This window comes from Telmatherina bonti, assembly GCF_933228915.1.
Source record: "Telmatherina bonti genome assembly, chromosome: 19".
Taxonomy (NCBI): Eukaryota; Metazoa; Chordata; class Actinopteri; order Atheriniformes; family Telmatherinidae; genus Telmatherina; species Telmatherina bonti.
In genome coordinates this window covers 12,882,748-13,026,926 of record NC_136617.1, presented here as the reverse complement: position 1 = coordinate 13,026,926, position 144,179 = coordinate 12,882,748, and the positions used below count along the sequence as shown (strand labels likewise).

Genomic DNA, 144,179 nt, shown 5'->3' with positions numbered 1-144,179 from the left:
GGTCTTTCTTCAGCAAATAGATGTGACAAAACAGCCATGTTCAAAGCTCACAGACAGTCGGTTCTTATTGGCTTAAAGGAAATCTGATGTGTTTATTTCTTTGCTTTTCATGAGTAGTTAGTGTAATCTCATTTGTTAATTCTGCAGTTAATCCACATGCAGCAATTCCTAAAACAATTATTCTTGCACGCTACATGCAAGGAAAGTGGCTACTCTGTGGCTGACCAAAGAAATACGTGATAATAAATCATTCCTGTATATTTTCCAATATTTCAAACATTAGAATTAAAGATATTTCACTCAGCTGAATTAAACTTAGGTTTTACCTTCAGTGTGTTTTTTTTTTTTTTGTTTATTTGTTTGGTGTTGTCATATTATAAAATCATCATTGTTCAAACACCTAAAAAGTACCCAGTAGATAATAGTTTTAATCCTGATTTTTATTAAATATTTATGGAGTTTTTATAAATGTTTTAGCTTCTAATCTGTTCTTCAAAACTTTTGTAATTAGAGTAACCACTTGAACCAAAAATGGTCATTTTCTTCAGGCTTTTCTCTCCTTTTTTAGCTTTTAACCCAAATGTTGTGACTATTTGCTACAGTTAGCAATCACTGACTTAAAAAAAGAAAACAGTGAGTGTTAAACTAGTCGAACCTGTGGCTCTGCAGATCGTTGAAAATATTTACTTGTTTGTAGCTGGAAGAACATCAGTCAACACCTCTGGCAGACCGTAACCAGATCCTTGTCTCCTCAGGTTACTTAAAGCAACTGCGTTTATGTATATAATGAAACTATCTTCTAAACTCATGAATCTGGTGTTGAAGTTTCAACAAATGTTTCAGGAATGAATCTTTGGTAAGTTTCAAGTTTGTCAAATTGGACTCTAAAAGTAAATCTGTGTTTTTTAAGTTGCAGTTTTTATCCAACAGCAGTAAAATGTATTTGGTAAAACCAGTTCAGCGTCCTTTCAACGGTCATTCAGAAATGTATCCTCTGTTATCCTCTTGATCATAGAATCACATGAAAAGGAAAAAAAAAAAAACCTGCGGGTGGGGAAACCCATTCCCGTCACACCCCTTCACTCATGATTACCAGCTCCGATGCTGTATGGAGCGCCGTCTATCCCACCCACCTTGTTTTATCTGCGCTGTTACCTCAGGTGGGGAAGAACAAGCTTCAGTTCCAACTTATTTTCTTTTTTTTTTACCTAAAGGAGACAATGTTTTAACTTCAATAAGATGAATTCATTTCCATTTTGCGACAGTTCTTTGTGAACTGACCTTATCATTTAGTATCATGTTTAGCAACATGCTGGAGAATCTGGATAAAATGTGGACAGCAGCGGAGATAACGTTTATCCTAGATCCAGAGTCACCCAGAACAAATACAAAAAGATCTTTTCTGTAACTCAAATGTTGTCAGATTACTTGGAGGCGCTTAGGTAGCTGCTGGCCCCAGTCGTGTATCTTTTGGAGGTATGTTTTTTTCCTCTCTGTGTGCGAGGCGAGGCCTGTGTTAAAAGAGAATAGCAGGAATGCCACTGTCATGTCTGCACTTGTTTTCCTCGCCCCCATGTGTGTCACTTCTCAGCAGCTCATCCTTCAGCTTCTCCATCATCTCTTATTTTTCTACATAATCCGGCTGCGATGCCAACTTCTATTTTTCTCCTTACTTAGTCAGTTTTCACCTTCGCCATCATGTTATGTTAGATCTTTGTGAAGAGCTGTGAAGGTAGAAGGAGGATTTATTTAGGTGATGGATCACAAATGAAGAAGAAAAGGGGAACAAATCTTTAGATCCTTTTTACTAAGAAACAAAATCCCAGTGGAACTGCACTTTATTGAGGCGAATTATCAGGGCTGAGTTGTCCTTTTTCACTGTCATGATGCTGCTTTTTAAATAATATGTACACGGATTACGCAAATGGTTGTGACTGAACTCAAGCTTTGACTTATTCTTATAACATTCCAGCTATTAGTCATCACGATACAGGAGCGGGGGGGGTTATTGCTTTCCTTTTGTTTTAATCTCTTGAAAGTGATTTTGAAGATTTTTTTTAACCGATAATGATGCAAAACAATCCATTTGTAGAGGCAGTAGAACCCGACGATTATTCAATTAATTGATTTTTAAAGTGTTTTTTTTTAGTAATCACAGAAACTAAAGATTTCACTTTGGGGCTTGGTATTAGATTCTGGGTCTGCAGTATCTCGCTAATGCAAGATTTTAAATTAAATTTATGAATGGCTGCAGGAGCTAAATTTTGAGCTGTAAAGAGATCAGAATCAACAACAAATGGCGGCATCTTGTTTTTACACTACTCCAAGATCATCTTACCTTAACCTTTCATTTCATACAAAGTTTCAGGCCTCATGGCCAAGTTAACAGTAGTTTGCATCCATGGGTTTCATAGGTTTTCTTATTGTTGCTTGGTACAAAGCTGTTGTTTTGTTTTGTTTGTTCTTTTATCGGAAGCCAAAAGTAAAGAAATAAAAGTCTTTCGGTTTCAGTGATAAGACTTAGTGATTCAACAAAAAGGTATTTTCAACGGCCGTGCGGATGTTTGCTCTGAAAGATCCTTCCCTGACTCCCAGAAAGTTCACTACGGTCACATGGTTGATTTCATCTGAAGTAAATGGAAATGTGGTGGATCTGATGGTCTGCTGCAGGTTTGTTAGGAAAATGAACGGTTGCTGTGTTGTTCAGCTGACTCTTAGAAACACTTAAACTGTTCAAGGATTTGTGCCTGCTGACTAATTTGTACTATCTTAACGTTTCAACAGCAGCATATTTGTACCTAAATGTTTGAGGTAATGACACACACACGCTGAACATATGTGGAATTCTTCTCATGGTCATCATTCTTCCGGTCATCCTGCCATAAAAATAAAAGCCACTGCAGCTGCATGAAGTGGCTTCACAAAAGCGTCCTGTTGCCGTAAGTTTACCTGTCCTTGTCGTTCACCTTTCATGGACAAAAGCAAAGTTGTGCACATGCAAAATGTGAATCTGATCTCCTAACTCTCAGCAGTTTGTTATTTAAGCTAATAAATATGGTAGTTTAAAGCATTTTCTGTCTTTTAGAAAACCTTTTATTGTTGTCACATGATGCGCCAAACACCAATGACAGAAAAATGTCATTTATCGTTGAAATATGTGTTTCTCTTGGTATTTAATCACTGTACTAAAAGAATTTTAACATTTTTATACTCTTAGAAAGAACCGTTTATATCTACCTGAAACGTGATAGCTGCCATGTTTGTGCCACCACTTTTTGATTTGATGTTTTTGGTGTTGTGGTCTCTGGGTTTTTGTTTTATTTGTACTTCTTGCAGGTTTCTATTGTCAGCTTTGTGCAGTTTCCTGTTTTATTTGGCACTTTTTCCTCTTGTGTATTCTGTTTTGCTTTCTGCTTTCTGTTCCTTAGATTAGCACACCTGCTTATTCGCATCACCTGTTCCTTATTAGTCCACCTGCTTACGCCTTGGTTGCCTTTTCATCCTGCCGGTTTATCATGCATTTGCTGTGTTTTCCCAGTTTTTGTCTTTGTAAAAGTCTAGTTCTTGATCTTCCAGCCTTAATTTCTGCACTAATTCCTGCATCGTCATGCTGCATTTGGCTCCTCACGTTCCATGCTCTGCGACATCTAAATGGACAAATAGCGACGGTCTTGTGTTTGTTTGATAAGAAAGAACAAGAAATACACAATTTTGAAGCTGTTAATTGTAGTGCAGTCATCGCTGCACCTGAAGGATCCACTCGCAAATTAAAACACACTCATGTCCGAAAGAATGTCGGCCACAAATGTAAATGATGTGCAATTATTTACAATTTTGCTTGGTATTTTCAAGGAATTTCTATGTCCATCTTCACCACTTGATTTCAGTACTTCTTACACACTGTACCTATAAAACCCATAAAAATCTATAAAGGCCATGTGTGTAGAGATGGGAAATATATTGATTTCAAGGTATGTTTTGCCTCAAATACACAAATTAACTTAAATAATTTCATTTTAATTAAGTTTGGAAAAGGTAATAAAAACAATTGTGCAAATTAAGGGGACTTACATGTTTATAAAAATAGACCAGCTCTTCTGAAAACATGATTCGTCAATGTTTTGTGGGTCTCAAGTTACTGGTTATATGTACACGCAGTGATGGGGCAGTGAGGCAAACAGAGTTCACGTCTGTTGATGACATTTAAAGTTAAGTCTTACTCTAATTTATGTTTTATGTGTGACTGATAAAATGGTCCCTTGTTCATTCCTGGAGAAGTCTGAATTATAACGACACGTGCATTTTTTTCAGTGTATGTTTACATCCTTTTGTCTGTTGCTGAAGTTGCTGCCTGAGTTTTTCGCTTCCTTCTTCTGTGGCTTTAATGCACATTGGAACAAAATGTTAAAATTAAAGGTTGAGTGGGAGTCGTGTAAAAACAAGGTGGAGCTGTCACACGTCGCTGTCCAGTCATCTCACATTCCTGTCAGACTTTATCAGGGTTTCAGTTAAACATGTCATATTTACCGATCTTGTGTGGTGCTCATCATCCCTCCCAAAACATCCACATTGATACATTTGCAAGTTGCAGTTGTCTGAGCTAATCATTGTTTTCTGTTTTCTTGTGCTTTTGCAGGACTGAGTCACCGTACTAGTGAAGTTCCTTCCCCCTTTTGGTAAGTCTCTCTGATAACATGATGTCATGTCTACCGAGGCATTTTTAGCCACTGAAATGTGATATCATGCACACAAGCTGTAAATTTCCACACACTGTTATCCGTGTGACAGTCTGAGCAGACAAAACACATCCCATTTTCATATGCAAATGTGGCTGTTAGCCCTTTAATGCTGAAACAAAGAAAAAACAAACTGAAACCTTTTTTTAGTTTTTTTTTTTTTTTTTTTTCATTTCCTTGAGATTTTAAAAATAAGATTCAATGAACATTATTCAGCAACTGCTTCCTACGGACAAATTTTTTCTGCACATCTTTATTACCGTGGTTTTGTTTTCATTCATTTTTTTTTTTTTTTTTTTAGCATTCTGTTGATTACTTCTCCTTGTGTGTCTCACCGTTGTGCTTGCACACGGCCCGTAAAGCTCAAAACCTTTTATGGGCCTTTGTTGGCGTTTACCTGAGCAAATTAGTACCTTTTTAACTTGCATAGAGATTGGTACTCACCAATAGTAGAGGAAAGATAAGATTTAAGCAGTTGATGAACATGTTCATGAATCTGACTTTTTGTTAAAACAAACAAAAAAACACCATCATGCTCTGCCATGATGGTGTCATAAGCCTGATAAAAAAATCATTTCTGTTGATACATAGCAGGGCTCTCAAAATCAGGTCTTTGTGAGCTGCCATTACACAGGTTTCAGTGTTTCCCTGGTACAGCACAAGTGATTTAAATGAAAAGGTTCTCCAAGAACTTGTTGTCATCTTCTGCACCTGCCTGTTAATGAGCCATTGGTTTGGGTCAGGTGTGTTGTAGTGGGGAGACCCGTAGTTGGAGACCCCTGATCCATAGTGATCTAAACACATGCTTCTTATGCATTCATCTATGTGTGACCATTATATTCCTTACAATAAGATCTTATCTATGTCTGCTTTTTTTTTTTTTTTTTTTTTTAAACACCAAAATTATGGAGATATATGAGTTAATGACAACGCCATTGGCGTATGTTTGTATGTATGTCAATAGTTCAGCTAGTCCTTGTCGAAATTGTAACTATTGAGGTCGTCTCCAGGTTTTCAGGCAAGTTTAGCTTCGTGTGTGTCTGCTTGCAGCAACTGGGTCATAACTTCCTGTGTGTGTGTGTGTGTGTGTTTGTGTATCTATATTTGCTTTTGAGCCTGCCTGGAGCGTCTCTGCGGTTTGCTCAGAAACATTTGTGTTCTCTTTGGGCTGATACACAAAGCAACAGACATGTTGCAGAGAAAAAGAAATGAACTAAACAGAAACTGTAGACGTTGTTAAATACGGGCTCAGGTTATGACGGACGTAAACTCAATAGTATTCTCATGTACTTGTTTAAAAAATGGAAAGCAAAATTACAGCTGTTGATTTTTCTACGAAAAGAAAAATCAGCTTTAAAACAAAATGAAATGAAACTCTTCAACTGCATGAACTCATTCAGTCCGCTCTCTAACACGCACGCACACACACACACACACACACACACACACACACACACACTCTGATGTGAACTCACATTGTCACTTGAGATGTGACTGCCACAACCGTTAAACACTTCACCAAATCCATCCTGTGTGCCTCTGAAGCAGATGATGAAACAGATGTGCGGCTTTTTCTCAGTTCCTCATTATAAAGGATCTAACTGTCAAGGGTTGTGGCTTCAGTCTTATCATAAGTTCTTAAAAAAACCTTACCAAAGCATCAACGAGACACTGACATTTCTTTGGGATTTTGGTAAGCGACCTGCTCTGCTGTCTGCCTGATGTTGACTCGCTTGTTTGTAGCTAAACTGCTGCCTTATTTCAGGGGGAGGAAAGCTAGGTCAGCTTTGTTGCCGTTGCAGAGAAGCTCCGTTTTTACTTCTGCTGCACATTTCTCAGCACCCCTTTGGATTGGTCTTTTCCACAGAAAAGATGAAGCGTCAGCAACAGCATGACCGAAGGCAGCCTGTAGACCAGAATGTGTCACATATTTTTGCTTCCTTCCCAAAAATGGCAGCAAAAATGCTCTAATATATAGACATGCATTTGCAAAACCTGGATGTTCTGCAGAAGTATGTTCAATGTATGACGCAAAGTCAGGAAATAGCTTTTACTCAACACTATTTAAACGCTTCCAAAGATTTCATAGGCATGGTCTCAGAATTTTCCTTTTAATACAACTTAAATTGCTAGTTTTCTCCAATTTTGTAGCACTTCAGCAAACGTAGTGTTAGCAACATTAGCTTCCTTTAATGAGAGGTTACCTTGGAATGCACAAAGCCAAGTTTATTTATTTAAATAAATAGGAATCTTTGATAATGGAATACAATTTTATATCGGTTACTTTGCCATAAATGTAGTACAGTCTGTTAAAACCAACGGCAACTAACTACTTTCATCAGGTGCTGGATTTTTTTTCTTTTAGGTTTTAAGCCATGCTTAATTATGGAAATCACATATGTGAAGCTGTTACTGACTGAATTGTGTATTTGTTCAGTTTAAAAATTAAAACTTGCTTGTTTGAAGACGGTATGACCCCTAAAATGGAAAGGAAAGTTTATGGATTTACGTAAAAGGCCTATCAATGATAAAATATATAGTTCCTTCTAACTGGGCACTTTTCCTTTATTTAACTGAGATAATTCCATGTGGTGACACTGGTTAGGCTAAATAACACCCAGTCTGAGCGTGCAGCTAATGAAACTTTTGCTATTTGAAGCTATATCTCAATCTTTGCATCGCTCAGCTGCATATTTATACATATTTATACCCCAAATCCAAATAAATTTAGTTTCTTTGCAGGGAAACAACTTAGCACTTCTTTGCAGTTAGCAGAAATGATGAAACATTTTCAATAATAACGATAATGATGATGATACCACATGACATAATACATACATATCATGTGTGGTAGAATGAATCATGCCTGTGTGCCTTGGTGAAGTTTCATGCTGGAATAGATGTGCTCTCATTTTTCACATTGTTTCCTCTTTGTATCTCCTCAGGCTCAAACATCTCACTAAAGTTCTTCCTTCTGATCCACTCGTGCAGCCAGGAGGAGCCTTCAGGTGGATTCAGCTGGTTTAGTCTGAAACACTCGACCAAACAGCCATCACATCATCCCTCTCTCTGCTCAAGACAACAGAATTTGATTTTACCCAAACAATGGATTACATGGATTTCATTTGTGTGCTGTTGGTTTTTTTTAAAAGAAAAATTAGACTTTTAGAGTATTTTTTTTCTTCCAGATCTACCACAAACCCGTCCGCCTTTACTGGATCAGCTCCTCTGCTCTTCTTTCTCTTTCACGTTTTAACTAACATCATCTCTCAGCTTCTGCCCCCACCTCCACCCTCCACTTCCATTAGCAAGCTCAGGCCACAGATGAACTCTAATATGGAGACGTTTCCTGGACTTAAGCTGATGGACTGATGATTGTGATGAGTGACTGTCTTTATCCTGCTGGAAACCCGAGGAGAGAACAGACAGACACACACAGAGTAATACCAAACGACTATGATACCACACACGCATGGGTGATCACACACACTTGGAGGCCACACATGAAGACGTTGAGGTTTCGGGGTCAAAATAATCTCTGAGATTTTGTTGTGCTTTGATTTATCTAACTTCCTCTGCCAGGTGGATGAAATTTTCCTGATAGGGGGAGATTCAAGCGCAGTGGAGGGTTTTAAATTTGAGACTTTTAGTTTGATAGTTTGATGAAAGATTACCTCAGTTTGTTTGGTGCTTAACACTTTGTTAGGCATTTTCTGGCACATCTGCTGAGTTGATGTTTCTTTTATTCTATTTCCCCCCACTTTTCTTTTCATTGCTGCTTTTGTAACATTGAACATGTTAGAATTGAATACCCCCCTCCTCCATAAAAAGAAAAAAAGAAAAAAAAAAAACATTTAATGGCATAGCAAATCGTGGAACTTTAAGTTTGGCCCATTCAGGTCATCATTCACCTTCTCCACAGCCTTAGGCGTTCTTTAAAACTCAGGTTATATGACTTAAAGTTGGGTTGCAGCATCAATCCGTCACTTTCTCAGTTTTTATTTGCATTACTGACAAATTCAAATGATTCAATATCATGGGTTGCAGCGGTCACCTCTGACATGTCCAACGTGTGACAGCATCCAATCTGAAGAGATCCAAACTGACTTATGTCCTCACACTCAGCGGACAGCTTTATGGGTCCACTCAGCTGGAGTCAATGTCATCAAATACAATAAAGGAATACATTTTCCAACATGAACTGGATGGATAGTTTGCTTTGTTGCTAAACTAAATTGCATCCTATTAATGATGATGCTGAATGGTGATGCAGTTGTTTTTCTGGCACCAGTGCATAGAGTCTGCTAAGACTGTCAGGGAAAAGCACGTAGCTATGGTACAAACCCTCTTTTTGGTACGTCATAATTTTCATTAGTCACATTTATATAAATTAGCGAATCAGAAGCAGCAAAACACCAACAGAAAAAGTTTAGCAGCACCACAAAGTGACCCCAGCATAGTGATCATACACTCCAGTTTACTCATATGGAAGGAGGACTTCCTGCTTAGATTAGTTGACCTACAAACTGCTAGCTGAGGGCACAGACTGTTACTCTTTTTTAATTTTGCAGAATGCAATGTTAGCTTTAGTAACCTCTGTGCAGTGGCTACCACTAGTGTAAATATTAAGAGGCAAGACATGTAAAGTTTTTGAAAATGTCTGTACATCTTGCAAATTTAGGTTATTTAGAAATTGTTTTGCATCCTTTTTGTCTATTGTAAAATAATCAAAGGGTCAATTTGAGGTTCAGTATTCACCACCCGCCAGTCCACACATGTTAGATACAGATAACCCAACACAATCATGGCTAGCAGGTGCTGGATTCCTTTCAGCCATCTGTGCGTTACCTTTTATCTGCCAGTCTCTGGTTGAGGTTGAAGACCTTCCTCTATATTTCCAACCATCCTCTTCTGAGGGAATTTTGAACACAGGAGAGGAGGAGGAAGGAAAGAAGGCAGGAGCCAACATGCAGAGACAAAATAGCGAGGTTAAGGTAGAGCAGGAGAAGGAGAAAAAAAAAGGAGCGGGAAGGTGTTTGTTGGCAGTGGCATTCTTTGAAGTGTGGCGGGAAAGTTGGATAAGCTTCAAGGTATTGCTACTTTTTCTTACCACAGCTGCACAAAAGTTGTTTTTGATTAAATTGATAGTTTCAGTTTCAATGTTTTGTTTTGTTTTTCTTAAAAATGCAAAGAGAAATGTTTATTGTGTAAATTGTAGTTGAGTTTTTACCTGGATTGCAGAAGTTTACAAGCATTTAGTCATCAGACCTCACAAGACTTATCAAACACTTTGAGCAGGTTGGTGAATTCTTTTTTGTTATTATTTGTGTGGGTTGAGGTTGTGTGTGATCTCCGACTTAAACATGCACTGATCTCCAGAAAGACAAGTATTTTTTTTATTTTTTATTAAAAACTTAGTGACTGGAGCTGAAGATGCTTGTCAGCCGATCACATATATTTTTCTTTTTTGTTTTTTTTTTTTTTTTGAGTTTATGTGTTTCTTCCCTGACTTCAAATGTAATCCTGACAAGGTTTAAAAAGATATTTATGTCTTGAGTTTTGGTTAACACGCAACACAGAATGTATTAAAAACAAATGTAGATATGGCATTTTGCTATCCTAAACAAGACATGTTTATGTTTTCAAGCAGCATGAGAGGGACTTAAAGAGTTGTCTGCACTGCAAATAATAATCTACTACACTGTAAACAGTTTGTGTGCCTTTTTTTAAATGATAAAAGGGATTTTTTTCTGGTTCTGACTTAATGTTTTGCAAAATGCTGTACTTTGTTTATGTTTACAGAAACTATTTTGCTTCTTTAAAATTCCTGTGCAAATTCTAACTGATGAAATAAATGGCAACCAGGTAAAAATCATGACTTCTTCAAAGCCTTATTAAAGCCATAACAGATTTGGGAATATTTTTATATCCAATTTTGGGGTACTGAGCTTCTATTTTGCCCATTGTGGTTGTGATTTTAAATAATTCAAAGCAGGAAGAAAACCAATCAAATTGTGTGTTTTTAAACTGTCCATTTGCAGCTTGTACATGTTGCAACAATCTTCAGCTGAAGGGAGGCTCTGTCTGTCCTCACCTGCCACACCTGAATCACATTTTTTTTATATACACTCACATGCAGAGACGGTCAAGATAGTTTGTTTTTACAAGTCTTTTCTTTTCAGTTTGAGCATTAAGACAAATCTTTTCAGTACAAAGTAACAGTTACTAGTCGTCCTTTTCCGTTAAAGGTTAGCTGTATTGAATCAAACTTGTAGTTGGCAGCTTTGCACCTTGTAGATTGATGCTTTTTAGGACTAAAGACTTGCAATGAAAGATTTTTTTCTACATCAGGATTGGATTGCAGATTTTTATAGTCCTCTACTTTTTGCACACAGCACCAATTTACATCAAGACTTCATCATATTACACTTAGCTAGCCATCACTGTGATTGCATTCTTTTTTCCTGTTTTTTTTTTTTTTTTTTTAAAGAAATAATAAACCTGCATGGTTGTATCGTGTTTAGCACTGAGGCCTAATAGCGAGGAGGTCTCTAGTTTGAGTCTTGGATGGGATTTGGACAGTGTGAAGTGTAGCCAGTTCTTTCCCCACACTCTGGTGTCTTCCCATGGTGCAATGATCAATCCAAACTCTCCAAAAGTGTGTGTGGTTGGCCCTGCGATAGACTAGCGACCTGTGCGGGGTGTACCCTGCCTCTTGCCTGCTAATCACTGGAATAGGCTCCAGTGGTTTAAAAAAATGGATGAATGACTGTTTGAGTTACTTGTTTGGGGTTTGGCACCGCATCTGGTCAAAAAAACTCGTATGCTATGTAAACAGCATTTGTGAACACACATCAGTATAAACAGAGGTGCGTGATGGATGTTTAGCGTGACAGTAAGTTCACACATGCACATTTTTTTAAAATAATATACAATCTTGTATTATTTATGCAATTTAAAATTAAACCAAAGTTATTCTACATTTTTTCTAATTGTAATATGTATCAGTTTTCCTTTCTAACCTCCATCTCCGAAGACTTTATTAATTATTAAGAGATTTTAAAACCCAATCTGCTCATCAAATCTGTGTGAATCTCCATAAATGACACAAAAATTACCTGTGGGAGTGAGCAACTCTTTATAAATACATGGAGCTACCAACTCATTTCCTTATTCCATTAGGTCTTTTATAAGTGTCTGAAAATTGTACACATAATTGACAGATTTAAGTGCATGGATTACACATATTGTTTTCTCCTCTATTAAGGCAGAGCTCTCCAGCTCAGTCTGTGTGCTCAAGGTCACTTGAACTCCCCTGAAATAAAAAGGCAATGGGAAACTCGTACTCCTTACTTGTGAGGAGTAAGCATTGGAAAATACAAAATAAAGGAACATAAATGAAGTTAATAAACCATTTCTTATACAATTTGACACTCCATTTTATACCATTAGACAATCTTGCTCAGAATTAGTTTATTCCTACTAAACTTGCACACCCAGTGGTGGACCATTTGTTAAAGTACATGGCACACAATACACACGAGAATATCCCAAATAGCACTGCAACCAACTGCACACCAACTCTGCACTGATGTCATGCAAATGATCAGGACAGAATAAACTACAACTGGGTGTTAAGGGAGAACAAAATATCTTTTAAGGGGATTCGACCCAAAAAAAAAATAAAAACAAAGAAACAAAAATGTAAATAGTTAGTCCGCTTTTGCATTTGCCACGGCCTGCAGCCTGGGAAAACAACTCGAACCTGGAATGGACTAACTTAAAGTAAACAAAACAACAGACTCTTAAGAAGGACAGCAGGTAGCGGTGCATCACACTGAGCCAAAAAATACAAAGTTACTAATAAAAACAAAACCATTATAATTTGCTTTCTGAAAGCCATAAAAGCACAGCATGCCTGCAGCTTACAACTCCCACGACCAGTTTGATTCATCTGTTCACCAGTCTGCCAGACCTCTGCTCTGGGTCAGGGGTCGTTATGGCCCTGCCCTGCCATTCAAAATATGCTAAAACCAAATCCAAAATCTATAAATTTCATGTTAAAACCCATAATTACCAAACTGCTACTGCGTGGGTCAAACACTCCCCAGATACTCTGTGAGGTCACCGTTGCCCTCGCTACCAAGCAGGAAACTGCACACCCTGGCAGACTGCCACTTCCTCTTATATAGAGGACCTGCCCAGAGGCCAGCGACACCCTGCGGTACCACTTGCTTCACTTGTAAGTAACTTTGGATTAAACCACTTGTAATGTAAAGAGCACACTCACACTTTATTCCGTTTCACCAAAACCACAGACAAAGCCACAATGAGTAATGGAAAACAAAGTAGGACGTACCGAGCTTTACCATGTTGTAAGTGATGGTATGATGTAATGGAAAAGCTATCATTTCCTTGATGCTAGATCAGCTTTTATAAAGAGCCTCAATGCTACGTAGGTTCTCATGTCTGGGGAAGTGGATTTGTACTAAATACTTGGAATTGTACTGAGAATCTGGCTCCAGCACCAGTGGTTAGCAGCTACAGTATGTTTCATGTTCCCTGCAGCACGAGTAGCTATACTCAGACTAAACATCCAGAGAAGAATGATAAAAATCACTTAGGTTTCCTGCTTTCATCCATTAAGCTGGTAAATGTTCCCTCCTTCCGGAACCAAATGCATTCAGTGCAATGCTAAGTGCTTGGTGAAGAAAGCCTTCACTAATGTGTGCCATCACCAAGACTTAAGACTTACCCCAATCGGAGCTATCGTGAACATACAGGTCAGCTTTAATCATCGTTCCATCATAGTGGTCACCAGGGCTGACCAGCTGTATAAATAGAGGATTGGTAGGTTCTCCAGTTTTATAAACAGAGGGCAGTGTAGCATTAAGTAAGACAACTGTACTAACAGATCTGGAGGAAACTGATTCTTTTCCCGCTACCAAGGGAACGGTCCACTTTAAAAAGTTTGTCGAGTTTGCATTTAAAGCATAATTAATGTCAAGTTATCAGCAGAGCGACAGTAAGTGTGTTAATCCTTTTTCCTGAAGCCTGCATTGTTATTCTGTGTTATTTGCATGATTAATTGAAAATTGCTGTTTCTCTTGTTTTTAAGGTTTTGACGCTGCTAAATATTATAATAATAATATAATATTATAATTAATATTACAAATTTTAGCATTCAAACTAAAGCCATTTAAAATTACAGTGAAAACAATGTTTCACATTTTTTATGCTTAAAGTCTGTAACAAAGACTAATAATTGATCAAAGAGATTCAGAGGCAATGATTCGAATTTTAATCCTGATTGACCCACTAATGTCTGTTTTTGCTCGACTGTCAGCACCAGTGACTCAAGATAAAATAGTAAAATATATGCTGAACTTTCCAGGTTACATTAAAGACACAGGGAGAATGTAAGCTTTAAACACAACAATAAAAAAGTAATAAAACAACCTCCCTTTTACTGTGCACACAATTTGTGTTTGTGTCTGCGTGATGAAGCAGGTAGAAATAACAGGACTGGACACGCTTGTAGCATTTAGTCAGGAATGTATCACAATGATCCATACAGAGAGCAAGAAGGAGGGGTTAAGTGGTAAAATGTAACTGAAAGACACTCTGGTCAGTCCCCCCATCTTGACTTTCTAAAGTGTAACTGCTCCACTTGCAACACTTACTATATATAATTTGTGACATATTAGGTATACCTATATATAAACAAACTCAACATATTACTTAAATGATCGTAAAACAGAATAGATTTGATCAGTTTGAATACTGTATTTGTTTAGCTTATTAAGTGTCTTCTGATATGTATTTATTTTATAATACATTTAAGGAAATCTGATAATGGATTTGAGGCAAGAAAGCCTTGGATTGTTTCTCAGAAGCCACATTCAGGGATTCTTTTTAAGCATATCCCAGAATCTTAACCATCCCATCTGCTCTGCACAAAGCAGATTCTTTTCTGTAGAAGCAAAGAGCTTTTATCAACTGGTGGTTCTGCACTGTTGTGTACATCATAAACAGCTTACGTCTGCGTTCTGAACTGATGGAAATACGCGCGCTCTAAGCACGGACTAATGAGTATGATACCTTTACATGATGAGAGGATATGCGCTTGTGAGACGATGAGCAGCCTGTGGGCCTGTACCAGCAGGTAATGCTGTACCTGTGTGATTACAGGGTGCAGTAATGATGGTTTTGTTCAGTGGAAACACACATCTGAAGCACACACAAGCTTCTTGTTTTTTTATTTTGTTTGGGGTTTTTTTTTGTTTTTTTTTACAATTTGGCAGTAGGTGTTTCTTTTAGTGTCCAAATGAAATGGTTTGACTATCAGCATAATTTATTTTCATTAAAAAGAACTATTTTTGTCTACATTTGTAGGTAAACGGACTTTGAAAACTGTGCTAACGCTCCTCAGACCAGTTTACTGTAGACGAGAGACAACACCTTGCCAATTTGACAGTCAAGCAGCAGAATGCTTGCAACTTATCGTTTAATGGATGAAGCATAGAGAGTGATATTGATCTTTCCACATCACTTCCAAGACGAAGTAGACCGGCATCATCTAAGTTGTTTTGATCAAGGGTTTGATGGCTGGATTCACAGGAAGCAATTAAACTTAGTTGTTTTTCTGTAATATTGTGTGCATGACTGTGTATGTTTAGTCTTTATATCTTAGATTGTTTTATATGGAGTATTATAGGAGGGTTTTTTTTCAGCCAGTTAAACTCCACAAACTCCAGCTTTGCTTTTGCTTTATATTTATTGAACAATCTGAATAGGGTGATACTGATTGTCACGCAACTTCCAAGAACAGGAAGAATTATTTCTCCAAGAAATGTTACGATTTCAACAGATTCCTGTTAAAATTGTCAGAGTCTTCCTTTTCATATGAAATAAGTGATGGTAGACGGCGTGATCATTTTTACTTTAGTCACATAGTGTTATGTTGACACATGAACCAGCCCCCCCATAAAAGGGACCATGAGGTTTTAGATATATTATGTATACATGTTTTTAAGTACATTTTAGTTATTGTCATAGTTATTCATGTCACCTTTAGTTATCACCTCTTCCTAAACCTCACCAAGCACTTTGAGTTCCTTAACCTAACCAACTTGTTTTTAAAACCAAACCAGAACGGTGTTTTGCTTTCATTAGGAATTGCATATGAAACTCTGGGAAAGAGAGTAAAATACATATGCAGCAGCATTGTAACTTTGGCAATAACTTTTCCAAGGTATTTTTTAACTGACTTACAAAGTCTGGTGCTAACCTGGTGATAATCGAGGCTAGACTAGCATCTGTAGAACCTTGCTTGGAAATGGGAATCTTTTTTGGAGTCAAAGTGAAAAAGTGAATCTTTTAGATGAAGTTGCAATAATTGAATGGAAAAAGTATTAATAAAAATTTCTGTTAATTGTTAATGTGAGGATAAATACATTTATTAACAATTTGTGGTCATTTTTTGAAATGAGGATTTAATCATGTACGTTTTTTGTTTTTAAGCAAATCTCAATTCATGTGTTTTCTTCATTCAACCTTGAAAAATTTGGAATTCCCAAAATTACAGGTCCCAACAAAGCATGTATAGAAATGAAAGCATAAAAGGGGGGAGGGGATAAAGAAAAAAAAAACGAATGCATTTCATTTCCAGGGTATTAAGAGTAAGAGAGTGCAGATTATTTGGCTTAATGTATCACACACATTTTAACGACACGGAACTGCGCAAAGCAGCACGTTTAGGTTTTATTTACCATCAATTTTTCTCTGAATTAATAAGCCTACTTAGATGTGCTGTTTTAGCCGGGAGTCTGGAAAATGCCGTGATTTCCACATGACAGATCTCTGGTTTATTTAGCCTCCGTGCAGCCATGTTACTGTACAGAAAATAACATGAAGTTAAATATCCTGTACAAGTAAAGCGTCACGGCTTGGCTGTAACATCCTGATGAAGCTCCTTGCTGACCTATGTCACTTTTTCATTTCTCAGGTGCTCAGATGGAAGGATGAAGCTCCAAACTCCTACGGTATCAAGAGATGTGCAGACTCCGACATCATCTTCACTGCTGTCACCTGGGTTCTTTTTCAGCACAGAACCAGATACTGACAACAAAACAAGCAATGAAAGTGCCTCTTAGCTTCCATTAGGAATGTATTTGTGTTTGACTAATAATCATTTTCTTTATGTAAAATGAATTAAAAAGACGACAAACCTGACGACAAAATTTCTGAAGTGAGGATGGAAAATCTTTGGTAACAGCTGTGTTCCTGTTGTTGCCTGCATTGCCAGGTAAGTCTATCAGCCAACATCTACTAGTAGACTGCTGGTGCTGCACATGGCATGACGTGCTGGACTAAAATAGCTGCTGTTTATGAGACATCAAAATATTGTAATACCAATAGATGAAATCAAACTTTATAAAAACTTTCATGCCAAAGGTAACGCAAAGTGCTTTGCATACTTTTAAAAAAAGAATATTAAAACAGGTTGTCACACACCAAAATATTCATTCATTCATTCATTCATTCATTTTCTGAACTGCTTAATCCAATTAAGGGTTGCGGGGAAGCTGGAGCCTATCCCAGCTGGCTTTGGGCAACAGGCAGGGTACACCCTGGACAGCTCGCCAGTCCATTGCAGGGCCACACAGAGACACACAACCACTCATGCTCACACTCACTCCTATGGGCAATTTAGAGTAACCAATTAACGTAACATGCATGTCTTTGGATGGTGGGAGGAAGCTGGAGTACCCGGAGAAAACATGGGGAGAACATGCAAACTCCACACAGAAAGGCCACTGACCAAACCCTCCGCAGCCAAGGATTGAACCAGTGACCTTCTTGCTGTGAGGCCACAGTGCTAACCACTATGCCACCGTGCACCGAAATATACAACACAGAATAATAAAAACACACTAATTTTATTTCACACACTGCTATACGCAAGTTGCCCCCCAACCTCATGTAGATAAAAATACATAAAATAAAAGTAATAAATATTTGGCTTGATGGGAATTTGAGGAAAGATATATTTCAGATCCATACACGGCAGAAGTCAGACCCCAATATCCACAGAGGCTGTTGCTATGGCAGCCACCCAGATAAGAGCAGGTGGGGGTCCACACCTCAGTGGTAACATGCAGGACCCTCTACTACTGGATTTTTTTAAGAGCAACCGCTAAGTAAATAGTGACTACAAACACTACAGCCTCTGGAACACAGACAGTTCACCTGCTTCGGCCTCCAGTGTTACCAGTAAAATTCATCCGCAAATGTTACGTCTTGCACAGCTCCCATTTTACACACATCATGTGAAAATGTCAGAAATAAAAAGTATGCATTCTGGTTCAGTGACAAAACCTGATACAATTGGAAATTAAGAGACAGTAAGATGTCACCTTTTTTTTTTTTTATTTATCTATATACAAATACATCTCCTCCCAGATTAAATGATGCCAGCCTCAGACTTACAGTGCTTACTGTAGGGTAACAGGCATGAAAAATTAAGAAATAGAGAAGTCTTTTACAAACATTCACATAGAAGAGCATAAGCTAGATATAAGAAAATAAAACATGGGGCTCATTTGTACACAGCAGGAGGTTAAACCTTTAGGCTTGTCCCGTTAGCATTAGCATTAGTGTTAGCATTATCTGCATCAGGTTAAGTCAAGTCCCAGTCACAACAAAAAATAACTTTATATCAGTAGCAAAACTTACCGACTGCATTAATGGTAAGCCGTTCAAAGTTGCAAATGCCCCTCTTTCCAGCAGCAGCAGAGTTGAGGCCATCTTCACCAGGTATTTTCCCAAATGTTTGCAAAATGTTTGGCACAAGCAGGCCACAGCCGGCAGAGATGCAGGTGCATTATCAACAAAAAATAATGTAATCCATCTGTCCCTGGTAGTTTGGTCCACTGATGAAAAGAGAAAAAAAATTCCCTTGTTGGTTTTGGCAACAGACAACAAAGCAGTGGACATGGGACTGCTATTTCCACATCTTCTCACATCTTGTTGATAACTGCGACTGAGGCAGGCTCAGCAAGTGTATTTAGGGATAGAAGAGGGTTGTGTTTAGGCCTAGAACAGGGGTGGGTTTATGCAATTAGGGATTTCGACATCCCGGGGGCAAAAAAAAATGTGTTTGCGAGACTTCAGCCTTGTGAGCAGTTTTGCTGCGAACAAAGCGCCCAGATGGAAAAACTCGATCGTCTTCAAAAGAAAGGCATCCAGGGATGTTAACATTTCCGGTCAATGCCAATACACAAGTTTTAACTTGAAAAAGTGCAATTTCCAGGTGATGACCCCTTTAAACGCAAAATTCATAGGTGTTTACTTCACTTGGTAAAGCAGCTGCTTATTACACGCAGGTCTAAGGTTCCCACATCTTCCTGAGTCACTTTCTCATCTACTGCTGGACAATAAAGAACAATAGAGCCCACACCATGATATGCTAAATTTATGGTTTTCATCTGATGAGGAGACAAGAGCAGACTCATTCTGAGCTTTCTCGTTGCAGGGAAATTGATAGTCTGGATCATCAATAACAATGTCTGGTCTCTGAAAGATACTCTGTCTTGGATATGTCTTCCTCTTCATCACTATTCCAGTTAAAAAATAAGGATAAAAAAATTGTAAATTTTTGTGTTTGTCAAAGAGATGTCATGACAAGGACAGGGGCGAGAAAGTTTATCCCCAAGACATACCTGTGTATGGAAATCTATTCAAAAGCAATAAAAACATAAATATGTAAACATTAAAAATTAAGTAAATTAAAGAGACATTTTTTGGCTCTGATTGGGGACTTATCCACACCAAAGTGTCTGGGTCAATATGACCCCCAAAATCATCTTTGTTTACAAACACTGCACAGACATTCAACTCCATGTCAAAGTGTCCAAATTTTGCTCAAAAGTCCATGAGCCCAGAAGAGGAAAAGTCACAAACCTTTGTGAAGAAAAAGAATAACCAGGAGTTTGTTCATCACAAAAACTGAAATGGGTCAAATTGACCCTTAACATAATATGAAGGATATATAAAAACTCCTCCCTCACCCACCCCTCCCATCTCCCCAGGGTAGGCCGGGTGGCTGTTCATCTCTCAGGCTCATGTTCTCTACCAAAGTCCTGGAAGCTTGAGGGTCCTACACAGTATCTTAGCTGCTCCTAGGACTGCGCTTTTCTGGATGGAAAAGTCTGATGTTTCACCAGGTATCTGTTGGAGCCACTTCTCCAGTGTGGGGGACACAGGCCCGAGTGCTCCAATCACTATGGGTACTACTGTTGCTTTCACCCTCCAGGCCTTCTTCAGTTCTTCCTTGAGGCCTTGGTACTTTTCCAGTATCTCATGCTTCTTTTTCCTGATATTTCCATCAGTGGGAATGGATACATCAATCACTACAGCTTTCCTCTGCTGCTTATCCATGATCACTATGTCCGGTTGGTTGGCAACCACCATTTTATCTGTCTGGATCTGGAAGTCCCAGAGGACCTTAGCCTTCTCATTCTCCACCACCTTGGGGGAAGTTTCCCACTGGGACTTAAGGGTCTCCAGTCCATATTCTGCTCAGATGTTCCTGTACACAATGCCAGCTACTTGGTTTTGGCGCTCCATGTATTCTTTGCCTGCCAGTATCTTGCACCCTGCTGTGAGGTGCTGTATTATTTCAGGGGCTCCATTGCATAGTCTGCACCTGGGATTATATTTATTCACTTGTGATTGCACACCCTGCATATTTTTAGCTATATGTCATGCCTCTGTTTCCTGTGTGTATTTTTAAATAAGTTAGAATGTTTACATTTTAGATTGTAGATTCATAAAGATGCAGATAACGTGGTCCTGTTGGCTTCATCTGGTTGTGACCTTCAGCTCTCACTTGAGCGATTCGCGGCCTAGTGTGAAGCGGCTGGGATGAGAATCAGCACCTCCAAATCTGAGACCATGGTCCTCAGCTGGAATAGGGTGGATTGCCCTCTCCGGGTCGGGAGTGAGGTCCTGCCTCAAGTGGAGGAGTTTAAATATCTCTGGGTCTTGTTCACAAGTGAGAGAAGGATGGAGCGCGAGATCGACAGACGGATCAGTGTGGCATCTGCAGAAATGCAGACTCTGTGCCGGTCTGTCGTGGTGAAGAAGGAGCTGAGCCAGAAGGCGAAGCTCTTGATTTACCAGTCAATCTACGTTCCTACCCTCACCTATGGTCATGAGCTGTGGGTCGTGACCGAAAGAACAAGATCTCGTATACAGGCGGCTGAAATGGGTTTCCTCCGCAGGGTGACCGGGCTCTCCCTTAGAGATAGGGTGAGGAGGTCGGTCATCCGGGAGGGGCTCAGAGTAGAGCCGCTGCTCCTCCGCATCGAGAGGAACCAGTTGAGGTGGCTCGGGCATCTGGTCAGGATGCCTCCTGGACGCCTCCCTGGTGAGATGTTCCAGGTACGTCCCTCTGGGAGGAGACCCCGGGGAAGACCCAGGACACGCTGGAGGGATTACATCCCTCGGCTGGCCTGGGAACGCCTCGGGATCCCCCCTGCAGAGTTGGCAAATGTGGCTGGGGAGAGGGAAGTCTGGGCTTCCCTGCTTAGGCTGCTGCCCCTGCGACCCAACCCCAGATAAGCGGCTGAAAATGAAGATGAAGATGACGATGATGATTCATAAAGATATTTGTCTTGTCTAAATGACAGACGTAATACCTGTAGGTCTGGGTAAAAAAGTTTAATCGCAACTATGTACTTGCATACTCAAGAAATGAGTAAAATCTACTTTACTTGTCTTGACTTGAACTGAAGTGTCATTTGGGGGTGGAGTTAGTGATTAATCCAAACCAATGTCTCCAAAACAACTTTTCTCAAACATTATCCTCAGGACCCTGTGCCTGGAATTTTTTAGATGTAACACTATTTTTACACAACGTGACTGGCTTATTAACAGGCTTGCAAAGAACTTGAGGAATTTTAGCAATCTGAACCAAGTGTATTGGAGTAGGTACACATCTAAAACATGCAGCACAATAAGTCATGAGGATCTGGGTTAAGAAGCACTTGAGTTAGGATTTCCTATTTGACATCAAACACTCATCAAACTTAATCATTCAGGAAATAAATGTTTCTTTGGGCATTCAGGTGCCATCATATCTGGCCATGAGTCTAATAAGCTTAGTGAACAGGAAAATGATTAATGATTGATATGATGATAAATGATTGATGATAAATGATTAATTTAATAGATTTCACAAGTTTGCCATTTGATCCTCCAACATTAGCAATAATTTATTTAATTTATAGCGTTGTTTGGTTTTTTTTTTTTTTTTATGTTTGTTTGGTTGAGAAAATTTATTTAAACATGACAAATCTAAACCCCCCCCCCCCCCCCCCCCCCAAAAAAAAAAACTGAAATAGAAATAAAACATGACAAGTTGTTCAAAAGGTGTGGATAGAAGCACAAGCTTGTAAAAAATCCCTCCCCATGCCTGTTTCTTAGCATGAAGTTTCCACATACACAGTGAGACTCAGCAGCAGCTGTTTATCCAGAAAAGAAAACAGCTAACACTTACTGGACTGTTGCAACACATGTTTCGGTTAATAGATGTGCAAGTATATGAAGTCATGCATTCAGGGTTTCTATGATGTTGGACACTCATTTGCCTGTCTGATGATGGTGTTTCACTGTCACTTAAGTGACACTTAAGTGTCACTCATTGAATCTGTGTTTACTGTGTTTCTTTTAGCATTTTGTTCAAATTAAAAACCTGCCGTGTTTGGTGTCACATCCACTCAGTTTTAGAGTCTTTTTTTTAGAATCCAACTTGTTTAATTTCAGTGTTTGTTTTGTATCCACAATGGTAAACTAAAGCCATAAAATTAGTTCATCAGACACTTTGCAGTAACATTTCATGATCAGGTATCACAAAGAAAGGAAAACCACCATCAAATAAGAACAACACACCATCACATCTGCTTAAACACAAACCTGCCCATTCAAAAAAGACACTGTCAAAGTCCCTGGTGTGTGATTTTACCATCCAAGCCTGTGGCTTTATTTACATGAAAAGCATGGGTAACTCAAATCCTAGTTTCTAACAAACTCCTACTGTCAGTTTAAAGCCTGGGTTTCCCTTAATTTAAATTGGGTGAGGTGGTGTTGATATTTTGTGCTTATAACATTATATTTGAATCACTGGAACTTTCGGGACAGTCCTACAGTTCGACTCAGCTTTGCTAAAACATTCCACACATGCATTTTACTTTTATTGCAAAGAATCATACATTTGTAACAATTTTCCTTAAAACAAGCATCTGTGCTCCACCTTTTGATATGAAGTTTTTTCCAGGTGCCTTGCAAACAGTTCAGATTATGTGTCAAAAGGATTTGGGTTAGATGTAGACGTTGAAGAAGGATCCCTGTTTTTTCTTTGCAAACTGGTGCAGGTGACAAAATGTAAGTTTGGAAACAAAGTGAACATAGAATTGTAGTGTGTGCACATACATGGAGCTGCCACAGTTTTCAATATGTGGCATAAAGAGGGGTGGTGGTAAGAGGGGGAGTAAATGAATATGTATTATACAATATATTAGATTCTCAGGTGTCACATATTTTTTTTTTTAACATTATCAAAGGTAAATGAAGACATGAATGTCTCACTTATGTAGTTTTTGATCGGTGTACAGTATAGACTGTAAATGAACAGAGATGAACAGAGCCTTCATGACGTCATCTATGGGTTTCTGAAAAGCTGAATTGAAGCCCGGTGGGTGGGTCCTACCATCACCATCTTGGCAGGGGCATGCGTGTCATCTCGTCTGGAAAATACAAATACAGCAAAAAAGGGAAGGGGGGGGGGGGGGCGTCATGGTGGATGATTGACATTCGGCAAACTCCGAGCTGCCTGTAGCTAAGATCTAACTCTAAAACTTGTTACATATTCCACGAGAAGCGAAAACTTTTTTCTTGTTCTCGAGGCCGCAAGAAAAAAATGACGTCATTTTGTTCTCGCGGACGTGTTTGAAGACAGTTCTCGACACATCTGGCTGGCAGAGCTTTTTTCTTGCGGGGCTCTGACAAGTATCGTGTGATTGGTCGGACATTTGAGGTGGGTGTCGTTAACACGGAGAAAGCATGAAGCCGAGTTGCAGCTTCCGCGTTTTCGCTGTTGTAGGTAAAGCGGAATTTTTTGATAAAACAGCTGATCGAGGTGGTGAGAAAGTACGAACATTTTTACATGTGGCATTAAAACACTTGGATCCAGCCGCGTGCACAACCCGCCCTGCCGCGGACGAAGTTGTTCGTTAAACATGAAACTAGAAAAGCTCTCGGAGAGGAGAAACCTCCGCCAAGCATAATGTTAGAGAATCCTTTTAAAAAATTCCTGGATCCAAACGGTGATCCGGATCACCACCAAAATTTAACCAGGTCTTCATTTTTTTATATTTTCAACAACTCTTGAAATTTTTATAAAAATTCGTCCGTGACCTTTTGAATTATCTGAAGCACAAAGGAGCCGGAAATACATAACCTCCTTGTCGGAGGTAACAACCGGGTTCATTGCACCTAAAAGCAGACATCGCCCCCTGCAGTGATCCCTCCCCGCTGCAGACGTGCTTCTCGTGGAGTATGAATGTTGTGTTGACAAAAAAGAAGTTTTTTTTTTTCTTGTTCTTGCAGCCTCGAGAGCAAGAACTCAGTTCTTGCTTCTTGTGGAGTATGGAACAAACTTAAGATAGGAGGAGCTAACCAGCTAGGTCAAAATTCTGTTTAAGCTGGTGGATTCCTTTTGCTCACCAGGAGCAGGCTACACTGAAAGTAGCTGATATGTGGTCAGATTTTCTATTACTGTCTACTTTACCTCATGTGTTACAGTAAATGACTAACTATTACAACACGCTGATTAAAATAACATGTTAAGGAATCTTAATTCTGCATTTTAATTATGATTTTAGAAAAATTTTAAGTAAAAATATCTTTAAACTGCCTTAAATTGTCTTTTTCTTTAACTTTTAAATCAAGTTAACAAGTATACAAACTTGCAAACTCAGGTTCACATGATGCTCAACTCCAATTTCTAGCAGAATATTTTTTTCAACTGTCTACTTTAATACAGAAAGTTTTTTTTTTTTTTAATTTTTTTTAAAATATCAATGAGGTTAGTATGTATAAAGACATGTAAATAATCCCACGTGTTCTTATGAAGCAGATTCATTGTAATATTATCATTTGACAGAACTATGTTAACAACTTCCCTCCCTGCACTTTGCCCTCAGTCGATGCTTTGCAGCAGCTTTATTACAGTCAGGATAAACACCATATATCTGTTTGTGTGTCAGATTCAGCTTCCGTTTCTCATAAATACACATTTCACTTCATGCATACTGCAGATGATTAAGATAAATGTCATCTGAAGCCTGTTGTTAGTAATCCAAGTATACTTTTTAAATGACTTGGCTTCAGGTGCAAAGTAAATAATATGCTAAAAAACACACCTACAGATTAACACTGATTTATAAAAAAGATCAATTTAACCTTTTGCTTGTGTTAACTGCATTGCCATTTGAGTTTTGATCAGTGATACGTTGTCCTCGACTTTTTAACCGTTTGCATCAGAGAAGATGCCGCCACTCCAAACAACTGTTAAGTATGTGTCATGTTTCCCAAACTAAGATGATACGTGGACAGGATCTGTCAGATTGTACTTTAAATGTGAGCTAAAACAAGTTGTTTTGAAGGAAACAGGCCTGCTCATCAGAAAACAATGCATTTAAATATTACGACTTGATCTATGTTTGTGTGCTTTTTATGATTTATTACACAGAAACTGTTTCTTCTATGGGATTGTTTCATGTTTCTCGGCAACAGCAATGCAAAATTTATTTCCCTTTGCTGGACAACTTTGTACCTCTTGGTCTACACTGCCCTCTGCTGGCAGGACTTTGATACTACAACAGAAATCCTGTTGCATCTGAATAATGCCATAACTCAATTTAATCTTTAAACAGCCCAGACTTTGAGAAAATAAATAATTAGAATGATTTTTGTCTTTAAAGGAAATCCAATTTCTCCATGTTTAATCAACTACTGTAATTAAAAACTCATTGCAGCAATGTCCTATAACTAAACAATTACAAATACACTTTTGTCATGATTTAGTTGCAACATTATTGTCAGTGTCACTGACTTGACTTGTTTAGAGGTTATTTACTTTTACTTACAGCAATATATTCAAACATTTTTTAGGTTTTACTCTGGACTGCAGATGGAGGCAAACACTTCTCACAAATTAAAACTCCTCCAAGGATCTCCACTCCACCATGCCTGAGGTAAATTTAGGCCTCGCGGTTGTGGAGCTGAAGTGAGTGAATTTCTGGACTTTTTCAGGAGGAAATAAAAAATAGCCTGGGGCTTTCCTTTTGGTTGTTGTTGCACCCTCTAGATGTTAGAGCCTTATTTCACAGAGTGATGTATTAAAAGTTTGATGCTTGAAGGGTGTATCTGAATTCATCTGCCGAAAGTGAAAATATTCGGGGAGCTCGCCTTAAAGATATATGGCTTGCAAAAAGATCTATGAGCATAATTTGTGACACCATATTTAGTTTGGACTAGTTCTAATCCAACAGGTCACAGAAATATATAAACTTGATCCTGAATCTAAACAGAAGTGGATATTAGTCTTGCTACATATTTGACTTTGGCCTCATGGTATTTAATAGCTGATTGGCTACGTTTAGGCACAAAACTGATGTTACGGTTCAAGAAAATAGAGGTCAAACTTAAAACTTCACCATAACATTAGACTATATTTTACACTGAGACAGTGGTGATTCCTGTGTGACCAAGATGTGACTGCTTTGCTTATTTCAGAGTAAAAGAGCAAGATTAACATCTACAGCGATATCCTGCATGTTTATCCTAAAGCAGAGTCCTCTGTGTCAAAACACAGACAGGTATGCAGGCAAAAGCATCAGCTTGGAAATAAATGTAAATTTGAAGGAATTTTTCATCTTTTTAATAGATGGGTGATTGGTTGAGTTAAAGCCTGAAAAATAAAAAATAAAAATTGTTGAGGTATATTTAAAAAACATAAACACAGACATTGTTTTCATTGTGTTCCTTTGTCATGACAGAAATGTTTTTGCTTCAGTTTGACTGGCCGGAAGGTTTATTTCTCCAAACGTATCGCACTAAATATATGATTAAGTCAGTTACTATTTAAATCAACATTTAATGAAATGCTTTTACCTTCTCCTCGATGATGGTTCAAGGAGGCCATTTCACTTGCTTTTCAAGAAAACATACATGTAAAAAAAAGCTTTTTAATGTACATTTTAAAGATCTGTAGATAAAATACTATTATAATGCTAATATATTTATTAATCCTGTTAATAATTTAACTTATTTTTTAACTTTAGAATGGGTAAATTTTACATAACAAAGAGAATTAAAAGATGTTATGACCATGGACCTAAAAGGAGCAGTTGCGTATATTACAACAATGCTCGTAGAACTTTAGTGCTCTCTCTGCAAAGGAAGGAGACGGAGCCTCCTGCTCTTCCAGTGACAACATTTCTTCATATAATCTGAAGTAGACATGACCTGAAGCAGAGGTACAGGAATTCCTGTAGGCTGGAGATAAATAATCCTATAATTCTGTCCACATATGACAGGTAGAGGACCCTGATCAAGTGTCAGTGTCTGATGAAACTGAAAAACAAAAACACCAACAGGACCATTTTTGGTACAATGACTTTTTGTTTTTTTCATGTTTTAAATTTTTTTTCTTTCCTTTTTTTTAATTTATTTTTTTTTATCCCAAACGTGTGTCTATATATTGAACATCAGAGAGAGTTGCCCCCCCTACAGTCACCCCACACGTCAATATCAATAATAATAACAATAACAATAGAATCATTTGAATGATATCCTTCTGTCGTCTCTGTTCTGATGAACGGCTGAGCACTGCTGGTACAAATCTGAGGGAGGAGCAGGGAAAGCAAAGTAAAAATGGGATGAAATGTAAAACAGAACACAAACTTGCATATGTATGACTATATTTGTGAGAACACCCACGGACACAACTCAAACCTTACCCTGAGCTGAACTCTGAGCAGCCACAAATGCTTAAAATTCTCTTTGGATCTCACAAAGATAGACATACAAATTCTCACACAAACATAAAATCACCTACTGAAATCATTTTTTTTAAACCATCAACAATCCTCTTAGCTTTTCCTTTTCATGTAAAAAAAAAAAGGAAGTCATTTTCTGTGCAAAAATGTGGGAAAAATTACAAAACAAACAAAAATGTACAGGCACTGCTCTTAGACATGATGCCTCATTTTGCTCCAATCATAACCAGGAAACCATAAAGCATTTACAATTGGAACTGACATTCATTATCAGCACTTTTATGTCACATAGTTGGTAGATGGGTTTTGTCGGCATTTGGAGAGATCTCAGAGAGCAGCAGATCTCTAAGGTGGTTGACAGGTGACCGTTGAACTGCTACAACCAGGTGTGACGACCAAATCGTCATGACATCAGTTTTAAAAAGATTCGAGGTTACAGGGAAAGAGAGGGGAAAAAAAGAAACAGGAAAGAACAGAAGCAATACTCAGCTTAGACACATTGTCATGAAGGAAAATACAATCACAAATTCAGTTTTTTTTTCTTTTTTTGTTGTTTCTCCATTTTGCCTTACAAGTTCACAGAAAATGTGTGCGTGTGTGTGTGTGTGCACATGTGTGTATACAGTACAATATGTATGCGCTCCAATAACCTACAAAAACAGGTTAGAAACAACTCAAATACCGACCTAAAATAAGTAACTGCACTGAGGTAGTTCTTCGCCTTTTTAGAAAACCATCATATTGGTTAGGCCTTTCGTAAACTGGGGTGATGGTTTTATGGTTTCACACGAGAGCTGGAAAAGGAGGTTTTGGGTTTATGTATTAAGCTCACAAGCATTAACTTGAGCAGTGTAAAATGAACTAATATTGCTAATATATGTAAAAGTCTGTTTCCAGTCTTTGAGCAATGACACAATTTATTGGTTAAACAATCAACATGAATGAACGTTATAAATCCAACTAATTTAGTAGAAAGATGTGGAATGTGTATGAACTAATCAGATAAAATAAACTTAATTAGAACTGTGACACTGGTATTTAGAGCAGGGACATTTTTGCCCAGACCGACCCATATACAAATACAAAAGCACTTGGAGAGCGGAAACCTCCGACAAGGGCTACAGTTCTCTCCTTATTGTCCAAACTGTGATCCGGATCAACACCAAGGTAAAACCAGTTCTTCCTTTTCACATTTCCAACAAATCCTGAAAATTGCATGTAAATCCATCCATAACTTTTTAAGTTATGTTGAACACAAATAAACCGACCAACAAACAAACAGATAAATGCCGGTAAAAACATGACCTCCTTAGCGGAGATAATAAACAAAGCCAAATACAGCAATGCTTTACCATGTGCTCTAATAACGCGCATCATAAGCACACTAAAAGTCCGTACATAAACATAACAGATGCCCTCACCAGCTGCCTATTCAATAATCTTGCGGGTACTTGTTGCACAGTCACACCTGTCATGGCCATAGAATATATAAAAAAAAGATGGATGGAGCCTCGGTGATGTCACCCATAGGTTTCTGAAGAGCTGAATTAAAGCTCGGTGGGCGGTTCCTACCATCGCCATCTTGGCAGGGGCACGCATGCCGTCCCACCTGGACAATACAAATATGGGAAAAGAGGTGGAGCTGAGAGGGGGATCTGTGAGCATCATGGTTTTGACCTCTAGTGAACTCCGAGCTGCCTGTAGCTAAGAGCTAACCCGGAGATAACAGGAGCTAACCAGCTAATGGAGGTAAGCGGGCTAAAGCTAAGTCACTTTATAAACCGGCTAAAAACCACGGTTGTTCTACGTTCTTCTGACTTGATGAATGAGGTTGAGTATCTGTCAATCAGAAGGACATGCCCCTAAATATGCTATACTTCAAGATTAAATTACTTTTAAACAGCTGGCCTGGAAAATACAAATATGGGCAAAGAGATGGAGCTGAGAGGGTGGGGCTGTGAGCATCATGGTGGATGATTGACATCGAGCAATCTCCAAGCTTTCTGTAGCTAAAAGCTAACTGAGCTAACCCGGAGATAGCAGGAGACAACAGAAGCTGACCAGCTAATGAAGGTAAGCGGGCTAAAGCTAAGTCACGTTGTTAACCGGTTGTTCTAAGTTCTTCTGACTTGAAGCCAGAGATTGGTACCTGTCAATTAAAAGGACAAGCCCCTAAATATGCTGAACTTCAAGATTAAATTACTTTTAAACGGGCATGTTAGAAAAAAATTCACTCCCCCCACAGTTGTCATGAAGGTAAACCTGACCTATTAGCCCAAAATAGATTTATGAACCAGGCTGTAAACGTGTTTATTCCTGCTGTGAAGTTGGTCTTTTTAACATGGGAGTCTATGGGGATTCGCTCTGTTTTGCAGCCCGCCCCTAGTGGATGAGGGGGGAACTGCAGTTTTATACACTTCCCTATATTTTTTACCACCGAAGGCTTCGTCCATCTTTCATATACAGTCCATGGTCATGGCCCGAAGCTCTCGTGGCCAACGTGAAACCTGTCATTTATATGGATCCATCACAGCCAGCGCTCCGGGCGCAACAAATGGCAACTGTTCCGCCCGGAACTGCCATTCCCAGCAGCTCAGCACCACACCTTTAACAAATTCCCAGATCCAAACAGTAAACCGGATCAACTCCAAAATTTCACATTTCCAACAACTCCTGACAATTTCATGAAAATCAGTTCATAACTTTATTAGTAATCTTAAAGACAAACAGATAAACGACGGGTAAAACATAACCTCCATGGTGAAGGTAATTATGTAGCCTACACCACTAATCTTTGAGTTCCCTTTATTATGAATATTAACTGTACAACTCCTTAAGGCCACTATAACTATGCAGTGAGTTTATAACTTCCATAAAGGGTCATTTGTTAATAAAATAAACATCTACTCTCTGGTAGATTGATAGATGTTAGAGCAGCATTTATTCCACTGTGCAAAAAAGACAGACATGGCAAATGAAGGATCAGTTGAAGTGTAGTAACAGTGTCTCTTTGTTTGCTGCCTGCTATTATTTTCTGTTATCTAAACCAAGTTTAACTACTGATCGAATGGTGTTAATTATTGGACTCTCTGGTAAAGAGGCAAATGGCAAACAGCTGTGTCAGTCCTAAGATATGGACCTAAAGGGGTCTATATCCCTCGAATCATCACTAGCACGCCTCCCATATGTAGGCTGAATAAACAGACTATCTTGAAAAGTTTTCATTTCTTTATAATGCACATTAAAACATACACAAAAGCTGCCTTGAAGATATTTTGATCCAAAAGTATCAGCCTGCAACCAATAATAGATTAGCAGACAAAGAAAATTAGAAAATTGGTCTCTGTGAATGTTGATGAAATTGATGTTTACAATATATTTTAATAACATGATTCTGTTCAGAAAGACGTTGAATTTAAGATCTGCTGTTCCAACCTTTGAACACAACCAGTTAACCAGGCATTAAAATAGATGGGTTTACTGCAGGGCCGGATTAAAAGTGCACAGGCCCCTGGGCCCAGAGTGTTCCAGGGGCCTCCTTCAACACCACAACATTGTGACAAATTGTGAATGATACACTGTGAAACGACATTTCTAACATCTCTCAGCCAGTGGTACCAGTAGCAGTAAACTATACACTGTGGTGTACCTATCTGGCTTTTATGTACATTTTGTTTCATGTCCAAACTGCTGGTGTATGCCCTACATGGGCCCTAAGTAGGTGTGGGCCCCCGGGCCTGAACCCGTAATTTCCATTGGATAATCCAGCCTTGGTTTACTGGAATTAACGGGTGTCTTTACTCAAAACAGAGCCCCAGTGATGTGAAGCAGCTTACCACAGCTTCTATCTTCATCATCATCATCCATAGCAGCTGATGAAGGCCCTGCAGCAGGCCAGCTGTCAGTCCTTTTTGGAGATTCACCGGTGTGTTTTATGCATTTATTTACTTTATTGGCAAAGCTTCTCAGTCTCCTCTAGGTTTCCCTTCCCTCATTTCTGACAAGTAGCTGCACCACTGGCACACAACCAAACAGGGTTTAAAGTATCTGATTACTTACCAATGAACCAATAGGCTGCTTGTTAATGTGTCTCATGGGCTGGTGATATTTGCAGTGTGAATGAATGAATTACTCAGACACCAGAGCCACTGTGGTGTTTAAACATTTATGTGGGCAGGGCCGGTGTTAGTTGGGCTCCTGATCTATTGCTTTTAGGGACCAGTCAAACCAATTAATAAATGGTGTCGGCCCAAAACAACATCACCCCACCGGGAAAATGCCTGGTATGCCAGATGGCCATCCGTGCCTGATATAGAGGCATTACACAAGGTCAAAGGAACTTTTAATGGGAATTTAATAAAACAGCCCATCCTAAGGGTGCAAAACAAAACTCGACTCATCTGGAGAACATTAGGAGTGACTGCATCCTATGCAATTTCACACTGGTAATTATGGCATTAGAAATAGATCTGGAAGTCCCTTGTCTCTTGCCTGATGCGCCATGTTAAGTTATAGAGAAATGTGGAAAGGCAGAATGAAGTGTCAGACTGACAGCTTTTAACCTGTTCAAACCAGTATTTCCCCTACCATGATATTATGGGGCTGCCTACATGTAAAAACTGCCCAAAAAAGCAACTATTTCCAGATTTTGCTGACATTGTTAAGAAAGCAACAATTCTTTTATATTCTGCTCTGACATGCAGAAAAATGCAGTCCCACCAATGGTGAAAGGTGTCCTGATTCTACTATGGCATGCAGTCAAGGACAGAGCTTCAAGATGAAACAAAATTACTATCCAAAAGACTTTACAAGAGAAAATGCACACAGGCAAATGACTTGCTACAATATGCACATCTTGTATAAGTATGTTAATGATAAAAAAAAAAAATTGTGTCAGAGTCCAACTACTTTTTAAGCCCAACTGAAAGTGAACCTCTTTGTGTTTCCCAAAACAGAACTATAGGTTTGGGAAACACTCCTGCAGAACTGTCATTTTGGACTCCTTTAAATGACCAAATGGAATACACTAATCCTGAAAAAACATTTTAAAAGTACATTTTGAAATGTTGATCACACAGCAGCTGGACGCCAGTGCCCTGATCTCAACCACCAGTCAACTGAGACAAATCCTGCGAATCAGTTTTTGCGATTTGGCTCCATGGAATCCTTTTTTCTTTTTTTTACTTAAAAACACTCTTATTTTTCAACAGCTTGCAGCAACAGTGAAATACTTAGATTGTTAAACTAAATAAGAAGATAATTTAAAAAATGTATGTATTTTTGAATTTTGTGCATGTTAGCCTAGCTTAACATGACAAGGAGCAGTTAGCTTAGCTCTCTGATGTTTACACTTCCTGAATGTTACATCGTTTTTAATAGATACAAAAATAGAGTTAAAATGACATCTTGGGGTTTACTTTGACTTAACCTGTTGATATATTTCTTGGTGACATCAATCATTATAAAGAAGATGCACACTGCCTTCATGCTAAGATATGAACCACATTGCAATACCTTAACTATAAGTTATTCCTCAAGGAACAAGAGCTAAAAATCTTTTAAAACTCCATTTTCTGATTAGCTGACTGGTTTCAAAATGATGTTACCAGGAACCTTAATGAAATGTATCGTTGTTCTATGAAAAAGAAAAACTTTTCTTTTTCCACGTTTTCAGCTGGATGTTTCCAGATGCCTTACTGCGCATTACTCTTGACTGGATAAGTTGTTAAATGTAAAAGAAGAACTACCCCAGCACAGCGTTGCATACTTCAGGTGAGCAACAGTGTTTGTTCTCTGTTTTGTGGATCACAGCACCAGTCAGCATGAGTCTGTACAAACAGCAACAGTGTTGGAAAGAGCTACATCCTCCACAAATGTTCATGAGATCGACAGAAGACCGTGATAACTGTACAGCAGCTGTGCTACCACGTATCTGCGTGTAGGTCTCCTTCAGTACAAACGTCATGTTCGGTAATCAAACACTAAAACTCTGAGCGGAGATTAAGTCAGTCTGTTTGTATGTCTGAATCCGCTTTGCTTGGAGTGTGATGATTAGCTGAGGTAAGAGGTGGAGGACTGATCTCTGTCTTCCTGTTTGTCCATCCTCTGCTGCTACTGCAACACAAAAAGCAGGTCCACTTCCGCTGGTGCAATCCAAAATGTTATGTTTGTTTAATCCTCTCTGATTCTATAATAGAGTGCATAAATCTGCCCGCTTCTGTTTAAAGGTTACTAAAGTGACCGACGAAGCCAAAGTGGCTACATTTCAATGAACAACCCTGTAAATGGGTCAAAATGGTTTCTTCTATCCACCCTTGCCCATAGGCCAGTTTGGACTGTTCCAGCTTTGCAGTTGGGGCCAGAAGTAAAGTTCTTAGGGTGTGAAGTCTTGAGATTTGACCCCTCTTTCAATGTTTTAAGTTCAGTCATGTCCCCCGAGTAAGTCCGATGGGTGTGTTGGCGTTTTGGCAGGTGGCAGCGGCCTCGGCGGTGGTGCCGGTTTGTTCTTGGCCCTAAGTGGGCTTGCCGTCCCTCCGTCACTATCAGCTCTGTCTGATGCATTTGGTGGAGGAGGAGGTGGGAGACGGGGTAGTGACATAGTACCGTGGTGGTAGTGGATGTGGTGGTGGGGATTTTGGCGGTGGTGGTGGCCTGATGTCACCATTGAAGGAGGAATACGGGAACAGGAAGATGCAGAGGAAGATGAGGAAGGGGGAGGGGGTGGAGGAGGGGTGAGTGTTGATGGTCGCAGGCTTTGGATTCGCCGGCACTCCTGGCAGATGCGCACGTGGCTGCAGCTCTGCAGGAAGCTGCGTGATGGGGCAGGAGGGGCCAGTATGGCTGATGCTGGTGGAGGTGGAGGAAGGGTGCTGGTGGCAACATTTGCTCCTAATGGGTCCTCCAGGAGCCTCTGTGGCCCTGGGCCTAAATCAGGTCCTCCTCCCATACCACCCCCAAGCCCTGCCAAGCCTCCAGTCAGTGGGCCGGCGCCACTGTAGAGTTTCCCATTGCTGAGACGCATCTCTCTGACAAGGCGGATGGGTCGAGGACCGGCCAAAGTCAGGCGGGATGGATGGCGTAGGACTCCACCCCCACTGCTGCTCAGGGGGCGACGTCGACGAGCGCGGGAATTCTTCTTGCAAGAGACAGCATTTCGAAATTCTGTCAGCATTTCCTGACAAACAGAGACCTGAGAGAAAACAGAGACAAACATGTTCAAGTTGAAAAGAAGCAACAAGGAAGATAAGACATGGCTGACCAAGAAATGCACGATAAAGCTGTCTTCCCTTAGTCAGGATATTTACATATATTAAAGACTTTTCATCTTTTTTAATATCAACTAAAGAAAAAAAAAACATTTTAACATGTCAGTTGAATATTTAAACAAATGACTGTTTAATGTTGAATTGCTGGATATTATGATGGTCACCAGTTCAAACGCAATGATGCACACACTGGCAGATGACCTGCTGAGCTGTGGTTGGAAAATTAAGGTTTACCTCGTCTGTCTCTGCAGTTCGGCGTGTTGACCACACAAACTCCATGATGGCCACAAAGACAGCAATGATGAGGCCACAAATAAGGACCACAAAGATCCCTCCAATGTTCTCCATGCCAAGACCTGAAAGACACGTTTAGGAAAATGCACTTTGTCTCAGTATTATGTGGAATATTTTCAATTAAGTTAAATTGAGAAAAATAAAAATCAACTTTTTCACGTCAGAGACAAACATAATAGAGGTACATCTTAAAGAGAATATTTAAGAAATGAGGAAAAAACTTTTCTCTTTTATTCTTTGACGGGCCCTTCAGACCCTGCCAAGTCTCAGGTCATCACCTCTGTACAGTGGTGACCTGAGACCTGGCAGCTTTAAACACTTATACGGTCAATATACCTTGTCAGTGGATCTTGTTGGGTTGCTCAAAGTTGCTGTGCAGACAGCTTTTTTAGTCATTCTGAGCTGATTATGTCTGACAGTTTAACATTCACACATATATCTCCATGTTTTTTAACAACTCAAAACTCAGATTCAGTCAACTCTCATGATAAATAATTAATAAAAAGATACAAATTTCCATGTCTTACTTGGTTTTGTACTTTATTGTTCTCATCTCATCTATGTTCTCTCATAAATCTTTATTGTTCTCATTGTATAGAGGATATAAACTCATGTAGAATTTGATGCCAGAAACATGCTTAAAAATGTCACAGTTACACATCTTCTTTTTAATTTGAGTATTTATAATTTAGTAAAATGAGCACATTAACTGCTGCAGTTTTGTAAATGAAATATATTTCTCCATTCTTACCCAAAAAAAATTTTTTAGCTGCAATGAGTTTTCAGTAGTAAACAGATCTGGATTTCAGGGAGACCTGCCAAACAAACTTGAACACGCCCCTACATACAAAGTCATGGTTTTTTAGGTTGAAAAGAAAAATCTGAGATTATCCTACTGAAATATGGATCCCCAATGAAAAACCTCCACCTCTCTGGTATGTCTTCAAAATCCAATAAACTCACCTTTATTTCTTGTTTTTCATTCTGTGAAGCCTGAGGGTGTTAAGGTCACACACATCTCAGTGCATGACGGCTGATCTTAGCCTATAAGCACTTAGACCGCACAATATTTTTTTTACTGTGGATATTAACAGGCTAAAGGTCTTTGGTATTTTGCATGAAGTCTCTTTCTGAACTCCCCAATAGCTAATAATAACATTCATAAATTAGCACAAAGTGAGCCATAAAAAAACAAACAAACAAAAAATTGCTTTTGCAAGGATTATGCTTTATTCTTGTCTTTTCTAATATTTACATAATTCTAATAAATCGTTTAACCATGTAACCCTTCCAATTTTATGTTACCATCTGCATGTTATCAACCCACTCTCTGATCATTTGGCAAAATACTTTCCATTTGGAGGAAATCCCTGATGGCAGATTTTTTTTTTATTTTTGTGAGAGGGACAGAAACACACACAGATACATGTTTTGTTTACTGTGTAATGAGCAACAAAGAGACACTTGATTAGTCTTAATGGGACCTTAATTGCTTGATTTTTGTCAGGCTTCACACACACACACACACATATGGTCTTAGTTCCATTGCTTCACAGAATAATTATTCAAATAGTCATATATAATCTGAACTACAACCTTAAACTATTCTTTTCTTATACCTTTAAATCTAATAAGTAACTTAATAGGTTTTTACCCAAATATGAAGTAGTGTGTGAATGGTGAAAAGTGAAAAATGGTGATGCCCCAACAAGACAAGTAACAGCACACATACACAGACAAACATCCTCAGATTCAGATAACTTGCAAGGTGACATCATTTTCCAGCACTGGGAATGAAGAAAGCTACACAAACAGATGACAATGAGCAGGTAGTCGATACACAGGCAGAACTCAAATTCCCATTATGATCGGCTGCTAAAAACATTATCAGAGGGGAAAAAGTCAATGAAGATAAACCGTGTCATCTTGTTACAGTGAGACGCACCAGAAGTAACAGAAACCATGGCTAATGGTCACTCTAATGGAGATGCTGAGGGAAAATTTCATTCTTTACAATCAATAGACAAAAGAGAGCTGAAAAGACTTTAGATGATTAAATGACACAGAGCTCTGCGGTATCAGACTGTTTTCTGTTTTATGTCTCACCATATGAAACATAAAGCAAGTCTGAATCAGGGAGGAAGATGACAAATAATCTGATGGGAAAAAAATCAATGACAACAACAAAAAACATTGATTGTTTTTAGTCAAGCCAGCAGAAGTCTAGCTCTGTAGGTGTCCCTGTTGATCTGTCTGTTGATTAGCTAAGCCACACCCTTCATTAACGCTCAAATTACACAATAAATCTGGTTTTACAAGACTCACATTTTAGATTTTTTATTAAGAGCATTCAGTCAAAACAGGATTTCTTCCTTTTAAACTTTCAACTATTGAGTAAATATTAATACACTAAGACATTAAGGCATGATGGCCATGTACCTGCTTGGCAGCACCAGGTGCGGCTAGAAGGGTTTTCAGGGAGGTGCTGGCCAACTCTGATTGGAAACACCAGGACAGAAATGTTTCTTCAGACATGTTTAGGTTACCATAATATTTTTCAGTATAAGGCCCAACCTGAAAGTCCTGAATACCTGCCCCGGATCAGAGCATCAGAATGTTGTAGGTAGCATGTAGCTCAGCATAGCATTGTAAAGCATGCTATCAGAGTTCAGAGCTTAGGAAATGGTCTCTGTAAAATTATTCTCCATGCAAACATTGAGCGACAGGAACCTTAATGCTGATAATGTCACTTCTCAAACAAATATCACAGAAACACAGTGATTAAGAACCCGTAAGTGTGGTTTGTTATTTGCTAGCATAGAACAAACACTTCTCAGTAGAAAGTCGGTTAGCAGTAAGAGACTTGATTCAAAAGACACTGGTTCGTTACACCACCATAAGCTTTGCCCTATGTCTTTGAGGCTACTTTTACTCTATTTTAAAATCCCTCTTCGTGTTTTGGTTGCTATTAACTTTAAGGCACAGAAGCGACTTGGTAAGGATTAGAAAGGATATCTGGTAAGCAAGTGGATTAAAATGAATGTTGACTCTGGTGTACTAGGCTACGTTCTGACCAGTTAACTGCTAATTGTTCCACATTTTTAATGGCTGCACCATCTGTTGCAGCAGTTTGTCTCAGTTTGGCTTTGAGTGGGAGTATTTCCACAGTCAAGTTGTCTGGTTTGTGTTTATGAGAGGAATCTATGGATTTTTCAATCAATGGCAGTTTAATAATCTAATCATTTGCACTGTATTTGTGTTAATTGAAGTAAAATTAGTCAATCAATACAAAATGAATCAACAAAAGTTAAGATAATTAGTTCAAGTTATTTGTGTGAGACAAATCTCACAACAAAACACAAATGAGCTGCAACTAAACTGAAATCAATCTATCTATCTATCTATCTATCTATCTATCTATCTATCTATCTATCTATCTATCTATCTATCTATCTATCTATTTCTTCCCACTTTTGTACAAGGAGGTTATCATAAACATATTTTAGATTATTTTACAATATATTTGCTTTTGTTGCCAGTTTCTTACATTTCTAGAATTAAGGTCCAGATCAGATAACTGTATTTTTCAAAGTAATCAGCAATACTAGCATTACCAGTATAATAAATTCTAAGTTTATTCTGCATCTGTTGTTTTATGAGTACTAAAATCTCCACAACCATCCATATATTTTTATCTAATCAGGCAGTTTTACTGGATTTTTGTAACTTTGACCCTCTGATCCATAAATTATGAAAAAAATAAAACAATGCCTACATTACATTACAGTACACTACGTTACAGTATTTTACTTCTACAGACATGCACAGAGGCGCTCTTCTTTGCCTTTGTGATAATTTGACTTTTTATTCATTTTATTTATTCTATAGAAATATTTTTAAAACAATGTATTGTCATATTTATATAATAGAAATATTCCATAAAAATGTTTAGTATCATTTTGTTGACATATTTATAACTGAAGTAAACTTGGTAATTATGTGTATATATTAAATTTCATGCTATATTTGTTTTTTCATCAGTGAGTAGCAGTATATTGGATGACTCTCTAATGTCCACTGAAGTAGCAACATTGCAATGAGGGTTTTGCAGTGCTATCTGGTACAAGCAGAAGCTGCGATGCCTACCTTTGGCTCTGTGATCCTCCTCTTTGGGACATTGTCCTCCCTCCCACCAGCGTCTTTTCAGGATCTCCAACCTGTTGCTCTCCTGCAGCTGTAAGATTCCCAATGTGATCTCATCTCTGTATGGAGAGCCTGAGGAAGAGGAAGAGCAAAGTTGTTTACTATCTCACTCTGAAATGAAGTCAACTCCAGTATTATTTGTAGGATCAAATCCAATCTTGACAGCCTGACTCACTTCTGCACCCTGTTAGGAACTGTGTTCACTGAATGAGGACAGCTATTGTCTGTGTAGCCGTCCATCTGTCAAAACAGTCTCAAACATCTGGACTAAATTATAAGTTAGTTATTCAAATTTGTATATGTTTGACTGCCATGTAGTTTTTTAAGCAACCACAATGTGGCAAACATATGTAATTTAACAGTAAAATATTGCAGTGAGACAGCAGTTTCAAGAGGTATAGCTTCACCATTGCTGGGTTGAGATGAAAGGTTTAGATCTTGCATCTTGCTTAAATATTTAGGATTTTACTATATATATATATATATATATATATATATATATATATATATATATATATATATATATATATATATATATATATATATATATATATAAGAAATAAAAGACTGAAGATGATCCTAAATTAAGCAGCCTTTTTGGATGATTTGAGGATGAATGAGAATGAGTTTTATTGTGGTTTCTTTTAGTGTACAGTGTCTTGCAAGGCCAATGAATTACAACATAAATATTAGTAGCTAATGAATATCCTAAGAACATGTCGTAGGGGTTCAAATAAAGTTACTCTTAAATATTTAGATAGTGGCCATCCTTTGTAGATTTAACCAAATGAATTCACATTTTAATGAAGCATTGACATAATGCTTACCGAAAACATGTTCTAATGAAATGACTAATATTAAATCCTGCTGCTAAATATTTTAAACAAATCAGACATGTTTGCTGCATTTCTGTTTGTCATTGCACACCTCTGGTTTGTGTTCATGTGTCGTGGGCAGCCGGCTGCTGAACTAAATATAGAGTTCTGTGAAATGGAACATTGGTTTTGATGGCAGGTTGTTATGCTGAAACGCTCTGCAGCAGCCCCCAATACTGTCCTCTAAACATTATGCACAACAGTAAAATGAAATGTTAACAGTGAAGTAAAATGACTATTACTTAGGTTATACACAATTAGGTCCAGACATATTTGCAGATTCCTTTGCAAATGATATGGATGTTGAATATTATGGACATGAAAAAGCAAAACACAGCACCAAGTATTTCCTCAAACTTCACATAAATGTTTTTTTTTTTAAACGTAGACATTAAATTGAAGGTCAAACATTCCTAGAATAAAAATGAACAAATAAATAAAATTCTTTGCATTTAGGCGAATTTAATGGACCGCAGTTTTGAAAGTTATAACAGAATAAACTGTTCTGGCTGAATATTTCAAACATCATTTATTTATTTTTAATTAATGAGCTTTACTTATTATTTGTGTTTCCCTGTCGAAGTATCCCTGACATCTCCACAGAACTTTTAAAAACTAGGAATTGCTGCAAACACACCTTAAAGATGATCAAATGTTAATGGAGGAGGTTAATAAACCAAGGATAAACTGGCTTCGCTGTATCTAATTCCCTTTTTTATTGTACTCAGAAAGGACCAAAAAAAAGTGGATTTTGATTCTGTACTCATTCAAAAACTACATGAAAAAATGTCAAAAACAAAAATCCCAAGATCTAAACCTTCCTTCCAAAAGTCAACAGAACAAGCTTCTGAGTACCGAGTCTGGCTACATCAAGATGCTCCCCCTGCTGTGATGCCTCTCATGACAATGTTTCTCAGTTTAAGTCAAAAAGTGCTGTCAGAGTCTTTATTTTTTGCCTTTTCAAAAGGAAGCCGCTGCTCAGGAGGTGGTACTTTTGCAAGTATTGATCTGTTATCTTGAACATAACCTGCTCTGCAGCATTTTACGTTACCTGTCTCAGTTGCTATGGGGATACACACCAGTAAGAAGTAAAACAGCTTTGTATCCATTGAGCCTGAAGTTACCTCATTTACACACTAATGCTGAGATCTGACTCATCTGTGTGATTAAGACCAATTATCATTTAAACATCAGGAAAGGGCCAAACAGTACTTATATATTAGCAAAACTACAATACATAAAGCTACATGCACACACACATAATCACTACTAAGCTGCATTTATACACTTTTAAGTATTGATAAATGAAAAATTTCCCCAAGTTGTCCAGTTAACCAAAAAAGAGCTTCTCTCATGACAGAAGGATTAATCAGATTTTTAAAAAGTACTGTAATAACCTTATTTCTGGACTCCTGATGATAATATCTTGACAGTCCCATTGAAAGCCTCTTTTTTGTTTATTTATTTTTGTTAATGTTAGCTTTGATTGAAAGATCTGGCAACCCCTTGAAATGATCTTTCGACCCCTTTGGGATCTGTGACCTCCCAGTTTGACAGCCACTGTGATAAAAGTTTAGCGCTACTGCTGTATCAGTTTTGATGGAATATTATTATTTATCCTGAATTTTTTTTGTTTTTTTAAGGAAAGCCTGAAATGTTTTTAATTTGTGCCATGTGTCATTTCCATTTATTCTGTTTAATTCAACATACACTCATATTTACATGTGCAAATCTTATAAGTGTTCTTTTTACTGTGACTCCAAACATGTTCAAACAGACATGATGGTTGTATAGGATATACCAAATCCTGACCTTTAGTGTGCACGATTTGAACTACTGTTTTCCAGTCTTCTACATAACTAAAGCCTTCCTTAATCCTTTCATGCAGCCCCCTTGAACAGGTGGGATTTTGAAGAAACCAGTGAGGTTGTAAGTTACTGTTGATTCACTTGGATCCAGACTCAAAGGCAGCAATTCAGAGCTTCTGGCAAAGACAAGGGATTAACTGGAGGTGACCTTCTAACCTGAGAAAAGCAATAATTTCAAATCTAAAATCCCCAGAATGGATTCTGCAGGACTTGGCACTCTCGTTCATGCAAATCTCTGCAGTGACTCGACTGCAGCTCTCCAAATGACGTTTCTTCAAAGATCTTTGCTGTCATAGTCATACGGCTAATGGCAAATTGACGGAGGTTAAAATTAGTTCTTTTCTTTATGACACAAATGCTGATGTCAGTCAGAGCTGTTTGCACAACCATCAGGGGCACATGGGTGACGGTGATGCTTTTATTCTCATCATGTAACATGGAAGTTGACTGGCAGGCTTTCTTCTGCTGTTCCCGCTTCCTTCTCCACAGCTGTTCGTCCATTTCCCATTAACTATGCTAATCTATGCACTGACACTTATCATGCTAAACAGATGAGGATATGGAGGCAGATGATGACATCAAGTTAGACGCTGGCACAATAAACCAAAGTCATATTGGAATTAGGATGGATCTAATTTACCAAGAACAGCAGCTGCACAAAGAATCTGACCTGATTAACGGCTTAAGCAGATGTGACACAAAGGTTTAGGTAACAAAGCTTTAATTCATTAAAACAATATGTGACAAGAGGATAAGCTGAAGATTTCCCATCAAACAGCTTTACAAACAAGGGTAACAGTATGTCAGTTATCTTCCGTTGCACCAGCAGTCGCAAATATATACTTGGATTAATTTTGTGATGGTCTGTATTTTTCTTGTTTTCTTTGCTTTGGTCTGGTTCATGTTTGTTGTTTAGTGTTAAGTCTTCCTTTCACGTAGACCTAGCTCTTTTTCTGTGTTATCTGTTCTTGCACAGTATTGTTGATTCCAGTCTGTTTTACATCCTGTCTCAGCTTCACACCCTGCCTCAGTTACTGATTGACATCCGGTAGTTTTATGAACACTGTCTTTGGTTTCCTTTGTTCCTTGCGGTGCTATTGCATGTTATCTGCTGCATTGCTCCATGGGGGAGCTAAACTTTGCAGTTCTACAATAAAGTCTTTCATCTCAATAACTAATCACTTCACCGTAGCCATGTTCATACTGTATGTTCTTTTCAGCAGGTCTTCCAACATGACTATATTCACTTCTGATGTGGTCAGAAAGGAGTACAAGGAAGAGACAGCATAAAATCAAGACTGTTCAGTTGGAAATATTTCATATGTTCCTCATCTCTGATCTGGGACAGATTGGATTTTCTCCATTCTAGATCAGGAGTTTTTTTAGTTGAATAGGGACAAATGCCGCATCCTAATAATCAGGAGAACTGAGACAAGACTGTCTGCTAATCGGCTAAATAAGCAGCTTTTAACAAACCAGGTTGTGCTATGGACGGTGAAAATGTCAGACTTTCTGCTACTTAAAGCTTTAAATATAAGCAATCATCATACATGTAAGATTTAGCTGAATCCAGTGCACTAAAGTTCTCTTTAAGTTACTTGCATAGAGATTTTGTCAAATGACATGACAGTAATAAAAATCAGGATTTTAGCAGAACAAAGTGACAGTATGTGAATGCTTTAAGCTACCGTAAGCTGGTCTTAATCAGCTGCTTGTCAGAGTTCCTGTTCAGCTGTCTCCCAAAAGAAGCAGATAAAATGTGTGAATGGCATAATCTGTTTTTTTTAGGAATTCACCTGTAAATCATTATACACTTGTGCTTTATCGTTTTCACAGAAAAAAACAAAAAAAACCAAAAAAAAAAAAAACAGAACTTCTGAGCATGTGCGGTGCACCTCTGGCTGTTTGAGTCTGATTAGAGGTGATGTGACCCCTAACTGCATTGTTTGACTGTGAAAACATGCAACATCTTTCCCCTCTCATGTACTGCATGGTGGCAGTAAACAGTAGTAGATATGACTATGGTGTTTTAATTCTTTTAGACATATTTGACTTTTTTCCAAGAAAATCCCAGTAAAAATGAATTTTTCAAGATTTTTGTCATGCTTGTTGGGAGTTATGTTTAGTCAAGTGATTTCTCTTTGGACTTTTCATGATGACTTCCATGGCAACAGAAGAGCTGTTTATCAGTGGGATCAACTGTTTAAGTGCTCCAAAACCAAAATAATCAGTAAAAACACCAAATCCAAAAAAGGTTGAGAAGGAAGTGAAGAGGATGCAGAGGAGGAATGAGGCAGAGAGAAAAATGGTGGATATTCAAACTATTTTAGTTAGCTAACTAACAAAATGGAGGAGCTTGAGATGCTAATATGAATGCAGTATTATCTGCTACAGGAAGACACGGCTGCTTGAACACATCCTGGACTGTAATGTTTCTGTATCCTGCTTAATGACTGTACGAGCAGAACGCAACAAGACAGTCAGCGGAAAGCTAACAGGGGGTAGAATTGCAGTGGCTTTTAACTGTTGGTGTCATCTGTACAATGACACTAAACTATTAGCTGTAAGTTTTTGTCTTTATTATTTATCTCAAGAATTTCTGTATGTTATTCTGGTTGCGGTCCATATAATTTCTGGTACTCTTGCACAGCTTGTGACTTCAACTGAGTCGCTTAGTTGAGCTACAAACACAGCATGCTAACACATTAGTTGTAATCTCTGGTGAATTCTCTGGTAAATTCAACAGTATCCCCCTTTCTACAAAAACTGCAACTTTCTACCAATATTCCAAGAATTAGTCAGCTGCTCCACCAGATAATATTAGATTTCGGACTTATTTTATGCAAATGTTACAAATGCATACAGCCCCTCTGCCATGCCTCCTTTAGGAAGATGAGACCGCGATCTGGTTCTCTTCCCTCTACTTACTAGCTCATTGTTCAGTAGCTACCAGTCATCACACAGACTATTAAAACTTGGTGTAATGAAGCTGAAGATGCTCTGAGAGTGTACATTGTGGCCATTGACTGCAATGTTCTCTGTGAACCACACTGAGATGACATCATTGCCTGCCTTGCTCACCTTAGTAATGGGCTTGTGGATTGCAGACGCCATCATCTACCTGCTTCAGAGAGCCCGCTCTCATCTGGACAAATTAGGCAGCGCTTTGTGGATCATGTTCTCAAGTGCTTTAAATAGAATTCAGCTGCTCTGTTATGTGAAGTGCTCCATAAATTCCAGGTGGATACCTTCACAACCACCTGCATTTATGACTACCTAACAAACAGACCTCATATTGTTAGATTGAAATGTTCTGAGTCTTAGATGGTGGTCAGCAGCACTGAAGCAACACAACGGACTGTATTTTCATAATTTCTCCTCCCACTCTACACCTCAGATGTCCAATACAATTCTGAGTGCTGCCATCTAAAGAAATACTCTGCTTTTATGTGGTGTGTCCGTGTTGAACAAGAGGCTCAGTCCTAAGAGGTGGTCAGTCACTTTGTGGGATAGTGTGGCTCACCTCATCTTGATGACAAACAACTGTAGGAAGAACAAAAGTAAGCAAAACAATGTTTACATCCTAGTAGAAGAGATGGAGGTTGTGGAGGAGTGCAAGTACCTTGGAGTTCAGCTAGAAAATAGACTAGACTGGAAATGCAACACAGAAGTCATCTACAAAAAAGGGACAAAGTGGGTTCTACTTTATAAAGTAGCTGAGATCATTCAATTTCTTCACGATGATGTTTGCATATCTTCTATAAGTCTGTTGGGGAAAGTACAATCTGCAATGTGTTGGAGCAGGAATATCAGAGCCAAGATTTTTAGACACTAAACAAACTGATGAAGAAAGCTTGTTTTGAGTTGGGGGTAATTCTGGGGCCGATTATCCAGGAAAGAATGCTGCACATAAGGTGTTGAAAATAATGAATGATTCTTCACATCCTTTATAAAGAGCCCTTAATATGTGTTCCAAAACAATTCCACCCACCTAGAGGCATGCCAATGCCGTATCCCTTGGTGTCGAGAAGACCACCGATCTGCGTGAGGTTGCAGTTGAGGCTGCGGTAGTACTCGTTCATGGTGCTCTCCATCAAAAAGGCATATTTGGAGTTAAGGACTCGGGCAATGCCTTCCTCTGTGCTCTTCACAAACACACTGGGCTGCTTGGAGTACATGTAGTTCCACATCCGCTGGTATGTCTGGTACCGGGAGTTCTGACAGGGAAATAAGGGAAGTGAGTCGGAGTTTTCCACTGGTGCATACAATTGGTAAAAGTGTGCATTGCTTTCTTGTTTACATGGTAATGATTTATGCAGAATATATGAGTTTTCTGACTCAGTGGTCCCCTACAGGGCCCCCTTTCACTTATATCAATAATGTCAAGCCAACCTCTCTGACTTTAACATGCACTTCTACACTTGCAATAATACACACAATAATACTGTTTGACTAAGAAGAAGTCTTTCATTTATCTGCTGCTACTTTAGTAATTATAGTTAAAATCATATCAGTGGCAGAAAGAATTATAAATTCCTCTGCTTTTGTGAGGCTTCTTTAGACTTTATATGAGGTAAGTTGAGCATTTGACAAGACGGATTCTGCTTTAATAAAACAACTCTTTTATTTACGGCAGCTGAATAGCTTATTTCTAACTAATTAACAGGCTTTTCTCTGTGTTGAGGGTGAAATTGCTCAAATGGCATTGTCACTTGTTTGGCTTCATACTGTTAGAAGCTGATATTTTAAGCTAATATTTTTCTCTTCATTACCCACAACAGACCATAATTGTTGCGATTACTTGACTATTACCTGGTGAAGACCAAGACAAGCTAGACCTCAGCATATTTTCTTACCTTTTTTTTGGTTGTTGAAATGTTTGTTATTTATCTATCATCATTTTACCGTTAACATTCACAAATTTGCCCATGTTTTAATGCAAAAACTCTAAGTTTTATTTAGCCTAGCTTCCATCTGACCCAGTGGTATAATCATTAATGTGATGTAATAGCTAACTGATATAAAAATGGGGGATATTATAATACCACCGCAAAAGACAAGAAATATGTAAAAGCTGTTTGTTATTCCTATACTTCAACAATTAGAAATGGCTTTAAATTGACATCTTCCCACTTACTTGACAAATATTTTCAGAAGGATGTACTAAAAGGCTCACCATGAAAAAGGTCATGGTGGATCCTCCATGTATGGTGCCATACTGGATGTTGGTCTGGTCAGCCAGATCATCTGGAGACTCAATGGGCACCTCCATCCTCTGGACAGTGAGAAACGCTGCCAGGTTGGCCGTGTAGGACGAGATGATGATAAGTGTGAATGCCCACCTGAAGAACAGAGGGAAAAGAAATTATTTACCTTTATTTTCCCTGCAGCATTCACACTAAACCCTCACTGCCTTTTTCCCTCCCTCTTTTCATTAACTGTGAGCGGAAAGCAGAAGGGAGACAGATGGAGGCTCTGCAGGAAAGGCCAGGAGTTTTAGGTAAAAATCATCAACCTAAACATGAACTCGAGATGCAGCAGACACGAGCAGTATGCCTTCACTGCAGAGGAAATGAAACCGAAATGATGAGCAAGGGGATTAAGAAGAGAGGCGAGGTGGGGAGGAAGAGAACAAGCAAGGCAGGTAAGACTGAAACCGTTAAGTAAGTACAGCAGGAGTGTGACATTTAAGTGAAAATGAATTTGAAATGAAACATATCAGCTGCAGGTCAAAGGAACAGTCGCATAAAAGTTTTCCAGCCGATACAGTAATACTTTGTTTGACGTTGTTTGTGAGAACATTAAAAAGCAGCAAGAAAGCAAATATTAATCTGTTACCTTTGGAGCTGTTTTCCTGTTTCCTGTTTTTGTGGCAAACATGGTTAACAGTCCGCTAGACATATTTGGCAGACAGACGTGAGGATGGTATAAATGTCCTCATCTCCCTTTCAAGAAGAATGGTGTGGAATGATATGTGATCAAGATATTACCTGAAGACTTGCTGAGACAAGTAGGAAATAATTTAACATGCATGTATGTGTGCACCTTTTTAAAACCTTGATCAAACTCTTCCATCTGTTTGTCCATCCATCCAGCCTATTCCAGCTGCCACTGAACAAAGGACCGGGTACACCTTTTACAGGTTGCCAATCGATCACAGGGCCAATACAGAGACAAGCAGCCATGGCTGGTCACACTCATTTCCAGGTTCAATTTAGAATCACCAATCAACTGGAGAAAAGCCACTCATACAAATGGAGAACATGCAAACTCCACATAGAGAGGCCCTAGCTGAGAATCAAATATTTAGCAACAGGACTGACCACTGCGCGCAATTCCTGTGAGTTGAAAAAAAAAATCAGTCAGCCTGAGGGTTTGTGAAATTGCACTGTGTAATCTCATTCGACATCACTTTCATAAACACATAAACTATTACAGGAATAGGAAACAAATACTGAAAGTTATATTATGGCAACTGAAGTCCATTTCCTATCAGCATTCACCAGTCACTTAACCCGAATGGCTGACAGGTAATCATCTAGTTATAATGTAATGTAATGTAAGATGATGTGTTGCTGGGAAACCTTGGGTCCAGGCATTCACGACAATCACACACCTCAACAACACCCCATGGAACAGGGAAATGAAGTTCCTGATAGCAGCAGCCATCCCCAGCAGGAATAGGCTCCCTACCAATATCACACCAAGTGCAAAAAAAAAAAAGAAAACAGCGAATAAAATTAGGAGCCTGAGCACTGGCGGAGGTTGGAGTTTGACAAGTTAGGGGTCAATGTACGGACCACATTAAAAAATGTTATACCATGTAAAAGTGAAAATGTAAAATAAAAAATATATTAAAAAAAGAAAATAATTGGAAAAGTCAGGCCTTGGAAGTCAGAATGGTGTTAAAACAGTATTTATTATTGCACAACACCATGGCAAAAGAGGACGTGAAATTCTATGATTGTCACTGGATTGAAAAGACCCAGATGACAAATATGCAAATAAAAAAATTATTACAACAATCTAACGGTCAGGAAAGTCCATTGATACGTAAAACATAACCCTTTTCTCATAAATTTAATCAAAATCGCTATGTTTTCAGGACCTGAAACAAACCTGAACAAGATAAAGGATTTGTAAATATATGATTACCTTTAGATTATAATTTTTTATACTTTTTTTTTTCATGAAATAGTACAATTATAGTTGTTAGAATGTTTCACCTGATGAAGTGTTAAAACAAAGGATCACTTTGTTCCTAAATATGATTGGGGAACAAGTTCAGGGTTAGTTCTCTGTGAAAGTGGTAAAACAGTTAAAGACAGATGTATTAAATTGCAGAGATGCTGTCATGTCACCATTAAATTAACTGAATAAAGAAAAACAGCAATTATCACAAAAATAGTAGCCTAAACTTTTATCCAAAGAGACTTACATATGAGAGTGAGAACAACACAAGCACGAAATCAAACAGTAAAGGACATAATAGGAAGGTCCTAGCTGGACTGATGCAAGTTCAATTTTTTGTTTTGTTTTTGTTTCTTTTTTTGTTTGTTTTTTTTCCACTCTACCCCACAATAGCCTTCTATGTTAAAAGTATAAAGAGTAAATTCCGCATTATGAGTTGCAAAAAAATGGGCCAAATTCTTTGACTCCTTTGAGAAATAGAGTTAAACTAAGTGTAGAAGTGTTCCTTGAGGAGCTAAGTCTCCAGCTGGCTTTTAAACGTAGATAAGGACTGTGTAGATGGAGTTTGGCAGGTCATTCCACCATCATGGAACAACAGTCAAGATTTAAAGTAATTGACAACCCATAACTTTAAACAATAATTGGTTCACAGTTGATTGTATATTGAAAAAAAACTTATCCTCCCCAATGTTCTGACATTTTGCTTAATAAAGCATCCTAAATAGAACAGAATTTTTGGATTGAAGCTAAAGCACTCAGGAATGAGCTTTTGCAAAATGGAGCTTGACAGAAGAATTCTGCCAAGAAGAATGTGAAGAAGCTTCAAAAGACGAATTTGAAGACAAACTGCAGTAAACTGAGGGGGAGAAAGAAAACACTAACCAATAGACAACAAAGGGAATTCAAGAACATAAAAGCAACAGCAGCCAGAGCAGCTTGATGTAATTCAATAATCCAATTCCTTAATCAAGTCAGGGTTCTTCTGATTGATGTTTACAAACTGGTCCTTTCCTGAAAAAGCCATAATAGATTTCAGAATGTTTTTGTCGTCAAAACCAAAGTGCAGGTATGACCTGCCAAATGCACTTTTTCCTTTTTCACATCATTTGTAAAACAATTTTTAAGTATACTTGAGATTTATGGGTGCAGATTTGAACATGTCAGCCAACAAGCAAGGCCACACAGACACAGGCATCAGCATGAAGACGCTTGTGCCACAGCTATTACGATCTTTTATGAGACTTAAGTGCCAGATGAGGTCGCGAGCTGTCAGAGAAAAGATGTTGACAGCCCCTTTCGGTCTCTCCAGTATTGTGCTGCCATCTGTCTGGCTGCAGCTACTGGGACTTGGGGATGGAGAGATTCAAAGTTAGTGGTATTCAGTCCAGAAATGATAATTACAGGCAAAAGTCCGAGATTTAAAATCAACATAAGATAAAATACAGAATATTTCAAAGTAAAAGAATGTTTTGTGGAAAAAGAGCCCTTGTGACTTATGTAATAAATCCGAGTCTTAATGGATTTGTAAACTGGAACTATACCTTTAACATATGGGACTGTGAGATCAGACACACTAATCTGTTCACTGCCTGGATTGACTTAAAAAAAATCTTATGACTCAATGCTGCACACATGGATACTGAAACTTGGCACCCAGCACCATCAGACAAGTGCAGTAAGGATCAAGAGCAGTAAAGGTGGATCTGGACTGTTAAGACGATGCCCTTACTGCCTCTCTGCATCAGCCTGAACCCTCTCAAAGAGGACATCACAAAGAGTCAATGCTGATGCCAGTTCTGGTGTGGAGAAAACCACCAGCCACCTCCTCTGACTGGACAACATAAACTACATTGGTTCACTGATCTGCATTACCGGGATATCCAGCAAGGATACTGGGATTTTATTTGGATTAGATAAACAAACCCAAAAAGATATCAGAGAGAAGCATGATGATTGAAAGGGGTACATTTTTAAAAGGCAGCAAAGCTCGTGTTCAGGACAGCTACAAATACATTGGGTTACGACATGCTGCAATTATAAAAAGGGCTCAGGAGTAAGATTAGTCAAGAAAAGCAGGGTAATGGAAAGAAAAAGTTCAGGCCATCAACAAATATGCCCTGCAAGTCATCGGAAACTCAGTATGGCAGAAAAGCCTGGCCCAAGAAGGACATGGAAGCTATTGATATCATGACAAGAAATCTCAACAAAACCCATGGAGAGTTTCACCCCAAGGACCTGCACCCTGAGACCAGCAAAAAGAAAAAGGCTAGGGGCTAGTGAGCATTGGTGCAACTGGAAGAAAACGTCAAGATCCAGAAGGACATGCAGAAGCTCCCAGTGATGACCTAATAAGTGAATGCTTCAGACAGCAGAAACCCAACATGGAAGAAAAGGACGTGGAACCGTAATGGAAGGATAAATCCCTGCATGGGATGCATGGTTGACATTGATTTGGGCTATCAGTGGCTAGGTTAGAAAGACAGGACTGAGCCACTGATTATGGATGCATAAAACAGGTACTGAATACAAGAGAGACAGAGGTCAAGGCTGCATCATACAAGACCCTATAGGTGCAGGGTGTGCAGAGAGTCCAGCAGAGAGTAACAGGGTGTAAGATTCAGGCAGATAGGGTATAGATGAGGCGTTCTGAAGGAGGATACACAAACATCTGTACTGAGTCGGAGCTGGAATTACCAGGGTCAGGGTGGGAACATTCGCCAAAAATGGTGGAAAATGTCAGAGCCAAGCCCCTGTGCTTGCCAGATCCAGACAGATAAACTGGTGACGGGAAACCATCCACACATAGTGCTTGTTGATAACACACAGGAAAAAGCAGGAGTGTTTGACATTGTGATACAGAACAACAGCAAAGGCAAGAAAAAGGATTGCGAAAACCAGTAATACTATAGACTGAAGGAGGAAATTGAAAGAAGTCACCGGTGCACATAAAAACCAGAGCACTCAGAGCTGTGACAACCTGACTTTGAGAGCAGCTTTAACAGATCCAATACTGTAAATACCACCAGAGATCTTCGTTCTATACTTAGATACTCAGCAAAGCCTTTCTGAGGATCTCGTAGAAGACTGGGACTTTAAAGAAGGGCAAATGCAGTGACAATTATAAGATGTTCATACCTCCTTATTTCATTGTGTTGTTCTCTGTGGGCCATGTTTATTTGCTTTAATAGAAAAAGAGCTATAAAATACAGCACAGTACTGTAAAGTGGTCTCTGACCAACAGCAAGTGTCAGATCTATCATACCAGTCAAACCTCAGACAACAGATAAACCTCATGTGTAGGGTTTTAATCCTCCTGATTTTTATTTATCTTAACAACACTTTCAAAATTTAATGCTTAACATCCCCTTTAATCACATTTTATATTTCTGTTTCACTTAATTAAAGAAAAAAATCATAAATATGATATAAAATAAATAAATGTAGAGATGTCTTCCTATCTAGTTCTATCAGAATTTAATTAAATAATGATTAAAAATGTCATTGCATTAGAAATCCCCAAAGTTGTATTGTCAGAACAAAGCAAAGTTTACATTTAAAGTTGATTGACTGCAGTGTAATGATTAGAAAGTGTTCAATGAATTCCAGCAAAAAGTGACAGACAGGCCCCAATTTGAGTCTGAGAAAGAACAGAAGGTCGGAGGAGTGGAAATAAATACTAAAGTGAAACTGACATCTTTTTGACATGAGAGTCACGGCCATCTGTTCACCTTCATCTAGTGTTCCTCATCCTCCTGAGAAGAGAAGAGGAAGTGACTCTTATGCCTGAGAGAGGGCAGATCAGGACTCTCTTTTCATGTCTACACACAAAATGTTCCATATTAGACATATAATCCTAGAATATGAGTATAATTTTGCAGTACTAAGAACAGTCTCTCTGATCTGTTCATCTTGACCTCCTTCTGATGGCAGCTAGTGACTTTAAATTCTCTTTTCCTGGGAGGAGCTGTTGCATATTAACATGCTTTTGGGGGGCGCTGACGTGACCGACAAGCTCACATCAGAATATTAAACGGTCGCAAGTCTTTAATTTATTGTTATCTTTGAAGCTTACTTTATTCCTCTTAAAAAACATTATTTTAGGCTAATTTGATATCATAACAATGTTGTCACTAAATTTGATATGAAGTAGCTCATCCTGTCTCAGTGAGGTCATTCAGTCTGTTGTTTAAACTCCTGCTGACAGAACCAACATGATGAGTACACTTTTTGTCATAACTTCATTTGAAGCATTTTAATCCCTCACAAACTACACAAAATGAAATCAACACAATATTTTTCTTTCTATTTTTTTCTATCTTCACATTTTTATTCGTTGGGACAGACTGAAATAGGTTTTAAGCTTGATATAACATCTCAAAGTCACTTGTATGAATGAGATATGACTTAAACATGAGCCGTGGTCTAAGACACAGAAGAACACCCATGGTACAAACCAGACTCCGCTGACGCAGCGGGTTGACAGCGCTCGTGGCATGATCTCTGAGCCTTGCTGCATGAAACCTCCCACAGGGAACCACAAACTGTTACCCAGTGTGTACTGGTTCTCCAGGATGTCCCGCCGCTCCCGCAAACATGGGTGAGGGTTATACCACTCATAAGGGCTGAGCCTGTGGAGAAAGAAGGAAAATCACAACTTAATTATTCCTGAAAAGCTTTTTATTCAATTCAACTTTATCTGTAGAGCGTCACTTCACAACAACATCATCTCAGAGCACTTTACAGACACATCCGTTTGAGTCAATTCAGAATAAATGAAGGGACATATCAACAAGCTGTCTTGTATTTCATTAAAAGTATGTATTGCTTTGTTGAGGATACTTTTATCGAGCTGCACTACATGAATGATGCCTTATGAATTGCTTCTAGTCAGCTTATAAGTTTACTTTAGAAAATGTCATTGGGTTTGTGGCAAAACAATATTGTTGTGATGGAAAAAGATTGTAAAAAATGTGAAGTTCCTTTTAATACACTGTAAAAAACAAACAAAAAAAACAAAACAAAAAAAAATGTGTTTAGTTGAGTATAAAACTACCAGAGTATTTTAGCATTAGTATGAACAACAAAATTAAAGCCAGAAAGACAAGAAAAAGGGAAAAAAGACTGATTTGATGTTATTTGTAGTCTTGATCATCAAGTTTGACTGTCAGTCTGCAGTCATGACCCTTAATCTAGGTTAAATCCTAAATCCCCCATCTGATACTCCTCCATTTCACAGGATAAATGTCCAGTTTTCTTTCTCAGATCAAATGAAAAATGATCTTCCGGTCCTCAGTTGAGGAACTGGAGGCATTTGGAAAATTTTCCTCAAACAAGGGGAGCCAAAGACCAGTCCTAGAGCTATTCTATCCTGCAACTTTTAGATGCATCCCTTCCCCAACACTCCTGAATCAAATGTATTCCATCACCTGCAGTCATTCAGCTCTGCAAAGACCCAGTAACAAGCCTTTCATTTCTTTCAGATGTGTCGAAAGAGGAATGTATCTAAAAGTTGCAGGATAGTAGATCTCCAGACCAGACTTGGGATCTCCTGTCTGAGCGGACAACATTGCATGTCCAAATAAATGAGCATGTGTGTGTGAACAAATAAATTAAATGAAAACTCAAAAACAAGACACTATGTTCCTGAAAAGTGTAGGACCAGAACCAGTAAGGGAATTAGTACTGGTCCCAAATTTGAGGAAGACTTACAAAGTCTATACCAAAGTGAGAACCAAAGAAAAAAAAAAAACTGCATAAATATGCTCACTGCGATGGTCTTCAATTAAACTTGCAAGGCAGGTATCTCACCTGGCAGCGAGGAAGAGGACACAGCTGACGGCGAGGTAAGCCAACAGCATGAAGAGCCAGACGGCCGGAGAGAATGGGTCCAGAAAGGAGAAATAACCCGGTTTACGACCCTGAAAGAGTCACACAAAGACACACAGTTATTCTTACCCGAAGCTTGCTTTCTGTTTAAAACACAGCAGCTGAGAACATGGTTTTCTCCCTAATTTTCCTTTAGGCAGCTTTGGAATTAACACGCTGTGTTTGTGTGTGTGTGTGTGTGTGTGTGTGTGTGTGTGAGTGTGTGTGTATGTGTGTGTGTGAAGATGAGTTTGTGAGGCAAATCTGCACACTTGCACATGTTTACAACAGCCAACAGCAATGTCATTCTGTACTGGAGTAGATTTGCAGTGAGGTGAGAAGTTTAGATACTGCAGGGAGGACCAAACAAGCTTTTTTGGATTTCCAAGTTTACTTACGATTATTTGGTTTCAGCATGTAATCTTATGAAGCGCTCATGCAGCATTGTGAAGAATGTTAGCTTAGAGTTTACATTTCCATAGCTTTTCTAACAAACTACCATAATACAAAGCTCACAACTTAAATGCAGTCGTAACCATAGCAACATTTTTTGTCCACATTGCGTTGCGTTATCTGCATTGCAAATCATGACTGTTTCTGCATGTCTTTCTTAGACTGGATGGGATTACTCAGTCTACTCGTTTACATTTTAGACAAAGTGAACTTCAGGAGGAAAATCAGTGAGTTTAACAGAGGTGGAAGTTCTAATGCCTCCAATCTGGTGGCACTGAATTGCGATAATGACCATCTGTCTGTCATGGCAGACAGAAAGCTATAAAAGTCCCAAGCTTACACACACCACACATGCACCTTTCTGTCAGACTGACAGCCGTGCATTTTAGAAAATTACACTCTTGGAATAAAAAAGGTCCACAGAATTGAACGAGAAGAACAAAAAAAGCAAGATAAAGCTGGAAATGACGGTTTGGAGTTTTTCGACCGTTTGTTTCCAGTTGAAATGGTTCACACCGACCCAAGTCATTATTTCCTCTCCCTGCTATCTGTAATACCTGCATCCTTCTGCGGCTACTGCAAAAGCCTTTGAGATGTAAAAAAGAATTGGGCGTCATTAATGGCGAACTGTATGCAAAAAATGTTGGTCCCCTTGTTATTTCAGTAAAAACGAATGTCAGTGCCTGCATTGCATAGCCATGTGTTACTGCTAGACCAGCCTTATGACAGTCCTACTGCCTGCTTAACAATACAAACATTATACTTATGTATAGCAAAGGAGGTTTTTAAGTTTTAAGCTGTAGAAACACTTTTATTTTGAGGAATCAAATGACATCCTTAATTACAACTTCTGCTTTCCTAAGTTCTTGTTTTTCCCTGGCAAAAGTACGTTAAAAAAGGGATAACTTGCATAAAAAAATGAAAAACAAAGTCAGCTTGAACACTTGAGGGAATCCAGTCAGTTTCTTTTAGCAGTGTTTACTGTTTAGATTGTTTTCTGTTTATTTACAATGCGTATGTAGAGGATGGCGAAGAGGACCTACACAGGCAGGTAAATGGAGCACATTTCAAGTAAAATTGCTAACAGGACACCATAGAAGGTGCTGCAGGGCAGAATCCCTTCATAAATATAAAACGGAGACAAAAAAAAAAAAACCACAAAAACAAAAAACACTGAGGGAATGATGCTGAAATGAAATGAAAAAGAGCAGGGGGAAATTATACAGCATCTCAATAGTGAGCAGTGGAAAGAAACAAGCAGAGGAAACAACACTGAAACAGGAAATAAGTCTAAATCTAATAAAACCAGATGCAAACATAACAAAATATATCAGAAAGCATAAAACATAGTTTGAAATATAATTTATACACATTGTAAATATACTTTGTATTCATACTGGTGATATATGTTGTGTAGCACTTAATAAAACTCTCATATTAGTTCTGCTGCCTTTCATATTATTGAATTTTCTTTTCAGTTAATTGTGTGGATTATCAATGCATCTCCCATCTCTGTACTACCAATGTTGTTACACACCATCCCATCAGCTGAACTCAAACGGAACATAAGCATGTGATGACCCCGAGTAAGACTGTAAAAGTCGATGACGCCGTTTAGCTAAACTTTCTACAACCACTGACCCATTAATCTGTATTTAGGCTGCCTGATCAGATCCTACTCAGAGGATTTGAACCACCACAGCTGCCGTTTCCCGCTTCTTTTCTTCTCCCTCTCTCACATCTGTCATCTTCTCTGTGATGATGCCACAGTGAATTTGATGCAGTCTCCAGTGAAATGCTGCGCCTCAGAGTCGCTGGGTATCAGGGTGATAATGGATTAAAGACTGAGATGCACTGGGAGCAGCAGCTCACATGAATTTATACTGTTCAGCACAAAGGGGCAAGCAGGAACACTGATGAACACAACACGTTTTCACTAATGCGTATGCATAAGTCAACAGCTTGAGCAATTAAATAGATTACCATCTTTTAAAGTGCTGCTTTGCTATGCAGACACAAGCGGGATGTCTGTGTGTGTTCTGTAAGTGCAATGGTCATTATATGCTCACAGACGTGACTGTCTTGTATATTTAATTGCTTTAAGAGTCACAGAGTTGGACTGAGAGACTGTTTCTCATTTAAAATATTGATGGACAAGGAGTATGCATCCGACAGGATATGTGTGTTTTACCAGTGTACTTGTGTATTACTTATCAGGATGACATTCATCTTGGTTTTTGTAAGCAATAAACTGATGTTTACGTGTCTTTAAAATTATACTTATGCACAGTAATAAAATTAGCTTTATGTAGATTTGATGGGAAAGGGTGGGAAAGGAAGGGGGTAGGGGGGTAGGAGGCATGTATATTACTTTTTTAATGTAATGCATGGTAAGGTGCTCTATAAAGAAAGTTTGATTTGAGCTTGTCATGGTGAATTTAGTCATATAACTCATGGAAACTTCCTTTCTTAAAGTGGAACTATTATGTGCATTTCAGGCTAATTTATTTTTATTTCTGAGACCAGAAGGGCTGGGATTGATCGAGTTATTGTCACAAATCGCTTTATTTACTTCAGACCGACCCTCTCCGTAGGCTGTCAGATCAGCCTGTGGGCAAAACGAGTGGACTGAGACTCTTCCGCATTAAGCCCCGCCTCCCGCCACAGCACTACATCGGGAGCGCGCACCGCAACTGCTTTCGCCGTCATTGTAACATCTCATAAACAGAAGGATTAGGCTAATATGAACTCAATAAAAAAAACAAAATACAATGTCAACACATAGCATACAGCCCTACATGTTGGAACCTGAATCAGACCCTGAAAACGAAGTGGAAAACAGCAACCCACAGCAACGAATGCAGCAGGATGTCTCTCTTTGGTAAACTCACCAGCCATCGTTGGAAATAACTTTATCCCACGTTTTCCACCCGCCTGATGTATTTGTACATGCCGTTGTTAACCAGTAGAAGGTAACCAATCACCGAACTTTATCCCCCGGGGCGTCACAAGGATTTCCAAGTTGAAAAAACTCTCTAAAACGACACGTTTTTCATCGCCATGGAAACCGAACGGAGCGAGTGCTGGAACTCATACTCAAACTCAAACATGCGTTTAGGTGATAAAAAAACAGTGGCGTTCACATGTCTGATGAGGATTCAACACTGTAACACTGTAGAAAGCTCAGAAAACTACCATAATAGCACCTCCTTAAGCAGATATTTGTGCTTAAAGTTACTGTTTGCACAATTTTTACAGGGTCTTAAAGCCTACAGTGGTCCAAATAGTCATTATTTACACATTAGTTAGCAGATGCCACATCACTTTCATTAACAGACATTGAGAAAACAGTTTAAAAATAACACAACAAGCTATTTTTTAAGGAAAATCTTCCAGGATCGTATACAAGCTGCAACGTTACATTGTGTTAAGCGCCACCATTAAGAGGTAAGTAGAACTATCTTATTTGAGCTTTGCAACACATTTGAGGGCATAGCTGAAAAAAGTCAGATAGCACCTCAGAAAAGGAGCAATTTGTGGTTACTGGGCTGAAAAAGGTTACAAAAACCATCTCGGGTAGAAATTTAACACTGTTATCCTTCCCAGAAAAAGGTCAACATATAAAGATTACTCTTAGAACAAGAGTTGTGAGAATATCAGAGGTCACAGAGGAGGCCAGAGAGAATTGTAAGCAAGTGATGGAGCAAAAACCTTTTATTTTACTAGTAAAAACCAAAGGATGCCATAATATCTGTCTTATTTAATGAAGAATAAAATTAATATTTCAGAATGCCCAGTTGAAGATCTTAATCCAAGAGAGGTGATCCAGCAGCTTTCAGAAACAGTTTCTGCACAAAAGTATCATGTCAAATACTGAAATCAAAGACTAACATCCTGACACTCTCAGATATTTTATTCAGGTCATTTTCCTTAATAAAAGCCCACAGAAAAACTGTTAACTTTATAAGCATGCATGTCAACACACACTAGATGGTAAAAGGCTGAACCCCAGCTCTGCACAGAGTTGATGGTGGATGACAAATATTCAGCAAAGAGAAGTCCTTCTCTTTTTCCCACCTCAGTTTGATTTCCAGGTGCAGTTTACTGCATACATGACCTGCTTTAGAAAGCTTTTAGTCGTCCTTATATTGACCAAGACTTCTTTCCAAGATCGAAGAAGGTTTCAGGTTCTGCTGATAGTTATCCAAAGGAAAAAAGTTGCAGTGCTCCTTATTTCTAAAGAATATCAAAATTGTTGCTAATATTAATCAGTTTTCTAATCAATGTTTTAGGTGAGAAAATGATTTGATGCATCACTGTTGTGCACTAAAACTCTGCTGGATTCAATTATTTTTACGCAACAAAGCTTAAAATGAACAAATAACATAGCTGAAAAATAAAGCAACAAAATTCCTCAAATAAAACCACACTTTCCATGTTTGTAGGCGTCCGAAAATGAAAAACAGGGCATTGCGCCACTATTTCCAGGCAAAACTAAATAATTAAAAAATCTGGTTATCAATGTGGATCAATACATGTAGATACTGGGATTTTACATATGTTAAAAGTTATATCATGTTATAAATTACACAGATCTTATGGCTCGGAGTTCATATTTGCCTTGAGGCTCCTCAAAAGATATACCCGGCTAGTCTGTGTGTGTGTGTGAGTGTGTGTGCCATGCACAACGTAGCCTGTTAGCTCATCCATCAGGGCTGCTGCACTCGATAAGAGCAGCCTGGTGTTTAGTAGGCTGAATTTATGGCACCTCAGATCAAATCCTCCAATTCAGCCTCGACCAGGAGGCTGGAGTTGTGCTCCTGATCGAGGCGATGTATCTCTCACAGCTCATCAGCTCAGCGGCATGAGAGCATAAATTGCCACCGCAGGCCGTTACTGTAAGTAAAAATGTGCTTTCAGTCAACTTAATCCTTAAATAAACACTTAAGAAAATGCAGCTGGAATGGTGCTCTGTGAGTACAGCCTGGCTGTACACATATTAAGCAGCTGACTGATCACTGAGTCAACACACTGATGCTGTCACAGTGGACTGGATCAAACATGGACGACAGATGGTGGAGGTGCATGCTAATGAGCTGCAGATGTACATTATTTGCAGCCAGGGAGGAAGCAGCCATCATAATCCTGCCCTCAATGAGACATAGGAGAATTTTCTAATGATTATGATGAATAAATAAATGTTGCTTCAGTAATAATTGCTGCTGGAAAAAAAAAAAGACTTTCAGGCTCTTTAGATCATGTCTTTGTTTTAAGACTTAAACAGTCATGAGATTTTTACGCATTTTGTTTTGTCACGGTAGCTGTGAATTTCTGATTCATCCTTCACTGGGATGATGCCATGCATATTAAAAGCAGGTCTTCAGTGGAAAAGGAGCTCTTAGGTGGTACTGTGAATGTAATCTTAGAACTATGACTGATGCAGATGACAAAGACTTTTTAACTGAGTATAAAGTAGATTTCACATGAGCATCTGTTCTAAAGCATTTGCATTATTGGTTATATTTACATCCTGCATATCATCCCTTTTATTATCATTATAAACAAGTGTATGACGAGTAGTTCATGGGCATGAGGACAATAACATTTAAATATGTTTGTTACTTAAGTGATGTCTAAGCTTTTTAGATGTAAGGTTGGATTTAATGTGTACCTATAATGTAACATGGTTGACAAATGTTTTTAAACATGCTACACATTTATAATGACTACATCTGGCTTAAAAAATAATGTATGGTTTGAAATTTAATGCAAAAAGTGTTTGTTTATTTAAGCAATAACAATGGTAAAATTAGTTATGATGCATTGTTGAGAATCGCTGCTTCATTATATTTATGATTCTGTTTTAGTAAATTTATTATGATTCTGTAGATTCTGATTTAAGAAGTCTCACATGACTCAGTTGTCACTTTGTACAATTTCTTATTAGCAAAACTAACTAACCAGCCAATCACATGACAGTAAATCAATGTATTGAGTCAAAGACAAGATAGCAAGTGGCCAAGATGACACGCTTAAGTTCAAACTGTGCATCAGAATGGGGAAAAAAAGGAGGTTTCAGTGCCTTTGAATAGGGCGTGGTTGTTGGTGCTCAACAGGCAGGTTTTAGTATTTTCAGAAGACAGTTGACTCTTAGATGTATTACAACTTCTCAAGACCAGAGTATTTTCCACCACAATCCTACTGGGACTTTTAAACAATGATCTCTAGGGTTTACAGAGAATCGTCTGAAGCAGAGAAGTTATCCAGTGAGCAGAAGTCGGTGATGCAGAGGTATGAGGAGAATGGACAGACCTGCTCCGCATGACAGAAGAACAACACTTACTGAAAAAAAAACCACTGGTTATATCCAAGATATACAAGAATAGCATCACTTGACAACATATCAAACTTTAAAGCAGATGTGCGACAGCAGCAGGAGACCCCACCAGGTGCAACGTCTGTCAACGTCTGAGAACATAAAACTAAAGCTGCAATTTGGTCAGAGTGCCTGACCAAGAATCCAAGGCTCACTACAACTGGACAACTGAAGACTTCAAAATCAATGTCTAGTCTGTTTGGTCTCAGTTTCAGATGAAGCATTCAGGTGATCAGAAATTGATGCAAAATTACCTGAAAACATGTCTTCTATCATTGGTTTACATTGGTGGTGGTGTGACAGTGTGCGTGATATTTGTTTGAGTCCCTCATTTCAAACTGGCTTTATGGGCATCGCAATGAGCTAATGTCAAAAGTGGACTCAGCAGTTTGTCTTGCCCTCTGGTTTTTGGTTTTGGTGTTTTTTAGTTGTATATATTATGCAGGTGAGTAAGGTTTTAGTTTAGGGGCAAGGCAGCTAATTGCCAATTGACAACAGTTGGTATCTCCCCTTCCTGCCAAGAGATTGGCAGGGAGGTAATCGGCTTACAGGTGTGGCAGGACTATATAAAGGAGATTAACACCAGTGAAGGAGAGAGCAGCAACGACATGGAGCAGTGACCAGCATCTGGGCACAAGCAGCCCAGGCAGGAGGAAAAGGTTGTCTGAGACAACTGCCAGAGAACGAATGGTAGAATGGAGTGGCACTGGAGGAACTGCCAGCTGGACTGGGACAGAGAGGAGAAATGCCATGAACATATGAGTACAAAGGAAAGTCGACAGATCTTGCCTGTTGTATGGGTGGGCTGACGTCCATGCCCTAAGAGTCTTTTAATGCCCCTTATGCTTTCCAACAGCAATGTGGTGGAGACCCAGGCAGACATCAGTACCAGGCACTCCAAGGAGGACATACCCCCCTTCCCAACTGCCGCAGATGTCCACCCAAGCATGGCTGTACTTTTAGCTTTATCTTAAATCACTTTTTACAAAGGATGGTTTTAATGGGGAGGAAGATTTTTAATCCAGTGACTTTTAATAAAAACACAAAAAACAAAAACAAAAAAACCCCTCCATTCCTTTAAATTTGGCATTTTTATTCCTTTAGCAGCAGTTTTGACCTGGAATCAAATGAACCCCGGGTGACACTAACGGTACTCCAACAGCCTCAACAGTCCCCAGATCTCAGTCCTATAGTTTACCTTTGGGATGGGAGGAGACAAGTTACAGATTGTGTACAAAAGGGTTTTAAGCAAAGTTTCTAACAAAAATGAATGTCTCACAAGCTGTATATGTCATGATACATTTGACCTTATAGGATTATGCGCTTATATATATATATATATATATATATATATATATATATATATATATATGTATATATATATATATATATGTATATATATATATATATGTATATATGTATATATATATATGTATATATATATATATATATGTATATATATATATATATGTATATATGTATATATATATATATATATATATATATATATATGTATATATATATATATATATGTATATATATATATATATATGTATATATGTATATATATATGTATATATATATATATATATATATATATATATATATATATATATATATATATATATATGTATATATGTATATATATATATATATATATATATATATATATATATATGTATATATGTATATATATATATATATATATATATATATATATATGTATATATATATGTATATATGTATATATATATGTATATATATATATATATATATATATATATATATATATATATATATATATATATATGTATGTATGTGTGCATACATGCCTGGATTTCCTTACTCACCAAATGTCACCTTTCTGCAGTTGTCTGTCACACTTAAAGTTAGTGGAGGAGCATAAAGTCAGTGTTTTAGTCTTTTACATTCCAGTCAGGGAGCCACAGTCACCAATCTCTCCCCCGAGGCTGAAAAACTCATACTTTTCAAGCATCAGCTCCTGCAGGCTTTCAGTCTGGATTCATCAAATCATCAGCCACAGAGAGAGAGTATGTGAGAGAAAGAGAGGGGGAGTGATTGTGGTGGTGGTGTGTGTGTGGGGGGGGGGGGGGGGGGGGAAATGTCAACAGGTGGGAAAGCTCTGTTGTTCAATTTGTAAAAGTTTATGTTGACTCTGCAGGACGGACTTTGAAATAAATGGACCTTTTAACATCATATAAGAAAGTCTTTTTGGAGGCAAACAAACAGCCTGCCGGGCTTTTCACAGCACACACAAACTGATTTACACCTGCATCCACTGATTTAATATCGCTCTGCTGCACTGCGGGCTGTACATCAGGTACACTCAAGAGCAGGCTTCCCATTTATCTCATTTTACTTGTTTTTCTTCTCCTTTTTTGGAGAGCTTTTAAAACATTTACATTTCCAAAAACAGGATGATAACAAACAACATCGAATATAAATTAATAAACAAAGCAGGTTTTCATTAGGAATTAGCACACATTGTCTTTGGAGGGCCTTTAAAAAAACCCCAAAATCTTTATATTTTAGTTTTACTTGCTGTTCATTTCTGACTTAATAATATAATTAAAGAACAACTTGTTTTTTCTTTTTATTCGTATGGCAGGACTGGTGACATAATGATGACAAATAGAATCTTTGATATCTTGTAATGCTGCAGAGTGCTTGACCAAGAATCTAAGCATATTCGATGTTAACTACACTGAAAAGAAAGAATTGCAACTTAGCTGACTGATTTCTTTGTATGTTTAAATAATACTATTATTAAAGTTTTTTTTTTTTAAATGCTCTATCATTTAAACATAAAGTCCTTCGTCATAAGAATGAAGATGATCTTCCAAGTTTATAATAACTGAAAGATTTGTATCAGCATCTTGAACAAATATACGGGTTAATTATTCTTTCTGCATCAGGTGAAGAAGTCAGTGACACCTCCCTTCTCCAAAACACTTCTTAAATACTACAGATGTTAAAGAAATGTACTTCATTTATCAGTTTCTATGTAGTTAACACTGCAGATCCTGTGCTATAAAAAAGTCATTATTAAACTGAGTGCCTGCTTATCTGAGAGCTGTGGTACTGACAGTCCGCTCTGGAACAGCCTGCACTTTCTATGACAGCCTCTCATGTGGTGCAAGTCTTTTATTATTTGGCTTGCTGCACCGAAGGTGCAGAAGTCAGCAACTGCTATTCCTCATTCTTTCATCCCGCAGAGAAAAAGTAATGACATGCACTCATTTTTCTTCTTACTGAGAAGTCAGGGTCATCTTCAGAGTTCAACGCTGTACAGTGATCTTTTTAATGCGGGCTGTTTGGGTGTGTTGTATCATTTAAGTGCATCATTTGTGGCAAAATTGACATTTCTGTATATCTGAGTGTTAGATTTTATTTCGAAACTTGAATTCTGATCACTTATTTGACATGATTCAGTCATTAGAACAATATTCTAATGTTTTTGGTGGATCAATAGACAAAAGATGTTTTAATACCCAATCTTTGCAAACTAAGAGGCTTCTTACAAATGATGCCAACTATCTTCCAGGAGCATCGTCACTGCAGCCAAAACTTACACTGCAAAAACTCAGCCTTAAAAAACAAAAAAAATATACAAAATTCAGGTAAATGTTGCTTAAAATAAAATAAATTATCTGCCAGCAGAAGAAGAAAATTTAGCTTGTCAAGACTTCCCAAAACAAGTAAAAATACTCTTAAAACAAGAGGAATTCTCTGGCATAAAAACTAAGAATTATCTTACCTTAAAAAATAAGCATATGTGTACTCAATTTAAGATTTTTAATCTTACTTAGATTTCAGTTTTTGCAGTGTAGTTAACGTTTCCTTTACCAGTCACAATCATCCAGACATTGCATGTGAAAGGTTTGGGCTTAGTGTTTCTCAGGTCATCAGGATGCAAATGTAAAGAACATCCAGCTAATTTAAACATATCCTTGTAAATACTAACAACTCTTCATGCCTTAGTCGACAATCCTCCAAGCTTTACTATTCAACAGATTTTTATTCAGCAATTTCAGCTGTGATAAAAAAATAATACATAAAACAGTAAAGACAAAACATTTCTAAAGAGATTGACTTTAAATATAATCATTTTCTGTAGTCAATTCTGTCATCTACGGAGGGCAGCAGGAACAAATGATTTTCTCTCTGACCTGTTCTGCATGGTGACAGAATACATCTTCATCCTGATGGAAGCAACGCAAACTCACCTAAACTCTGATGGAAATAATGGCATTAAAGTAAACAGTGTCACTAACAGCAAGATCTTTTTCTCTATGGTTAATCTAAGTAATCAGCATTGTTACAAACCGCTTACCATCACTGGTAACAAAATATGGCACATTTCTATAGTTAAGCACAATGTTCCTGTCTGCATTTGACTGGGGGGTGTTAGGGGCAAAACAGTGACACAAATGCTGATGACTGGCTAAAATATGTCATGACAAGCCAAACATAGGCAGTGGCTAGTGTGCTCACCCAAACACATCACTTTCACAAATTAAGACACACACACACAGCCGCAGGGAGGCCAATGAACACCAAGGTAGAATTTACAAAAGTGGAAGAAAGACATTACTTTCGCCCCACTGAGGAAAAAAAGACAAGCATTTTATGTGAAATGCATATTATGAGCAGAAAAAAGTGTCCCTCGGTGTCAGTAAGTAATTCTAGGGTGCATTCACATCAGGATAGTCCGCAAGACTCGGTCCGATTGGGGACTGAGCTCAGTTGTAGGGGGGTGTATGCATTCAGACCAAGATTGCGGTCACGCTGCACTTTTATCAGACGCACAAAATTTTTTATTTTAATATGTTCCCATTCCCACCAAAGGTGGCGCTGCATTAATATTTAGCAAGACCCAAGTGAAGAAGAAAACTCTGTTGCGAGTTAAACATAGAGCATGAAACTATCGCCATTTTTTGTTATTTTTATTTTGTCTTATGCAATACACTGCAACAATGACCGCAGTATGTACAACAGACGAGGCAGACGACTGCCAACGCGATTGCTGTGTACTTACCCACAATGCAATGCTACGTCAAACGCAGGAAGTGACCTTTTTTTGTAGTCCACTACCTGTATTTGGTCAGCTTGAAATGCGCCGAGACCTGCATTTGTAGGCGGACTGAGTCTGCTTCTTTGATCGGAATCAGAATTTGTTTGGCGCATTCACAATTCTCCAAACGAAGCGGACTTTCCGAGCAAACGGACTCGGATTCAAATAAAAAAGGCTGATGTGATGTGCCCCTAATCTCATGTAGCACTTTTTTCACTAACAAAGAAGTACACAAAGAAATCCAAGCAGCCTAACCTTTATGGTTTTACTCTGCAAAACTTGTGAAACTTGGTGTTTTTACACACATTCTGCCACAGCAATGGTGAAATTGTGTACATTAATGTTTTCTGTAAGAAACTGATTCTATGAAGTTTCCACTTTGTTAATCACATCTAATATTCTGTTTTAATATAAATACTTGAACATGCACTTCTCCTTGTGTACACATGTATTCTCCTCTGGTACTTGGGCTTCCTCCCACCATCCAAAAACATGCATGTTAGGTTTATTGCTTATACTGAATCAGGGGTCCCCAGCTCAGGCCTTCAAGGTCCACAATCCTGTAGGTTTTCCACGTATCCCAACACACCTGAGTCAAACTAATCACTCATAATGAAGAACTTTATTGGCTGTTGGATCAATGTAATGGAAGTCAGGTGTGTTGGAACAGGTATACATCAAAAACCTGAAGATCACCCTCGAGGACCAACTTTGTACACCCATGCCCCAGTAGTGAGCATGACTGGTTGTTTGTCTCTCTGTATTGCCCTCTGATGGACTGGTTATCTGCCCAAAGTACGACCCTGCCTCTCCCCCAATGATTGCTGGTATAGACTCCAGCTTCCCCGCGACCCTTTATTGGACTAAGCAGTTAAGGAAATGACTGACTGACTTGAACATGCAGTTGACTTTAAAGATCCAATAAAGAGGACATGTTTTTGACTGAGCTTTACTTGGGTAAATCTCAGATGTGCAAAGCAAGTGAATGCAACATGTAATGTAGTTTATGTGTTTTTAAAAAAAAAAAAAAAATATATATATATATATATATATATATAATGCATCAACACTACAGTGTTCTTGAACATAATGCAGCAATTAATCATCTAACAAACGGCTAACATAGGTGACAAAATTTGTGTTCTGTTTATGAAGGAGTGAGTCATAAAACCACTAGATCTGATGACTGTGCAAGGTTAAACAGCCAACGGTGCTGAAGGTTTTGTTCCATCAATATTTGTCTTTCTGCAACATCAGTTAAATCAGTACAATCCAGGATTATCCTAAGGAAACAGCTGTTTGATAGAAAAAATGTCATTGACTGTTCTTTTGACATTAGATGACCGCTGTAGCTTGACAACAGTTGTCCAGCATAAAAAGTATATCGAAGCCAACATGGATGGGAGGTACAAAGCATGTCCATCATGCACTGTAGGTGGTTAGGTCAAAGTTCGTAGTTTCTTTTGGTGGAAGTGAAATTTAAAACCGCTCATGCAGGAAGTAGAACGGTAGGTCTCTGACATCTAAAATGAACTGCAGGCTAACTTGCACCAGCAGTCAACATCCAATTACTCAGACATTGCTAAGTAAAACAAAAGTTCAAAATTTCCATTTACTGTACAAATGACTGAATTCATGAGAACGAATTTGACCTCTGAGTCCTAACTAGCATTAAAGAATCTAATGTTTCTTGGTCTTCGTTTGCACTGAAACTGATTTTTTCTTTTCTTTTCTTTCTTTTTTAGCGATGCAAAGAGCAAACAAAGAAAACCAGTGACAATGTAAAAGTAAGTTTACCAGATGGACGCGGTAGAGGATGCTGATCCCCAGAGTCATGAAGGGTTTGGAGAAATCAATCACCTTCTCTCTCTCAGAGGTGATGGTGAAGCCAGCGACTGCCAGATCTGCTTTCTACAGAAAGACGGAGACAAAGAGAGCAGATAACACTTTACCAACGGTAACTATTTCAAACCTACCAGAGCTAAGATGGCAATCAATGGAGAATGGAAACAAGATACTGTTACTGCGTTTAGACAGACAGATATATCAACAGAGTCGGAGGAGAAAAAGTGAGATGCTTTCAGGTCCACTGGTAGTGCGTGAGAAAACAAGGAGTCTTGGAAATGAAATAAATAAACAATAACAGAGGAGACAAAGGGAAGAGGAGGAGGAAGAGTAAAACCGGGATGCTGAAGAAGGTCAGTGGAGGTCTGAGAGAAAAAAAGATACATAACCAGCAGAGCACAAAGGTAGAAAGAAGGAGTCAAGTAGGGTCGGGTACATTAGAGAAAAAGCTGACATGTGGGTGAAAAATAGACACAGACGCAGTAATTGAACTGTAAGAGAAAAAGAAAACTTGGAAATGAATTTAAAATGAACTGAGTGATTAAACAAGACAAAGATTTTGTACTTTTGAGTCAACAACAAAAAATAAATGTCAATAAAATGCAAGCATTCAGAGATAGCCCTGCCTTTTCTCACTCTGCTCCTACTAATCTGTAATAAGTAGATGCAGCTCCTGTTAATTGCATTTGTGAATTGTAAAATGTTTTGGGAGGAATACAACAATGTCAGGAACACTGCATTTCTGATTTACATGCAAATGTTTTCTCCCGCCTCAGTGGTGTTTCATCATCACATCAAAGAATACGTTTTACAGTGATCTTTATTCATTTTATTTTTCATATTTCAGATAAAAGAGATCATTTGGCCATTAATCTGGGAAATGATATAAGGATTTATATAAATACAGTTATGTTAGTTTACATATTCAAACCATTTTTACTCCTAAAAAGTCGAACTTACATAATTGGGAATATAATAATATATTGCCAACATGCTACCAGTTTACAACGTTTCTCTGCTAGATAGATATAAGCTCATTCATTTTCTTAACCACTTAGTCCAATTTAGGGTCGCGGGGAAACTTGAGTCTATCCCAGCAATCACTGAACTATGACACCCTAGAGAGGGCACCATCCCAACAACCATTCATGCTCAAACTCACTCCTAGGGAAAATGTAGGGCAGCCAATCAACATAACATGAATGTTTTTGGATGGTGGGAGGAAGCCGGAACCTATGCATAGACAAGGAGAATGCGCAATCTCCCCACAGAAAGGTAAAGGTCACTGTTCGAAACTCCCTCCTGCCAAGGATTGAACCCTCGATCTTCTTGCCATGAGGCCACAGCACAAACCACAACCAGATTTTAGGCTGACTTCATATATCTTGACAATCTTTAGGTTTAGGATAAGCTTTGGTTGCAGATAAGGTGTTAATAAAACGTGACAACTTTTCTCAAATAGTGAACTTTTAAATCCAAAGTTGAACCAACTGCAGGTGAAAAAGAAGAAGGAAAACAGAAAATTGCAAGTGTCATCCAGGACAAATGTCAAACAGGGATTTCTTTTGAGTACGTCCATATATTTATGCATTTTCCACCACATTGTGATTCAGATCACCACATAATATTGGCCAACTTAGGCATATTAAACACTGACAACTTCATGTATCAAGGGTTACAGCCATTATGTATTAACATGTGTTTAGGACTTCATAAGGGATTTAGAGACGTCATAAAGGACATTAGGTCATGTTATGCTGAAAAACGAGTTCCATTTTGAGATATTTTGAGATATTTTGCTGAAGTTGTGAGACCTGCTGATACCATCCTAATATTGAAAGATTTGATTCCAGCTGTGAAACCAAAGCATGTGGATCTGTTGTTCATGAACATAATCGATAATAATTCTGTGCTTTTGATTATTATGCCTCCTGAGTTCCTCCCTTTGGAGGGTTTTCAGGCACATTCAACTAGGAGGAGAACCTGAGGCAGATTCAGAACTTGATGGAGAAATTGTATATCAATTCTGGTCTGGAAGAGGGAAGTTCTGGTGTCCCTCTTGGTCCTGTTGCCTCGGTGCCTTCATGTGTGATAATGGATGGATGGATGGATGGATGAATGGATGGATGGATGGATGGATGAATGGATGGATGGATAGATGGATGGATGATAAATACCGTCATCCATTGAGCAATGATTAATTTCCTCAGAAGTTGTTGGAATTTCAAGCTTCAGAAAATTCCTTTGAGTGATTACTTAAACTTGTTTCTGACAATCTGGAGTAATGAGCTGGATCAAGAACATATGATTGGAGTTCAACTCCTGCACTTCTCAGCCAGAGGGGCCACAATTAAAGGCAGCACGTTAGTTCCAAATGTTTAAACCACCTTTGTGGAAAATCTGGAGCTTTTAATGAAATATTGATTTTGATCATTTGTCATTGTTGAGGGTGAGGAGTTGCCACCAAATGCTTTACAAGTTTACAGTAAATTATTATCGTGGAGGTCCCAAGGGACAGTGAGGCACATTAAGTGCCTGATGAGAGCTTTTTGTCCTGGTTGGGTTTTATGGGTTGATCACGGAGCTTAAACTGGCTCTTTTTCAAGATCAAATACTTATATTTATGCTCTGCTCATCTCATACAGACATCAAATATCCCTGCAATCATATTCTGATTTTTTTTTTTAAAAAAAAGGAAAAAAACACTGCTAATCTCTTACGGTAGAGTGGTAATGAGTTGTACTGTACGAGCTGCAGGTTAGGAAGCAACTGCAGAACTGTATATATTATATTTTTCTTTTTTTTCGCTAAGGAAACAAACTGTTTACTCTTTTAAAAGGCTTGTTTGGCAACAGCACACACAGGATGGAGTTTTACATTTGAATGTGGACTTAACCTTGATGGGTAAACACAGTGGAGTGAAATTAAAGCTGAAAGATAATCTCATTAAGGTTCAAGTCCACAGAGTGGATCCATAGTAAAGCGACTATGTGGACCCCAGACACCTCTTTGCTCCTTAATTAACACTAAATTGATTAACAAGTACACACTTCTTAAATGGTTTTCACCCACTTTCATCAGACTTCCAGGCCTCATGGAAAACATATGTCTGTGTGCATTTGAGTTGAAAAATAACAGATCATGGCGGAAAATAACAGAAAAGACTGAGACCGTTTTCGTATTTTCATTTGCATAAAATGTAAATGCACATAAGAATTCTGTGGCGAAAGATAAAACGAGAGGATACCTGCTAGTTTGTTTGCGTGTGTGTGTTTCCTGGTGTGTGTGGGTTCATGCTGAGGAATCCCACAGTGTAATTGAAACAGCTCTGTATAATTAGTAAGGGGGAAAAAAAAAAGGCAGTTGATTAGCCTCTTAATGGCACGCCCATGTTCCCCATTTCCTCTAACAGACACACATTTACACACACACGCATACAGTCATCAGCCACAATCACCATTATCATCACCATTATCTGCCAGCTCTGGGCCTGTGTGTGTACATTTAACTATATTGGTGGGGTCTGAAATGCAGTCAATAATGTTTGAGGGACTTTGTGCTAGACCTCACCAATTAAATGGCTCTTTGAAGGTTAGGGTATGTTGTCATGGTGCTGTCAGAATGACAGGTTAAGGGTCAGGCTTTCAGTTATGATGGTTTAGGAGAGGATTTAGAGAAACATTATGTCATACAGGTTTCCTCATAACAGAGTGTATCGGTGCCCGTTATGAGCTAATAGATACAAAAGTAACTTAAGGTGCATTCACATCAGGATGGTCCACGAGACTTAGCCCAACTGGTGACTTGGTTCAGTTGGGGAGGTGCAACATTATTCAAGATTTCAGATTCATGCTGCACTTGTCAAACTAATCAGACCTTTTAAAAAACATGATTCATTCTCCACCAAAAGCAAGAAAATGTGGAGCTGCTTCAGGTTTTAGTGGTCTGTGTTGATCATATATCTGTTAGGATTTCAACTCTATTCTTGGACCTTATGCTCCCATCCACTCATTCAATTCAATTCAATTCAACTTTATTTGTATAGTGCCACTTCACAACAATGTTGTCACAGGGCATGAATCAACATACACATCATTTCGAGCCAATTCATACATATCCTATAATAGAAACCAACTGATTGCATCGAGTCATGACTTCGATCCAATCCCCCATCCTGAGCATGCACACGGCGACAGTGGAAGGAAAAAATTTCCCTAACAGGAAGAAAACCTTCGGCAGAACCCGGCTCAGGGAGGGCAGAACATCTGCCTCGACTGGTTGGGTGGAGACGACAGGAAAGACAGAACAACATGTACAATTGCACTTATACATATCTTATGGCCCGACGTGTGTGTGTTTTGGTTGTATTTACCAAAGACACCCTGTGCTGACCCCACAACGCACTTTGCTTCCTTCCGTTTGGTCTAAGTAAAGTGGACCAAGGCCTGTTTTTGTAGGTAGACCGAGCCCGCTACTTTGATCTGAATCAGAATTTGTGAGCATGTTTACAGTTTCCTGAATGAAGTGGACTTTCCAGCAAAAAGACAAGGGCTTGAATAAAAAAAGCTGGTGTGAATGTGCCCAAATATGTGAAACAGCTGTCCAGTTTTATGCCAACAGTTCGACAGATTGCATACGTTCATATCTCTATATGCACGTCTTGAGGAGCCCAACTTGTTCTCATTAAACACATAGAAATGTTTATGGAGTTTTCTATCTACAGCTGAAAGAGAAGCTGGCCTTAAGAAAACAAAACAAAAAAAAAAAAAAAAAAGCATAACACTAGTTAGATACAAAAAATCCTCCGCTGACGTCTCGTTTGGATCTGACAGCTGTCGGCCAGCCACAAAATCTAAAGTTTAACTGCACACAAGTGAACCAAACTTTAGCTAAATGGTAGACTGTGAAGCAGTTGTTTAGAAAGAAGGCTCAAGTGCTTCCCCCAAAGTAAAATGTTTTAACTCAGCTCCAAAAATACATTGAAATGAGCTAGTTTTATATCATACAATGTGAAACGTGGACTATCTTGACACAGACTGAGTCCTTTAGAACATTGTTAAAATACACACTGTGTGCAATTCCCACAGTTTATATCTACTGAAGATTAGTTTCAGCACAACATTGCAAACCATTTCAATCTGGTTTCTTGAAAATGTCAAGGAGTTTATATACTCCAATGGCCTCCACGATCACCAGGTCTCAGGCTGGTAGAGCACATTTAGGATGTGCAGCAATGTCTCTGCAAAGCTTTTAGAAATGCTTCCAAAACTTTGCTGAATCTATGTCTGAAAGAATTAAGGCAGGTATCATGGCAAAATGGGGTCAAACCTGGTACTAACAAGGTGTACCAGGTGTTGCTGGTAAGAGTATAACTGTTCTAATCATGACTGCTTTTACACTAAACATTTGCAGATGACAAAGCCGTGAAAAGTAAAGCAACCTCACAACCTGCAGAGCTTAATGTATCTGCAGCTGATAGTCAGTGCAGCAGACCTGCAGAGGTCTAATGGAGTCCGTGTTTTAACAGGTCAGAGTCATGTTGGGGGAAACAGTATGTGTATAATATTGTTACCAGCTGAGGGGTGAACATGATTAAACTCTAAAGTCAAACCAGTTTTGCTCGGCATGTTCTTACCCTGAACATTTTTTTTTTCTTTTAAAGTTGTTGTGCTGGAGTTTGAAACCATTTGAAATCCTAAAATCTAACTAGATCCTCACTAAATTTACAGTACAAGAGAGGGAACAAAAGTTTTAACCCTCGAAAAAGTTTCCTTAATTTATGTAAATAAGCTCATATTACGAGGGTGCCTGTTTTATAAGTGTAATACTAAAAAAATGGTCTTTTAAAAGCACAAATACCAGTTCTCTCTCTCTCACACACACACAAACTACACACACACAGTTGTTTTTCCTAATCAGTTTTACTTCCTTTTGCCGTTTTCATCGCAGGCTATTCTCTGCTTTAGTTAGACTCAACTTGACTTAAAATGAGCCACTTTTGCTGAGAAAACAACTAACGGGGGAAATTGGGCTTCTTAATACGTTCTCAGCATCTCTGTGTCTGCGCTGCTCAGGGCCGAGCATCTTTCTAACGCTCCAATACTTGTATAATTGGCTGACGCTCGTGTTGCAGTTAAGGGCACAGTCGCTGTCAGAGGCTCAAAGCCCACGCCTTGCACCCCTCACCTCCGCCTGTTGCCATAACAACTAATGCAGAAGCAATGTTGGAAAAATCAATGAGGGATCCTGGTGTTGGTGTGTGTGTGTGTGTTATTGTTCAGCCAGATTCGATTTGTTGCTTTTGAATAAGAAATATTGTCTGTAGGGGTCACATATGAACATGATAAAGCCTGTATGGCAATGAACATAATTTCTCCCGTCTTTTGCCTTTTCTGTCGCATGGCTTTTTGGCTTCTTTGTTACATAGACACAATGATAGGTGGCCACATTATCCTGAGGTATTCATCTCTGCTTAAATTGTAGTGGTTTGAAATTAAAGCCCAGTTTATTCCAGCTGATCTTCAGCAAAAGCTGAGGTACTTACAATTTTAGATGTTTTTTTTTTTTTTTTTTTTTTTTAAAGTGAACATCTTCTTTATGGTTGCGGTTTTATTGAGCAAAGCCATGTGTTCCTTACTGATTGACCCTGAAAATATCTTGGGAATGAAATTCCAGGCAGCAATCAGTAAATGAACAACAGGTGTCGAGCCAAGGAGGGATTTTTCCTCTCTCTCTCTTTTTAAAAGCAGGACTGACAAAAGGCTGGGAGAAGGCATCTGCCCGAGAGAATGGAGCAGCAGGCGACATGAGAGAACTGCCAAACAGAATGAAGAGCAGAAGGAAGACCGGTCCAAAGGGAACGAAGAGGTGGTCGAGGATAGATTAATGATGAAGTGAATCCAAAAAGAGCTGAATGGACTGAAGCAGCAAATGACGTAAACAAGCCAACTGGACTAGAACTACTGGTGGATGTGCTGAGGATCTAGTGTGAAAAAATATCCACGATTCATGAATTTAATTCCCAATCTGACCTTGTTTAAGGTTTGTAAAATTTTTCTGATCAGTCATTTTTGTATTGTTAATTTGTTTGTTTCTGCTCATCTTATACTCCGAGTTTTCCATAACTGATTGTTTTGTCACTGCCTTTCACAATACTTGTCTACACCTTTGGTCACAGTAGAGGGCCATTTTGCAAATGCAGATTTTTCTACTTATTTGCACTTTTTGGTCACAGTTTTGAGGCAAAAAAAAAACCACTTGTTGCATGCCCATGCATCCCCTTTTTGCTTGTCCTCATGAAGGGGGTCATCACAGTGACTCACTGGCTGCTAACTACTGAGCAGACAGAGAACCCCCGTTTGCACGTGTTTTTACGCCAGACGCCCCTCCTGACGCAACTGTGTGCATTTATCCAGGCTTGGGATCGGCCCATAGAGGCTGCAGAGAAGTGAAGCAGGACTCGATCCACCAACCTTCGAATCACAGTACACCTGACTCCACCTGAGGTGTGGCACCCGTGCATATATCCCACAATCAGCTTTACAGATATCCTGACAGAATGATTGGTGGTTTGGGCTTACAGTATTACATTTTGTCCTTTTCTTTTGTGTTTAACTTTAATTTATGCTTAATTTCTTAATTTTTCAAATCCTCCGTAAAAAACTCTGAATCACCTTGCTGTTTAATTGTGCTATGCAAAAGAATTTCCTTTTTATTTGTGTTACTTGCATCATGTGCCAGTTCCTTTGCCATAATTGCGGTCATGCTAATCCTGTTAACTGGATTTTTTTTTTTTTTTTTTTTTTTTACATGTTTGCATATAAATAGTAGTTGACTATTCTGAAGAGCTAAGACATCACAATGTATCGTGGAAGACACTGCAACATAAAAGAATAAGTCTTGTAAGCCTTCGGATTTGCCATGACTTCAGAGTCAAGGGCAAGTTTGTCGCCTTTTGGTTCGACATGCTCATGAATGTGTTTAGGCACATCCTGGAAATCCTGTCTTAGCTGAGTAGTGAAAGCTCTCCAAACCTCCTCCTGTGATTGGGTTAATATTTCTACATTTCTACAAGTTTCTCACCAGATAATTTCAACTCTACGTTGAGCCACTCTAACATAGGTTTTGAAAGCATGACATTAATGACTATGGCTACTATGGCAGTTATGTTAAGTGCTGGGGGACTGAAGTAATTGGGGGATTGAAGTGACGGAAGTAATCGAGCCAGTAAATTCTTCCCAAAACAACTTGAAATAAATGATTTTCTTGGAGAACTTTCTTCTGCCCGGTTTTCAGAATTTGGATATGGTTTGCCTAGTTTCATGGCTATCTTGGATTACTGAAAGGTGAAGCGTTTAACACAGCCAAGAGCTACTGACAGAAAACATCTAATTAAAAACCGTTTCTATTTGTATTTAACCACTTCACAAAAAAGTTTTTTTTTTATGTAGAACTGAGTTGTCTACCACCATTTCTACTACAGTGTTTGTCGATGACAAGTTCCATCCATTTACACCAATACTAGAGATTTGTAGTAATTTCAACTTCCATCTTCACTACTTGATGTCAGTAATTCTTAAACATTGCACCATTTTAAGCTTGAATACATTTAAACAGCACAAGCATGAACCTTCAGGTATCCTGGTAAAAACTTTGCTAGATTAAGGAAAAATCTTTTTTTTTCTAAAGAATTTTACTGAATGATCTCAAACCTTCAACTTTACTATTGAATTGAAAGTCTAATAGCAGCCCTTTAAGAGTCAGACAGCTACTGACGAACAGTGTGAAGTTGGAACAGAGATGGCCGTTGATAGAAATCCCTGAAATGACCTTCTCTACTCACCCTGTTGATCAGCTCTCCTACCATTCCCGTCCAGCTGCCATTGGGCTCCGGCGCTCCGTAAAGGCCATCGTCCACCAGCTTGATCTTGAAGGAGAACTTTAGTATGTCTGCCAGCTCTCTTAACATGTCCACACAGAAACCCTCATACTGTTCGTTTCCCTGGAAGTCCTGGTAGTTGGACTTTCGCATCACATACGGGTTTTCCTGTCAGAAGAAGACATGACAGTACAATGGTGCTTTATTTAATGGATTGAAAAAAAAAACAATTATCTGGTTGTCTATCTGACTTTTCGGTTTCTTTTTAATTGTGCATGCATGTTACCAGTATCGTGGTGACGATTAGCGACTTGTTTGCTAGCGTCTCGGATGCATTCAGGTCCAGGGAAGTTGAGTTCATGGCCAAAGTGTTGTTGGAATACCAAGTGCCAATCTGTGGAAAAGAACGAGGAAAATATAAGTTGCTGGAAAGAGAAGAGGCAGTGATTAGCACCATGTGCATTTATTTGTTTTTCAAAGGAGAAGTTTTTGTAGAACTGAAAAAAAAAAAAGTCATCATTCATTTTCTAAACTGCTTAATCCAATTCAGGCTTGCAGGGAAGCTGCAGCCTATCCCAGCTGGCTTTGGGTGAAAGACAGGGTACACCCTGGACAGCTTGCCAGTCCATTGCAGGGCCACACAGAGACAAACAACCACTCATGCTCACTCCTATGGGCAATTTGGAGTAACCAATTAACCTAGCGTGCATGTCTTTGGATGGTGGGAGGAAGCTGGAGTACCTGGGAAGAACCATGGGGAGAACATGCAAACTCCACACAGAAGGGCCACTGACCAAACCTTGCCCCAGCCAAGGATTGAACCAATGACCTTCTTGCTGTGAGGCCACAGTGCTAACCACTATGCCACCATGCAGCACTAAATGAATGTTTTCCCATATTAAAATACATACAGCCATTTTTTTAGGACATACACTAATGTCCTGTCTAGTCTATAATGCATTAAGCACTTGATTAAAATACTTTTTTGCCACCTTTAATCAATAATTTTGTAACTGGTTTTTGTATGGTGCAAGTTTGTGCACAATGTGGACAAACTGCTTATGTCGAAATAAATATTGCATAAAACTGGGGTAAAAAATTATTTAGAAGCATGCTACCACCATTTTAAAAAATATTTACCTCAGGAAAATCAATTACTTTCAGTCTGTGGATGTAATAAATCTGTATATGGTTCATTTCTGGGCTTGGCAAAACTTTATTTTTAAAAAGAGGCAGCAAAAGTTGCTAGTTTAACCCAACCTGAACTCATGGGCCTGCATGCTCCTCAGACACTACTTTTGAAAAGAGACAGATCCCATTTCTTGAACGAGAGAGTGAGATTGCCGTATGATTTGAAATGTTTTTCTTTCTTTTTTTTCACTTTTTGATGTGAAAAATTGTCTCAAACAGTGAAGGTAGAAAGAAAAGACAAGTGGGAGGAGATGAAGAGAAGAGTCAGAGTCAAAGATCACAGACAAAGTAAAAGAGAGGTGAAGGTTTCACAAAAAGAAAAAAAAAACTGCTGAAAAAACAGATGAGTGTGTTATGAGAACAGACTGGAAGCTGAATAATACTCCCAGCAGAATCAATGACTAAGTCAATGACGTATGGATCCGGCTCCTTTTGTCTCATTCAACAGGTTAAATGAGGACAAACATCTGTGCCAAAGCAAATAAGCTCTTATTTGTTGACTCCACATCAGCGTTGATACATTTTCTGAAATTATGAACTTTTTATCACTTTTCAAGCGTAATCACATCACATCCTTCATGACTTTAAGTCTTCGTATTTTTTTTTTTTTTTTTTTAATGAATCTCCCCTCAAGGCCACTGAGACCTTATTTTGAGAGGATTCCTGATTAAATGGATGGAAAAATCCTGCCAGCAGTATGATAAAGGTTTGCAATACATTTTTTTTTTTTTTTTTAATTTTTTGTTTGAATGTTTTTTTATTACATAAATATATCTTCTTTTATTCATCACCCCTGTTCTTACCTGTTCTGCTGTTTCTAGATAAGGTACTGTTATCTCATTGCTGGATGTTTTGCCTGTCCCTCCTGGTCAGTCTTGGGAAGAATTACTGCCCTGATTTATGATTTTGTTTAAAAAATCATTTATTTAAAATGTTTATGGCCAACACTTCTCCTAATATTATAGTATAGTTGTAAAACTAGAATTGGCTTGGGAAGACGAGACAGAATTATCTCTGGATGATGATTGGTGCGAGGTCATACCAGCTCCATCTGAACACATCTTACTTTTAGACAATTAAAGTTTTTGTAGACTGTGTTGACAGTTTCCATGGTCACGGACACAGCGCGATGACGTGGCGGCTGTGACGTGACATCTTCAGTTCAGTGTGTGTTAAGGGCTAATAAAGGCTAACGAGTGTTACACCATCACGGCCTGTTATCTCCTTGTTCCACACACATCTACATGGTGTCAGAAGTGAACCATTTGTAACCCAAGATGGCGCAAGGACTCCGCCGAATTGACCCGCTCGTCTTTAACGAGGATATCGCTCACAACTGGGAGAAATTCAAGCGAGAATGGCACGTCTATAGCAACGCCGGGCTATCAACGGCTAGTAAAAAGGTACAAGCCTATACGTTTCTCAACCTCGCCGGTCCAGAAGCGCTGGATAAATTCGACACGTTTGATTTTGCTGACGGTGAAGATCGTGAGGATCCAGCCGTCCTAATAAGGAAATTTGAAGAATTATGCTTGCCAGTAAAGAATGTGATCATGGATAGACATGCATTCAACACAACTAACCAGAAGCAACACGAGTCAATCCAGTCCTACATTTCCACGCTGAAAGTCATGGCCAAGAAATGTGAGTTTGGGGTGCTGCATGATGAACTGATTAGGGACCGTTTGGTCTGTGGTATTCACAGTGACACCGTCCGTGCACAACTCTTGAAAGAAAAGCAACTGACACTGACCTCTGCCATTGAGATCTGCATGCTGCATGAACAGTCGGAAAAGGGCAACAGAGAACTGAGGAGGGAAGCAGACGTGTGCACAATTCAATTTAATCCATGCACAAACTGCGGCGGACAACATGCACCTGACCGTAATAAGTGTCCAGCCTTCAACAAACGCTGTAACACATGTGGAAAGATGAACCACTTCTCTAGATGCTGCAGATCAGGCAAACCATCTACCACCAACAGATCTGGACAGGCTCCGCCCCACACCACGAGCAGGGGCAGATACTCAAATGTGAATGAACTTACCATGCAGCCAACACCAGAGCCAACAGAGGTGTTTCTCTGTGAGACTATAGAAATGTTCTACTGTGAGAGCATAGACAAGCCAGAGGATGTGAATGCGCTGGATGAAAGATTTGCTGAACTGTCCGCATGCAATACTGGTGAACGACTGACTGTAAAGATTGACACTGGGGCCAAATGCAATGTGATATCTAGAACTCTGCTACAGTGCATCGACCCTACTGCTCACATCAATTTTAGCAAAAAAGCTAATCTTGTAGCTTATGGAGGTCATGTGATCCAAACTCTTGGTGCAGCGGATGTGAACTTTGAACGTGGCATATTGCGGTTCCAAGTTGTGGACAGAGATGTCAAGCCGCTACTGGGTCTCAGAGACAGTGTTAGGCTTGGCTATGTCACTTTTGGATCGGAAGTGCATGCTGTCATCCGGCAAGAGGCACCGGAGCTAACAGAATACAAAGACCTCTTTGATACCAGCACCATTGGCAAGCTGCCTGTGGTGTACCACATGCGTCTGGATGACACTGTCCTGCCCACTGTATGCGCTCCAAGGCGGGTGCCGTTGGCCATGAAGGACAAAATTGTATCAGAGCTGCATAGAATGACTGAGCTGGGAGTCATCACCCCGGTTCAGGAGCCCACTGACTGGGTTTCTGCCATGGTGGCCGCGAGCAAGAAAGATGGTAGCATTAGGATATGCATTGACCCCATCAACCTCAACAAAGCCCTCCTCAGACCTCATCACCCACTTAAAACGGTGGAGGAAGTCATCGCTGACATGCCAGATGCCAAGATGTTCAGCATCCTGGATGCTAAGTGTGGCTTCTGGCAGGTGCCGCTCAGCAAACAGTCCTCTAAACTCACCACCTTCATGACTCCTGTGGGCCGCTATGCCTTCCTACGAATGCCCTATGGCATCACCACGGGGAGTGAGGTTTTCCAGAGCTGCATGGAGCAGCTCTTCAACGGCCTGCCATGCGCAATTGTGATCGATGACATTTTGGTGTGGGGCCGCACAAGAGAGGAACATGACCTGCGTCTCCGTCAAGTCATGGACAGAATACGAGCTGTCAACCTCAAGCTGAACCCTGAAAAGTGCTGCTTCAGGGTTACGGAGGTTTCTTATGTTGGCCACCTGCTCACCGACCAAGGGGTCAAACCTGACCCCGCCAAGACTGCTGCTGTCCGCCTCATTCCCCCACCAGAGGACAAACGTGGCCTGCAGAGATTCTTGGGCATGACCAACTACTTGGCCAAGTTCATACCAGGCTACAGTGAGATCACTGCACCCCTGCGCGAGCTGCTTCGTCAGGACGTGGACTGGTGCTGGCTTGAGATCCACGGAATAGCATTCACTAAACTCAAAGAGCTCATCGCTGGCCCCCAGGTGCTGCGGTATTTTGATGTGCACCAACCAGTTGTGCTGTCAGCTGACGCCTCACAGCATGGATTAGGCGCTGTCTGTCTCCAGAACGGCAGGCCAGTGGCTTTTGCTTCAAGGGCCCTCACAGACACTGAATCACGCTATGCTCAAATTGAAAAGGAGCTCCTGGCCCTTGTCTATGCCTGCACGAAATTCCATCACTATATTTATGGGCGAGTTGTGACCGTTGAAACTGACCATCAGCCGCTCACCACCATACTGAAAAAGCCACTCCACACGGCCTCTGCACGCATCCAAAGGATGATGCTCCGCCTACAGCGCTACAATCTCAATGTCGTCTACAAGAGGGGCAGAGAGCTCTACGTCGCTGATGCTCTCTCCCGTGCACATCTGCCCTCCACCGACCAGGCTGATGACAGGGACGAGTATGAGGTAATGGTAGTGGATGTCCTCTCCTCGTTCAGGGTTGAGGAACTGAAGCGTGAGACATTAGCTGATCCCTTGTGTCGCCGCCTCTCAGAGACTGTTGCTGCTGGCTGGCTCGACACATTTAGGGAGGTGCCACACGACCTAAGACCATTCTACGCCATGAGAGAGGAACTCACGACCGATGGTGGCTTGCTGTTCCGCGGACAGCGATTCATAATCCCACACTCTCTGCAGCGTTATTATGTGCAACAGCTGCATCAGGGCCACCCCGGTCTTGAGGCCACAAAGCGCAGGGCCAGGGAGACCATGTTCTGGCCCACAATCTACGCCGACATTGACAAGGAAGTTTCTCGGTGTGCCCCCTGCAATGCTCTCAAGCCGCACCAGCCTAAGGAGCCCCTCCGACCACATGACATACCTGACCTACCATGGTCTCTCACTGCGGCAGACATCTTTGAGTGGGGGGGACGGGAGCATCTCGTACTGGTTGACTCTTATTCTGGCTGGTTCGAAATAGACCAGCTCCCGGGCACAACGAGTGCTACACTAATAGCGAAGTTTAAGCGTCACTTTGCTACTCATGGCGTGCCACTGCAACTCATGACAGACAATGCTGCTTATTTCACGAGTAGGGAGTTCCAGCAGTTTGCTCGCAAGTGGGACTTCCGCCATGTCACCAGCAGTCCCTTCTACCCCCAGTCCAATGGGCTTGCTGAGAGGGCTGTGCGCTCAGCTAAACATCTGCTGGAGAAGTGTGCACGAGACAAAACAGACATAGATGCAGCTCTACTCAGCCTGCGCAACATGCCCAGGGACGGACTGCCGTCTCCAGCTCAGTGTTTGTTCTCTCGACGCACAAGGGCATTCATCCCCATGACCACAAGCATGTACTCGCCTAAAGTGGAGACGCAGGTTAAGGCTGCCCTGGCTCGGGCAGGTTGTAAACGGAAAGCTTATTATGACAGATCTGCCAGGCCGTTGGTTCCATTGCATGCTGGGCAGACAGTGAGAATGCAGACTCCTAGGGGATATGACAGGCTGGCGACTGTGTTGGGACCTGGGTCACAACCCAACAGTTACCAAGTCAAGGCTGGGGATGCGACATACGTCAGAAACAGGCGTCACCTTCTCCAAACACCTGAGACATATGTCCCTGACGCCACGGCGGATGACCTACCTGTTCTTGCTGCTGTCGCGCCTCCGCCGAGCCCCCAACGTGTCACTGTGGGACCGGCCGTGTCGCAGACACATGGGCCTGTGACTGTTACCCGCTCAGGCAGAGTGTCCAGGCCAAACTCTCTCTATGAGGACTTTGTGACGGACTACCTCTGTGCCTCTCAAGTACATTGACATTGCCCCGTCTCACTTCTGATGTTGCAGTCTGTTCCTGCTGTGTGGCCTGTTGGCCATTGCTTATACATATATCTGTGTCTATGTTTAAAAAAAAAAAAAAAAAAAAAAAAAAAAAGACAAAAAAAAAACGAAAACAGACAGGGTATGCTGGGATACGTGGGGTTTTATGTTTGCATGTGGTATCCAACATGTCTATTTTTACAGTGTTCACAAAGTGTCTTCTTCACTAAGAGAGGCATGTGAATTTAAGAAGGGGGATGTAGACTGTGTTGACAGTTTCCATGGTCACGGACACAGCGCGATGACGTGGCGGCTGTGACATGACATCTTCAGTTCAGTGTGTGTTAAGGGCTAATAAAGGCTAACGAGTGTTACACCATCACGGCCTGTTATCTCCTTGTTCCACACACATCTACAGTTTTTTTTTTTTTTTTAAAGAATTCACTAAACCCAACTCAACTGTTTCAAACTTTCCCAACATTACTGACTGCTGTGATAAAAGTTGTGCCTCTCATTTCCGTTCTGTATTATAGTTGTTTCAAGGTTTGTGGTAGAGATATGGTTATAAAATGTTAAAAATACTTCATATACATTTACAACCCTCTTCCATAATAATACAAACAATTTTCATTTTTAACAGCTGGATTTTCTTTCATTTACTGCACTAGAAAAGCAACATGTATTAGTTATTAAACATCTTTAAACTCTTGCTTTTTATGATTTATTTATATACTTTTTATTTTTCTACATTGTTAATATCAACTTTTTTTACCTGAAAGATTTTCTAACATAAACAAATGAACTAATTCACTTTCTTCACAACTGGGTTGCTGGTTTGATCCTTGGCTGGGGCGAGGTTTGGTCAGTGGGCTTTCTGTGGGGAATTTGCATGTTCTCTCCATTTATGCGTGGCTTCTCTCCGGGTTCTCCTGCTTCCTCCCACCGTCCAAAGACATGCATGTTAGGTTAATTGTTTACTCTAAATTGCCTATAAGAGTGAGCGTGAGTGGTTGTTTGTCTTTGTATGGCCCTGCGATGGAGTGGCGAGCAGTCCAGTGTGTACCCTGCCTTTCGCCCAAACCCAGCTGGGTTAGGTTTCAGCTTCCCCTCGACCCTGAATTGGATTAAATGGTTTAGAAAATAAATGAATGAATGAATGAATGATGGACGTCACAACTGACGTCAGAAAGTTGATACAACTGTAATAGAACAAACTTTTGATTTCATGACTTTTGTGGTAATGTCCTAGATATAACAGTAAAAGGTTAAATTTTTATATTTCTTTGGAGATTCTATATTCAATACTTTGCTATTGTCATAACAAAGCAGTTATAAAGAACAAGATGTCTTTACTGTATCTTCTATTTTTTTTTTCATTAGAATATGAATGTTTTTGAGAGTCTGCTCATGAAACGACAAACAATAGCAGGTAAGAAAGCTGTTCTCAAGATATATTTCAGAGGATAAGAATAAACATCAAACCTTATTTTGGAAGTACAATAACAATGATGAGAGAAGATTAAAATATCTGCTATTTTATACCAAAATGTTAACACTAAAAATCAGAATATTTACTGCAAAATGCTTTTATTCTTATCTTTATAAAAATGTGACTACATCCGAATAGCCTTGACATACTTTCCACTCTCTATTAATGCAATATCATTTATGATTTTTTTTTTTTATGATTTTGCTCTTTGTTGTTGTATTTTATGCTTTTTTACACTATCTGTTTATGTTTTATGTAAACCACTTTGAATCGTCTCGTACATGAAAAGTGCTGTAGAAATAAACTTGCCTTAATCAGCTCAACCCAGCATTTAGTAAATAGCAAAAACTAAATAAACAAATTAAACTGCTGCATTACTATTATCAGTTATAATTATTATCAACTGTCCAAAAAGGAAAGTGTCTCATATTCTGAGGAGCAGAAATGGAAGGTTTGAACTTTGATGCAAATGGCTGCTTTGTGATTGATATTTTTCAATCTAGTTGTGCAAGAAGAAATGTCCAAAAGTTTAAATAAACAGGATAAAAAAAAACTCTAAGGTTACTACTTTATGGTTAGAGGATGGAGTAAATCAACAGGGAATTATTGTTAACTTAAAACTCTGAGCACACGTGACAGACTGTCTGCTTGCATTGATTGTATCGACAACCCAACAAGAGAAATTGTAACTCCAAAGTCTAGCTGTCAAACTCAGCTCCCTGCAGGAGTCACGAAATTCCCAGTTTAAATGCTCTGACATGACCAGCAGTTAGGTCTTCACGTTGACTCGTTCCTGCACTTTACATGCAAACCTCTTGCTGGTTCACACAGATCAAATTAATATCCAATCTGGAACAAATTAAGACTAATTTAATCTCTGGTCTGTCAGACTCCTGCTTGACCCTGATTGTCCTCAGACCTCTTTGTGGCCTGCAGGGTGTTTCTCCAAGATCGTCAGGGTGTAATTGGTCCTCTGTCCTTTGCTGTTGAACTCAATGTGACCCGTCAGACCGTCGTACTCCACCTGATGAGAAATAGAATGAAAACCTGTTAGCAGGTAAACAGGTAAATTAAAACCTTTTGGAGACAAACTAAAAATCCCAAAGGCCTTTTCTGTGCCTCTGCATCAGAGTCAGAGCAATTCTAAATAACTGAAGCCTAAATATATCATAAGATGGTCTGGGTATCTGAGAATAACCAAGATTTATTTGTAAACCCAAAACAAGAAAACTCCAAATCAGAGAAATTTCAGTTTTGTGTCAGATGACAGTAATAATGCTGATTACAGCTCCACATCTGACAGTCTGAAATAAGGCACCAATGAATGTGAATGTACTGGCACTGTATATTACACAAACATTTGATTCTTGGAGTCACCATCCTTATTATTCATTTTCATCCAGTTGCAAAGCAAATGTAAAGCTGACATCTTGGAATATGGAAGAACTTGTAAATATCATATAAACAAACAGGCTTTATTTTTTCAGTGTGGTGCTATCATAACACAACGGTAAAACGTGTCAATGTTCAAACTTTGATTCTTTCAACTACTTTTTTCATATTGAATCATTTTTAACTGAATGTAAAAAACATGAAATAAAATGTGACTGGCATGCAGGAAGTGATAACTAATCCAGACAGAATCTGCTAGCTGTTCAGGCTGTTGCAGCCTCGTATTCTAGCCTAATGAGCTGCACACACACGTCCCCAGCAGCTACTGATGACACAGTTATTGGCACAAATTCAAGTATGAAAGTCAAATTTCTCTGAGAACAGAAACAAAACAGAAAAAAGGTGAAGAGTTATCTTGTTAGTTTTTATGTTGGGAAATTTACCAAAAATATGTGACTGATTTGGTGCAAATCAGAAGCAAAAGTTGTAATTTTCCCTCTTTTAATGCTGCAGTTCGTGAAATCTGTCATAAAGTTGACATAAACCCTTCCCCCGAAAAAGAATAGAAAAAAAAAATAAAAAAAAATAAAAAATATATATATATATATATATATATATATATATATATATATATATATATATATATATATATATATATATGAAAGTGTAGAGCTGTCATCCTCATAAAAAAAAGTTGGGGCCTAATCTCATTGTAACATGATGGTTTATTGTAAAAACTTGATACTATCACGTTATAACGTGATAATTTTATTATAAAAACATATAACCACTTGAACACTGGAGTGATTATATCTCTCGGCTGGCCTGGGAACTTCTTGAAAATGCCAGGCTGTCCCGACCCCGGAGAAGTGGTAGAAGAGGGATGGATGGATGGCACTTGAATGCAGCTAACATAATATCGTTTGTATTCATAGCGATTCATAGCTTGCCATGTCAAGAGGACTAGACTTATTCTTCCTTCTGTACAGACCCTTTTAAAACTGTTCTTAAAGTAAGCATACTTATTACAATGTCATCCAACGTGTTCCAAAGCTGCAAAATTTCACAATGTCTCAACCAAAGTATGAAGAAAAACTCCATCAAGTCTTGTAAATGAGCCATTTGTGATCTCCTATCCACCCCGCACACAATTTCCTCATCTAACATTGAAAATTATATAAGTTTCATATTTCTACACTAAAACTATCAACATAATAAGGCCCAAATATTATTTTTTATTAGGATGACAACTCTACCTATTTACATTAGGTTTACTAAACATATAATATATTGTCTTTAAAAGAATAACATAAGTTTTTGTTAATTGAAATGCATGATAAAAATTAAACATAAAATTATAAATAAATAAAATTTAAAAAACAAAACAAGACAAAATGACCCCTGAATCTGCACAACACATCCCACAAGAATTAGAAAATGGCTCAGATACAGCAGCATTTAAAATATTTATGGTAATATCAGCCATCGTGTCCTTGGCAAGACACGTCACCTTCTTTGCCTCCGGTGTCGGCATCCCTGGTGTATGAATGTTCGGTGTTAGTCAGATTAGCTTCCACGTTTCCGCTAGTCTGCCCCAGGGCAGCCGTGGTTACGCATGTAGCTTATCATTGCTAAGTATGAATGAGGAATGAATGAATAATGAATACAATGCAAAGTGCTTTGAGTGCCTTTAAAATTGCTTATGAACCTAATTAATTATTATTATTTAGTTTATACAATCGCTGCAATGTCAAAATCTTCTTTCTAACAGAGACTAAATCTATACCGGACAGCAGCGACTGATCCCAACAAGGTTGTTTTACTCAAAGCTGCATCTTAACTGATAAAAATCCATTTCGCTATGACGGTGCTGAACTGAAACTCTTTAAGAAGAACAAAGAAGGCTTGTTAGATGCTCTGAACTTTGTTAACCTGTTGACAGACTTGTTAAGCAACCCACACTTTAAGTTGCATCAGAAAGAGTCGCTGCAGCTCCCTGACATTAAAATGTTCCGGTCTGCCGGCACAAAAGCATGCAACACTGACTTATATAGACGCTTCTGGATGTAAAACTAGCAGAGAAATATGAATATTTCAATGACTGCACTAAACAGCACATGTTTACAACAGCTCAATCAGAGGCTTTGAACTGTTTTTAGTTTAACCTGAGACATAAAAGATATTGATTCAGAGATGCGGGGGAAGAAAACAGGGATGAAAAGATGAACACATAAACATAAAAATTCATGATGGAAATAGAAACCGAGAAAACAGACACTTCATCAGATCTGTGACAGAGCTGCTGGAATGTGTGTTTGCAAAATTGTGCAAATAAGTAAGAGACCTGTGTGGTACATGCGCAGCCGAGCGTGCATTTTGTCCCCGCGTTCGTGTGAGTTACGTGTAATCGAGTGCATGTACAGTATGAATGAGTGCGCGTGTGCATGACTCGAGATGAATTACATCCCAAAAACAGTGGAGCGAGAGAGACAGAGAGAGGGAGAGAAGTCCCTGGTCGCTGCCAAGCACAGTGCAGGGATGATGAAGTGATGCACTGCGAGCTACAAAAACAACATGGAGGGAGAGGCATCATCAGCGGATGGGAAAAACAAGAAGTGGCAGACGGATACAAACAGGGGAAAAGAGGGATGAGAATAAATCAAATAAATATGAAAATAAAAGGAGGACAAAAGGGAGAGATGCCACTGAGATAAATCTAAAAAGAAGGTAAAAATCCCCCTCCCTCCTCGCATCTGTTGAATCTTATCATCAATTCTGTGCTGAGCTGCAGACATAACAGCTCATTATGTTGAAACCAACAAGTCCTCCAACACTAAAAAAAAAAAAAAAAAAAAAGTCCAGGACTATGAAGCAGGAACATTACATTTCTTTTTTGACATAAAAGAGAGTTGCAAAGTAAGAAAAGTTGAAAAAAATACAAACACATATATTAGCAAGATACACAAAACTCAAGGAAAATGATCATACATGTATTTTACCATGAATTTCTTAGTATCCAGTCCTAAATATGTCCTCAACCCTTAAACCCTCCTCATTTTTCCCTTCTTATAAAATGTAATTTACTATAACAATATGCTTGTTTAGGACTGGATTTTGCTCAGACTCATCACTGTCTTTAACTAAACATCATAGAGACATCTTTGGAAAAGGCTGAAAACTGTTACATATACATATTATTATTATTGTAAAGTAAAAACATAAAATGTGTGAGTTGAACTTTGTTCTTTTGTTGTAGTCCTGCAGTAAGGCTCATCTCTAACATCAAGGAACATCAAGTATGTGATCACTTAAAGGTGGAGTATGTAAGATTTTCAATATTTTCAAAATAAATTAGCTAATAAAATAACTACAAATATAATTAGAAAGTTTTTAAACATGCAGGTTCCAGTCTGTCCATATTTGATGCGTTATTAAATTACAAGTTTAATTAATGACAAATAACAAAAAGCATTTTTTTTTCTACTGGTAGGCAAACATTTAAGAAGGGTCTTTGTCATTAACTAAACTTGTAATTTAATAGCACATCAAATATGGACAGACTGGAACCTACATGTTTAAAAAAAACTATCTAATTATGATTGTAGTTATTTTATTTAGTTAATTTATTTTGAAAATATTAAAAATCTTACATACTCCACCTTTAAATGTTGTGCATTTATGTAACCTGCACTCAGTGGTCAGTTTATTACATCCACCTTGCCAGGACCAGGTTGGATGGGCTGTCCATCCATAATGATGGACACCGTTCCAGCACATCTCAGAGGCATAACGTTAGATTGAAATCTGTGGAGGCAACTGGAGCTCAGTGAACTAAGTTTCATGTTAAAAACAAAACAGTTTGAGGTAATTTGAACTTTATGACATGGTGCTGGAAGCAGCCATTACAATAAGGGTACGCTGTGCTCATAAAAACGAAGGACTTATTCAGGATCAGGGCTCAGGTATGCTGCGGTGTTGAAATGATGCTGGGTTGGCACAGGGTCCAGTTTGCCAGGAAAATATCTATCACAACATGACAACACCACTACTAGTCTGAACTGTTAATACAAAGTAGGATAAATCCATGATTTTGTGTTGTTTGCACCAAATTCTGACCCTACCATCTGACCGCTGAAGCTGGAATGATGACTGATCAGACCAGGTGATGTTTCCTGGACGTTTTCTCTGTCAACACTAGAGATGGTTGTGTTTGAAACTCCCAATATATATCAAATTTCTTAAATACTCCGACCAGCTAGTGTGACAACAATAACCAGTCAATTAAATCCCATTTCCTCTGCATATGTACGCTCAGTTTGAACTCCATAAAGTCCTCTTTGCCACGTCTACATGACTCAATATGTTGATTAACTGCCATGTTGATTGGCAGCTGAACAGGTGGAGACTAACTTTAAAGAGGCCTGTGCCTGTCTGACAATGAAGTAATGCAAAACACAGGTGTGCTATAACTTTATAGGACATTCGCAGGGAATTTGAGCCAATATATACATAGTAGTGATCAAGTTTGTGAAAGTTTGTGTGGACCAACAAATGTGTTGTACTTTCTGGAGTAAGATTGCTTTGTTAAAACCTTTGTTAAAACCTGGTTATTAAAAATACCTGTCTTAAAGAGTGATCTGAATCCACCTTTTTACAGTGACAAAGAATGTGAAAAAGATATGTGTGTGTGTTTACCATGCGTAGGTAGTTCATGAGGCTGGTTCCGTGCTGCCAGATGAGCGGGGAGGTGCAGCTCAGCGGCTTTACCCCAATCTCCTGGCTACGGTTCAGCTCCCTGACGGCGCTCACGACAACATGAACGGCATCAAACATCAGAGCAGATGACAGCTAGGCGTTAAGAAAGACAAAATAAGACGTAAACTCATCTGTCAAACCGATCTGTAACAACATACAAACAACTCCTGTTGCTTTTTAAAGCAATTTTACATTTAACATGAGAACAACAACAACAGCAAATGTGAGCGATGTGTTTAAGTGGCTGTTCCATTATTTCCTGTGATCTTATCAAAACACGCAGCGACTCTGCAATTCCAGGTGATAACTCCCCTTAAATTCCCCCCCAGCAGCTCGGCTTTCTGACATCTACTTACCTGTTGTGTGTGTGTGTGTTTATGTTTGCTGTCTGGGTAACACCAAAGCCCAGTCCACTGCGCCTTATGAAGCAACACCAAACCTTTTATGAAGTCTGATCAATTTCCAAATCCTCATAAAACGTTTTATTAGCTGCAACATAAGTACACATCTCAAGACGTCACTGACATTTTAAAATAATCATTTCAGTACACTTTAGTGCCGAAGAGCATGCCAAATCACTGTGATATTTTAATTTGGTTTAACTTTCAATCACAAAACTGTGGTTTTAACTTTTGGTACACGCAATAACTTTGCTTTTCTTTGGATTTTGCTCCTCATATCTGATGTTCATCCAGATAATATTTTGAAGCCTCTTCTTTGTTGGGGTCATTGTCCTACCATGACCTTGGACATCATATTTTTGGTTCTTTGCACCATAAAATTAAATTAATATCACTTACATTAGAAACCCTCAATCCTGGTCCTCGAGAACCGGTGTCCTGCAGGTTTTCCAAGTGTCCCTGCTGCAACACACCTGACTAAGATTCATACAAGCTATGCATGTCTGCTAAATATGCATAGATTTGAGTGAGGTGTGTCGCAGCAGGGACACATGGAAAGCCTGCAGGACACCGGGCCTCGAGGACCAGGGTTGAGGATCCTTGACTTACACTTACATAAGTTCCTCTCCACTCCATCTGAAATGCCGACCATGCTGGCCTCAAGAGTTGTTTAGCAGCTTTGTATCAACACAAAGTTCTAGTGAAGCTTCTGTATGGTAGGAAAAACTACTTACCCCTGATGGCACTCTGCTCTAAAGCTCTTCAAATGGCTAATTTTGTGAGTGTACACTTACACTAAAATAGAGGCAGCGTTTATGTGCTTCACTTCTGCTGCATCCGACTTTGTAGAGCTGCAGTTTTTAGAACAGGTTACATCAATGTCAATAGCTCATTCTTGACGATAGAGGTTTCCAGATCCAACGCTGGTCTGGTGACATGAAGTTTGCTGTTGCTTCACAGGTGAGGGCAGCAAGATTATGGCAGCAGGACAAAGGAAAAATAAAGCTCTACTGATATAAGCTGCGTTCAGCTCATGCCTCTAAGCGATCCTATCAGAGTGTGATGTTCTGGTTTGTTTGGTCAGTTGTCAGTCAAACTGACACACTCAGCGAATCAGATAAATTGTGCAGAGGCAGACTCACACAATCTGTCTCTGGCTGATAAAAAAAAAAATACGGATGCGTGAGCGTGATTGGAGCTTCCAACAAGTCAATAGTTCCAGGACTGGATGACGATAACTAATTACAGTTTGAGCAGAGGGAAGACAGATGCAGGAAGTGTGGGAAATAATTGATAGCTTTCACTAGTCTGTCTGTCTAGTCCCACAGCTGTTTCTTTTATCTCCTTCGTGTCACCTTCAGGTGACTATATTCAGAGTAAATCCATCTGCAACTCTGACATCATGTCCCATTTGCTTGCCAACGTAATATGCAATACTCATATATATATATATATATATATATATATATATCCCAGCAAATTATCTGCATAAATGTGTTAAACAACGTGTTACTTGACTCCACCTTTGGAGTATTGTAGTTAATTTGCATGTGGAAGAAATTGGTTCTGTGTGAACCTAGTAAGAAAAAAGGTGGATTAAAGTCATATCAACACAAAAAATAATTTAGAACCAATAAAAACACTGAACCTGCCAAGTCAATGACTTCTTATGAGTTACTAACCCTTAGAAAGTTGTTTAACTAGATTAGTTAATATAAACTAGCTAACTATGATATGAAGATGCAGCTGTTAAGGTTTTCCAGAACTTGTTTCTGTTCTGCACAGCTGAAACGATGTCTGTCTCTAGCCATCCGCCATCACAGCTGTGACTGAAAAGTGTGTGAAACTTTATTTTCCAGACAGTATAACAATAGGTGGGTGGATGGAAAATGCAGCAGTAGTTTGCATTAGATTGATTTTTGGCTCATTTTTGAATGGGAACGTGTTTATTACTAGTGACAATTAATTAAATAATCAATTAATTTCCATCAAAAAATGAACAATATTGATGTTTATTTATTCATGGGTGTATTACTATAATGGGATTTTTTATTTTTTATTTTTTACTTTATCATAACAAAATCAGAAAATTACATAACCTTTTGAAAACCTAAAGCCTACAAGGGTACTAAATGAACAGATGGGGCCAAAGTTTGCAGACCTTGCCTGAACTACCCGCATTCATAACTTTTCTAATTATGTAATTTTGTTGAGCTCCATTATATCAGAGATTAATTTCACATACTATACTGCACATTGATTTGATAGAGGTATGGAGCAACTAATATGATATTAATTTTATTATATTTATTTTATTAATGATAATATATCTTATATTATATTAATATAATAGTATATTAATTTTTAACTTGAATTTCTTTTCTGTTTGTTTGTTATTTTTTAATGAGCCTGAAACTTGTTTCATTTCTGTGATTGGCTATCTTAACTTATTTTTCACCAGTAACACATATACTAATATTTACACATCCCAAAAAGTCTCACTTTGCTATGGATCCTTGACTATGACTCCAAAAATAGTTAAGGAAAATGATAGTAGTGAAGATATACTCATTTAATAATAGATGTGTAGTTTTTGAACAGTGTCCTACAAAAATAGGTATCTGATTAGGGGGCTAGTCCTCATTGTAATTCATATATAAGGTTAATTTTAATCATATATCAACGTTTAGGATTCCTTTTACTTCCTTCTTTAAGCTTGACAGGAGAAACATAAATAAAGAAACCCCCACTGAAAGTTTTCTGCAGTAATAAAGCTGCTTTCAGTTGTTGACAAATGTGTTTGTTATTTGCTATATTAAAGCCAATGTCACTGCTTCCTTGATATCAGTGCTGCAAATGAGACAAGCACTCTGACAGAGTAGATTTATCCTGATGGGCCTATTAATTATAAACGAGACAGATAACAGAGACAGCATCGATTTAAACCTGAACTTAAAGAAAAGCACTCTTGCGTTGTTATTTACCTTATCTCACAAATTTAGCTCATGATAGGTCGTATACTAACTACATTTATACTATTATACTAAGGTATAAAATATAGAATTGCGTAATCACAATTAATTTGACCAAAAAGGATATCAGATTTATAGAAAGAAGTGGAAACACCAGTTTATGATTCCATGTTTTTCTGTTTTCTTGTGAAAGATAAGATGCTAATAATCAAAGATTTCCAGCAGCAGCTTATACATTTCTGGCCCAGATGCTTGTTGCAAAGTAAGACCAAGCATCTCTTCAGTATTTATTCAAGCTGTGTAACTTGTAAAATAGATTTCTGCTTTCCAAAGAGAATCTGAAGATTATAACTGAATGATTTTCTCTCTTCACTTCCAGTTTGAAATGACACAGTATGAATAAAAATGATTGCTTTTATAAGAAAGGATTAAAAAAATGTCAACATTAGTTACAGCAGTGGTTCCCAAACTGGGGGCGCGGCAAGGCTAAATAAAACTTGGGAGTTTTTACACCAGATAAATTTGTAAAAATATAATTGGAAATGATGATAAATCAACAAAAGAGACTTCAAGTACAAAAAAAAAAAAAGAAGCAAACTATCATGGAGTATATCTGTCACAGCTTGACCAGTAATAATAATCACCAACGGTGGGTAATAATGAGACCATAGTCTTTTGCATGGACCAAAATAGTATCATTTAATATCATGAAGTACGAAGCCAAACAAGTTACACCACCACTTGTGGACTTTTCTCAACAGAAAGAAAAGCCTGCAGGTTACTTTAGAAATAAACTATCCAACTATCATATAAAGCAAAGTTGTTTTACTAAAGCAGCATCGTCTCATAGAAAACTCCCCTCAACCAAAAGTAGTAGTAGTGTTTGACTCTAAAGCAGAAGAATGGATAATAATACTGACACGGTTTTTATTATAGTTACCTACAATACAGCCACTGAAACTAAAGACGCATTTCTTAGTATGTTTCTTTAGTTTATGTGACGGGAGGGGGCGGGGGGGGGGGGGGGGGGGGGGGGGCTTGACATCATTGTCGTCAATAACAAGGGGGCCCTGCAGAAAAAGTTTGGAAACCACTGAGTTACAGGAAGTTAAGGAAGTGTTAAGTATGAAGTGTATAAGAGACTTTGTAAGCCATTTATGTCAGGTTTTCTTGGTTTTCACTACTCTAGGTCAGACTATTTCAGTCTTACATCCTGTGTTTATGGATGTTTGATACTAAATGAGACCGTAGCCAAGAACATTTCAGAACTCTGAGGCGACTATGAGTCTCTCACCGCCGGTCCTGGGTATGGGCTGATGTTGCAGCCTTCCCTCCAGGACAGGTTCAGACTCCTGATGAACTCCAGGTAGAAAGGATGGCTTTTGTTCAGCATGGAGAAGCCCAAAATGTTGGACTGATCACCGACCACATCATCTAGCTGGAGCAGAGGGAAATCCTAAGGACAGATGACAAAAAGAGAGAAATATGGGAGAGAATATGGGGGTTTGCCTAAAAAGTAGATATGCCGTGCATAAGTAAAGGCCATTTAGTCTAAGAGCAGGAGGTGGGGTAGGGAGGGTAGTGGGTTAGGGGGGAGGATCTTAAATGACTGACAGATGAGAGATAAGGGGCAGGAAGAGGAAAATGGAAACAAACAAACAGCCTGATTGAGGCTGCACGACATTAAGTTCAGTTAAAATTCAGAGCAGGGTAGTACAGAGAAAGGACAAAGATGGACATCACACACCGGAAAATTTCAAAGAACCTAAAATAGTTCTTGTAGACAAGTTGGTGTCACGTTGAGCTCTGCTGCTGAAACAAACCAATAGTACAGCAATAGCAGACGAGAGTTAAAGCTAGGGTAGGTAATGTTGGGGAGCTAACAAGGTGTGAAAGTCTTGGCTCCTCCCCCTCTGGTTTTGCTCCTTGTGTGATCCAAGACTTCTTTCTTACCTCCGCCAAGGAGGTGATGTTTTTACCATCATTTATCTGTTTGTGTTCAAGGTAACTCAAAAAGGTATGGATGGATTTTATTAAAATTTCCAGGAGTTGTTGGAAATGTGAAACAGAAGAACAGGTTGAATTTTGGTGGTGATCCGGATCACCGTTTAGATCCAGGAATGTTTTAAAGGCCGTAGCAGAGGTTTGCGCTCTCCGAGTGTTTTTGTAGTTTGCAGCTTTTTCTACCAACTATTTTCTCTTTCTCGGCTGTTTAGTGGGAAGAGGCAAATAAACCGAGATGGGTCGGGGAAATCCTTCCTGCATTTTCTCATCTATGAAGAAGATTACAAAATATGAACAAAATATGAACTTCAATTCGGCCCGAATGTTTGGATTGGTCAGAGTTTTTACAGATTTACGGTAAACTGAGGAGTCTCACTATACACTACAAAAACCCAGCCTTAAAAAAACAAGAGAAAAAATATTCAAAAACTATGTAAATGTTGCTTAAAATAAAATAAATTATCTGCCAACAGAACAAGAAAATTTGGCTTGTCAAGACTTCCCGAAACAAGTAAAAGTACTCTTAAAACAAGAGGAATTCTCTGGCATAAAAACTAAGAATAATCTTACCTTAAAAAAATAAGCATATGTGTACTCAATTCAAGATTTTTAATCTTACTTAGAATTCAGTTTTTGCAGTGTATCTCTTCTTGTTCATGATTACAAAATGTACAGACAACTATCAGGACGAGGAACCACTTCACCCAGAGTTAAAAAAAAATGCCTCTGAACAAGATTAGCTAACCTAGCTTTAAACTGTTTGCTAGGCCCTCGTAGGATTTGTACTTAGCAACCCATGTCGATGATGACACATTTGGTTAAAGTTGTAAGGAAGCTGGAGGATACAGGAGGATGAGCAAAACTCCTTTGCTGGAGTTGTGCTTTCCAAGCTGCATTGAAGTCAATGATGCTAATGTGTTGGCGCATAAATGATGCATTCCTGTACATTCACTGACTGAGCAGAAAGATTTCTCCCTTTTCATATTTCAGTTCTAGTCCAACTAATCTTTACACTAAAACTGGTTTATCACTGATCTGTACATATTATCCTACATGAGCAAAAGAAACATCTAATGACCTCTTTTTGTTCAACTACTTGCGTTAACCAGAAAAATTATCCAAAGTCACATTCTTTAATCAAACATTCGCTTCTTTCTCGGCTCCTGCTTTTATTCCGACACATCGTTGTATCATCCCCATCTGAGAAAAACATATTTGTCTTAAACTGATCCTTTAATGAATCCTTTCAGTGCAGTCTGTCATTGAAACAGATTGCAGATTCTGTCTCTTTCAAACTCTACTTTAAGCCGTGTTTATTGGTTTTAAGCGCTTCAACACATTAACTAAAAAGAAATATTTGCTCATATCTTGAGAAAACCACAAGCTTGAACAGGCAGCTAATGGCAGAAGCAAGTTTCTTCTGTCAGACGCCGGCGAGATGAGCGACTGAAAAAGCAGCTGATCTGTGCTCCTGTGGACACGTAATTATCAGAAATCTCATTATGCGGAATGTCTCTTGTATTAACTAAGCCTTTCTTCTGATATTATGGTCACTAACAGAACCTTACAAGCTGCTGTGTGTTCACTGTGTTTAAACAGAAACCTTGGATATAGGTGGAGGACAAACTGTACAGATTACAGCTGCATGTCCAGATGCTGGGGATGAAAATGAGAAGTTGTGCGACTCATTTTCTTTTCCTTAAAACTGCCACATCCTGTAAACCTGCTTATTTCGTTGCTGCTGCACTGATTCAAAAACAAATTAATTTCAGCAGGAGCAAAACATATAGATAGGTGCAAACGTGGAAAGACAAACAGCAATTACCTGGACTGAATTTCAATTTCATGCTGCGGAAAGTCTAAATATAATATTTAAAGATAAGCTCCTGGTGATCAGAGATCTTTGACAAAACCCTGTGTATTTATATTACAAACTTTTTTCCAGGGTTGTTGGACTGAAAACAAAATATGCATGTTTTATATATATATTTTTTTTTTTTTTTTTTTTATCTGACACCCTGGCTGTTGTTGTAGTTCTTATGCGGATGTTTATCTTTTGTTTTTGCAAATTTCTACTTTGTTGTTTTATATTAGACGCAATAAAACTTTAAAAAGACATCTGGTCAGCGGTCGTCCACTGTCGGACAGACAGGCTGTCATCATCAGTGTTTGGCTGCGTTTGCTATTTCATAAAATCATTTGGCACAGAAGCTTTTCAGCCTGCAAAGACAATGTCTAGAGGGTAAGAGGAGGTTGAGGGGAGGCTTGTTTGTTTCTTTACATCACCATCAAGGTTGAAAATGGATGCTTTTCTGGAACGCTCTCTGTCCAGCTCTTAATTCGTACCTCACTGTGAGGTTAATATCCTTTCCCTGAAATCTCCCTTTTTTTCTCTTATTTCCTTCACATTGTCCCAGCCTTTGGGGAAACTGTTGCTGCTATTGTTTCTGTTGCACTCTGCGGATGCCAAATCAATTTCAGCAGCAGCCAGGCCGGCTGTCAGACTGTTAGCCTGCCAGCACTGACAAAGAGCAGTTAGCTGGCCGGGTTGCAGGGAGCAGGCCGACACTGCCAAAGGAAGAAACACTGCGACAGCATTCCAGAAGGACACCAGCGATGATGTGACTGCAGCACAGTTTACACTTGATGTTCATTTCGAGAGAAGCAGATTTTCAGCAGCCATTTAGGGCAGGGCGAGTCCAGGCTGGGAAACTATGAGGGGACGATGCAAACAATTTCAGCATGGCTCAGATTTCTGGATTTTCAGTAGCAATGACCAAACTTTGTAGGACTTAGATTATTCCATTCCCCAAATGATCATTTTATATCTTCAGGAGTTTGATAGGTCATATCAATACCTATGACTTCCTGATTACTTCACCCAGACTAAGAGAGTCCTGGCCTTTGAGTCTCACATCCTGGCTCTCAATCATTCCAGGATATTGACCACATGCCCAGATGAACCTCTTAAGAAGCACTGGGGCAGGAAATTGTTTTTGGGCCCCAACAGACCCCCATTATACACAGCATTTTTATTATTTTCTCATGCATCCAGTAACCAATCCTCTACAGCTAAAATGGCAGCAAATTTGAGAAGTTGCAGGTTATTTAAAAAGAAAAAAAGAAACACACCATAGCCGCTCTCATTTATGCAGCTGTCAGCTATCACACACATATCTGGTCCCATATTTATGCCCAAGGCCAGTGCCATCCATTATTAACAACTCTATGGCTAAGCCTAGACTTTAACTTTAGCTGGTTAGTGCAAAACACTGAATACTATGATACAAGACCAATGGCCTCCCAAGCTCATGCCTTGGCCAGTGTGTCACACCTCAATTCAATTAAATTCAACTTTATTTATATAGCGTCAAATTACGGCAATGCCATCTCAAGATGCTTTACAGACAGAGAAGAAAACATAATGAAGGTCAATTCATAATAGCCTATATAAGGAAACCAACAGATTGAGTTGGGTCCAACTCAATCTCCCATTCCGAGCAAGCACACTGGCAACAGTAGGAAGGGAAAAACTCCCTTTTAACAGGAAGGTAACCTCCGGCAGAACCTGGCTCAAGGACAAGCAGCCATCTACCTCTGCTGTGTGGGGGGAAGAGGACAGAAAGACAACAGACAACAGGAACTGCTACTCCCAGCCAGGGAGACCTGCTGAGACAGAGCTCACCCATCTTTCATTCCAAACTGATGTGAAACTCTGTATATTTGCTGACCAAACCCTTCCAAAAGTAAAAGAGTAAGGCAAAACTCCTAGTTGCTCTGGCTTCCTCCCACCATCCAAAGACATGCATGTTAGATTAATTGGTTACTCTAAAAAGCCCGTAGGTGTGAATGTGAGCGCGAGTGGCTGTTCGTCTCTGTGTGGCCCTGTGATGGACTGGCGAGCTGTCCAGGGTGTACCCCGCCTTTCACCCAAAGCCTGCTGGGATAGGCTCCAACTTCCCTGTGACTCTTCATCGGATTAAGCGGTTAGGATACTGAATGAATGAATGGAAACTCCTAGTTGACTTGAAGATGAATGTCTAAAATATCATACAAAGCATTATTATTAGTGGTAAGAGTTTATACAAAATTGGGCAAAAAGCCCCTTTACTGGTGATCATCGTTAAGGAAAAACAGTACAGATGAGAAAGATTCACCAAACTCCACCACATGTTTTATCACATACCTGTACATTTTCAGTATGTTGCACAGTTGCTATTACATTAAAATATTTGTTAGGGCAGACTTATAAACACTTATTTACCCTTCATTGGGCAAATGACCATATTTGATCACTTCATTGGACAGATCATGCTTCGACACATCTGATTCAATATAAATGGATCTCCTCAACAACTCATCAAGGATCTGCTCAAGTCAGTCAATGACCCATTAATCTATGTCCGGTGTGCTGATTAATAGAAAACATGTTTAACCTGCAGAATGGTCGACCAGAACTGGACATCCCTGATATAATTAATACCAACAAACTTAACTTTTTTTGTTTTGTTTTCTTTACTCTGTCACATGTGTCAGATAAACTTAATGTTATGCATGTGGTTCTAGTGTTCTATGAAAACAAATGGTGCTAAAGGTTCAGTTTCTCACATTCTGCTTGGATCATGAATATAACCATTGGTTGCTATGGTTTCTCCTAGAAAGGAGGCGTTCTTTTAAAGTGGTCAGGCAGGAACAGAAAGAAAGGGTGATCAAATCAGCACTACCTGCACACTTACAACTTTTCGATTTACCATTGTTTTCGGGCAAGAGACCGCACATGAATGTAAGGTGCACCTTCACAGAGTGTGCAGCAACTCAATTTCCTTCTTCAACAGCCACATCGATCACCTTTAACTTGACGACTGCGTCATATCCATTTCATTGTGTGTTTTCCATGATGAGGGTGTGTGCAAGAAGCGCAAAATGACCTATTAGGCAGTAAAATCCATAAAAGCAGCTGCATCATTGTTTAAGCTGGATTCAAATCATGTAAAAAAGTAGCAGCTGAAATCAAACAGCTTTTTACATTCATCTATGTTTTCATTTTAAGTCGTCTTTGGACTCAAACATGTTGTTTTCTTGTGTTGCTCATGGACTCAGCAGTTTGAGATCCACCAAGCCAGCAGGGTGTGTTTAATCCAAAGTTCAAGATAGTTCATGTATGGCCCTTCAGTAGGTCACTGATGTGTGTGGAAGTGAGGTGGAGGAATACGTTTTCGTTTGGTCCATTTCCAAGGTTCGCCTCATAGGAAAAACGACGATGTTGACCTTGGTATGTTAGACCTGCAACTGCCTTTGACATGGCAGCATTGCGAGCTGAGGCAGAGATCATGACGAGTTGTTATTTATGAAGCCTCTTTATGCAAGGGCATCATTGATGAAAAGGGAAGATATGAGAGTTTAGTTTGATGTAAAAACAAGCTGCATACAAAAAGCTAGACAGCATCAACTAAGACTGTGATGACAAGATGAAAAAGAGGAAAATTAGGACCAGTGAATGTCAAGAAAAGTCAGAGGAGAGCAGAAAGAAATAGAGACAGAAAACAAATAAAAAAGACAAAAATAATACATTACGGGAAGTAAAAATATATAACCAAAGTAAGACAAAGGACTGCTTTAAGGAATAGGACAGGACAGGCAAAGAAAGTCGAAACAAAATAAAATAGGAAAAGAGAAATGGAAACAAAGGTAATTAAATAAAATAGAAACATGGAGAAGGGGATAAAACATTAATCAATGATCAATGGAGAAGTTGTAATGGAGCAAAAAGGGGTCAGTTCTTTCCAGTGATGGGAAGATTACAGAAATGAAAGACAAACAACAGGAATGAAAGCTTTAAAAAGAATAGCTGGCTTCAAAATGGCACCAAGAGTGGAAAAATGTTCAATACAGCACAGAGAACATGTATGTTAAGCATGAATAACAATGGGCCTAATCTTTATCCTTGAGGCCCGGCTCTGTTAACCATCATCAAACCAGGCCTGTTGGAAAATGGTCATAAAGGACAGAAAGATTTACAAAAGGAAACAAGACAGTAAGAAGGGCCAAGGAGAAAAACCTCAGGAAAAGTGGATGTTTGTTGAAGAACGATGTATGAGTGGAGAGTTATTTTCTTTTTGTCAGTCATCTTTTACTGTCTCCTTGTCTTCCCCCTATAAGCGTTTTCTAAGCACTTGTCAAATCAACCTTATATATAAGAATCTGTTGTTTCTATTTCACCTGGTGAAGGAAAAGTAAAATAAAATTAAATAACATAATTAGCACAGAGGGGTTACACCTACCATGGTGGTGAGGATGTATTTATAGAAGGCTGATGTCATCCCCAGCTCATTGGCCTGTAGATTACAATTAAAAAGAAAAAAAAAAGGACAGTTAAAACAGGAAGACTTAATTTCTTATGCATCAACTGATAAGACACCAGTCGCACTATACGCAGAAAGAAAAAACTACATTTTACACTGGGCACTGTCCTGAATTCCATGCAACTATGCGACAGACTCTACTCTACTTCTTAAAAAAAAAAAAAAACATAATACACCTGGAAAGTTTGGCAGAAATGAGAGAAAGAATGAAGATAATTAAAAAAAAAAAAGAAATAAATCAATTGTACCCTTATGTCTAGACATCCCAGCTTTATCTTGGCTAAATCTAGCCGAAGTAAGCATCTGAATTATAATTGCTGGGAGGTTGAAATGCTCTATCATAAAAACTTTCTGATGTATTTCGTCAAGTAACTCTTCGTTCTGTCAGTCTGGACTGCAGCCTTGTACTTATTTGGTCATTTTTCACAAGCAGGATCTGACAGGTTTCCCAGTACAAATGTTCACTGCCAGTGGTGATTTAAGCTGTCGGCTTCACACTGCAAAACCCGCAGAGTGCTTGTGTTGTTAACCTTTCTCACACACAGTGTGAGCTTGTGTGTCCTCCTGTCTGTCTGCAGATCCTTTGCTTTAGTGAATAAAAAAAAAACAAAAAAAAAAAACAAAACATTATTATGATGATACCAACTGCAGCAGCAGAGGACATTTATTGTGTATTTTACCAATTTCAGGTTCCAAGAACAAATATTTGAAGGTAAGTTAAACCTGGCCAAAAGCCAATTAATATAGTTTGAGACTGTTGTGACCTCTGTAGACCCTGCGAGTTTGGCTAGAAACCTGCCTGTGTTTGAAAGATCTCTTAACAGCGAAAAAAAAAAGAAATAAACATTGAAACTAAACAAGAAAAAGAGATGTTGCAGGCATGTAGCTGCACGGTTCAGACTTCCAGAATCCCAGGAGGAATTCCTGTTCATTGTGCAGACCCAAAGGATGCAGCTAGGATCACATCCTCTATTACATGGAACTGTGCAACATCATGCTGGGAAGTAAAATATAAGCAGTGAGATTGAATTGCACACATGTGAACAGTTTGGATTCCACTCGTTTATTTACAGCAAGACACCAGCTGTGACGGCTTGTTTTCCCCTATAAGTTTGTCTCTTCATGTATCTGAATTTGTGTCTTGCAATCTCCACTAAATCCAGAAAAGAATTTAAAATCAGTTTATCGATACAATTATGAAGCACCTAATGATCTATCTGTCAGTTTTTTTAAGATCTGACAGTTCTGATTATTCCTGAGAAAGCACTTTTTCACTCCTGGACTGCAGATTGACGTGTGGTTCCTCGAGTTTATGAAAGTAGAAGAGGGATGTTCATTTATCAGGATCCTGTTTTAAGGAGTCAGCTCACATTTGGAGGTTTGGGAAGAAATGAACCCTCTCGACCTGTAATAGAAGGCCTAAACTTTTCCTGATCGAATAAAGTTTAGGCTATAGTTATAGCTGGCAGAGTCTGACCAGTTGTTCCTTCAGTTATGCTGCTCTAGACCATAGACTGTATATAAAAAGATGGACAGAGCCTCCATGATGTCACCCATTGGTTTCTGAAGAGCTGAATAGAAGCTCAGTGAGCGGTTCCTACCATTGCCATCTTGGCAGGGGCATGGATGTCAAAGAGGTGGGCTGTGAGCGTCATGGTGGATGATTGACATTGAGCGAACTCCGAGCTGCCTGTAGCTAAGAGCTAACCGAGCTAACCCAGAGATAACAGGAGCTAACCAGCTAACAAAGTTAAGCGGGCTAAAGCTAAGTCACATTGTTAACAGGCTAAAAACCGCAGTTGTTCTACGTTCTTCTTACTTGAAGCAGGAGATCGGGTACCTGTCAGTCAAAAGGACACGCCCCTAAATATGATGAATTTCGAGATTAAATTACTTGTAATCAAGTGAGTTAGAAAAAAATTCACACCGTCATCAGTTGTCATGAAGGTAAACCTGACCTACTGAACTGAAAATGGATATAAACAGGATATAAACATGTTTATTTCTGATTTAAAGTTGGCCTTTTTAATATGGGAGTCTATGGGGATTCACTCTGTTTTGGAGCCGGCCCCTAGTGGATGAGGGGGGAACTACAGTTTTATGTACTTCTGCATTGGCTCTCTTTTTATCACCGGAGGCCATCTTTCATATACGGTCTATGCTCTAGACCCAAAACAGGCTTGGTGGCATAACCTTCTTTTGTTCTCTCCAGCAGCATGCAACTCTGGTCTAGTGGTTTTTATTAACACTTTTCTTTGTTTTGTTTTTTTTTTAACTACCAAGCACATGCTTCTTGTATTCCTGGCTCTGCTGGAGGCTTCTTCCTATTCAAACTGTTTTTCCTCTATACTGTTGCAACGTGTGTTCATGGAACAAGTGACTAAACTGAAGAGACATTCTGATGTAATAACTGGATTGGAGTAGAGTGTATTGTCTCAAATGAACTTTTGCTATAAATTGGTATAAAAGTGACCAAAATTAAACTGAGTGACAGGCTCTGACACTTGTATGTCATCACAAAATGGTACAATTTTCTTAATAATTTAGAGAACACCTCCTTGGAATAACCCATCTGGTAATCACTTGCTCCTTCTCGGTGAAATGCGTTGGAAAAAAAGCTGCTGAAATGAACGTAAACAACGTAAAGCGATGCAGATTTTAAAAAAGGTCACAAAAGAGCGGCTCAGAAAACAGCCCTGATCATATCTACAGTCAGATCTTGCAAGAGGTTATTAAGTGGGCCTTCTCACCTTCCGGAGGATGTGGTAGGATATCGAAGCATTTGCGTCAATGATGATTGTAGCGACTTTGTCATCACGGATCTCCTTGAGCAAGGGGGTGGGATCCAAGCTGTCGTCCAGCATCCGCACTGACAGTGTCTCCCTGGAGATGAGGAAGTGTCGGACCAGTTCCTCTAATCGCAGCAGGCCTAAAGGGGCAGGAAAAGAGGGAGACAAATTCTACTTTTTACTTGCACGAGTAAACATGGCTGAGTAAAAAAAATGGGCTTCATTTTGCTGAAATGTTTCCAAACCATCCAGGTCCATAAGATCACTCAACAAAATGTCTGTTAGCGACAGATTGTCTGCAGCTGAAAAACTGTAGGGAAATGAATTAATGATCCTTGTCTAAATATTTAACTTATTTGTAAATTAAATAATGACTCTGACTTGGGGAAAAAAAGAAAACGACAATACTTGATGGATCTCTGAGCCATTAGAGTGATGAATAACTGTTACTGCTTCAAAGCGTTAAAATGGTACTAAACAGACTGGGATGGAGGTGATTACGCCGCAGCGCCATTAGTTTCTCTCCTTAGAGTATAAATTCGAAGCTGTGTCCCAGCAGTTTTGAATTGATTTGCCTGTTGTAAAGATTCACATTAAGTCCAAATCAAGTTTTTTTTTCTTTATAGAACAATTTTCCTTCTTAACATTCAACATTTTTTCATACACTGTTGTATCCATTCGGGTCCAGAACTCTGTCCCCTACATAAGGGGCTAAGAACAATAAAAAATGATGCAAAACTTATTTCTTGCATGAATTTTGAATGGCAAAAATTTAGACTTATCTTGCCCTCTTTATCTTATTATTAAACTCCTGCATGTTTCTCTTTACTCAGCTGAAAACAGTTTCTTTTCTTTAGTCCTTCTTTAAGGCTTTTCTTGACAATGGGGGCTTTTGGAAACAATTGTTTGAAAACATGCCCCCAAAATTTAAAACACTGATTTAATGTACTCTGTAAGCTTTTCCTGCATTACTTATAGAAAAAAAAGTTCTCTTCATGAATGACATTTTTTATATCCTGTCAACCGACCACCTAAAGAGCAACGTATAAAGTTGGAAATTAAAAATAAAAAATCACTGCTTTCATGGCCAATAGCAGCATCTTATAAATGTGGGAGAAACGAAACTCATATTTCTGTCATTATAGTGAACATTACGTTAGTCATGGGAATAGGGTTGCACTGTTTGTTAGTGTGCCAGTTTCAGGGGAAACACAGCACTTTAACCTGGACCTAGTAATGGAAATGACAGAAAAATGCTGCTGTGTTCAGGATAAAGGGACATTTCCGGAAACAAAAAAACATTTTTAGCTTGAAAGTCTTTATCTCTAATCCATGTTTAAATCACTGCTACAATCTGAAAATCTGCAATTTCACTTAAATATATGTATATATTTGTTTACTAAATACTTATAGTTATTTATTTATTTGTTTATTTATGCAAATGAATTAGTTCCATGCAAATTCCATTTTCTATTAATATTGTTGAGAATTTAACATAACAGCTTCGGTTTTATCTTTAAATCACCAACATTATGACACAAAAGTACGGGGATAAATCTAATGATTTAAAATGTTTCAACAAATAAGATAAAAGTACATAATATGAAAATTAAATGAGTTATTCCTGAGTAATACTTTAACTAAATGCTGTGCCCATGTCATCACCATTTTTAGGAGAGTTGAAATGTAATATAACTTTCCTGTCTGTCCCTGACACAAAAAGCAGGAGTGTCACATCTAATTGCACCCATAAATCATTCATAAAGGCCTTCTAGGGTGTAACTGGCCAGTGGCATCTTTCACGATGGCATTACGGGCCTGTTAAACCCTGCCGCTGTTAAAAGACGAGGTCACGACTCAAGGCTTTAAACGGTAAGTTCCGGCAGGTAGAAACACAGGAGGGGGATTAATGCAGGAACTGATGGAGAGAAAAGAGTGGTAATATCAGCTGGCAGGGTACGGAGAAGACTAAAGGAAAACAAAAGATAAGTTTAAAATGAATCAAATAAGAGAAAAGCATGAAAATTAAGAAACAGATTAGAAGTTAAAAGAATGAAAAGAAGACAATAAACTCACAGATAATAAACTACAACAACATCAGAAGCAAAGTTAGCATTTGAAACAGTAAAATAAAGTAAGATTAGTTTTTTTGATGAGTAAATAAATTCAGCTTTTTATTCTTTTGTACATTTAAAAGAAATATCACATCAGTATTATTACGCCGGGTTCAGTAAACAGTGACTCCCCAGCAGGAACTGTAGAGTCTGTTGATGAATTCTCCAACTACCAGCCTATTGCACTAAACTTGCAGCATGGACAAGGTCATTTTTCTCTCTTAATAACAAAACTCCAGCAGTTTACAATAACCTCAGACCCCAGACACCTCTGTATGTCTGAGCCAATTTACTCAACAGGGAAGTCAAAGGTTGCAGTGGGTTGCAGTGTGCATTTGTCACATCATATCCCAATTATACACACACATCATCATTTCAAAGCAGTAGAAAATATTTCCACTTTTAGTGCCCACTTTTTTGCTCCGTCGAGTCCAACAATCGGTGAAAAAAAGCCCCCAATTTCACTTTCAGGAATAAAACCCTGATGAGCTTCAACTTTATGACTTCTCAGAGATGATGTGATGATGTGTGTCTCACTCGCTTTCAAAGTTCGGGGTTACTTTAAGATTGTAAGGGAAAGACCTGAATCGGGTCTATTAGAAGCGAGTGTTTATAACCAGATGACCTGGCAGCAAGGTTTGTTGGGAGCTCCTGGTCAGTGGTCAACAGTGCACCTAGAAGGGGCTAATCATCAAGCAGCCACAGCATGTTGGAGGAAGTGCTGGAACAAATCACACCTGCTATGCCTCTGATTTTCACCTCTAAGGACTACAAAAGAAATCTGCAGCTAACGTCTTGCTGTTTTGGTATCGCTGGGAACCTTCAAAGGTCTTGTGGAGTGCAGGCCTCAACGGGTCGGGAGTTGTTTCGGTAACACCTGACCTCAGATTCAATTTATCGCCTGGTCACACCAGTGAAGATCCCAGAATGCCCACTTGCTCTGAACAAACTCCACCTGTTGTTGTTGTTGTTGTATATTCACTCACTCAGCACATTGTCAAGCTTCCGTTTCCAGCAGAGCAACACTGAGGAAATGAAAACATGCAGAGTAGAGTGTGAATAATGAGACAGAAACTCCAGTTCAGCTCAGGAAGTTGCCAGAAAAGCCACAGCTGCTTTAAAATCAACCACTTTCACTCTGGAAGTGGACAACGTTGCTCTGCCAGCATCAAACAGAGGGGATAAAAAAAGATGCAGCGAGAAGAATGACACACTTCAGCGACTCACACTCAGCTTTGGCACAGATGAGGCTGGCCGTCGGGTAGCTGAAGGAGCGCAGGATGGAGCCGATGGCCAGGCTCAGGTCCTCATTACTCGGGTAGAGCGTCACTGAAGCGAAGCGAAGGTACGGCAGCTTTGGGGTTTCCTCTGGGCCAATCTTCACATGAGGGATCTGAAAGAACGAGGGACGAGGGAGGAGAGTGATTTAGAAAAAGAAACAAAAGGGAGGTGGAGGCAAGTAGAAGGGTTCATGTCTGGGCCATCTTCATGTGAATAATCCCAGGGAGAAAAGCAATAAAAAGAACTGAAATATATTAGCTCAGTTAGCACTGGAGAAAAATGGTATGAAAAAAACAATTCAATCCATAAACATCCATAATATCGGAGCCAAGTATTGTCATAGCATATATTGAGTTTAAAATGAGATATGATCAATGTTTTTGAATGATAATGAAATAGCTTCTACCACTTTTACCCTCTTTATTATCAGAATAATAAACCCAGTGCAACAATTAGACAGGCGTCTTATTCTAAAGTACCCATTATTCGGCACAAGTTATATTAGAGTCCTAAAAGTACAGTCGATATTAAAACTAAAACATCCACTTTCAGGAAATTATTTCTCATTTCGATTTGGTACTTTGAGTTGTTGGAATGAAAGGAAAATATTGAACGGAAATGGGATAAAAAATCTGAAATGTGGAAATTAGCGGGAGTAAGAGAGAAGACAGAAAAAAGAACCAAAACCAAAAAGAAAGGAAGAGTGGAAATAGACTGAGGCAGCATCAACAGAGAGAAAAGAAGAAAAAAACATTTGAAAAAATACCATAAGCTATAAGGCTTCATATAGGTCCTTCTAATAGAAATGAAGGCTTTAATCAGACTCTGACACAAGCTGACAATAAAGTCTTTGTTCGCTCTCAAAAAGGCAATGTGGAAACAGAGGAAAGCTCGAGATTATCAGTGAAATTAGAAATATTACAAATGGTTTCCCATCACACTCAAGTGTGGGGAACTCTGAATGAAATAGATATCATTTTATTGTGGAGACTGTTCTAAAACAATAAAAGAAGAAAATTTTAAATACACATTTGCAAAAAAAAATAAATAAAATAAATAAAAAGGGGGGGGGGGGGGGGGGGTTAGCAATGTTATTGATGTTATTAGTGTTAGTTTGAACCGCCAACATTTGGGTGAACAGGTTGAGTGAACCAAGGAAAATAATCTGAGAGCAGCCCACTAACTTCACGCAAGGCGATTTAAAATTTATCCAGTTTAAACTGCACAGAACCAGTCCTTTGATGGGCATGTTTGCATTTAAGCTGAGAAATGAATGACAAATTGAAAAATTATTACTCTCCGTGATGAAGGAGGAATGAAGTCAGAGGACAAATGTTCTGCTTTATCAGCTGCTCAGTGAAATAACCCCAGCTCACACCTACCGAGGTTTAAACGGTAAACTGTAATTAGCTCAGCTGGGTTCCGCTCTGATCTGGAGAGCTTATTTTAAATCCAAGCTAAGAATCCAATATTATGAGACATTCCAGGCAAAGAGGATGAGGATATGAGGATGGTTAGAGGCTCACAGTAAAGGGTGGTGAAGATGAGCCATTGTTGATTCACTCGAGCATGAAAATTGTTCAACACCAGTCTATCCGTTTAAAAATCAATCACAAAGCTTTGACACCTCGGAGCCAAAGAGCTGAGCTGTCAAGACAGCGTTCGTGTCAAAGTAAACAAACAACCCAAGCCCATGCAAGTGACTGTTTTAATAAACATGTCATGTGAGTAGTCATAATCGCATGTTCCACATAATCTCCTTTCTTAATCTAATCCATTGTGTTTGAGGGAAACAAACTTTAAATAAAGGGTAGTCAATTTTTACTTTTTTTTTTTGTTGTGTGTTTTATTGTGTTTTTATCATAGACTATTTGAAAAGATGGACAGAGCCTCCTTGACGTCACCCACAGGTTACTGAAGAGCTGAATTGATGCTTGGTAAGTGGTTCCTACCATCGCAATCTTGGTAGGAACATGCGTGTTATTTCGCCCAGAAAATACAAATATGGGCAAAGAGGTGGAACTGAAAGGGGGGCTGTGAGCGTTATGTGGGATGATTGACACTGAGCGAACTCCAAGCTAACCAAGCTAACCCGCAGATAACAGGTGCTAACCAGATAACGGAGATAAGTGGGCTAAAGCTAAGTCACGTTGTTAACCAGCTAAAAACCGTGATTGTTCTACGTTCTTCTTACGTGAAGCGGGAGATTGGGTACCTGTCAATCGAAAGGACACACCCTTAAATATGTCCATCTTCAAGATTAAAATTCCTTTTAAAAAGGTGAGTTATAAAAAATTCACTTCCCCCACAGTTGTCAGGTAAACCTGACCTACTGAACTGAAAATGGATTTTTGAACCAGGCTGTAAACATCTTTTTTTCTGCTGTGAAGTTGGCCTTTTTAACATGGGAGTCTATGGGGATTTGCTGTGTTTTGGAGCCAGCTCCTAGTGGATGAAGGGGGAACTGCAGTTTTATGTACTTCAACATTGGCTTCACTTTTTTTTTATATACGGTCTAAGTTTTTTTTCGTGTACCTATTGTCCCAATAACACTTTCTCTCATGGAATAACCAACAATTTTGCTTATCAATATTTATTATATATATTTCAATTTAATTTTAATTAAGTTCAGCACTTTGGTCACTGGAGGTTGTGTCAAATGTGCTATACAAATAAAACTTAAACTGAATTTTAGTTATTAATATACATTTTTAAATGAACTATTACTTGATAGTTCAAGTAATAGTTCATTTAAATTTTAGTGTAAAATAACTAATATAAACATATGCTTTTCATTTTCAACATGTTTTAGCCTGTTTAATGCTTTAGTTTGCACGTTTTAGTCATTTATACCAAATTCTTCAAACAATATGACTACATTCTAAAGCAGGTTAACATAATCATACTGCTTTTGTTTAAAAAATTAAAGCCGTTTCAATGTTCACATTGGTAAATTGTTAGCCTATTAGCATAAATTTCTAAATCATATTTTGAGGCAGCGTAGTAGTTAGCATTATTGGAGGTCTGCAAGAAAGCCTCAGTTGGAGAGGGGGATTCGGACAGTAATATTTCTGTGTGGAGTTTGCATGTTCTCCCTGTGTATGCTTGATTTCTTACTGGATTTCCGGCTTCCTCCCTCTGTCCAAATACATGCAAGTTACGTTAATTGGCTACTCTAAATTGTCCCTAGGAGCAAATGTGTGTGTTCGTGTGGTTGTCTGTCTCTTTGTGTGGCCCAGTGATGGGGTGGCAACTTGTCCAGGGCGTGTCACTGCCTGCCTCTCAGTCACCCGGTGACTGCTAGGAAAGGCTCCAGCTTCCCTGCCACACTGAACTGGACTAAGCAGTTATGAAAATGGATGAATGGATATTTTGAAACCAATGTTTAAGTCTGCCTAAAATTCACTGCTAACTCAGTGTGTGTCATTGCTGAGAGAAAGTTATTGGACTAATGAGATGCACAGTTTAAAACGTACTGTACCTTTTGTACATCTGCTTTTGCAAACTGAAGACAAACGGTTGAAAAGATTTGCCAAGGTTAATATGTTTTAAAACAGAACTGATAAACACAAGTGACGTATCTATGAATTATTCAAGCTATTCATTTTTCAAACCTGCGTCATTTAATTTAGTGCTTTTGACATGCAGTCAGGGAAAAGGCATGGTACTCCCTGGATGGGTCACCAGCTCATTAAGGCCAACACAAACTACAAAACCATATATTTTCACACAAACTCCTATGGCGGTTTGAGTCACCAGTCAGCCCACCGTGCATGGAACGTTGGAAGAAAGTACCTGAAGAAGAGTACCTGGGAAGAACTCACGCATGCACTAGTCAGCTGGATGTTTCTCATGCATGTTTTATTTTTTTCTTCATACTGAGGTGGGGCTTGCCAAAGCTTGAAAGTTGAGATGTGTAACAAAGTGACACAGCAAGAAAGTCAGGTCAATGCAACATATGAAGAAAAAACTAGAAAAATTTATCATCCAAGTTTATCTTCAGAAGTATCACAACAAGAATAACAAGAAATCCATAAAGACCTCTGATTCATCCCAGCAGTGTACTTCATAAAGCATGTGTAATGTGTTGTGCGTCTGCATGTAGGTGATGATCATCATCTGTGGATAACTTTTTTTCCACTGTCTGAGTCCTTGAAGTGTCCATTCTCCTGCTCAGGTCATTGAATAAGAGTGTAGGGTGTTTGGAGGAGAATGTGTGTGAGGTCATTCATCTTCATCCACATCTACAAGGACACGGAGGTGTTTCTTTTCTTTTCTTGCTGCTCATCGGTGAGAAAGCTAATTTATTTGCCACTGTGAAGAAACCATTTTCCATCCCGCTGGTTGGGCCAAATTTATGACTGATTAAAAATTCAAGTGCAGTATAAATGGAGAAAACCAATCGTGGTGTTATATCAGCCATGAATGAGACTTTCTGGCGTTTCTGCACATCAGTTCACACAACCAGATGTGACTCACCTCCTTCTCACCACAGATGTGACTGATGGTTGACCCGGATGCAGGGCTGGAGGCTGGACCGATCACTGCAACCACGCCTTTTGGCAGGATCTGACACACTGGTGAAGAAAATAACAGAAACAATGAAAGAAAAATACTTTTACTATAGAAAGTAAATTCACATTTTTTTCTCAACAGACAGAAACATATCACTCAGGAGCTTCACTTCCGTGACCTGATTGCTGCTTTTCAGTGTGGAGAAAGCAGAATCAATTAAATGAGACCTCAAATGTTCCAAAAAGAAAAAAAAAAAAACACAATAAACTAAAGTCTATATTTTACTTCAATGTTGATTCTGCAGCTTTTCTCTTCCATTAGGGTCATATTCTGGACTGGACCAGTAGTCCATGTTAGCTTGCAGTCCTCAAAAGGTTTTCAGTAAGTCAGTAAGTTTTTCGACCTGTTTCTCCCAAATGTCAGTGCTTCTTGTATGGGTTGTGAGGTTTTTGCTGAACCATTGATTAACCAATGTTTACTTATTATTAATGCATATAAAGCTTCAATGCAACACAGTGAATTTAGCAACACCTATATGAAATGTTTAAATAAAAACTTCTAATATGGAATCTCTTTTGCAACAGAGCATCTGTGTTTTGACACTGTTTGGCATGTTTATATGTTCAAATTCATCCGTGGATTTCTTTATTTTATTTACCCCTCTTGACTCTTGGCCAGGTTATATTTGTAATGATATTTATGTTGATATACAGTAAATATCAGAAGCTTAAAAGCATTATGCATATTTTTCATACTTGTGTATGTTTCTGTCTATTAAGCTGCAATAACTAGTAATCAGATATTGATACTACAAGTAATTTGTCCAATTTTGCCAGTAAGATTACTCATTGCTAATTTCCTGTCATCATCATTCTCAGAAGGAAATCTGGTTATTTGCTGCTCAAAGGCAGGAAAGCAATTTAATGGGTTTTTTACATTACCACTATGTCATTTTTCTCCAAACGAAATAATTTAATCTTTCTTTATTAAATGTTATTTTTGTGTCTAGATACGTGACATTTTGGGCAATATGTCAGCCCTTTCACATTAAATAGTAATTATCATTTTGTTGTTCTTCAATTTGAGGATGTAGTTCTGTGCTTATTTGTTGCCATGATAAATAGATTAAATATGCGGCTGTGACCCTCTCCAGCATCACCTGTTTATGTACCTGAGCTTTTCTCATTTTTATTTTTGTCCTTTCAAAGCACTTAATTTTATGTCAAGGTATGTCAAATACCAAATAGTGCTTCTTGGACGAATCATGAATCTTTACAAAATTTCACAGAAAACCACAGAAAATGTTTGTATTCCCAGAGTTCCAAATAGTTCCAAATGTAGAATATAAGGTTAAAGTGATGGAACAATCACAGACCTCTAAGGGTTAATCAGTGTCAGACTGCAGCATTGTTGCTTCTCTTACATTTAGTGGTGTCTGCTCTTGTTTGCTCTGGAAAGGGCATCAGACCGCCATACAAGGTACCGCCTGGATTACTTCATGAGATGACATTGCCAGCAGAAAATGTCAGTGCCTCATTTCCAGACATTCTTTCCTTTTCTTTCTAAATCATGCAAGGTTGTTTTGTGAACTTTGTGTTTCTGGTTGGCACAAACTAATGTTGTATTAACTGTTAAGCAGTTGTTGTATTCCTGTACGTTTTAAATAAACTAACAAACACCTTCATCAATAGTGAACTTCATATCTTTAGTCATTAGATTGCCTGTTGCTGTGGCTTCAGTGTGGATGATTCCAGTCCAACCAGTCAAAAAGATTATTAAAAAAAAAAAAATAATAATAAAAAGATGAGAAATAAAGTAGGTGGGGATACTGTGAGAGGTAACGTGAGTTTTAATATGGATGACCAGGACATTGTATACTTTAAGTCACTCTTAAGCCCTTTTTTGACGGGATTAGTTTTACCTAGGGACCACATGTAATTTATATTTATTGTTGAGATTGTCTGTGAGATAAAGTAATAATTTCCCTGCAAATTACCAGCTATATTTGCTGAATTCCAAGGTCCTGTGATAATACACCATACTTCCATAGACATCTCTGTGATATTGGTCTGAAATGGGCAGGATCCGATACGTGCTTTAGTTTGATATGTTTTCCTTCAGGCACATTTTATTCCATTTTGGCAAAGAATGGAGGCTGCATTGAAGTATTTTGAGAACATTTTGGGTTCCAGACCAGCAAGACCCTGTTGGCCAATCGTGTAAGGAAGCAAAAAGCAATGAAAGGGAGCAACGTAGGATAAATGGTATCACTTTCATGCACTGCAATGTGCGGTAAAAATATTTAGCTGTTTATCGGCCTACTGGGCCTACTTTGTACCAGCCACTTCCATCATCTCCTGTCTGTAAATTTTGGCTTATTGTCAGACTTTGGTTATCCTGTGCAAATGTGCTACAGAAAAACACATGTAAGGGCAATTTATTTACTACATGTGATCCCTGGATGAAACTAGTCCTGTCTGAATAGGGCTTTGGCTGTGATCCTTTGTTAGTTCTTTGTCACTTAGTGGGTGGAAAAGGCCATTTATGGATAACATGAGTGGCTGAAGGGCTTCATTATTATTTTTTGACCAGTCACATGTAGCCCGGTGTTTCCTGCTGGTTGTTTTCTTTTTGGTTGCTCTGCGCCTGAACCATCGCAAGACTTTGTCTACTTAACGCAAAGTTGACACGTTGTGGCCTCTTCAAAGATGGCTGCTCTGCTCTGTTGGGCTGAGTAGGTGTGCGATGTGCCGGGTTATGAGCTGCTGCAGGTACATGCTTCCTATGTGATTCTTTTTACTGTTGAGACTCCGATCTTGATCTGTTATGTCTGTCAACATTTTCAGATGCCTCTATCAGCGTAAAAGAACGACTTTGTGTTGTTTGGTGGATTGGTTCATCGGAACTGGTGAGTAGCCATGGTTCCTTTCTGTATTAGTTGTGAACCAGTCAGCTGGTGCTGGCGCTGGTTGGACTTGTTTGCATCTCACTGAATGATCGTGATGTTTGTGATATTTTTTTTTTGGTTTATTTTTGGTGAATTTATGCTGATGTCACCTATATGAAAGAGAGCAGAGGAACCATCAGCATGCTGACTAATGATGTGGTTGACCATCACATGGAAAGGAAACTTATATATTGACGTCTGTTTTAAAGAGTACGCTTACTGACTGAATTATTGAGATTTATTTGAAATAATGATACAGGAATAACAATTTCTGTTGCTAATTGTTTTTGATATGTGTATGGATATTAATTTCCTTATTCTGATGGAATGTGATGATTTTTTTTTTTATTTTTTTTATCAACTGTATTATTTACTGTCTGATCCTATTTGTACAGGCCAGGTTCCATATATTGGATAATGAGCTAGAGTTTTGAGTCCAAAGAACAAGCCTAAAGACGAGCATCTACCAGTACGGTAGGATGAACTGCAGCCGTTTTTACACACATTCATATTTCCCTTGAGAGACTTTCTTTAGTCTTTGCATGCATTAGACTCATTCAAATCCCCACAGTGAATTAAATGTTATTGTGTATATGTAAATATCTGAGCCGTTTTCACTTAAGAAAATACACCACCACTATTGACTACAGTTCTGTGTCTGTAGTCCACTGGTCCATTAAACACACCATTTTCCTCCAAGCTGAACCAAGCCTTCTAATATTGGACTGACATTCCTCATGGTTGTTGACGCAAATACTACAGACAGTTTTAGTTTTCCATTTTGTTGTTGTTTGCCATGTTTTACATTTTGCATTATTTGTTACTTTTCCATCTGTGCATCCATGTGTCCTCTGCTCTGAGAGGAAAACCTAAATGCCTGTCCTTGGGGAAGTCTCTTCCTGTGCTGATGGCAGTTCATAATCAATAAACATCAGGAGCAGCTGCTCGCTCAGAATGCCGCGGGCTCTCAGGTCACTTTGACCTCGCTTCACACCAACGCTCAAAACCCCGAATCAGTAAAACACTGTCATGATCCATCTGTCCTTGTGTCTGTTTGGCTGCTTCAATCATGTCCTGCTTGTCACTTCAGAACAGTTAATTACACACCTGGAACCTCCAATGTGTACAATTAAGTGGTTTTAAACGACATTCCCTCAGAGACTATTTAAATCATTCCTCCATTTGTTTTACAGTGTGTGATGATGCTGGCAGATAATCTGAAACAGCTACGAGACTACAGAGGAACAGACTGTAAATGTAAAAACAGAAGGGAAAAAAAAACGTTTTTAATGTCATAACTAACAAATAGTATTTATATTGAGATTTTAAGAATATTAAGATTTTGATACCTAAATTAAATCTGATTTGAGGCCAAATTAATAAACCATATCACAAAAATAGTCTTAACAGTTTTGTATTTGGTTACATTTCTTGTTTGTTTATTTTTGGTCTATTTTTAGTTTTGTTCATGAAACTCGTCTTTACTATACAAGCACCATTCTGCCTTTCGGTCCCATGCAGAAAATCCATGAGGATGACGGTAAAGGCAAACAAGGTAAAATATTAAAAGTCATTACCTAACAAACCCTGGTTTGAGTTATGAAGCAGTGTATTTCAAACTCAACTACACTCCTAAACTCGAATCTTGATGATGCTTCATAACTTTATAACACTTCGCGTCTGCCATCTCTATCCAGTCGCCTCCAGCCAACTGTGGGCTTCCTTCATAGTAATCTCTAAAGAATAACCTCTGGTGTTGCAACAGACAGAGATGCCAGGGGCTTTTGACAAAATGACAGTATTTGACATGCTTCAATTTTTTTTTTTTTTTTTTCATGCTAAACTCTAGTTTATAAAACAAGATATTAAGTCCATATTTCATGCTGTAGACAGTTCTGAGGCAAACTGGTTGTTTGATCGCTGGTCACCAATCACTTTGTCTAAACACAAACGCATGATTTGTTAGTCTCTCACTGAATCTGTAGCACGTTTAACAATTTCAAGGAGTCAGAGGAAACAGAGTTGTTGGAAGGATGTTTTTTCCATTGCAAAACCTTGAAAAAAAAATGGCAATGATATAATGAAATAAATAAGCAAGATGTAGAAACTGCTATGTATGAAGGGCTCTCATCATGTGGTGAGACAAAACATGGTTAATTCAGAAACACAAAATGCTATAATGTGAATGTAGCTTAAGAGTTTCTCATGACTTCTTCGAGGTTGACCATACAGTTTAAATTGTCCAATTTACTTTGTGTTTTTCTGTTAAATTACAAAATTTCTCTTTAGAAATGGACCTTTTTCATTAACCCTAATCTCTTGGAGCAACATCTAATACAAAATGAACACAAAAGTGAAACAAAGTGAAAAATACTGAAATTGGTTTATTCAAAAGCACTTTCCCATATTTTTAATATTTTTGTGTAGCATCATAGGAATAAATGGCCTACTGACATGGTAAAATAATGCATGCAATCATATGCGGTATGGAACATATTGCAGTTATTGTAAAGGTCTCCGTAGCAACAAAATGGAAGGAAAGATTACCACCACATAAGGACAAAGCAAGGATGAAGGCTTACTGGTATCAGTGGTGTCAAACTGGGAATCCTTCTGCAGCTCATAAACATCCACCTCCACCTTTGCTTGGGAGGAACCCTCCATCTGATTGTTGATGTTCTCCCTCGCCAGGGCCAGCGCCAGACGCTCGCCACGACCGCATGAGGACTGGTCATCCAAGATGGCAGCTGGATGACAAAAAAGGAAAAGAAGAGCTGTGTTTTTAATTATGTTGATGGCAAATGTTACAGGTGAGTTAATTTTCCTTCATTATGCGCTTGTGCTGTGGATTCACAAGGCAATGTGTGAACGGAACAGCTGGGTAGCAATGTCATTATAGAAACGTAGCTTCTAAGCTAGTGAAAGTCAGATTTAGCATCAGAAATGAAGTTTGCCTTCATGTCCTCAGAAGGATGTGAAGGATTTCACTTCACAGTAAATATTATGGACCTATTTTTGCTGACACATTTTCATAAAATATTCCACAATTATTAAAATGTAAAGCACCGAGATCTTAAAAATGTATGTTTCAGCAAACAGAACCATCAGAATTCTGATATGTAACAATGAAGAAAATCAGAGTTAAAAAAGATAAATTAAAGTGTAAAGCTTCTAAAAAACAATGCAATTTTCTGGGTTATTAATTATCAATTACACATGTTGTTTTTCCAACAAAAGCTTAATTTATGCTCAAATGTTGAGCTGCTACAGCTGATGTCATCGATGTCTCCTGTATGCCATGAAGTAGCTTTCCTACTTCCTGACAGTCAGTTCCCATGGCATCTAGCCATGACAATCTACTAATGTAGGTTTGTCTTAGTTGGATCAGAAAGCATTGGCTTGAATTGATTATGCCTGTAAAGTGCCTTGAGATGACTTTGTTGTGAACTGGCGCTTTACCAATAGAGCAGAACCGAACTGAATACCCATCACAGCAAAACCAACCACATGTGTGACTGATCCATGCTATAAGCTGCTGATGTGGATGTACGGCTTTGCTTAAACACGTAACATTTTTACATTGTATATTTTTACATATGTTCAGAATTTTATAGTGTTTTCTTAAAAAAAAAATAAATAAAAAAATAAATAAAAAAGTGTTCTTGTTTGTTCCTGCAACAGCATTTTAACTTGCAAGAGATTTGGACTCCAGGGATGCAACATTTACTTCTTTATCAGTCTGCTGTTTAATTCAAACGAGTAAACCTTGCGTAGTTTCTCTTTGGCCGTATGTCACATTTAGCCAGAAAAATCTAGGTTTTCTGTGACTTTCAACACATGGCAGCCTCTCCTACCACTATTTTTTATTTTTTTTATTTTTTCTCCAGCTCAAACACCTGTTCAGTCTGGTGGAGGCTCCTTTCATTTTCTACTCTTGTTTCTACTTTTGTGTCATACTTTTAGCTTGAACCTTCACCAGAAACTGTTGCATTTTTTTTCCCCCCATTCTTAGCATTAAATTTCTTAATATTTTTGGGAAAAGTCCCCTTAGCAGGACGATGAACCCTTCAATTAGTGGGGATAATAGTTAAGTCCACTTTTTGCAATTACAGTTCTCTGCATTGTTATTCTGCGCCAGTCACACGTCCAAAGCAACACACACCATGTAATACTGCTGATCACAGCCAATCAGATTGAAAACCCACCCCCTTTCACTGCCTTTTCATGAATTCACATTTGCTTGTTGATCTCTGGAGGCTGCGTACTTTTGAAATGTGAAAGCAGCTTGACTGTATGATAGAAAAGACTCACATGGGGGTTTTTGTTTCTTCCCTTATTCATTCATATCTTCTGTTTTCATAAATTAAGATACAATATCATTCTTATTCTCTTCAGTACTCAAATGTTGTCAGATGAAAAACAAAACAAAACATCTTTTGGACCCATTTATTTCTCTGTGCTTTTGCTTTTCGTTTCCATTTCCATCGTAGTCTCTTTGCTTTCTTTGCTTTGTTTGCTTTTACAAACCCCTTTATGCCTCCCTTTGCCTCCTTTATTCACTTTGTGCTTCCATTTCTTCTTCCCAACTCATTTTGTTTGCATCTCAGGTTGGATCATTTGTAAGCGCTAACAAACTCTGCTGGAACTATATCAGAGAGCTTCTCTGTGACTTCCCTTCATGATTCACAGCGGAGCCCGAATGCTGCACTGCTATCGGTACCTCTCTTTTTTTTTTGCCCTCATGTCGTCTCACGGAGGAAAATTAACTTTAATAAATGCAGAGGCTTAATGTTGGACATAAAAGTTCAGCTCTCCTCAGCTAAGATTCTTTTTATTTTGCTCGTACTTCTCTGAACCCGGATTTGCACCGAGCTAAAATCCCTGTTGCTTTCAACTTGTAAAGCATCAGAAAGTCTGGCAAGCACTTACATGCACGCTGCCATGGCAACCGGGTCGCCTGGTGGTTTATAATGGCTCACCTTTGACTCCTCCATTAATAACAGCCGAGGGCTGCATGCACACATATAGTTAAATCTGACACATGCATACACACACACACACACACACACACACAATGGATCATACAATTTTTTTTTTTTTTGTAATTTCTTTCTGGTAAATTCTAGCAAAAAACACAAGAGCCACATTTTGACCTTCAGAAGTAATACAATGGGGACGAAAGGCTGAATTCTGACTTGTGACTGGGTGTCAAAAGGATTTAAAGTATGAAATGTTTTAGGGACATTTAGCTTTTTACTCCAGACAATAATTCTTGAAAACTAACTAATCACATCATTTAATTCTAAAAAAGAGAAAAAAAAAAGAAGAAATTTGGGCGACACAAAACTAATTAATCACAACTTGCAGCTCATAGTCTTTAATTTCTTGCAGAATTGTGGTGGATTATTTTAAGCACAATGTCAGCCGTTTAGCTTTTCACTTTAAATAAACCAAAAATGGATTTTGATCAGGTGTGTGAATAGGTTTGTTTGTTTTTTTTTCCCCAGGAACTTTTTCCTTTTTCAGTACTGGAAAATGTTATTTTCTTCCTCTCCAACGCCCAGAGCTTTCACCATTTCAAGGTTCATGACTCAGTGGCTGTTAAATACAAAGGGTTGTTTGAAAAGGTTTTTGTAATTGAAGGACTCAAGTCAAGATGGGTAACTGCCAGCACCTAAATGCAGGTTTGGCTTGCCCTGTGATGGTTTTAAATTGATGCCAGAATTACTTGCTGTGGATGCAGAGAGCTAAAGTTCCAGCAAACGTCAAGCACTGCATGGGTTTTTATAAGATCTTCACAGCTGCCAGGTGGGAAAATAAGCGAAAGGATAAAAAAGTGTGTATTCTCAATTTTACAATGGTGCATAGGAGTTTAAAAACTCTTCATATGTTTTTCTTTTATTGTAAATGAGTGCTGAGAAATTGTGCTGAATGACACTCATCTAGAAGTGGTACTATATGAACAAACAGTATCTGAAAGTGAAATTTAAGTTTTATTGATTGGCAGAGTTTGAGTGGATGTCATTTGTTCAATAACAGCTCAGTCAAAGCATCAGAGCATATCAAACAGTATAATGGTTCAAACTAGCAGATTTCTAAGAACAAGTTGCTCTAGGTCATCAGGCTGAAAAAGGTTTAAATAAATTGTCAAATCTAGGCACTAATATATATTTACCTCCCAAAAGAGTTGCAAGACATTAAAAATAAAGGTGTGAAGCTTCACCATGTTCTTATAGATTAACCTAGATGCTATATTCAGAAGAAAAAAAAAAAAGTAGGGCTTCACTGTCATGAGAAGGCCATTTTATCTGCAGCTTCCTAAAGATCATTATAACACGATATACAACTAAAGCAAGAAAAAAGATTTGAAGAAAGCTGTTATGGAAAATGTGGTTATAAATGCCATAATTATGACCTGCCTGCAAGAGATTTACATATTTTCTCACAATTTCCCACACAAACTGGTACATACATGGTTACAGATTTCTATTTATCTGTGAAGGATGTTATCATATTTAGAAGATGTGAAATGAGAAGGTGACACCCTTGTAGAAGAACACTGTTTTAATTGTCAAATATAACTACATGTTGTTATGACTGAACACAGGAGTGCTCGTTCTTGTCCTGAAAGAGACATAAAGGAACAAATTGTTTTTGAACTGGATTAAACACAGCAATGAAATTGAGATAGACTGTGTATAAGATGTGTCTTTTTCTTTTTTAAATTTTCTTCTCTGTAATCGACTGGCAACTTGTCCAGGGTGTACCCTGCCTCCTGCCCAATGATTGCTAAGATAAGCTACAGCTAGTCGCAACCCTTAATCAGACTATGTGGTTGAAAAAATAAATAGGTGAATGAATGACATGCTTTGTTTTCTATGTTTTGTTTCACTTCTCGCATGTGGTTGTTTGACAAAATAAGTTTTAGATTAAAATTACAGGTCAGCCTTGGTCACACCAAATATGGCTGTTACATTATTGTATATAGTTGGATTTTCAGCAGAACTGATCAAGTTCAGCTTGGTTTAGTGACAACCAAATAAGACATTGTGTGCTGATATATAGGACACTCTCGGGAGAGCACAGTCATGTTTACATGGACACAAGTTTCCAGCTTAAAGGCCTCATTAGAGTGAAAAATGCTTCACAAATCAGCAATATCTTATGCAATTCATTTGGAACAAAGTCTCAGTTTGATCGACATGTTTTAGTGATTATTCCACTCGGTACACACGAAAACACATTCAGCAGTCTGGGTAAAAAATATTCTGATTAAAAATGCTCTTTGCTTTTGCTGTTTGCCAACATATGGTTCCACTCAATTAAGTGTGTTTTACAAAAGAAAAAAAAAACAACAAAAACATGGCAGGGTCATAATAGAGTGGATCAGTCTGTGATCCAAATGCAATGCTTGAGATTTTAAAAGAATTTTATATTTCTAAGAAAGAAAGCTTAGTGAGATAGTAATAAATATACTTATTCCGTGGTGTTTACTGTGGGAATCAACATTTGTTCTTCTGCAGCTGTTTATAGCAAGTCAGAAAGTTCTGCACATGAGAAACTGACTCTAACTCTCTTCAACCACATGATGCATGTAAATGCATAAACACCATAAATCAAATAACTTTTCAATAACCCATCTGACAATATTTTCCACATGTAAAGATGCGTATTATTACAATTGCCCTCCTTGTGGCTTAAACACATTATAAATTTCACAATATAAATATATAAACAATATAAATATATTTCACAATATAAATATAAAAACGTTTTGTCCCCTTTTGACTGGTCCCTCTAAAGGGGTCGCCACAGTGAATCACCAATCGGGTGAATTGGCATATTTTGGTATGTCAGATGCCCTTCCTGATGCAATGCTCTGCGTTTATCTGGGCTTGGAACTGGCCCTCAGAGAACAATCCTCCTTGGGACTGCAGCAGCGTAGTCGAGCAGAACTCGAACCACCGACTGTCAGGTTACAAGGAAAGTGGCTTAACCACCTGAACCACTGCCACCCCATAAAATGTAAAACTAATTCATATTAAATAATATGTGCAACCAACAGTGAGCAGTGAGCTTTACCAGTTCAACAAAATCACACAAAAGTGGGTTTGCAGGTGCATCTATTTATCTGTCCGGTAATGAGTTTGATGAGTGCCCGACTGAGAAAACACATTTTGTCTGCCTAGTCTCTGTTTTACAACTTCATCACCTGAAGTAGATTGTCAATCAGAGAGAACAAGAAAGACAAGGAGAAATACTTTGATTGAAGCACTGCAATAATAAGTATTCATTAACAGAGATGGAAACTGCCTTTTTTAAACAAAGAAACAACTGTTAGTGGCAGGAATGGAAAGTCCCAGTTAATCCAACTGTTCACCAGTGGTGCTCCTCTCTCGGTCAACTAGCAGCATTTAAAAGACTCTCATTCAGACTGCTGGACAGAATGGATGATTTTGATGACAAGTGGGTCGAGAAATAACCGCTGTGTATTTACTTTACTTGTTTGTACTGAAATAACCTTAAACCCGTGTTCAGTTAATATCTTTGTTATTACTGCTATTAATTTTCTAATCAAGCTTTATTTGTTTGTTTTTTTAATGTATATTTTCTTTTTTTTTTTTTTTCCCCTTTTTTATTGCCCATATACTGGCAGTATCACATATGTGAAACTGTTACTCCCTGAAAATGAAAATAAACTTTAAGTCGTAAAAACACAAAAAAACAACTGTTGATGTATGAAAAAAATCACGCGATATCTTTTGAAATGATGTCCCACGGTGTTATGTGTTATGTATGGAGACTGAATATTTTCCATGTGCAGCAATCCTAACCATTTGAAGACTAATTATCAATCACATGAAAGCACTTTCATTGTCATGTGGAGAAACAGCTCACAGTAGATGAGATCAGAGGCAGCGTCTGTAATTAGAGGAGCTTTGTGTTTTTGTGGCAGGTCTCTCTTTAGGGTCAGTAAATCCTTCCACCAATTAGTGTTTGGAGAAACCTGTGCATGTGTTTTCAGTACAGACAGAAAGGTCTTGACTCAGATACTTCAGTCACCGTATATGCAGACAAAACTATCAACAGAACATTGTAGTGTTAAACTAAAAACAGATCAACAGTTCTGCTTGCACTACTTATTCTTAAGCCAAACACTTATTTCTAAAGGCAAAACTTGAGTGTAAAAATACAACTTAGACAGTTTAAAACTCTACAAAAAAAAAAAAAAAACCTCAGTTTGGTGGTTTATTTCTTTGTTGTAACAATGCTTCCTGGCAATTCTATATTGGTTGGAGGCCTATTTATTGCTAGTGTTGCCACATTACAAGGAAAAACAGCTCATTCTGCTATTGCAGTGACTGTCCTTAACAATAAGGCCTATTTGTGGTTGTATTGACATCATATGTGGAGGAACATTATGTCCACTGATGGGTCCAGAATCTGTCGATGACAGCTGGATCATAGGCTTAAAGTGTGAAGAGGATGCAGAGAACACAATGCTGATTGCTGCATTTTTATGGTTAACATTTCTGTTAATGGAACATAAAAGCTTGTCATTATTGGGGGCAATCTTGATGCAAAGAGATATCGAGGTAAAATGAGTAACCAGTGCCAAGTCCACAAAGTCTGGGTTCACCACAGAAAAGCAGATTATTTAGAGACTCTAGAAAGTAGAAGTGAAGAGAACAAAATGACTCGCTTGTAGCCAAGGCCTAAACCCCGTTAAACACTTGTGGTATGTGTTATTCATGCCAGAGCGACCAAGACAAGCCAACACTGGTTGAAGAATGGAATGCCATCCCACAGCAGTGACAAATCTGGAAGAAGGTGCCAAGCTGCCATGTATGGTTCCTCCACATGCTACTGAGGCCCCCGTTTGGTAAATAAATAAATTGCTAAGTTGTCAATATGTCCAATCCAATAAACAAGACCAAACAGGGTCAATAAAGAAATAGGCTGTTTGGCAGTGGCTGTGGAGATTTGGCAAGTATTCGTGCAACACATACTCTACTTTTCTGCACACAAATTCATTTTTCTTATGTGGCACCATTTTAAAGAAACATAAATGGGCTTTCCAATATAATGTGTTTTACTGCAAAACAGTATTGTTACAACAAAGAAACAAAATGTATTCACTTTTCTTTATTCTATTTGTGAAACCAACAATCTAACCAAGTTTTATGCTTTGTTCGTCAATTTTGACCCCATTTTGAAGTGTTGGGTTTTGTCTTGTCAACAAGGTGTTGGCAATTACAAAGCAAAGCGGTGCAAATTAGAACACAATCAAATAACAGCAGTATGTGCCTTTTAGTCAGACCCATCTCAGCCAGTTTCCCCAGTTGCCTCTATTTGTAAGTTTCGACAAACAACGATTACGATTTGCAGGTGTTTCCGTTGAACAGTGTTTTGCACATGAGCCTTAGTTCTCATAAAATCTTGTCCAGCGGCTAATCTACGGGAGCCATGTAGCAATATTTTGGGGTTTTCTACTTGCAGAGAATTTGCTACGGTTTTTCGAAGCGTTCGCCCTTATTTTCTTTTCTAAAACTCTGAAATTTGCTGTTATTTATACCATACTGTGCCATCTTTACCGGAAAGGAACTGGTCACGACCCCCATGTCATGTCCAAGGACATGAGAAAAAAAAGGGAAAAAATGTGTTTCCATTACACTTTTCCACTTTATTTTGATATCCAAACATTTGAAAAACCACTTCATGAGAATGTAAAATCTTTTTAGTTATTTTTGAGACTTTATTCGAAATGTAGCTGTTTCCATTAACACTTTTTTAGTGCAATATTTAATGTTTGTACAATTCTAGATGTAATGGAAAAGCAGCTTTTGACATTTAGATCTTAAACATTGTACTAAGTGGAAGCAAACACTTTTTTGTCTTATAGAATTAAAAATCAAGTCAGGATCATACCTTTTACACCAAAGATGAATTATTCAGTGGCATTAATTCCTTCGGCTGCTGCTAAAAACTGCCATGAATTATTTCAGCCTGTGAAATCTGTCATCCTGAAGGAATCATTTAGCTTATGTTCATTGTTAGATATCTCTAAAGCACAGAGGAGCCGGTGTGTCAAAGGTAGTTTGTCACAGCATGATTGTTGTAAGATTTGCCCTTTAAGAACAGATACTTCTCTCACTTTGGAAAGCAGGTTTCCGCACATTTATTTTTAAAAGGTATTTCATTTTAAACTAAAGTGTTACCTGGAACTAAATTGTTTATTATCACAGCCGATAACTGTTAAGGCATCTCAGTGTTGATAACAGCCAAATGAAAGAGAATCACTCATTAGAAGCCAGACCACTACTTGCTTGAAAACTGCTTGATTCAGATTCAATGCAAATGTATAACATGGGTTCCAACTCAGCAGGATATTAAGAAAGAATATGAAGTGACAGCTGGTGTCCTACTTCTTTGTTTACCTGCAAGACCAACTGATTCTTTAGGGAGCTTTTTTCCCACCTCCATCACATTTCTCCAAGTAAACAAAATTATGTGTCATAAGGGTTGGGCAAAAAAATCAATATGTCTGTAAAAACATGAACTAACTTTGATATACACTCAATAACATGAGTGCAAAGTTGTCTTGTTTGTCTCTGAAAGAAAAAACAGCCACTAGAGGGTTGCAACAGTGCTGTGATCCAAACTGCAAGCCACCGATGCGATTTGTTGTTTTTATTCTCCCTTTTGTCTTGTCTCATTGAATCAGTCGACCTACCTGCAGCCCCCAGAGTCAATACTTCCTCTTTCATATAAAATAATGCCAACTACAAGAGTTCACCGATGGGGTGTGACAAGAAAACAGGTTAGTCAATTTTTCAGTAAAGGTACGCTGCATCCAGGCGTTACATAAATCAGTCTGCAGACCCTTTTTACCTCAATAAAAAATATGTTTTATCATTGTGTCCTAGGTTGAACCCACAGTGTGGCACTTTGACCTGCTCTAGAGAATCTCATTTCAAGAAGATGGGAAGAAAATGATTTTATCAACAGGGTACAGAAAAAAGTTATCATTTCATGTTGAATTGCAATTTAGCCTGTTTAATTTTTTGAGATGTGGTCAACGGGGCTCTCAGGCAAAATTCATAGAGAACATTGGGAGGAATTAAACAGAAGAAAGAACCAAGTTTTGAGCTTTTTGTCTTTCAGGACAGGTCTGATTTCTTTCTGGCCTTATTTTCCAAAACTTTCCTTTTGATTTAGCTCTTTGTCTGTCAACTGCAGCTATAGTTAAGCAGGAAAAAGGACACTGAAAGTCAGCAGTTTTGGGGTTGACACCAATGCATCCTTTTTCAATGAATTAACAATTCCAAATATATTTGTCTACTAACGATTAATGATAAAACAGAAATAAGGTTTTAATATGTTGGCATTTCTCCTTAAAATTCCAGTATTTTGCCAAAGCATTTTTTGTTTTTTTTTGTTTTTCAGCTTGTTGTTGAGTATACCCCTGCCTTCTGCTTGTGCAGCACATCTAGTCTAATAATTACCCACCTGCCTTCTGTTTGTCATTAAGTCTCATCATAGAAATCTCAGAGGTCTCAGATGTGAAATGCCTTACTTTTCTCATGTATGACTTTTTTCATTTAATTGTAGGTAAAAAAAAAATAAAATGCTGTTATGACAAATATGAACTTTGAGGTTCCCTGGAATTGTACACACTGAGCTTTAGCCTTAAATACTGAATGTTTAAGTATCAGTTCATTTTCTGTATGAAACATGTCGGCCTTATCTGTTGTTCTTTCAAAAAAGTTTGTGTTACACCACTCTGACTCGCGGCTCTAGATGTAGAAAAACGTCTTTAACTCTCACCAATGAAGATGGGCAGAGTGTACAAACTCCTTTATGCAACCACACCAGGTGCATGCTTCTACTACTAGCATAGACTTACACACTGTTTCTTATTTTTGCAGTTCATAGCTACAAACTGCTCGCTCTGCCCCCTAATGGTAACAATGGTAAACTGCAAAACTGAAAGTGGTTTGAATGTACAGTGAGAGTAAACATAGAAGCAGATGACAGAGAGCAGCATACAGAAACATTCCCTAATAAGTGCTACATTTGGGTAGACATTAGTTTTCAGCACGGTAGGGATGTGTCCCTCCCAATAACAAGCAATGGTTGAGCAAACCGTGTTACTTCCAAATGCGTTGAACAACAGAGAACTTTGCGCTCTCCATCTGTAACAAGCTGCTGCAAGTTTCACCTTTTCAAATCTTGTCATTGGCTGTTCTCCTTTATGTCTTCATAAGGCGGTTGGCTGTCCTTACTGTCACTCATTATGTTGTCTAGCGCTAGGATAGCTAACTCCACAGAGCAGTGCCACTGGAGATCAATCAGAGATGGAAACTCAACTAAGAGAAAGGTGAACAAAATTAGTTATTTCAGAAAGAGACCTTAAAAAGTTTATAGCAAATATAAAGTATTTTAAAACTGTGATGTAGACATTAATAATGTTGATAACAACAACTACTACAAACAAAAACAAACTGAAGAGAGGAGGAGATGCTGAGGCAGGTGGAGAAGCAAGAGGAGAGGCAGGTGAGCTGTGGTCCTCTGGGTTATGGCTTAACTGGAATTTATTCAAAGTCATAATAAGTGTCTCTTAGATTTTCAAATAAAATTGTACAGACTTCAAGAAGTACTTTTGTTTGGTGTAGGTCCTTTAAAAGAAAACAGGAACTGAATAATTTCATAGCATTTTTAAATTAAAATAAAATATGCTGTAAATATTAACTTTGACATGAGTCAGCATGTTTCATATAATATTTTTTTTTCAAAATTAATATTACTATAAAGGTAAAGTATACTGTATAGCAATGGTTTAGCTGTGAAAGGTCATATTTTCCTTTAAGCTTTCATAAGTTAATGAATTTACGTTGTGAAAGCAATTACAAAAATTCTTAAGTATAATAATCCTGTATTTTATTAGCCAGCATTTGACAGTTGCTTGTTAATGAGCAAGTCAGAAACAAAGATCACTTTGCTGATTACTGTTAGCAAAAGACAAGAAATTGGCGAAATTCCACGAAGCTTCAGACGGACAGATGGTAAATTAAAAGAAAACCATTATATTTGAGGGTAAAATTTTTGCTTGATGTGTGTTTGTACTGCATCTGTAAGTGCTGTGTGTGTGTGTGTGTGTGTGTGTGTGTGTGTGTGTGTGTGTATGGAGTCAGATACTGTGTTAACAGCGATAGTGTCTGAACACTAGTGAGGCTTCTGAAGAGGACTCTTTATCTGCTGTCTCATCTTCATCCTCCCTCTCTTCCCTCCTCTACTCATTTACTGCGAGTGCTGTGCTTTCTGGGAAGATATTGAGCTCTACCTCCACATCTCTTTGTCTAGACTCCAAGAAATGGCATCTGAATCATGTTGTAGAGCAAAGATGAAAGCCGAAATTACAGAAACACAGATTCAGTGACGGTTGTGACGAGCTTGTCATGCAGGCAGTGTTATTTTTTGACAGATTTTCATGCAAACTTCTGACAGTGTGGTAAAATAAGTGTGCATAGTTATGAAGCAAACCTTGAAAACCAACTGTAACTCTTTATTTATGACAAACACCAGTTTGGCTTAGTGCATGTTGGCAACAAACAGTGACATTTTGAACAATAACAGCACGAGCCCTGTGGTATTATAAATAAAATAGTATCAACAAACAGTAGCAGTTAGTGAGCTGACAGTATATATATATATATATATATATATATATATATATACATATATATATATATATGTATGTGTATATATATATATATATATATATATATATATATATATATATATATATATATATATATATATATATAGGGAACACTTAAACAACACAATATAACTCCAAGTCAACCACATCTCTGTGAAATCAAACTGTCCACTTAACAACTAATTTCACATGCTGTTGTGCAAATGGAATAGACAACAGGTGGAAATTGTAGGCAATTGGCAAGACACACCGAATAAAGGAGTGGTTCTGCAGGTGGTGACCACAGACCACTTCTCAGTTCTGATGATTTCTGGCTGATGTTTTGGTCACTTTTGAATGCTGGCGGTGCTTTCACTCTAGTGGTAGCTTGAGACGGAGTCCACAACCCACACAAGTAGCTCAGGTGGTGTAGCTCATCCAGGATGGCACATCAGTGTGAGCTGTGGCAAGAAGGTTTGCTGTGTCTGTCAGCGTAGTGTCCAGAGCATGGAGGTGCTACTAGGAGACAGGCCAGTACATCAGGAGATGTGGAAGAGGCCATGGGAGGGCAACAACCCAGCAGCATGACTGCTACCGCCTTTGTTGTGCAAGGAGGAACAGGAGGAGCACTGCCAGAGCCCTGCAAAATGAGCTCCAGCAGGACACAAATGTGCATGTGTCTGCACAAACAGTCAGAAACAAACTCCATGAGGTTGGTATGAGGGCCCGATGTTCGCAGGTGGGGGTTGTGCTGACAGCCCAACACCGATGTTTAGCATTTGCCAAAGAACACGAAGATTTGGCAAATTTGCCACTGGCACTCTAAGATGAAAGCAGGTTCACACTGAGCACATGTGACAGACGTGACGGAGTCTGAAGACGCCATGGAGAACGTTCTGCTGCTTGCAACATCCTCCAGCACGACCGGTTTGGCAGTGGGTCAGTAACGATGTGGGGTGGGATTTCTTTAGAGGGCTGCACAGCCCGCCATGTGCTCCCCAGAGGGAGCCTGACTGCCATTAGGTACTGAGATGAGATCCTCAGACACCCTAGTGGACCATATGTTGGTGCGGTTGGCCCTGGGTTTCTCCTAATGTAAGACAATGCTAGACCTCATGTGGCTGGAGTGTGTCAGCAGTTCCTGCAACACAAAGGCATTGATGTTATGGACTGGCCCGCCCGTTCCCCAGACCTGAATGCAACTGAGCACATCTGGGACATCATGTCTCGCTCCATCCACCAACACCAAGTTGCACCACAGACTGTCCAGGAGTTGGTGGATGCTTTGGTCCAGGTATGGGAGGAGATCCCTCAGGAGAACATCCACCGCCTCATCAGGAGCATGCCCAGGTGTTGTAGGGAGGTCATACAGGCACGCGGAGGCCACACACACTACTGAGCCTCATTTTGACTTGTTTAAAGGACATTATATCAAAGTTGGATCAGCCTGTAGTGTTTTTATCCACTTTTATTTTGAGTATAACTCTAAATCTAGACCTCCATGGGTTGATGCATTTGATTTTCATTTTTGTGTGATTTTGCTGTTAGAACATTCATCTATGGAAAGAACAAAGTATTTAATAAAAATATTTCATACTTTCAGATCTACAATGTTTTACTTTAGTGTTCCCTTTAATTTTTTGAGCAGTGTATATATAAAAAAAAAAATAGGTATGTTTGTCCAGAGACATGCATGTTAGGTTGATTGGTTAATCTAAATCGTCCTCAGGAGTGTGAGTGTGAATGGTTGTTTGTCTCTTCGAGTTACCCCTGTGATAGACTGGTAACCTGTCCCCATCTCGCCAAAAGGCACAAAATAGGCCCAAGCAACTCTTAATTGTACTAAGTTGTACAAAGAATTAATATTTATTCATATATCTATATCTATATATCTATCTATATCTATTTAAATATATATAGATATAGACATATATAAATAGATATTATTTGCCGTTATTAGCTTTTGTAAATAATTAAATGATTTAATCAAAGAAAAGAGAGAGTATTCCATATGACAACGACTTTCATTCATTTTCCGAACCGCTTATTCTAATTCAGGGTCGTGGGGAAGCTGGAGCCTATCCCAGCCGGCTTTGGGCGACAGGCAGGGTACACCCTGGACAGCTCGCCAGTCCATCGCAGGGCCACACAGAGAGACGAACAACCACACTCATGCTCACACTCACTCCTAGGGGCAATTTAGAGTGACCAATTAACCTATCATGCATGTCTTTGGATGGTGGGACGAAGCCGGAGTACCCGGAGAGAACCCACGCATACACGGGGAGAACATGCAAACTCCACACAGAAAGGCCACTGACCAAACCAGCCAAGGATTGAACCAGCGACCTTCTTGCTGTGAGGCCACAGTGCTAACCACTGCGCCACTGTGCAGCCCATGACAATGACTTTTTTTTATTAATAATAAATTTCTCCATACATACTTAAATCGATACACATTCAAACATTTACATGTGAAATACTTTCAAGTTTGTATCTTTGTTCCAACTCTAAAGAATATCCAAAGTCTTGGGAATAAATCCAGTATTCTTAATCACTCACAAAATGAAGTTTGTAAATCTAGAGTAAATCTAGATCCTTGCTCCAACACAGTTGACTCAAATTAATGAGTCATTGTGCAAAACCCAATAGGCTTTTAGATCCTTTTAATTTGAGATGTGTTGAAGCAGAAATACAGGGAAAACCTGCTGGTTTGTGGACCTCACAGGACCAAGTTGAATACCCCTAATCTGGAGTCATAAATCCTTTAACTGTGTCAAATCTACATAAGAAAATCTTGTTTAACAGTTCCTGTGTGTTGTGGGTGTTGCTTGTGTTGTATTAGCATCCTGGGATTCATTGTGAAATCTCAGTAGGTGACTTCACAGATATGTCATGCTACTTCTGTACTACTAAGCAGACTTCCCTCCAATAAAATCCAGATGTTTTAAGGCATCACATTTTATGGTGCATTCTCAGCGTCAGTCGCATTTTGTCATTGGGACGTTCATCTGGAAGGTGTGATTATCTTTTCAATGGCTTGCAGACTCTGTGGACTTAACATCCACAGCAGTAATACCCTGATGTGTTACCTTGACATTGCATTAATTGTATAGGATGAGCAGTAAAATCTAATTTAATTGGCTCTTAATGGTACAGTGAAGTAAATGATCGATTCATAATGCATTATATCTAATTAAGGGGTCCATGTACAAAAGCAGTTACATCTTCAATGTAATTTTAATTCATCTTCACACCCTCTGAGCTGTAAAAACATATCGTGTAAAAAATGGCCTCAAAAGTTTGGGTGAAAGTACATCACAAAGTATCTTTCCATTACTGTTTATTTTCTACAGTGATGCACAAACAGCAACCAATGCACAGTAAAAAACACACATCAGTATGTTGTGATTATACTTTTCCCATGAGAGCAGGCAGTCCTGCACAAAAACAATAAATTAGTTTCTGTCTAAATGCTCCAAGAAGTAGCCATCACCCTTTCTGATTTTTAGTTAAAAAAATCATATTTCCAATGTAAAAGTAAAAAACTTTTTCTGGATGTGGGCAGAAATGTTGTGCAATCCAAATTTGAAAGGCTAGACTGTTAAAAAAAAAAAAAACAAAAAAAAAAACCATCAAGGTCTCACAAAACAGGTGAAAAAAAAAAAAAAAAAGAAACAATAGGTGTTGGTTTTACTGTCTAATGCTTCTGTTTTCAAACAGTTACACTGTGAAGATGAGATGACTCAACTCATGAACCATCTGGCTTTCTCTGTGTTACCCTAAAGTGCAAAAAAACCCACAACAGTCTTTTTGAGGAAGGACAAGATAAATTGCCTCCTGCTTTGCTCCAAGAGGCGTTAATTATTTAAAAAACACAAATCAAATCCAGAACAAACCCTAGCAGCAGCTGCAGCAGCAGCAGACTTTCTGCTTATTACTGAGACTTTGCAGCATATTCCCTTTGATTTTTAGTCTTGTTCTCTGGTGTTTCTGCTTTCTGTGTTACAGCTCAATGTTCCCTGAAACTTGGAAATGTGAAAGGACGAATTACACTGCAAAAACATTCCATTATTTGGCTCAGAATCAAGCCATGGAAACACTCCCACCCCATATTTTTTTGTTTTTCATACAGTACATTTTGTGCTAATCTTGTCTTCTGTTCCACTCAGACACATTTTAATGGCTGACATTAGAGTGGGATCTTTGTTTGCCTTCGGAAAATGGTTTTAGTATAATGAACTACCTGATCACACTCTCCTAGGCTTCCATATGCAAACAACAAGCATACTCCTCCCTTGAATTTGCTCACTCCATAAACGTGCGCTAGCACTTCAGTATGCAAAGCATGCGAGTCAGCTGGGAGGGTGCAACAAAAATAAATATGGCAGGTGTTACTGTACACAGCCAGCGGGTACTTCTTTTCTTTACCGTTTCTAGTGGGAGGAAAAGAAGTGATGACGAGTGGGCTTTACATGCCACAGCTGCTACAAATGTCCTCACCTCCCTCTGCTTTCTGTTCACATCCAGACAAGAGTATCAGCTCTATTTTTGGTTTTTCATCCTGTTGCTTTTGATGTTTCCTTTTCTAAGATGGTGTAGGTGGGTTTTTACTATCATGGCTGGTGCATTTGTTTGGAAAACGAGGGTTGTCTAATAATTTTTTTATCAGTTTATACCTGAATAAGGTGGTTTGCTTGGCTATGACATACATCATATCAAGATTCTATAAGTCAAAAGATTGTGAGTTTTTTGAAAATTTTAATTATCTTCACAATTGGTAAGCTTATTAAAGCAACACATTGGCTTTAGGATCCATTTATCTGCCTGCATTGGACGTGGACACTTCCAGTTGCAGTTTTACAGATTTCTATTAGCTTTCTGTTGTCTATTTTTACTTGTTTGTTTTTTCTAGCTTAACTTGTTAAGTGTGTTTTATATTGTCATGTTTTATTGACAGCCCAGTTTACCATCTCTTTTCTAAAGGACAAAGGGGAAATTGTGGTGTTTTTGTCTGCCTGGTCAGAAACCTCATTTGGCATTTATAAAAATGAGAGTGTTGAATGTGTTTTGGCCACATCTGGCCTTTTGACAATTACATTTCACAGTGTGTTTTATGTTTACAGATTTAGACACCGTCTAAATAACAAGGCTCAGTGCATAGAAAAAAAAAATTGCTTTGCCTGGGGAGGAATAAAAATGTGTTAAGCTGAAAAAACTCTTGTAGGCCAAAGAGTTTCATGCTGATAATGGAGTTACCTTATGGGTGGTAAACAGTTATTAAATTTAACTGAAAAGCTGTGTGAAGGTCTCATTACAAATAAAATATGTCATTATTAAGTAAAATAAATCATATTGGTTTTTTTTTTTTTTTTTTTTTTTTTTTTTTTACCAATTTGATTTTGTGCTACTGTTATGCATAGTTAATTGCTATAAGCACCTTTGCTAATCTTGTTTAAACAACAAATCAGCTATATATTGACGATAAATGGCCTCAAAGGCTTGGTGTTTTTGATGCCCTACAGAAGAAACAATTCTATGCATCTTCTTCTTCTTCTTCTTCTTATGCCACTTGATTCCTTGTGGAACATAGAGCTGCAACAATCATCGCACTTGGTTCTGGCTGGTCCTCCTTAGCTCAGTCCACGTTTTTTCTGGCAGCCTTCATCTCAGCTTCGATGCTTCTCCCCCAAGTCTGCTTCAGCCGACCCACTTTGTGCTTGCTTTGAGGATTCCAGTCAAGGGCCTGCCTGGTGATGTTGTGTGCAGGCTTTCGCAGAGTGTGGCCAATCCAGTTCCATTTTCGCTTTCTAATCTTGATCTCTGTTAGAGTTTGGCTTGTTCTGACCCACAGTTGTTCATTTGGAATCTTCTCTGGCCATCTGATGTTTAAGATGTTCCTGAGGCATTTGTTGATGAAGGTTTGAAGCTTGTGGGTGCTGGTCTTGGTCACTCGCTGTGTTTCTGAGCCATAGGACCGATTTCACGTTGGTGTTGAAGATGCAGGTCTTGTTGTGGAGTGAGAGGCAGTTGATCTCCAGATAGGTGTTGAAAGCATGTCAAGCTTTGTTTATACGACACTGGATGTCATCATCCGTTCCCCCATCCTTACTAACGACGTTGCCTAGGTAAACAAACTTATCAGCTTCTTTGATGTTTTCTTCACGTAGTCGGACTGGGTCTCGCTGCTTGTTATTCACCCTAATGACCACAGTCTTCCCGATTTTGATTTGGAGACCAGTCTTCTTAGCTTCCGCGGTCACATGACCTAGCTTCTCTTGACATTTTTTTTTATTTATTTATTTTTTATTTATCAGTATGCATGTATATAATTATATGCATGCATACTGGTAAATAAAAAAATAAAAATGGCATGCCATAACTGTGTAAAGCTGATTGTGTAATAACTGTAACAAGCGCTTGTATTTAAATTCATGTGTCTTTAGTTGCACAGCTGAGAGTGGATCTTATTTAACTTCCTGATCTATTTAACAGTAACTTGGATGAAAACACTGTGTGGTCTGGTATAATGTACATCCGGCAGGTTATTAACATCTCTGCCTGGAAAAATAAACGAGAAGAAAGAATCTCTACATCTAATCACACTGAGTTCAGTCAATTAGTAACACTTGGAAACGTTTCACATAATAAATCTTTTAACTGGTTGCAACATTAATATGTAAGAAAACATAGTACTTTCTTTAATAATTCAATTAAATTCAATTCAGCTTTATTTGTATAGCAACACTTTAGAACAATTCATACATAGCCTCTGATAGAAAGAAACTGATTGCATCAAATCATGACTTGATCCAATCCCCCTAAAAAGATATTATTTTATCATCTTAGTGATTTTTTTTCCCCCTCTGATTCGCAACTTATTTCGCAACTTATAGAGTGATTATCAAAGCTTTTTTAACTGGGCATTTATGAAATTTGTGCATGGGAGCATTAAAGGAGACCAAAACTTGAGAAAATTGTTTTAAAGATGCTTTATGTAAATTCCCGATGTTAAAACTGTGCGTTCCGTACTTGTTTGACGGCACAGTGACATCTATCATGTGCATTTCTGGAGCTGTTGCTGCCCAGCAGCATGCAGAGAAACAGCACTATTCAACCTTTTCTGCAGAGACACAGCATGACATTGGAGCCCAGTTTCACATTATGTACCGAGTCGCATGTTACTAAGTTAACATAAACACACCAGTTGTTTCAAATGGAGGAAGGAAGAAAAAAAAGTAGAGAAAGGGACAAAGCAACAGATAACTGAAGGTGAGATAAGAATGATTTTTATTGGCAGGAGAGAGCTCACAGTACATGTAGGATCCAAGATATACAACAAACTGTAGCTGAGAAAATCAGCAGAAGCTCTGCATCGTGTTGTTCACTGCTTAAATGCTCAGTAAATTATCAACTGTAGAGAATTTTTACAAGTATTTGTTTGAAATATTTGTATGAAATTCTCTTGCCAAAATACATTTAGGATCTTCAGGTTCATTTTGAACAGACTCCTTAAGATCATTGGATTAAAATCTGATTTCTGCACCCAAAAGTCAGAACTGAGTATGGAGAGGCAATGTTCAGTTTTATGTTCTTCACGTGTGTAACAAACTTCCAGAAAATGTCAGGTCTCCTGAAACTTTCAGCCGTTTTAAATCTCAGCTAAAAACTTTTCTACCTCCACCTTTCAGCAAAACAACTGTTAATCCCTCACACTGCAGCTTTCATGTCTGACAGTTATGATGTTCTCGACCCCCTGATGGACTGGCGACCTGTCCAGGGTGTCCCCTGCCTCTCGCTCAAAGATTGCTGGGATAGGCTCCAGCTTCCCATGACCCTGCACTGGACTAAGCGATTAAAAAAATTACTATACTTATATTATTACATCTCAGCTTTTTCTGGCTTCATTTATATTAGTTTATAGACTGTTTTTAATATATTTCTTTCCGCTTCTTCTCCACCCTGCTGTAATGCCTTTAAACACTTCTAATGGGCATGTACATCAATTAAATTTCCTATCCAGAGACATTTAAATGGTCAACATAGAGAACATGCTCAAATTCAGTCTGGCACGCTTTCATGCCATTCAGTTTCTGTCTCATATTTTTTTGTGTTGAAAAAAAAAAGAAAAAAAAATCACACAGCCACACAACAACTGTTCGACATGAACCTTGAGAATGTTTCAGAAGAAACCAAATGTTTATCGGTAAGGCTACTTTTTTTTTTTTTTTTAAATAAAAAGCTACACAATTATAACACACTTTGGCATAGTGGTAACTAAAGCTGAAATTAAGCAAACAACTCTGGAAATATTGAACTGTAGAAATTGTACTTTGTACTGCGTTGACAAAAAGACATTGTAGGGCACTCACCCATCCGGACGGCAGAGAGGGTGTTGGCCTGGCTGAAGGAGAGCGGTGCCATAGTCAGCAGTAGGACGACGACATAAATCGACAGCAGCAGTGCTGGCAGAGCCGGCATCTTCCACTGCTCCTCATGGAGAATGGTCTGCTGGCTGCCTGTACCGCCACCTGTGGGAAACATAGAGGATGCATCACTACACGGGCTTAATTCTGTACAGCAGGACTGTGTTGTGGTTTACCATAAGTCATTTGTTGTTTTGACCAATTGCTTTGCAGGTTTTTTTTTTTTCAAATGATCATTTATTGCCAGCATTAACTATAAAAAAAAAACAACAACAAAAAAAAAAAAACTTCCAGACATTGATTGTCTTCAAAAAAAAAAAAAAAAAACACAATACAAGCATGACTCACGACACAGAGAAAAAATGTAAAAGAAAGTCTGAGAAAAGAAGAGAACACAGACAGAAAATACAAGAACAAAAGTGTGAGAGATCAAGAGACCATCACATGTTGCTCAGAGAGACACTTAAAAGGTCTGAGCCGGAGAGAATGATGAAACAAGCCCAAATCTTCAAAGTAGATTACAGAAACTGAAGCAATTCCCTTTTCTTTATTTCTTTTTTTTTTTTTTTTTCCATTTGCAGATGCGTTTGTCTCTTTGCATGTTTGCATCAAACTTTTCAGAAATATGATGCAGCAACCGCTCAGCCCCAACAACATCCACATGTGACAACTAAACACTTGTAGTCTTTGAACCTGTATTCTACAACATATGTTTGGTAAACTGACTAGCTGTTTATCACTGCCCAACCAATGAGGCATCCAATGCATATTTGAAAGATTCCTAAATGTAACTTTGAGTGGCCTGTATGCTGTCTCCCAGATTTAATTAAAATTATGAACTGCAAAAGAAAAAAAATAAGACAATAACAAAAACAACAGGAAGACACAGTTACTGATGATTGTGATTTAAGTGTTTTCAGGAAGCCGTGTAGCTACTGATTGCTATCTAGTCCAAGCTAAGTGTATTTACTTCTAAGACGATAGATGTCATAAATGTGTTGTTCGTTGTCCTCATGGTTCAAATCTGTCATATAGATTCACTGATCTTTTAAAACTAAAACACCTATTTGCTTTACACCTGATTGGATTGATACTACAGGTCATTGAGAAACTCCATTTAGATTTTTATATGCAATGAAGATGTTCTACACACAGTAAACACACACATATTAGACCAAAATGCATGGAGTGGAAACTTTTGTGTCACATAAATGATCCACACTTGAAATGTCCCTTACACCCTCAACAAAAACCCCCAAATCAGGTAGAACATATTATAATTTACCCCATTCAGACAAACGTTACTTGCACTCTATATTTGGCGCACGTTTTTTATATAAATTCACAAACTGATGAGTATATCAGGAAGAGTCCAGGGGTTGGGTGTCTTCCCTAAAGACAGCTGACATGTAAAGGGGCTTAAGACTGAACCTTTGATCTCATTGGTCCATTGACCACTGACGACAGACAGTAACTGTAGGTTAGATAGATCCTTATATATCATGTCAAGATTTATTTAACAGTCTTAAAGTCTACGCAGGTTTGACATTTAGTGGTAGTCGGGTTCAATCCTCAAATACTGTCCTTGATAAAAAATTAATCTCCACCAACCATTTATTAAATATTCACTTTTCTTATGCCTTAAATTACATGAGGTCACAATGGAAAGAGGTAAATAAGTACATTTCAGCAATTAACCAGCCAAACAGAAAATAAATATATACACTACTCACAAAAAGTTAGGGATATTTGACTTTCAGGTGAAATTTATGGAAAATGCAATATGTTCATGCTACAGTGATATAATATCATAAAAGTAAGACATTTAAGTAGAAGGATGCACTACTGATTTCCTCATCTCAAAAAATTCATTCAACACAAAAGGTAACAACAATGGTAGTTACACCACAAGAAAAAATTTGAACGTCTCAGTATCTCGTCATGTGCCCTTGAGCATCAATTACAGCTTGACAACAACGTCTCATGCTGTTCACAGGGCAACTTATTGCCTGCTGAGGCATGGCATCCCACTCTTCTTGAAGGGCAGCCCTCAGGTCATTGAGGTTCTGGGGTGCAGGGTCTCGAGCCTCTACACGACGGCTCAGCTGATCCCACAGGTTTTCAATGGGATTCAGGTCTGGAGAGAGTGCAGGCCATTCCATTTGAGGTACACCAGTCTCCAACAGCCGTTCCCTGATGATGCGGCCTCGATGAGCAGGAGTATTGTCGTCCATGAAGATGAAATTAGGCCTGTGCTGTTCATGTAGGGGCACAATCACTGGATTAATGATGTTATTCAGGTAGTATGGGCTTGTCACTACCATTCACAAAGTGTAGGGCAGTTCTGTACCAAGTGGACACCCCTGCCCACACTGTAACACCGCCACCACCAAAAGCTCGCCTGGTGACAACAGTGGCTGATGCATAGCGCTCTCCCTGACGTCTCCAACATCGTTGCCGGCCATCATTTCTGCTCAGTGTGAATCGACTTTCATCAGAGAACAGCACTGAGGCCCACTGGTTCCTCGTCCAGCGTAAATGCTCCCTGGCCCATGCAAGATGATGATGCCTGTACCTGGTGGTGTGGTCAGGTACCCATGCAGGTCGTCTAGCACGCAGACCACGCTGATGGAAACGGTTTCGAATGGTCTGACGTGACACTTGGGTGCCTCTCACCTCTCTTAAATGTGCCTGGAGTTGAGTGGCATTCATCATCCGGTTTCTCAGGGCAGTGTTCACAATGTAGCGGTCATCAGCACGGGATGTGGCCAAAGGACGTCCACTTCTAGGCCTTTCTGTGACTCTTCCAGTCTCTCCATATCTCTGTTGCAACCTGCTGATGACACTCTGTGACACTCCAAGCTCAGTGGCCACTTCTGTCTGAGAACGTCCTGTTTGAAGCATCGCAATGGCAAGGGACTGTTGTTCCATTGTTAGGTGTCGTCTTGGTCTCATGATGTCAAAATGTGAACAGCATGATGAGGACAACTGTTTAAACACCAGCTCTAATTGAACCAGGACATTTATTGGTCAATTCAAGGATCACACACCTGCCGTGATTTTTGCCGTTAAGCTCCTCGTTAGAGAACAGCAACTTGTGCAAAATTTATTGAAACATTTAACAGTTGGACATGTGCATTTAAAAGCTTAGAGAAGATCACATTAAGTTCACCTGTACAGGTTTGAATGCATTTTAGGCTTGTTGTGAAATTTCACCCAAAAGCTGAATATCCCTAACTTTTTGTGAATAGTGTATATATATATATATATATATATATATATATATATATATATATATATATATATATATATATATATATATATATATATATATATATATTCCAAAAGAGCTATATCATTGTCATTGCTACAATGTGGCTAATGCCAGGCCAGATAAAGAGCCTGTTCATGGGCTTTACTATAAGCATTCTCTTGGTTGCTAACGAGCACATCAAAGCTAGCAATCCACTGGATAGAAAAGAAAATTCAGCTGACGTTTCCATTTCTGTGAGTGGATTATTTTTAGCCACCAAGGGCGCATGTGATTCCATTGACCAGAT

General features: G+C 38.7%; 1 protein-coding gene across 1 annotated transcript; it reads right to left on the bottom strand.

Moving 5' to 3' along the window:
- Window positions 1–34,283: 34,283 nt before the first annotated feature.
- LOC306770446 (glutamate receptor ionotropic, kainate 5-like) lies at window positions 34,284–140,719 on the bottom strand (the record flags this gene model as incomplete). Its single annotated transcript, XM_079259301.1, has 19 exons — window positions 140,566–140,719; window positions 120,075–120,239; window positions 114,510–114,607; window positions 109,977–110,142; window positions 106,597–106,775; window positions 103,766–103,819; window positions 96,775–96,936; window positions 92,048–92,200; window positions 86,880–86,984; window positions 78,357–78,464; window positions 78,035–78,238; window positions 69,145–69,258; window positions 55,367–55,476; window positions 54,013–54,186; window positions 47,544–47,709; window positions 46,359–46,584; window positions 39,568–39,696; window positions 35,362–35,483; window positions 34,284–35,051 (listed from the first exon to the last, which is right to left on the bottom strand). The coding sequence occupies exons 1-19, from the start codon at window positions 140,672–140,674 to the stop codon at window positions 34,284–34,286; spliced, it is 3,312 nt and encodes a 1,103-aa protein (XP_079115427.1). The 5' UTR covers window positions 140,675–140,719.
- Between the last annotated feature and the right edge of the window lie 3,460 nt (window positions 140,720–144,179).